Here is a 144,179-nt window from a genome sequence, read left to right on the forward strand (position 1 = left end):
GTTTTCAGAATCTGTGGAACCTTCAGGAGGAGGAGCCTAGCTGGAGGAAGTGAGGTTTATAGCTGGGCACTACTTCCTGACTGGTCCCCCCGTTTCCTGTTCTCCTGAGATGTGAGAAGATGAAGATTCCTGCTTCATGCCAATGAGAGACCAAATATAACCATTTTTTTTAAAAAGCCCCAGGCCTGACTTAGACAGAGAACTAGCCTGCCAAAGTGCTGACCTTTTGCTTCTGTAAACTTTGCTTGCTTAATTGCTGCCTTTCCCCCTAAAGTTTCTGAGGAATCTCCACTTCAAGGACATTGCAGAAACACTCCACTGTGGTGGTGGGGGGTGTCTCTGACCACCTGCTTAGATAAGAAACTGAGGAATCTCCACTTCAAGGACAATGGAGATGACTTCATCTGCCTGGAGTGCCCCTAGCTCCTGCCCCCAACTTTGCCCGCTGAAACCCCAAGCCAATCAGAACTGTTTAAATCAACCAATCATGTATCTATCCCCTACTTCTTTGCTCGAATTCCTATATGAACCCCTTCCCCCAAAAGAAAGGGGCTCCATCCCTCACTACCGCTGTGCCGGACTGTGGGGATGGAGCCCAGGCCAAGGCTTGCAATAAAGAAACCTGTTGCTTTTGCATTTGAGTGTCTTGGCTTCTGTGGTGGTTCTCTGGGTGACTCCTGGGTGAGCGGGGGACTTGGCTCCTGGTCAGGGGTCTTGGCACAACACCTTCACCACCATGGAGCTGCCTGTGCCATGCCTTCCTTCCCTACCACGATGACGCGATGACGCCTTCCCTCTAACTGAGCTTTGAAAATAAAGCCTTCCAAGTAGCTTCTTGTCAGGTAGCAGTCACAGCGACAAGAAACTCACTGGTCTTCTCACTTGTCCACTCCCCTCCCTGACAATCGCCTCTCATTAGCCCGTACAACCTCACACTCAAGTTTCTTTTTTTTTTAATAGATAATAAACCATGATAATTCCATCTCCTCCCCCCTTTCCCCTTCCCAAATCCACTCTCCAACATATCCCCTCCCCCTTATTTTATGTCACCATTTTTTTTCTTCTTTAATTATGGAGGTCTTACGTAAGTAGTATTAGACACTATGAGGTCATAGATAGCTAGGCCAAATTGTGTCTAGAAGATGGCATTGTAAGCAGTCCTACCCTTCCTTTGGTCTTACATTCCCCCCCCCCCCATTTAACCATTATCCCTTTTTTTACTTACACATGCTGCGCTCCATCATCCCGGATGACCCTTCTGAACATCAAACCCCATCCGGAACCCCAGGAGATCATTCCAAAAGCAGGCTGTCTATGGGAGGTCACCGGCACTGAAAGACCCTACCCTGTGGCACAGCGTCTAGGAGTCGGTGTGGAGTAAGCCAGGCCCATTCCCTGGCTTTATGTGGTCATACATCCTTTCTGCCACCTCTTCTGCAATGGACCCTGAGCCTTGGAGTCACATAATCAACAGGCATTGGTGGGATTTACTCAATAGACACTGGCATCCTTGGATTTAAGACACACAGAGGGCTGGAGGGATGGCTTTGTGGTTAAGCGCTTGCCTGTCATGCCTAAGGACCCCGGTTCGAGGCTCAATTCCCCAGGACCCACGTTAGCCAGATGCACAAGGGGCTCACGCGTCTGGAGGTCCTTTGCAGTGGGTAGAGGCCCTGGCGTGCCCATTTTCTATCTATCTATCTGCCTCTTTCTCTCTCTGTCTGTCGCTCTCAAATAAATAAATAAATAAATAACAATTTTTTTTTTTTTAAAAAAAGACATGCAGAAAAGAACCTGGCTTGCTGCCAGCTAAATGGCATATGACTGTGGTGTCTCTCTAGTCTGAGAGTGAGAAAAGGAAGGCCCAGAAGCCATAAACCGCATCCCATTTGAGGCTGGGCCTCTGCCTGGCCAGGCCCACAGGTCTCAGGCTGAACCCTGGTCATAGTATCCCTGGCTTAGCAGAGTCCTGAGACGACAGGCCTTAGCTCATCTCCTCTATCAGTAGGGAGCCAGCCAGATCAGCTCTGAAGTCCCTGTAGTCTCAACATTTTACTCTCCCAGGACTTTCTGCTTCATCCCTGGTGACAAGATGTAAGGATGGGGGTGGGAGTCCCTTCAAGGGCTCCTTCAGATAACCCCCAACTCTCTTCTGGAGGAAGGGAGCCAACACAGATCCTCTGGCCAGTCTTCCTCCAGGCCTGGGGCTGGCAGCTCCCCACCAGTCAGCAAGGTTCAGAAGGAAAACTCCCAGGTCCCCATTGTTCTGGATGCACATTGCCTTCATTTCAGGACCCCTCAATGAAAACTGCAATCTACTATTCCCCACAACAATCACCACAGCCCACTCAAGACACTCCATGCCCAGTGGCAGGGACGCGTGGGCGTGTATGTGGAACATGGGGGTGCTAAGCGAATGGGCAGTGTGGTGAGTAACAGACAAATGTCTGAGCCCAGATGGTGGAGCACGCCTTTAATCCCAGCAGTCAGGAGGCAGAGGTAGGAGGATCGCTGTGAGTTCGAGGCCAGCGTGTGAGACTACAGAGTGAGTTCCAGGTCAGCCTGGGCTACAGAGAGACCCTACCTAAAAAAAAAAAAAAAAAAAAAAGATGACTGTCTGGGTAAGTAGATGGTTGGAGGATGGTAGTGGGGGATGGGAGTTAGTGGATTAACTAAGGCGGCAGATGATTGGTGGGTGGATACGGGAGTGGCTGCTGTAAGCTGCAAGGAACTAGAAAACTGATTTTTTTTGTTGTTCATTTTTTATTTATTTATTTGAGAGTGACAGACACAGAGAGAAAGACAGATAGAGGGAGAGAGAGAGAATGGGCACGCCAGGGCTTCCAGTGACTGCAAACGAACTCCAGACGCATGCGCCCCCTTGTGCATCTGGCTAACGTGGGACCTGGGGAACCGAGCCTCGAACTGGGGTCCTTAGGCTTCACAGGCAAGCGCTTAACCGCTAAGCCATCTCTCCAGCCCAAAAACTGATTTTTGATAATAGCTTTCAGAGAAATGACCAGTGTTTATATTGACTCAACAAATCCCCTGCTTAAAGGGCAATTTGAGAAACAAGTGTTCCTCGTTGGCTTAATGACCTCCAGCTGGTGAGTTTGCTCTTCACAGACGTGTTCTTCCAACCAGCGTTATCATTTCCCAGACGCCATTTGTATCCCTTAATGAATAATGCGTTAATTTGACAGCTGCGCATTCATTGGGTAGGTACATAAGTCAGGCACCATGCAACGTGTTAGTCCTGTTTCTTTTCAAATTAAAAAAAACATATTTAGTTGTGCTGGGCGAGGTGGTGCATGCCTTTAATCCCAGCACTCGGGAAGCAGAGGTAGGAGAATCGCTGTGAGTTTGAGGACAGCCTGAGACTACATGGTGAATTCCAGGTCAGCCTGGGCCAGAGTGAGATCCTACCTCAAAAAAACAAACAAACAAACAAAAAAACATATTTAGTTGAGCAGGGCACAGTGATGTACGCCTTTAATCCCAGCACGTGTTGTAGGAGGATCACTATGAGTTTGAAGCCAGCCTGGAACTACAGAATGAGAGTTTCAGGTCAGCCTGAGCTAGAGTGAGACCCTACCTTAAAAATACCCCCCCCCAAAAAAAGCCAGGCATGCTGGCACACACCTTTAATCCCAGCAATTGGGAGACAGAGGCAGGAGGACTGCCATGAGTTCAAGGCCAGCCTTAGACTACAGAGTGAATTCCAGGTCAGCCTGGGCTAGAGTGAGACCCTACCTTGAAAAATCAAAGGAAAAAAAAAAAAAAAAGCTTCATCTCCAGTAGACAATGTCCAAATAAAGTAGGGGTAGGTTCAGGGGTAAATTCTTATCTGCTATGCACAAAGCCATAGGTTTGATTCCCCAGCACCTCCCTCTGCAAAAAGGAAGCATTTTATATTTGTAAGTTGTCATCAATGCTATGAAGAAATTGAGTGTCCATAACGCACCACAGTGCTGAGAAGAAGTGACAGAGAAGTATTCAGCACTGAAATACCTCTATCAACTCTCCAAGGCTCAGGGTCCATTGCAGAAGAGGTGGCAAGAAGAATGTATGACCAAAGGAAGGGTAGGACTGCTTACAATGCAATCTTCTAGACACAATTTGGCTCCTTGGTGCCATCTATGGCTTGAACTGCCACTGGCCTGTCCCGTCCCAGGATGGCCCCTTCTATACAAGTCTAGGATCACACAGAAGCTAGAACTAGTTCAAGGAAGGGAGGTTTCTAAGGATTTAGGTGGTTTAAGGGTCTGACAAATCCTAGTCACGGTGATATACAATGCTGAGCTCTCCAAAGGCACTCAGCAAAATTGCCGCCGCCTTCCAAGCGGCCCCGCACAGGCTGCACCTGTACAAAAGCATCCTGGGAGGGCTGCCTCGGCATGTGGCTCCTCTCACCCGACAGACTCAGACTGCTGCCCAAGTTCACAAGCACACTTTAAAAGATAGATCGCGAGTGAGACCCTATCTCGAAAAAAACCAAAAATAAATAAATAAAATAAAAGATAGATCGCTGGGGCTGGAGAGATGGCTTAGCGGTTAAGTGCTTGCCTGTGAAGCCTAAGAACCCTGGTTTGAGGCTCGATTCCCCAGAACCAGATGCACAAGGGAGCTGGAGGCCCTGGTGCGCCCATTCTCTCTCTCTCTCTCTCTCTCTCTCTCTCTCTCTCTGTGCCACTTTCTCTCTCTGTCGCTCTCAAATAAATAAAAATAAACAAAAAATATTTTTTGTTGTTGTTGTTTATTTATTTATTTGAGAGCAATAGACAGAGAGAGAAAGAGGCAGACAGACACAGAGAGAGAGAATGGGCGGGCCAGTGTCTCTAGCTACTGCAAGCGAACTCCAGATGCGTGCGCCCCCTTGTGCATCTGGCTAACGTGGGTCCTGGGGAATCGAGCCTTAAACCGGGGTCCTTAGGCTTCACAGGCAAGCACTTAATCGCTAAGCCATCTCTCCAGCCCCAAAAAATATTTTTAAAAGGATAGATCGCTGTATTGGCTGTCTGGCAAGAGCGTTTCCTGCTTCATCCCAGCATGTCCTTCACATTCTGCTGCAGGTTTGCTGATGTCATCCATTTAGAAAACCTTTGGAGTTAACATGTGAGGTCAAGGAAGGAAACAGCAGTGAATACATTAAACCCCAAAGGCATGGCTGACAAGTATTTAAAGTCAATAAGCTGGGTGTGGTGGTGCAGGCCTTTAATCCCACCGCTCAGGAGGGTCGTTGTGAATTGGAGGCCAGCCTGGGACTACATAGTGAATTCCAGGTCACCCTGGGCTAGAGTGAGACCTTACCTCAAAAACATACAAATAAAAAAAATAAAGGGATGGAGAGATGGCTTAGCAGTTAAGGCATTTGACTGCAAAACCAAAGGATCCCGGTTTGATTCTCCAGGACCCAAGCAAGCCAGATAGATACACAAGGGGCGTATGCATCTGGAGTTCATTTGCAATGGCTGGATGCCCCTGCGTGCCCATTCTCTCTCTCTCTCTTTCTCATATAAATAAATAATATATTTATAATAAAATAAAATAATAAAAAATACAGTCAATAAAATGCTTATTTGAAAGGGTTCTTTGTCCCTTGTAATGGACTGGGCTCGAGTCCCCTTCCTCCCCACAGTGCTCCTTGGAAAAGTGTTGTGACAATGACCCTGTATTAGCAAATTTCCTCATTGCAGTGACAAAATACCTGACACAAGCAACTTAAGGAAGGCAGGTTTGTCTTGGCTTGTGGTTTAGAGGTGCCATCTATCATGGCGGGAAAGGTGTGGTGGCCAAGAGCAGCTCTGGCTCTGCTGATAGGAGCATGAAGCAGTGAGCATTTTACTACTTATTTATTTATTTGACAGAGAAAGAGGGAGAGAGAGAGAGAGAGAGAGGGAGAGAGAGAGAAAGAGCACGCCAGGGCCTCCAGCCACTGCAAACAAACTTCAGATGCATGCTCCCCCTTGTGCATCTGGCTAATGTGGGTCCTGGGGAATCGAACCTGGGTCCTTTGGTTTTGCAGGCAAACGCCTTAACCACTAAGCCATCCCTCCAGCCCAGCAGTGAGCATTTTATATCCGCAGGTAGGAAGCAGAGGGAGATGACTGCAGATGCTCAGGTGGCTTCCGACTTTGTTCCTTTCGTTTTGACGTGTGTGTGCAATGTGGTGCGTGCGGTGTACGCATGTGCATGTGCCCATGTGGCCCCTGTGTGCTCCTCTGTTGTGCCCCGAAGGGAATAGTGGCTGTCCCCCTCCATCTCTCTTCCACCCACTCTTACTTGAGCTGAGTCTTCTATTGATCCTGGAGCTTGCCACAGGACTGGGCTATAGACACGTGTGGCCATACCCTGCTGCTTATGTAGGTCCTAGGAACAGAACTCCAGTGGTCTCTCAGGCCTCCTCAGGCCCTCATGCTTGCACAGGAAGCGCTCTTCTGAGCCGTCTCTCCAGCCCCCTCCTATCCTTTTTGTTCAGTCTGAGACCCCAGCCCATGGAATGGTGCCACAGATATGAGGGGGTGGTCTTTCCTCCTCAGTTAAACCTCTGGAAATGTCTTCGGCCAGAGGTGTGTCTCCTAGGTGATTCTAACACCAGCCAGGTTGAGAATGAAGATGAACCATCATGTACCCCACTGGTCATGACATTCCAAACGCTGCTCCCACCCTCTGTCCCCAGGTGCCTGGATGCGCAGTGTGGACCTCATGACCATTGAGGTCATGGTTTGTCCCGCCGGTGTCTGTTGGTGACTCCTCACTTGCTAGTTTGGGGATCAGAGGTGGTACTGATACTGGACTGGGGGCAAAACTCTTAGAATGATGAGTTTTCAGGGTGAAGAGATGGCTTGGTGGTTAAAGGCACTTGCTTGCAAAGTCTGATGGCCCAGGTTTGAGTCTTCAGTATCCATGTAAAGCCAGACACACGCAGGAAGTGCATGTGTCTGGAGTTTGTTTACAGTGACAGGAGGCTCTGATATGCCCATACACACTCTCTGCTTCTTTCTCTCTCAAATAAATAAAAAGAAAACAATCTTTAAAAAAGAATGATGGATGTTCTCCCTCCCTCCCTCCCTCCCTCCCTTCCTCCCTTCCTCCCTCCCTCCCTCCCTCCTTCCCTCCCTCCCTTCCTTTCTTTCTTTGTTTTTGGTTTGTAGAGATAGGATTTCACTGTAGCTTAGGCTGCATGGAATTCACTGTGTAGTCTTAGGCTGGTCTCGAACTCACAGTGATTCTCCTACCTCTGCCTCCTGAGTGCTGGGATTAAAGGTGTGCACCACCACACCCAGCTGGTTTTTTTTTTTTTTTTTTGAGGTAAGGTCTCATTCTAGCTCAGGCTGACCTGGATCTCACTCTGTAGTCCCAGGCTGGCCTTGAACTCACAGGGGTCCTCCTACCTCTGTCTCTCAAATGTTGGGATTAAAGATGTGTCCCACCACGTCTTGCTTCTCTTTTTCTTTGAAAAGTCACTATTCGGCAGGTAAACATTCAGACAGGTTAAAGAACAAGAGAGGAGGGACTGGAGAGATGGCTCAACAGTTAAGGTACTTGCATGCAAAACCCAATGACTTGGGTTCAATTCCCCAGTACCCACATAAAGCCAGATGCACAAAGTAGTGTATGCATCTGGAGTTTGTTTGCAGTTGCCTAGAGGCCCTAGTGGCCCATTCTCTCTCTCTCTGCTTGCAAATAAATTAAAAAAAAAAACAAGAGAGGAGTCCACAGCCTGCCTAGCTTTGGGGACATCTGTAAATCTGTTTACAACTAATTTTCCATTATGAAGACTCGGAAGGCAGATCTGGAACACAGGGATGGGAGGACAGTAACACTCATCTCTTGGATAAGTGCTAAATGATCAAGTAAACGTCAAATTGTGGCTCACTACATATGTCAAAGTGAAAACCACACAGATGAAGGATTTGGACATCAAAGTCAATTATGTCGGCTTGTGGTTACGAGGTTGAAGGTTCTCTAGCATCACGTATATGTTCCAAGCATCTTTTAAAAACTGCCCAACCCTGGGTGTGATGGTGCATGCCTTTAATCCCAGCACTTCTGAGGCTGACGTAGGAGGACTGGGGTTATAGGCATGCATGGCCATGCCCAGCTATTTACATGGGTTCTGGAGATTTGAACTACAGGGGTCTCAGGCCCTTATGTTTGGGCAGGAAACATTCTTAACTGCTGAGCCATCTCTCCAGCCTTTTCATTATCCTTAGTTCATTTTTCTGGTTGATTTATCAGATCTCCTTGTTATATATGTTATAGTTTTCCATAGCTTCTGCTTTATCTTTTAAAAGATAATTTTTATTCATTTAATTGCGAGAGAGAGAGAGAGAGAGAGAGAGAGAGAGAGAGAGAGGGAGAGAGAGAGAGAAAGAGAAAGGGTATACCAGGACCTCTAGCCACTGTAAATGAACTCCAGACTCATGACACTGTGCATCTGGCTTTATACATGGGTACTGGGGAACTGAACCTGGGTCGTCAGGCTTTGCAGGCAAGAGCCCTAACTGCTGAGCCATCTCTCCAGCCCAGTATTTCATCTCCTGATGCGTAAGTATTTGCATGACTTGAGTGCGAAATGTCCCCCACAGGCTAATGTGTGTAAACATCCTTTAATAAGAAACATGGTGAAGGCAGTTGATTAGCGTTGGCTCTGAGAGTTACAGCCTGGCCCTGCTTCTGGCCCTGGTGTTTCTGTTTCCTGATTTGACCCAATGTGAGAAGTGGCTGTCGTGAGCTCTTTTCTGCCTCGGATGGGGCCACTCTGGCATGCCCTCCCCTCCCGGATGGACTGTGTCCTCTGAAACTGTGAGCGCAAACAAGCAACTCTTTCCTCTCTTCGGTTGTCTCTGTCAGGTGTTTTGTCCCAGCAACACGCAAGGTGACCGACAGTTGGCAGTGACTAATGGGGAGACTCAAAACTCCTCCAAGCGCTGAGAACAAGTGACCATTGAGTGCTCGGTGCTCAATGAGACATCTCTGTCACACCCCTCAAGGCTCAAGGAACCGTGCAGAAGATGGGTGTTGCAGTTACCTTAGTGGTGGGGACAAACATCCAACGGGAAGCAGCATGTGAGAAGGAAGGCTTATTTCAGGCTGACGGAATCCATCGGGGCAGAAGAAGCTGGCTCTCTTCCATAGACCCCGAGCAGAGAGATGCCACCAACAGCCAGGAAAGCAAGGGGAGCGGAGCTCCAAACTGCTCTGAGCGCACCTCAGGGCCGAATTACAAGATGTGCCCCCAGTGACGGCTCACCAGCAGGGCTGTGCTTGTGGAGTCTCAAGTTGCAAGCTCAATCAAAAATGCTTCAGCCGGGGCTGGAGATGCCTTAGTGGTTAAAGGTGCTTGCCTATGAAGCCTAAGGACCCAGGTTCGATTCCCCAGTACCCACATAAAGCCAGATGCACAAAGGGGTGCATGCGTCTGGAGTCTGTTTGCAGTGGCTGGAGGTCCTGGCTCACCCATTCTCTCTGTCTGTCTTCTATCTCTCTCTCTGCTTGCAGATAAATAAATAAAATCTTTTTAAAAAGATTTTTAAAACTTTATAATCTATACTTAGTACATAGTCAAATTCATTTTTCTTTCTCCTTAGAAATAAATATTTTTTTTGCCACCCTAAGATTATAAAAGATTCATTCCTTTCCTTGTAGGTTTAGGTCTTATGGTTTCTTTTTAGATTGAGTCATTGATATATATGGAATTCTTTGGTTTTAGAGTGAAACTGGCCACCATACTTAATTTTCCAAATGTTAGCCAGCTGTTTTGATATTGTTTATGGAGGAATTTACTCTTCTAATTAAGATACCACTTCTATTGATTAATATATTTCCATTATTAAGACATCTGTTTCAGGGCTGGAGAAATGGCTCAGTGGTTAAGACACTTGTCTGTCTGCAAAGCCTAACAACCCGGGCTTGAGGCACATGTACCTGGAGTTCGTTTGCAGTGGCTAGAGGCCCTGGCGTGTCAATTCTCTCTCACTCTTTCTCTCTACCTCTGTCTCTCTCTGTTTGCAAATAAGTAAATAAATATAATAATATAATAAAACACGTTTCTATATTTTCTTTTGTTTTGTGAATCATCAAAGGCAATGCCAGCACCATACTGTTGCCATAGTTATCATAGTTCTGTATGACCATCAGGACATCTTTCTATCTCCAGTGACAGAAAATTCTGCTTAGACATCATTAAGTAATAGGGAATATGTTGATTCAAGTGAATGAGAAGGCTATGCACACCCAAACTTCCCAGGACCTTTACTTTTCTTTCTTTCTTTCTTTCTTTTTCTCTCTCTTTTGTTTTTAGTTTTTCAAGGTAGGATCTCACTCTGGTCCAGGCTGACCTGGAATTAACTATGTAGTCTCAGAGTGGCCTCAAACTCATGGCGATCCTCCTATCTCTGCCTCCCGAGTGCTGGGATTAAAGGCGTGCACCACCACTCTCAGCCAGTTTCTTTTTAAGACTTTTGTATTAGTGACAATTTCAATAATTATGGCCATAAACCATGATCATTCCTTCCCCACTTTCCCCTTCACAATTCTACTTTCCATCAGATCCCTTTTCCCTCAATCAGTTTCTCTTTTATTTTGATGTCATGATCTTTTCCTCTTATTATGATGGGCTTGTGTAGGTAGTGTCAGGCACTGTGAGGTCATGGCTATCCAGGCCATTATGTATCTGGAAGAGCACGTTGTAAGGAGTCCTACCCTTTCTTTGACTCTTACATTCTTTCCGCCATCTCTTCCGCAATGAACCCTGAGCCTTAGAAGATGTGATAGAGATGTTTCAGTGCTGAGCACTCCTCTGTCTCTTCTCAGCACTACAGGGCCTTTTGAGTCATCCCAGAGGTCACCACCATCTGAGAAGAGAAGCTTCTCTAACAAAAAGTTAGAGTAGCATTGATATGTGGGTATGAACATTAAGAGAAGTGCTTATTGGGCAGTTTGGTGAGCATAATACATGCATTTAGCCAGACAAGAGCAGGTGTTACACTCCTAATGCCCATGACTTCCCCTGTCATGGGTTTTAGTATCAGGCATGTATCTCCCTGTGGAGCAGGCCTCCAGCCAGGACCTTTTCTTTTGCCATTGCTGGACCTCCTTCTCAACCTAGGTCGGAGTGGACAGGGCCTGTTGCCGCCCACGTTCAAATAGAGCTGCCTGTCTGGCTGCTCCCAAAACCCCAGCATCCGCCACCCATGTTGAGAGGGCCACATGGCTAGCTGGGGCTGGCCAGGCCTGACCAGTGCTGGGGGGGGGGGGATTATTTTACCCAGAGAACTTGGGCTGGGACGGGGAAGGGTGTGTTCCACAAGGACTGGGTGGCCATCACCAGAATAGGAGGGTAAGTGGAGTGACTGGTGCTGGGGGGCATGTAAGAACAAGAGGCGTCTCTTCCATATGAGCCTGTTTAACACCCGCTATGTCATGTGACTCCCCCCTCCCCCGTTTCTCTTCACATCCTGGAATTCTCTGGATGTCCTCATCTTGATTTTTATGGCAGAATTTTAAAATAATTTTTTTTTCAATATCCAAAAAAAGTTGAAGCTTTGAGTATATTTGCACTGAATTTATAGGCAGGTCTCTGGAAAAGGGCTGTCTGAGCAGACTAAGTGTACTCAGTCATCCTGTGAGGCGCATGGCTGATTCTGTTTCCGCCCTCAGGAGAGCCCGCAGGACTTCAGATGACTCCTGCATATTTCTGAAGCTTTTTTTTGGTGGGGGAAGAGGAATTAAGAAAAGATAGATTTTATGTACTTATGATGAGCAGTGAGAGCTAGGCTTGCAGAAAACTAAGTAGAGAGCAGAGGTCCCGTGAGCTTCCTCACTAGCCCCCTTCTGGTTCATTTCCTGTCATTGACATCTGGTTTTGGTGTGGAACATTTGTACAGCGGACAAGCTCACATCAGCACGTGGGTAGTTCAGGGTTCATAGTCCACATTAGGGTTCACTCTTTGCATCATCCATCTTAAGAGCTCTGACCCACATACACAGACATGCATCCCCCATTACAGCGTCAAACAGAGGATTTCAATGCCTTCAAATCTCAGGCCCCATTCCCTTTCCTGGCAACCATGGATCTGCACTATCTCCATAATTTTGCTTTTTCCAGAATCAGCCAATATGTAATCTTTTCAGATATTCTTCCTACTCTCCATGTGTGTGCATGCATGCGTGTGTGTGTGTGTGTGTGTGTGTGTGTGTATACATACCAGGGTTTTATGTTGCTGCTAATGAAGGCCTGTTCAGTTTTATATGAATGGCTGGGGAATCGAACCTAGGCCAGCAAGCTTTGTAAGCAAGTGCCTTTCATTGCTGAGCCATCCTCAGCTCCTTCTTTGATATTTTTTTTTTTTTTTTTGAGACAGGGTCTTGCTATGTAGCCTATATCCTCAAATTTGCCATCCTTCTATTACTACCTCCTGAGTGCTGGGGTTACAGATATGCACCACCAAGCCTGGTAACCTGACATTTCAATTTAGCACTGTGCATTTAAACTTCTTTTCTTTTTTTTTTTTTTTTTTTTTTTTTTTTTTTTTGGTGGCTTGATAGCTCTTTTTATTTGCTACTAAATAATATTCCCTTATATGGATGTAGATGTACCATTTCTTGGGAATTTATTTATTTATTTATGAACAGAGAAAGAGGAAGGGAGAGAGAATAGATTATGGGGGTGCTAGGATTTCTTATCCCTGAAAATGAACTCCAGATGCATGCGCTACTTTGTGCATCTGGCTTTACATGGGTACTGGGAAACTGAGCCCAGGTTGGCAGGCTTTGCAAGCAAGTGCCGTTAACTGCTGAGCCATCTCCCTAGACTGGGATCTTAAAATGTATTTTAGGTTGATATGAATAAAAATAATTGTTTTTGGAGACAGGGTCTCACTATGTAGCCCAGGCTGGCCTCAAACTTGCAGCAGTTCTGATGCCTCTGCCTGCCCAGTCCTCAGATTATAGGTGAGCAATACCACATGTGGCTGAAACTAGTTTCTCAGTAGTGGTTTCTCAGTTGCTATATCCCTTGTTCACTGTCTCTTAGCTCCAGAAGCACTATGCCGGTTACTTTCATGTTACTGTGACAGGATGCCTGGCAGAAGCAACTTCTGGGAGGACAGAGCTACTTTGTTTCTGGTTTCAGAGGTCTCAATACAATACGTGATCAGCTCCGTGTTCTTGGGAAGAACATCACAGCAGCAGAAGCATGTGAGAGGGCTGGTCAGGAGGGGAAGGGGCGGGGGTGGAGGGAGAGAGAGATGCATCAGGGACTGGGCATGACTTTGAAGTCCTGTCCCCAGTGACCTATTTTCTCCCACTTGGCCCCACCTCCCAGTTTCCACCATCTCCCAAGATAGTACCAGCTGCTGGAGATGAAGGGATGAGCCCATGAGCCTATGGGGGATGTGCTGTATTCAGACCATCATGAGCCTATGGGGGATGTGCTGTATTCAGACCATCATGAGCCTATGGGGGATGCGCTGTATTCAGACCATCATGAAGCTATGGGGAATGCGCTGTGTTCAGACCATCATGAGCCTACGGGGGATGCGCTGTATTCAGACCATCATGAGCCTATGGGGGATGCGCTGTATTCAGATCATCATGAAGCTATGGGGAATGCACTGTATTCAAATCATCACACCCTCCTTCCGCAGCTCTGTGGTGCTGAGCCTGGGACTGAAATTATACTGCTCGTGGCCACGCTCACTGTGCATTGGGTGGGCTGCAGGTACCCTAGAGAGGTTGCTGGCTTCTATTTGCAATTCTCCCAGTCCCCCGATGCCATCAAATCTGCCCCTGGCACAGGGTCCGACCAGACAGCCCCTTCTTCGGAGGTCCGGCCCAGCTCCACAGACCTGGGTTTCCTAGCTGTTCAGTTGAAGGCTGCTTCCTGCAATGATTTTGTCCACATTGTCCCTGGTGAGAAGCACGGTGGCCGTGGATAGCAGAGTTATTTCCTGACCGTTCTGGAGGTTTAAGGTCCAATGCATGCCTCAATGGGCTGCAATCATGGTATGGCCAGGGCTATGGTCCTAATGGAGGCTCTAGGGAGAGTCCATCTCCTAGCATTTTCCAGCTTCTCCTGCATTCCTTGGTTCAGGACCCCTTCCTTAACTTTCAGGACCAGCTATATTGGCTGGAGCCCTCCTGGAGCTGTCTGAATCTGCCTTTCTGGTTCTCACACTCTCTTCTCCTTCCTCACCTCATCCTTGTGATGACATTGGATTTCTTTAAGAAATCCATGAGTATCACCTTACTTAAGGTCAGCTTTCCATTTGCAACATCAGCTACCCCTGAACATATCCATCCCCTCAAGGCTCTGGGAATTACTGTGTGGCCATCCTTGGGGTGAGTGTCTTTAAAATTGACACAATGCTTCTTTTTTTAAAAAGTTTTTTGTTTATTTTTATTTATTTATTTGAGAGTGACAGAGAGAGAGAGAGAGAGAATGGATGTGCCAGGGCTTTCAACTATTGCAAATATCACTTTGCGCATCTGGCTTGGGTCCTAGGAAATCGAACCTGGGTCTTTTGGCTTCACAGGCAAGTGCTTAACCACTAAGCCATCTCTACTGCCCACGATGCTTCTTTTTGAGGTAGGGTCTCGTTCTAGCCCAGGCTGACCTGGAATTCACTATGTAGTCTCAGGCTAGCCTCAAACTCATGAAGATCCTCCTACCTCTGCCTCCTGAGTGCTGGGATTAAAGGCGTGCGCCACCACGCCCACCCATTTCTAAAATATTTTTTTATTTACTTGTGAGCAGAGAGAATGAACACACCATGGACTCCTGCTGCGGCAAAAGAATAGCAGTTTCTTATATCAACCATTTTCTCCCTTAATAACTGGCACAATTTCGGCTTTTCCTAGTTTAATACTATGAATATTGCTTGATGCATGAAATCTTTTTAACCGTCTGCCTGGACAGGTACCCTGTCCTTGACTCTGTCTCTCCTTTAGCCAGTTGTGGGACATGATGCCATCTTGACTCAGATCAGCTCTGACCACTGGGATCGGCCACATTGCACAAGAATCAGGAAGGAGGAAAGGAGAGGGGAGGGAGGGAGAGAGGGAAGAAGGAGGAAGGTCGAGGGAAGGGACAGGAACTGGGACTGGGCTATAAAATCTCAAGTCCCACTTCCAGTGATCCACTTCCGCCAGCAAGGCTCCATCTCCTAAAGCTGTCACAACCTTCCCAAACAGCCCTACGAGCTGGGGACATGCGTTCAAGCACAGGAGCCTGTGCAGGCTATTTTACATTCAAACCAGTGGTTACGCAGCGCAGAGAAGTTGTGTGGGAAGCTCAGGGGGGAGTGGTTAGCTGACGCCTTCTGCCATCGTTTGTGTGTGACGTGTGTCTTCACTTGTGGCAGGAGTAATGTGCAAGTGGAGGCCAGAGATTGATGCTGAACATCTTTGATGTTTTCCACTTCATTTACTGAGCCAGGATCTTTCGGCTGGATCCACAGTGTCCTGATTTGGCTAGTGTAGCCAGTCAGCTTGTCCCAGGAATCCCATGTCTGCCTCCTGAGCACCGGGATTCTGGGCAAGGACACTATCCCACCTGATGCTTATGGGGCTGTTGTAGATCTGAACTCTGGTCCTTGCACAACAAGCTCTGTATCCCCTGAGCCATCATCTCTCCAGCCTACCTTCCCCACTGTTTAAAAAACAAAACAAACAAAAAAACAATTACTTATTTAAGAGAGAGAGGAGAGAATGGGCATGCCAGGTCCTCCTGTCACCATAAATGAATTCCAGATGCATGTGCCACTTTGTGCATCTGGCTTTGCGTAGGTACTGGGGAATCGAACCTAGGCCATCAAGCTTTGCAAGCAAGTGCCTTTCATTGCTGAGCCATCTCTCTAGTACCTCTTTATGATTTAAAATTTTTTTTTGGTTTATTTTTATTTATTTATTTGACAGCGACAGAGAAAGAGGCAGAGAGAGAGAGAGAGAGAGAGAGAGAGAGAGAGAGAGAGAGAGAGAATGGGTGCACCAGGGCTTCCAGCCACTGCAGACGAATTCCAGATGCGTGTGCCCCCTTGTGCATCTGGCTAACGTTTGTCCTGGGGAATCGAGCCTCGAACCGGGGTCCTTAGGCTTCACAGGCAAGTGCTTAACCGCTAAGCCATCTCTCCAGCCCCTCTTTATGATTTTTACAAAAATTTCTGAGTTCAGCTTTCCACTTTTTTGTTTTTGGTTTTTTGAGGGATGGTCTCACTCTGACTCAGTCAGGCTGACCTGGAATTCACTATGTAGTCTCAGGGTGGCCTCGAACTTATGGCGATCCTCCTACCTCTGCCTCCCGAGTGCTGGGATTAAAGGTGTGTGCCACCACACTCAACAAGCTTTCCACTTTTTCCTCAGTTAGTAAGATAGTCTTTCTTAAAAGGCCACTAAGTAGCATAGAGTTGCCTAGCGTTTTCTCTTTATGATTTCCTTTACTTTGCCCTAATTTTACATATTTGTATGTCTGTACCTCTGCCTTATTAAAAATAATCAAGCTGGCTGTGGCTTTTCTACCTTATCCTTCAAAAAGTAATAAACCTTAAGTTTTGTATGAATCTTTCTAAGTTCTTCTCCTTAGAACGCTTGATTTGTATTCCACAAAGCATTTAAGGATATGATTATTATTTTGCCTCCAGCTTTGACCCTTTCCTATGGGATTTTGACATATAATATCCTTGTTACTGTAATTTCCTAGATAGGCTGCTGTTATAACTTGATTTCCTCTTTAAAATGAAGATAAATGAGATTTTTTTTACATTTCCGATAGGTAGAACATTAATTTTTTTCTTCAATGTTATTAATTTTAGTTTTATTACAAGTTGAGAATGTGGTTTGTATTTCACTTTTTAGAATTTATGGAGATTTTCTTTGTGATCTAATATATTGTAAAATTTTATGTCCTGTATTGCCTTTAAAAAGACGGTGCATTTTAGTTCTTCTCTTTTCAGGTTATACAATTAGAGAATCATGTGTAATCAGTGTCATTCACCCTACTATTCAGACGACTTATATCTGCTTTTTAGAAAATTTTATTCTGAGAGCGAGAGAGAAAGAGGGAAGGAGAGAGAGGGGGATGGAGAAGGAGAGAATGGGTGTGTGAGGGCTTTTAGCCACTGTGAACAAACTCCAGATGCATGCACCCCCTTCTGTGCATGTGCGACATTGTGTTAGTGTGCGATTGACTTTAGATGGGATCTGGAGATTTGAACAGGAGTTCTTAGGCTTTGCAGGCAAGCACCTTAACTGCTAAGCCATTTCTCCAGTCCACATCTGCTTTTTTTTTTTTTTTTTTTTTTTTTTTTTTTTGAGGCAAACCCAACAGACTGGCCTTTTTTATATGTGAGAGAGCAAGAGTGCACACACATAAGAGAGAGAGAATTGGTGCACCAGAGCCTCCAGCCACTGTAATTGAACTCCAGCTGCATGTGTCACCTTGTGCACATGTGCGACCTTGCACGCTGCTGTGCACCTGGCTTATGTGGGATCTGAAGAGTTGAACATGGGTCCTTAGGCTTCACAGGCAAGTGCCTTAACTGCTAAGCCATCTCTCTAGCCCTGTGTCTGCTGTTTTTAGGGACCAAAAGTAACGAGTTAAAGTATCTTACTATTAATTTATTTCTTCACTTTTTTCCATGTCATATGGACAGAACTGTAGATGGCTGTAGACCATAGAGTTTATCATGGTGAGTCTTGTGTATATCTTACTGAGCTTCCACAAGACTCTTGCCCAACTTATTATTATTATTATTATTTTGGTCTTTTTCTAGGTATGGTCTCACTCTAGCCCAGGCTGACCTGGAATTCACTATGCAGGGTGGCCTCAAACTCACTGCGATCCTCCTGCCTCCTGAGCGCTGGGATTAAAGGCGTGAGCCACCATGCCTGGCTTCTTTCTCCACTTTTTGTGTCTTGCTTCATGTGGGTGGCTTGGGAATGGAATGCCAGCTGGTTGGCTTTGCAAGCAAGCATGTTTGACCACTGAGCCATCTCCCCAGCCCCTGAAATAAACATCTTAATCAATAGTCATATTCTTTGCTGAGATCCACTTTGTCTAACATATTTATTTTCTTTTTTAATTTTCCTTCCTGCCCTCTCTCCTTCCTTCCTCCCCTTTTCTTTCTTTTTTAAGTTATTTATTTGCAGAGAGAGTGGGGGGAAGGAGGAAGAGAATGGGTATGCCAAGGTCTTCAGCCACTGTAAATAAACTCTTCAGCTCCCAAAGATGTTTTAGAATACCTTGAATCATACTTACTTTGACCCTGACTATGTTCAGGCCCAATGGGGGAGCACATTTACCTCAGTTATCTTTTGCTAATCTTTGCTGGTGGATGGAGGTATAACCCATGGTTCACCCTCTCAGTTCTTAGTCAAGACTTCATCTGTGTCAGCAGTGGAGTGGCCTTGTTTGCCTAATGCTATGGCACTAAAAATTCTAAGCAGACTGTTTTTTAAGTTAAAAACTAAATTATATATAAAATATATTAGTGGGACTGGAGAGATGGCTTAGCAGTTAAGGTGCTTGCCTGTGATGCCTAAGGACCCACTTTCGACTCTCCAGATCCCACATACGCCAGACATACAAAAGGTGAGGTAAGCACACTGTCACACATGCCCGCTAGGTGGCACACGCGTCTTGAATGCAAATACAGTGGCTGAGGCCCTGGCATGCCAATTCTCTCCCTCTCCTCTCCCTCTGTCTCTCTGTCTTTCTCTCTCTCTCTCAAATAAAAATAAATAAAGTACTTTAAATATATTCATGGAGGCATGTGTCCGGAGGGATGTAATGGTGGCCTTCTTACATCCAGCACAAAGCCATACCCTCAGCCACAAATCCCTTGATCAGGTACAGTGCACAAGGTCTTGATGCTGGGAACGTGAGCAGTCCAGAGGGGAAAGCAGACCAGCACTGGATGAGCTGTGAGGATGACAAAAAAAAAACAAAAAAACAAAAACGCAAAAGTGATCCAATTCTTAGCGTCCAGCAGGAGAAATGACCACACGACAAATGCACCTTGTGCCACGACATCCCAAGTTCAGAAAGGAGACATGACAGTTCCCAGGAGCCCCTCCCTACCAAGGACCAGAGAAATTCAACTGTTTTTATTATTTATTTATTTATTTTCGTGGTAGAGTCTCACTCTAGCCCAGGCTGACCTGGAATCCATCTCAGGCTGGCCTCAAGCTCGCAGTGATCCTCCTCAGCCTCCACAGTGCTAGGGTTAAAGGCGTGTGTCACCACACCTGGATCATGAAATTAAATTAGTTTATCTCCCACAAGAATGGGAGTTGTGAGTGATCTGTTCTCTGGCTGATATCATCAGTCTTTACATTTTTAGCCATTTTACTCACTGGCAATCCTCCTACCTCTGCCTTCACTGTGTTAGGATTAAAGGCCTGTGTCACCACGCCCAGCTAATTCTGTGTTTTATTGTTTTTTTTTTTTTCGAGGTAGGGTTTCACTGTAGCCCAGGGTGACCTAGAACTCACTATGGAGTCTCAGGGTGGCCTCAAACTCACAGCGATCCTCCTACCTCTGCCTCCCGAGTGCTGGGATTAAAGGCGTGCGCCACCACGCCCGGCTAGTTATGGTTTTAATCAGACTTGATTTTGAAAAAATAAAAATGAAGCCAAGTAATGCCACTGTGGGGTGTGATGGTATACACCTTGAACCCCAGCACTGGGAAGGCAGAAGCAGGAAAACTTCAAATCTGAGGCCAGCCTGAGCTACACAGCAAGATTCTCTACCAAACAAAAAGCAAAACGCCCTTTCAGAGGGGCCTGGGAATCAGATCTTGCTCTGGTTCCGGGGATCACGAGTGGAATAAGAGATACACTTGTTGGGTGGGTCGTGGGGGCGTTTCCATTAACAACTGAGGGAGGAAGACCTTGGGCCAGAGTGGACGGCCCTTCCAGCAGCAGCCTGTGCATCCGATCTCCCACCTGCCTTCATCCCTGCTGGTGAGCCCATCTGCCCTGCCTCTACTGACCACTGTCAGCGCCAGCAGCCCAGCTTCTCCCTTCTCCCAAGGAAGACTGAAGGGCAGCGGCTCTCCAGGGATCTTGAGGCGCTCAGTGGCGGGGTGGGGCAGCTGAAGCTTGCACATGGCCGCTGCTGGACTACCCAGCCCATACAGTATAAGCCCCCCTTATAAATCCCCCTTAAAATATATATTCATTCTATCAGTTCTGCGCCTCTAAGGAACATGGGGGGGCGGGGCGCTTGCTGACTCCAGCTGGTGATCTTCAAGGTCACCAGAAGTCCTTCCCGAAGCAAGGCATCCGCTTCCTTGGGCACCTGTGGAAGCCACTAGACCAAAACTCTCCAGTTACCCTGGCTCTTGAACTCTACCTTCTTGCTAGTTATTATGCAGGACAGGAAGCCTATGCAAATGCTTTATTTTGGGAAGAAAAAAAAAAAAGAGCCTGGGATGACTAAAAAAAAATTCCCAGACCTCCCCAGAGCTGGAGGCAGCTGATGCACCCAGGCACAGGCTGGTAGGGGCTGCGCTGGTGGAAGGCAAGCTTGGGGCCAGTCAATTATTTGCCAGCCACGAGAAGGTGGTGAGCTTGTAAACGGAAAAGCCCTCGGGGAAGAGAGTTAAGGGAAGCGTCCCGGGCTCTCCGGCTCATCGAGCGAGCGAGGATGGGAGAAAGAGGTTGGGCCCTCCCTGATTTACGGGGTGACCTCCACTGGCCTTTCCACTGGCAGGAAATAGGCTGTTTACTAATGCCTTTCCCCTGCCACACACCTGCAAAAGCCAGCTGGTAGTATTTTAAAATAATTTACTAGAATGAAATTTCTGTGTTTTCTTTTGGATAGCTGCCCAGTCATTCATTGGCTTTTTGTGTTTTTTTTTGATTCAAGAAATGACTGAAAATACACAAGATCTCAGACTGCAATGCGGGTTTTGTTGTTGTTATTGTTGCCTTTTTTCTTTCTGTCTCTGATACATACAACACATACATATACATGTCCAATGTGTAAGGAAAGAAGGGCCAAGAACTCTAGGAAATGTCCTTTCACTCTTATGTACCAGTCTATCGTTTGAGACAGGGTATCCTCAGTGTAGTTCAGGCTGGCCTCAAACTTGCTATGTAGCCTGAGGATGACCGTGTATTCTTTAATTTTTTCTTTTCTTTTCTTTTCTTTCTTTCTTTCTTTTTTTTTTTTTTTTTGAATGAGAGAGAGGAGAGAGAGGAGAGAGGGAGAGAGGAGAGAGGGAGAGGGAGAGAGAGAATTGGCCAGGGCCTCAGCCATCAAATGCCAGACGCTTGCGCCATCTAGTGGGCATGTGCAACCTTGCACTTGCCTCACCTCTATGCGTCTGGTTTACAAGGGATCTGGAGAGTCAAACCTGGGTCCTTAGACTCCACAGGGAAGTCTCCAGCCCAACCATGAATTCTTGATCTTCCCTTCTCTACTTCCTGAGGGCTTTCTGTACAGGAGGCAGGCACTCTACCAACTCAGCTACATGCCCAGTCCCTGTGGGAAGCTTTTAAACCCATCCCAATAGCCTTAGTTCAATCTGATCAACTTGTCAATTGCCCTCACCCTGAAGATGTGTCTTCTTTTTCCTCTTTCCTGACGGTGACCATTTGGCCACAGAGCACTGCTAATTCTAATGTGGCTTGCTGAACTCCGTGCTTCCTGCGGAAGGAACTTGCATTTGGCTTAGCTGAGCTCTTGGCCTGCCTCAGTTTCCCAGGGCCATCCCAGGATTCTTTTTCCTCCTCCATGCCCTCCAGTCCGTGGGAAATGCCAGAAATAGTCAGTGGAACCCAGCCTGAAGCTGTGACCAGGGTACCTGGTTTTCCGTGCAAATCTTGCATCTATCTTGAGTTTCTTACTATCAGGTGATTGGCTGTTATTATACAACGGCTGGACATGCTATAGCATTAAAATATTTCCATGTAGGGCTGTTGCGGTTGACATGAAAGAAGGTGCTTTGGGAGCCTTTGATTTTAAAAGGGCAAGCCCACAACAGCAGTTTGCACGTGCTGTCCAAGAGAAGGAAGCCAGGTACTTTTAGGGGTACAGCTCCAGGAAAAGTACATTTTTTTCTTCCAGGGTTCAATGAGGTAGAAGATTCCAGAACCTATTCCCACAGATGGATAGAGAAGCTTTGAGAGCCCTGTACTGGTGGGCAGCAAGGCACTGGCCACCGGTGGGTAAGTAGGGTGACCAGGATGAGATGGGGTCCTTCAGGACTGGGGCCCTGAGATCTAAAACCAGGAGAAGGAAACCAGCCAACATGGGTGACTGGAGACCTCTCTGAATCCAAGCCAAATTTTATTTGATTTAGAGAAATGAAGAAACGTAGCATGTCTCAACCCACAGAGGTCACGTTGTGATTCATACCTGGGACGGTGGTTTCCTGGAAGACATCCGAGTCGGAGTCCTGTTTCCTTTTCACTTTGACATTTGAGGTCATGTGCAGTGTCTCGTGTCTCCATAAGGACACAATCTTGGGTAAGCCCTCCCAGTCCTGAAGATATGGGCACAAACTTGATGGCCCTGATGGTAAGAAAGCAAACAAGAGGCTCCGAGGACCAGTGGTTATCTGTCTCAGGGATGGGTAGGAATGGAAGACCGGGAACGGCCATCGTCAATGCTCTTACCTGAGGGAGGAAGCCCAGGTCTTATTCAGATCAACTTCCTGGTCAGCTGGCCAGGCGTAGGACAAAGCCATTGTGTTACTTCCTCTTTCCCCAGGGGATTCAGACTTGGACCCCTGGGTCTGACTTCATCTTTCATCCTATGCCATCAGGAGATGTGCTGTGCACATACGCCCACAAAACAATTTGCTGACTTACCTGGATTTCAATCTGGACATAAATATAATTAGCCTAGAGGTCATGCCCCTATTGGAGTTAATGTATGCGCCCCTTGCCTAATTGTCTGGGTTTGTTACAGACAAACTTGGGGGCCTGGAGTGCCTCTGGAACCTCACGTCCTAAGTTTGTGTATGTTAATTAACCAAAGAATTGGCAACTCAGACTGCACGATTTCTATACCACCACACTGTATCCGGACGTCAAGAAGATGAGAGGGAAATGGGTGGAGGGTCCAGGGGCTGACGAGGAAAGGAAAGTGAATGGAGAGATCGGGGAAAATGTGTCATGTGGTACGGGTACCCACGCAAACAAACATGGACGTTGGATCCAAAAAAAAAAGTGAGAAGTGGGTTAAAAAGGTGTGCACTTCCAAAGAGATTGAAAAGCAAAATCAGTAATTGAAAAAACGTCCCTTCCCATCCTGGCAAGGCTGGGTGTGAAAGTCATAATCTTAATGGTGGAAAGACCCCAGCACAGAGTTGTGCATAGCTCAAGGGCCAGGGAGGAAAATAACCTTTCTCCATGGGCCCAAATGAGGTCTATTTCAGAGTCTGTACTCAGAAAGAGGCGGGTACACCTGCAACAGGTATCCTAGCCAATCGGCCTGGGCTCAGAAGAGGAATCCACCCACATGGGGTGAGTGGAGTCCCGAAACAGGCGTTTGACGTTGAGATGGTAGGCGTGGCAAGGGTGTGATGTAAGATCCTGAGAGCCTTCCTGTCTACCCATGGCTGACCTAGCCTCTCACAGGTTCGAATCCTTCTTTACTCACTTGGTTTGTAACCCTGAGCAAGCTGACTGGGCTCTGTGCCCGAGTCTCCTCTTTTATACAACAAGGTGACGATGGTGGTTTTCTCAGCTGGGTTCTGAGAAGTATGCCAGTCAAACTGGAAGTGCTCAGCAAATTGTGATAATTACTGTTATATTTCACCCAAATGGAATAGACATTTTATTTAGTAGCCACAGAATTTGAAAAACATTATATTTTGTTTCCTTTGTAATGGATCTGTTAGATAGAGTCACCTCACTAACCACCCTGTGGCTTCTAACAGCTCAGTAAGGATAGACAGAATATCATACTAATTGTAGAAAATTTAATTTTATTTCTTTTAAAAATATTTTATTTATTAGAGGGTGCATGCACGCGAGAGAGAATGGGTACACCAGGGCCTCTGGTCACAAACTGCAGACCAGATGCATGTGCCACCGTGTGTACCTGGCTTACGTGGGTTCTGGGCGTGTGTGGGCCGGAGATCAGTGTCAAGTGACTTCCATCATCGCTGTTTCCGCGTTTTTCGCTGAGGCAGAAGTCTCACTTGAACCTAGCACTTGCAGTCTGCAATGTGCAAGACTAGCAAAGCTAGTTAGCTTGTCTTGGGGACTGCTGCCGTCAGGTCGCATTGCTGGTAGAAATCACCCAGCCAAGAGCAGCTGGTGGGAAAAAGAGCTTTATTTTGGCTTACAGGCTCGAGGGGGAAGCTCCATGATGGCAAGGGAAAACGATGGCATGAGCAGAGGGTGGACATCACCCCCTGGCCAATATCAGGTGGACAACAGGAACAGGAGAGTGTGTGCCCAACACTGGCAAGGGAAAGCTGGCTATAACACCCATAAGCCCACCCCCAACAATACACTGCCTCCAGGAGGCGTTAATTCCCAAATCTCCATCAGCTGGGAACCTAGCATCCAGAACGCCTAAGGTTATGGGGAACACCTGAATCAACCCTCCACAGGGACCCTCTGTTTCCACCTCCAAAGTGTGCTGGGACCATATACAGGTTGCTCTGTCTACCCCGCATTTACATGGGTGCTGGGGATCGGAATGAGCCACCTCTGTTGTTGTAGTTGTTTGGTTTTGTTGATACAGGCTCAGGTATCCTAGGTTGGCTTTGAACGTCCTGTGTAGCTGAGGTTGGTTTTGAACTCCTGAGTCTTCCCAATGGCTGGGAGCACAGGTGTATTCCTATGATCTTCATTGCAAGGACTCATAGTATTGCGGGATACCCTTGAGGGACAAGAGTGTCAATGGCCAAAGGACAATAATGAAAACCTACATTTTTTTTTCTTTTTTCTGCATGTGTATTTGTGTGCTGGTGTGTATGCCTGTGTGCATACATGCATGTAGGGGCAGTGGTCAACAATACATGTCTTCCTATATTGCTATCCAACTTACTATGCTTTTTTAAAAATATATTTTATTTATTTATTTGAGAGAGAGAGAGAGAGAAAGGGAGAGAGGGAGAATGGGTGTGCCAGGGCCTCCAGCCACTGAAAACGAACTCCAGATGCGTGTGCCTCCTTGTGCATCGGTTTACATGGATCCTGGAGAGTTGAACCGGGATCCTTTGGCTTTGCAGGCAAATGCCTTAACCACTAAGCCATCTCTCCAGTTCTTAGTATGCTTTTTTGAGGTCTCTCACTGAGCCCAGAGCTCTCAAGTTTGACTAGACAAGCTGGTCAGCAAGCCCCAGGGCTCCTCCTGTCTCCACTAGTCCAGTGCTGAAATTATAGGCACAGGCCACCCCACCTGACATGTGCTGATGGAGATTCAAACTTAGACTCTCACTTGTTCAGTGAACCATTTCCCTAGCTGGACAACCTACATTTTAGCTGGGCTATTTTTCTGTTTTTGTTTTTTGAGGTAGGGTCTCGCACTAGCCCAGGCTGACCTGGAATTCACTCTGTAGTCTCAGGTTGTCCTCGAACTGTTGGCAATCCTCTTACCTCTGCCTCCCGAGTGCTGGGACTAAAGGCATGTGCCACCATGCCCTGCCACATTATAGTTTCTAAGAGTGCTTTTTTTGGTTTGTTGCTTTTTTTCGAGGTAGGGTCTCACTCTAGCCCATGCTGACCTGGAATTTACTATGTAGTCTCATGCTGGCCTTGAACTCACAGCAATCCTCCTACCTCTGCCTCTCAAGTGCTGAGATTAAAGGCGTGTGCCACCACACCCAGCACAGAGAGAATAGGCACACTAGGGCCTTTAACCACTGCAAACAAACTCCAGATACATGTGCCACTTGGTGCACCTGGCTATACATGGGTACTGGGGATTTGAACTTGGGTCATTAGGCTTTATGACCAAGTGCTATCAGGCCTTCCCCAAAACAAAGAACTATATGTGAGCCAAAGTGAACCTTTCTGTGGTAGGTAGGCAGGCAGGCACTGGGCTTGGAAGTCATTGGAGGATGTCCCCCACCTCTTGTTTCCCTAATAACATTAGAAGGGAAACATCATAATAATTCTTCCATAAGATCTAAAATGACATGTGAAGGGCTTTTAAAAATATCTGTGTGTACGTGCATGTGTGTATGGGGGTGGCCAGGTTCTCATGCCACTGCAAAGGAATGCCAGCTGCATGTGGCACTGGCTTTGCATGTGTAGTGGGCATTGGAAGTGAACCCAGGCTGGCGGACTTTGCAAGCCAGCACTTTGCATCACCGAACCATTTCCCCAGCACAGCATCGGGGCTTTTTTTTTTTTTTAAATTTTTATTTATTTACTTATTTGAGAGCGACAGACACAGAGAGAAAGACAGATAGAGGGAGAGAGAGAATGGGCGCGCCAGGGCTTCCAGCCTCTGCAAACAAACTCCAGACGCATGCGCCCCCTTGTGCATCTGGCTAACATGGGTCCTGGGGAACCGAGCCTTGAACCGGGGTTCTTAGGCTTCACAGGCAAGCGCTTAACCACTAAGCCATCTCTCCAGCCCCATTGGGGCTTTTGTTGAGAGAAAGCTAATTCAAATTTTACCCCTGGTAGATCACCTGGTCAAGAGACCACCCCTCGCCTATAGATCTGCTAAGGAGGTGGGAGGCATATGTATCTCCTCAATGAGGTAGTGTGCTTAAACCCATAGAAGCTGCTCACAGAAACTCGCTGCTGGGCCTTCCCGCTTTCTCGGGGCTCTAACCCAGCTTAACTTTTCCTACCCCACCTTCCTTACTCTTCTTTGGATGTTAGTTGAAATCCCAAGCATGCTTGCCTTTCGGGATTTTTCCACTTTTTCCTCAGCAAATCTCCTTTGCCTAACTCCTTGGCATAGGGGGCTTTTATTTTTGTGGTCACAAGACAAAGGACTTGACAGTGAGAAAATCTGCAACATTTCTTCCTTCAAGTTGCTGCTGTTGGGGAATTTGCTCACAGCAAAGAGGAAAATTATTGACACAGAGGACATGAACAGCCCTCAGGCCATGTGGGGCCAGGGCTCTGGTCAGCGTGGGCCTTCCCTTTCCATCCTTATTCTCACACCTCATTGTGGCGCTGGGCCAGCATGTCCCCAGGTCATGCCAGGGCCTGGCCACCGATCCACTGCGGCGCCCTGCGAGCACGTGGTGCCAATCACACCCAGGCTGTCAGCCTTCCCACAGGGCGGGCAGCTCCTTCACACACACAGCCTAGGACTGGGTGCGGACAGAGGCTGTCAAGGCAAAGCAAGAATGAGCTTGTGATCGGAGTCCAGGCTGTCTGGATTTGCGTGTGTGTGTGTGTGTGTGTGTGTGTGTGTGTGTGTGTGTGTGTGCATGCAGTCATTGCTCAGCTCTCTGGCCGTGTGATTCAGATCACAGCCAGAAAGGACACAAGCCATCTGGAGGGACCGTCTACTACCCGCTGTCATGGCTGCTAAGACTGGCCACCCCAGAAAAGGAGCCAGTGAATCAGGCTGAGGGCCTGGGGCTCAGCAGCACTTCTTTTTTTTCCCAAATATTTTATTTATTGGAGAGGGGATGGGGAGAACAGGCACACCCAGGCTTCCAGCCGCTGCAAACGAACTCCAGACACGTGCACCCCCTTGTGCATCTGGCTTATGTAGGTCCTGGGGAATCGAACCCTGGTCCTTAGGCTTTGCAGGCAAACGCCTTAACTGCTGAGCAGCACTTCTACCTGGGATTCTTGCCAGGTAGAAAGTCAAAGCACCAGGCAACGTCCCTGGCTGTCTCCTCACTTCTGTTTGCTCATGGATGCTAACCACCTGCTCACAGGTAGAAAACGGCATGGTGGCTTATGGCAGCGGTCTCTTCCTGAGGAAGCCCTTCCCTGCGGCTGTGTCTCTGGGTGTAAGTGGCATGTTTGGGACAGTGCCTGCGGAAGTAGCTCGAGCATCCACTGTTTGAGCATCAGCTAGTTTGTTCTGACTTTCCCATCGTGCACTAGCATTGGCCAGTGCCTGAGGGAGGGGCTCAGAGGTCCTTTGCTCAGCATCACTGCGGGATCCTGAAACCCTTGAGACCCTAACAGGCTCACATGATGTTTCCTGCCCTTGCTGTCATGGCAAACACATGTCCATTTCATAGACTTCACCTCCACAGGGCTTATTCCTGAGCCATCAAAAAACCTGCAGGGGCCAAACCCCCAAGTCACTCTTTGTTCATCTTTTATTTAAACCACCCACATAAATACATATAATAAATACAAAACAGCACGTTTTAAAGTCTTTGGTATACAGAGCTTCCTCCTCTTCCCATTTCTCTGCTCTCCCATGTCCTAGGCACAGCGTTTCCACGGATACATGAGCAAGCACCAAGTAAACTTGGGAGTTGGAGCCCCTTAGCATCCATACACGGTCCCTTGGGGCGCGGCACCCCCTGACAGCGACCCGAAGCGGGGGACTCACACGTAGTCATTGAGCCTGTACCCACTGTGTGAGGCTGAGGTCACCGAGGGGGCCCGGTTGCCCTTGTAGGCTGTGGGTGGGTGGTAGGCGGGGGCCGAGGCGGTGGCTGTGCCTCCCTGGGGCGGCACCTGGTAGGGTCTGTAGGGTGCCTCATCCTGGCACGACAGGCAGAGCAGGGTGCCACCGATGAGCGACAGCGACGAGGAGATGAAACCCAAGTAGAGAGCCTGGCCGATCTCAAACTTCATGCTGCTGGGAAGAAGTGGGTTATAGAAGGTCTGCACCACGTCGTTGGTGGTCCAGGACACAGCCACCATGCAGAGCAGACCAGCCAGCAGGAAGAGCGCGCCCCCCAGCACGGCGAAGGTGGTCTTGGCGGGCGTGCCCTTGGCACAGCGTGTGCATTTCATGCCCACCACGGCGCAGGCGCAGGCGATGCCCGAGAGCAGGCAGGAGATGACCATGAGCGCGCGGGCTGCTTGCAGGTCGCGGGGCAGCGCCAGCAGCGAGCGGTAGATCTGGCACTGGTAGATGCCCGTGCTGTGCCACACGCACTCCATCCAGAGACCCTTCAGGTAGGACACGGCCGTCAGGATGTTGGTGCCCACGTGCGCTGTCCTCCGCCAGTGCGGCAGGATGGTGGCGATGAGCGTGCCTACCATGCCCAGGAAGCTGAGCAGGAAGCCCAGGAGCTGGACTGCCGTACTGGCCATGGCCGCTGACCCCTGCTCAGCCCCGCCGGGCGGCACCCAGGTCCCCAGGGATCACTCGACTCCTCAGGTGCCGGCAGGAGGCCTAATAAAGCCGGGGAAGGAGAGGGAGGGAGAGAAGGGAAATGGGTTAAATATTATCTCGATGTACTTATTTCTGTCACCGGGTTTTCCATAGGCGGCGGGCATGGCAATTAGTATATGTTCTGAAAAACTAGTTCTAGGGATTTCACCCCGTGGAGGAAAAAGCTGCTTTTCCTGAAGGCCAAAGCTGGAAGGGATGACAGCAGGTCTGAGGAGTGAGCATCCCAGAGCCTTGATCTTCCATGTCTCCTGGCACCTGCTTAGCGGACGCACGTGTGGGAGGATCTCCCTTCTGCCCATCCTCAAGCTTTCTTCTTTTTTTTTTTTCAGATTTATTTTTATTTATTTATTAGAGAGAGAGAGAGAAATAGAGAGTGACAATGGGCACGCCAGGGCAAACGAACTCCAGACGCATGTGCCACCATGTGCATCTGGCTTATGCGGGTCCTGGAGAATCAAACCTGGCTCCTCGGGCTTCGTAGGCATGCGTCTTAACCACTAAGCCATCTCTCCAGCCCCCTCCAGCTTTCTTCTGCTGTGCCGGAACCTTCCTCTTGACCTGTGATCAGTCATGGCAAATATTACGAACACTGAGTTTCACTGACAGTTAAGGTGCGTCCCTGGCGCGGGCTGGATGCCTGTGCTGCCCATTGGGGGTCACGGTCCCCGTGCTCCCGGGTTTGCCCAGAGGTGGCCTCGGTGCTGCCTTTGCAACTCTGGAGCCAGCTGTGACGTGCAGTTTGCCAACTCACAGCAAGGGACAGGAGTTTTCAAAGTGGCCAGCTGCTTATGTGCCGGCCCAGGAGTACGAGTCCCTGTCCCCCTTCTGTCGTGCCCTCCCCGCCCCTCCCCAGGCCACCGGGCTGTGACCGTGAAGACCTGCGGAGGGGTGGCTTTCCCTAAGACGGGCTGCTACCTGGATATCCGTAAAAGGGCCACTTCCGAGGTTTTGTTTTTTTTTTTTTTTTTTAAAGAAATGCTAATCATTGCAAAATCCAGAATGCTTCCTAGGAACCAAGACCTAGACATGCTATGCTGGGATGCTCAAGGAGAGATGGAAGGAAGAAGAGGAGAAGCAAAGGAAGGAGGGAGGGAGAAAAGCAGAGAGGGAAGAAAGAAGGCAGGGGAGGAGAGAGGAGGAAGGAAAAAAGGAAGGGAGGGAGGACGGGTGTAAATTTACCGCACATTTTCAATGATTCTTTGCTCAAAGTTCCTAGTTTTCTTTTTTTTCTCCTTTCCTTCCTCCCTTCCCCCGCCCCCCTCTCTGGACAGGGTTTCGCACTATAAACCCAGGTTGGTTTTGAGCATTAGGTCCTCCTGCCTCAGCCTCCTGAGTGGCTGGGATTACAGGTGTGTACTGCTGGACCTAGTTGCTACTAATACTCCTTAGGTCTTGCAATACATCTTTTCTCTCTATTCAGCAAGCACCTATCCTATCCAGGGGTCGGGGACACCATTTTATTCCCTGCCACCCAGAGAAGGTGCAGGGGACCGGGGCCAGTCACTCTGCTTCCTGCTGGAGAGGAGGTGTGGCCACTCCTGGAGCCTCTGCAGAGCCCTGGCTTCCTGGGCCTGACCTCTGGGGAACAATGACATAAAGTGACCTATTTCTTCCAGGCATCCTAGTGAGGCAAGCCTGTCACCTCATGTGGTGGTTTGATCCAGGTGGCCCCCATAAACTTAGGTGTTCCGAATGCTAAATTCCCAGCTGATAGAGATTTGGGAATTAACACCTTCTGGAGGGAGTGTATTGTTGGGGGTGGGCTTATGGGTGTGATAGCCAGTTTCCCCTTGCCAGTGTTTGGCACACTCTCCTGTTCCTGTTGTCCACCTTATGTGGGTCAGGGGGTAATGTCCACCTTCTGTTCATGCCATCGTTTTCCCTGCCATCATGGAGCATCCCCTTGAGCCTGTCAGCCAAAATACAGCTCTCCCCCGCTTCCCGCAAGCTGCTCTTGGTGGGGTGATTTCTACCAGCAATGTGAACCTGACTGCAACACCTCATTAGGTCTTGCACTGAGGAAGTGGTCTATGCTGAATCTGACCAGGGTCGTCCTCGCTCCTATTCCTCCTTTTAACTGTTGTTTGCCTCAAATAGGACTGAGGTTAGCCTGGAAGCTTAAGGTGGACTCCAAGAGGTTGCCTGAATTCCCCTGTGTGTCCCAGCTCAGTTTTTTTTTTTTCCTTTTAGTGATTACTGGCATAAGGACTGACTGTATGGCTTTGCTATGGACACAGAGAAATTGCCTAGGATAGACTTTCCCAAGCTAACCAGGATTGTTCTCCAGGTCCCTCAGAAGCTCTGGCCCTGCCTCGACCAGCCTCCTGGCTGACCTCCAGGAGGGCGATCTGGGGCTTCTCCCCAGCCTTTCTTGTCAAGGTCAATTATTACATGTGAAGGAGAGCTAAGCTTGCCTGACCCCATGAGGCTGAGTGAGTTCCTGAGAGGTCTGAGTGTGTATTTATGGACAGGGGAAAAGGGCTAATTTTAGAAATCATTAGCTTGCTATTTTTAAACTCTGGGCTGCAAGGATTTGCTAATTTCAGGAGTGTCAGTGAGCTCTCTCCTTCCCGCTCCGGCTCGCCTTCTCCCACCCTGGTTAGAGGCAGCTAGCTGCTTCAGGTAACTCTAGTCTCCAGGGCTATTGTTCATTTTGGGGCCCATCCATCATTTTGGGGCCGATCCATTTACTGCCAAGTAAGTTTAACTGGACGCCTCTCCTGGGAAACCAGTAAATCTCCTGCCTCTTGTTTGACAGGAAGAAGCTGTCTCCTGGGAGAAGCTTGGTGCACGGAGCTGGACTGCTGGGTCCGAGGCTGACCTTGGCGTCACTTGCGGGCTATTCCCATCTGTGTGTACACGTCTGGAAACATTTACCCGAGAGATGGGGGTCCCAAGCAAATGTGTCTCGGGATGGGAGAGGCGAGGTGGGTGGAGCTGCATGTCACAAGGTACCAGGCTCCAGGAGTGAATGAATGTTGGGTCTTGCATATGGGAGGGACACGAATGTGGTCACAGGAGGACTTTTCTTTTGAGCTAGGATCTCACTTTAGCCCAGGTTGACCTGGAATTCACTATGGAGTCTCAGAGTGGCCTCGAACTCACGGCGATCCTCCTACCTCTGCTTCCCGAGTGCCGGGATTAAAGGCGTGCGCCACCACGCCAGGCAGGAGGAGTTCTTGCAGTTAAGAGTTTGCAAATGTGCATGCCATCTTCCCATGGAACACCTCCTGGAAGGTACTAAACTTCCTTGATCAATGACTCCCTCTTCCCAAGAAGGCTTGAAGTAGAATCATGAAACTTCTGGAGGCAGTGGTGGGATAGGATTGATGGCATGCCATTCTCTCTCTCTGTCTCTCTCCATCTCTCATAAATAAATAAACACATAAAATATTTTTTTAAAAGATAATTTGATTTCCAGGGCAAGAATGAGCACCACCAGCCCAGTGCGATGCTGGGACTTCTCAGAGGAGGGCCACAAACTCCCGGGCTGTGAACTGGAGCGATAGTCCGCGAGGGGCAGCTGGGTGAGCCCAGATCTGCCTTGGGCTCCTCAGACTGGATCTGGTTTTGTGAGCACCACTCTGAGACGGTAAGGGTTTGTAAACACTCCCCTCATACACACACACATAAACTTTTATGTGGTCACCTTCCTTCCCTGTGAACTACATTTAAAAAGTAAATAATGGGGCTGGAGAGACGGCTTAGCGGTTAAGCGCTTCCCTGTGAAGCCTAAGGACCCCGGTTCGAGGCTCGGTTCCCCAGGTCCCACGTTAGCCAGATGCACAAGGGGGCGCACGCGTCTGGAGTTCGTTTGCAGAGGCTGGAAGCCCTGGCGCGCCCATTCTCTCTCTCCCTCTATCTGTCTTTCTCTCTGTGTCTGTCTCTCTCAAGTAAATAAATAAAAATTAAAAAAAAGTAAATAATAATGGTAATAATAATAATGATGATGATGATGGTGGTAGGAGAAAGAAGCCCTCAGCCCATCAGACTGCCTGGCCCAGCTGTGTGGACTTGCCGGGTTGTCTCCAAAGGAAACATCATGTCCACAGAGTGGCCAGACCAAGACCAAGGGACAGAAGTACTGTGTGCCAGCCCTGCTCTTTTTTTTTTGTTGTTCTCTTTTTTGACACAAGTTCTCATGTATTTCAGGTTAGTCTCAAACGATGACCTTGAACTTCTGATCCTCTTGCCTCCACGTCCTGATGGTTGAGGTCACAAACATGTACTACCCTGTTGGGGCACTGCCAGACACAAGCTGGAGCCTTTAGTAGACAGGCCTGAGCTGCCAGGCTCGGCTAAGGACCCTCGGGCCACAGGAGGCCACGCCCTCTCCAAGCCCGGCACACCTGAACTTAGGCTTTGCCCTGTGACCCTTGACCAGTTGCCTAGGAAACTCCTTGTGTGGTATCAACCAGCAACCTTTGCCCAGCCCCTCCCCCTGTACCCTATACCTTCCCCCTGCCATTGCCTGCGTGCTGGAATGCATGTCCCCATAGGCTGACTAGGCATCAGCAAGCAACCTTGTATGTCCAATCCCCTGGGGACCCTCAACTGCGTATAAACCCATTTCCCCATTAATTAAAGAGAGCTGTTCAAAGAGACTGTGATTCTTCCCTCACTCTCCACAGTTGCCTGGATGCCTTAGGGGAACCGCGGTCGGCCCCAAAGACCTAGGGACCCACACTACCCTACCTGGTTTATGTAGTGCTGGAGATAGACCCCAGGGCATGCTAGGCAAGTATTTTACCAACTGAGATAGATCCCTAGTCACCATTTGTGTGTGTGTGTGTGTGTGTGTGTGTGTGTGTGTGTGTGTGTTTGTTTAGAGTTAGGGTCTCCCTGTAGCCCAGGCTGACCTCAAACTCACTCTGTAGCCCAAGCTGGCATTGAACTCACAGCAATCCTCCTGCCTCAGCCTCCTGAGTGAGGCCCACTATGGCTCAGGAATTGTTGCAGAAGAGGGGGCGGAAAGGGAGTAAGAGTCCCAGGGGGGGTGGACATACCCTGAGATACCCGTACCACACAGGGACTGACTGAGGCCTTCATGACCCCTCAGTGAATACCATAACCCCACTGAGGAGGCCCCCAGGGTAACGGGAACTGGGGCAAGGGGATAAAGGTGTATAACCTGGTGTATATATACAATAAAAATTTTAAATGCCAGTGGAGCCTGACGTGCTGGTACACGCCTTTAATTCCAGCACTCGGGAGGCAGAGGCAGAGGTAGGAGGATCACCATGAGCTCAAGGCCACCTTGAGACTACATAGTGAATTCCAGGTCAGCCTGGACTCAAGTGAGAACCTACCTAAAAAAAAAAAAATGCCAGTGGACATAAGGATAGTTTAAAAGTGTTTAGCAATTATTAGATGGCTAATAGTTAAAGTACTTTATGTGAAATCTTTATATGGAGGATGCTAGGGGTTAAATTGTGTCCCTCAAGGAATATACTGAAATTCTAAAACCCAGCAACTCACAGTAAGGTCACATTGGACATAATGGTGCACGCCTTTAATCCAGCATTGGGGAGGAGGGTGTGTGATAGACGTAGGAGAATTGCCAAGAGTTCAAGGCTAACCTGAGAGTACATAGTGGATTTCAGGTCAACCTGGGCTAGAGTGAGATTTTACCATGAGAAGACAGAAGGAAAGAAAGGAAGGAAGGAAGGAAGGAGGGAAGAAAGAGAGAGAAAGAAAGAAAGAAAATAGGGTCATCACTTATGTGTTAACATGAGGTTGTGCTGGAGGAGGGTGAGCCCCTAAACCAACAAGGTTAGTGTCCTTATGAGAAGACACCGTGTGATCAAGAGATCAGAGCTTGGCTTAGTGTACTGAGGAGGCATGGAGGGATGCAGCAAACAGAAGCTTAGGAGGAGGCCTGGGCCAGGCTGTCTCGGCCCTCAGAAGGAAGCCTCCCGCCTACCACTTGGTCTCAGACTTCTAGTCTCCAGAACTGGATGAAAGAACACCAGTTTCTGACTGTGGTGGTACTCTGTGGTGGCCACAGTCATTCCAGCTGCTTGACATGTTGGGAGGTGGTCGGGGATACTCTTGTCTGAATACAGGGAGCGAGACTCCCTCGAGAACATCTGTCACTTTGTGTGAAACCCAAAGTGGCAGCTACCTGCCTGTCTGGAAGCGTGGAAGACAGAACGCAAGGGGAAGAACCTCTGTGGATGGGAAGTTCAAGGGCAGCCTCGGCCTGTGGCCTGCGGTAACCAGCCCGCAAGGTCTGCTTGGATTTAGAAAGCTGTGAATTCCTGGAGCCTGCACTGAGACAAGGGGATTTGGTTGTATGCAGCTGGTTGGCTCATCTGGTGGCCGACCTTATTGGGTTGGTTGTTTTGCTTTTTGATCCTTTTTTTTTTTTTTTTGAAACACGGTCTCAAGTACTGTCTGCTGTTTTATTTTTAAAAATCAACATGTCTTGGTTTCACAGACCATAAAAGCTCAAATGTGGGGTGCGGGCCAGGTTTGAATAAGGTGGCTCAGAAGTCTGCCCAGGCTTCACTTTGGAAACCTAGCAGAGCTGGCATAGGGGTGGACTTACATCAAAGTGCGGGGAGAAGCCCAAACCACGCAGCAGGACATTGTCACAGCTGGGCTAGAAACCTCCATGAGTTAGGCAACTATTCCGTGGACTCTGGAAGCCCCTGGTCATTGTTTATTTGAGCATTGAACTGAGAATATACGGCTGCGGTTATGAGTGTGGTACCACATGGAAATGGAAATGCCAAGACTTACAAATGCTAAATAAATAAAACACTGTTGCTATTTCAAGCTTGCTCCCTGTAAGGTCATTTCGAGTGAGCTGCTCAAAAGCTGTCAGTTATTAGTCATAAGAGAGAAAACAATTGCTGCTAAATTTGCTAAGTGTTTATGGCATGCCAAGTGGGTGCTAGGTGCCCCCATGGGCATTTGATTCTTGGGTATTTCTATTTACAAGTGTTCTCATCTGTAAGTGAGGAAACCGAGGCTTAGGGAGAAGTTAAGTGACTTGTGCAAGGTTGAAGCTGGGTCGAACCAGGGGGATCAAAGAGGAGGCTGCTGTGATCATCCGGGGAAGACGGATGCACGCTGGGGGTGACCAGGGAAGATGTTGAGGTGAGCCCGACATGGTTTGCCAATGGTTCAGTTGCAGGGTGAGGGGCCCAGGTGACTGTCTTGGGCTACTGGGAGAATGGAGTTGCAATTCGTGGGGACGGTGGGAGACGTTGATGAGCCGCAGTTGAGCCTGTGGTGGTTTATTTGCGGGGCTGTTGTGTGTCTAAAAAGTGGGTCATGTGTTATTCTATGTGACAATGTTTGGGATGCAATTAACATTTAAGTCGATAGTGTTATTTTACTTTTTTTTTTTTTTTTTTCAGATAGTGTCTCATATGGCCCAGGCTGGTCTCCAACTCACTATGTAGCAGAGGATGACTTTGAACTCTCAATCCTCTTGTCTTTACCTCCTGAGTACTGGGATTATAGGCATGCACCAACATGCCTGGCTAATTAGTTTTATTTATTTATTTATGAACGATAGAGAGAGAGGGAGAATGGGTGTACCAGGGCCTCTAGCCATGGCAAGTAAACTCCAGATGAATGTGCCACCTTGTGCATCTGGTTTACATGGGTTCTGGGAACTGAACCTGGATCCTTAGGCTTCTCAGGCAAGCACCTTTACTGCTAAGCCATCTCTCCAGCCCCAATAAGTAGATTTTTAAAAGACTCTTTATTGACAATTTCCATACATATAGACAATATATAAGGAACGCACTCTGTACTCCCAGGCTAACCTTGAATTCATGGCCATTCTCCTGCCTCTATCTTCCCGAGTGCCGGCATTAAACTTGCGCCACCAAGCCTGACCTCACCCTCCCCCGCCCCGGCTTTTTTTGAGATAGGGTCTCACTCTAGTCCATATTCACTATGTCATCTCAGGCTGGCCTCCAATTCACAGCATTCCTACCTCAGCCTCCCAAGGGCTGGGATTAGAGTCATCTGCCACCATGCCCGGCTCACCTTCCCTTTTATCTGTAGATTTTGGTCAAAGCATACTCCCTGCGTGGGCCTCATTTTAATGTGTTGATGGCCTGAAAACAAAATGGGACTGAGGGATGGAGCAGGAGAGATCCATTGGAGACTCTTTGCTAAGGTGACAGGATTGGAAGAAGGAGGCTGGATGGAGGCCCCTGGGGCTTGTGTGTGACACAGAGTCTGAGGTTGTCCATCTAGGGCACAGGTATCAGGAGGGGCTGAGAGGATGAGTCAGTCAGAGGGAGGTTGGTGAGTGAGGGCCAAGCTCCATTTTGGGGAGAGCAATTCACTTCATCAAGCCAAGTTTCCAGGTCAATCAAGTCATCTGAGCACAGATGCAACTGGATTTAGCGACTTGAAGGAGAGTTGTCACCTCAATAATTGCAGATGGTTTTCTGTGTTTGCTTGTGTGTTCGTGTATGGGTGCCATGGTTGCACATGTGTATAGGAAGGTGCACGTGCATGTGCATGCGTATGTGTACATTGGAGGTTAACATCAGGAGTCCTACTCAATCATTCTCTATTGATTTTATTTATTTATTTATTTATTTTGGATTTTTTTTTTTTTTTTGAGGTAGGGTCTCACTCTAACCCAGGCTGACCTGGAATTCACTCTGTAGTCTCAGGGTGGCCTCGAACTCACAGCGATCCTCATACCTCTGCCTCCCCAGTGCTGGGATAAAAAACCTGGGTCTTTTGGTTTTGCCAGCAAGCGCCTTCACTGTTAAGCCGTCTCTCCAGCGCCAAGTTTTATCTTTTATATCATCACCTTCTCATTTTAAAAGGAGCATTTCCTTTAGTCACATGTGGAAATAGCCTCCCACAGTAATATGACGGGGTCCAGTGCTCCATCATCAACAGACAGCGCTACGTGCTGGATCACGTTACTGCAGAGTAGTCACCAGCAAGGTCTTTATTTTTTGCATATGTGTGCCTGTGTGTATACATGCTCATGTGTGTGTATGCGTACACAAGTGTACACAGGGGCTCGTACATGTGTGTGCATGTGAGGGTAGAGAACAACATTGGGGGGGGGTCTTCCTCAGTTGCTCACACCTTATTCTTTGAGAGAGGCTCTCTCACTGAGCCTAGAGCTCACTGACTCAGGTTGACGGGCCAGTGAGCCCCCAGGGATTCCTCCACCCCATTGCTGATTTTAGATGTCACAATGCCTGGCATTTTGCCTGGGTTTCTGGGGATCTGAACTCAGGCCCTCATGTTTACGTGGCAACCACTTTACCCACTGAGCATCCCCCCAACCCTTCGGCATGTCTTTGTCCTGCCCACTACAGCTGCCATTCTCCAGGCTGGCCTGTAGAGGTCCTAGAGTTTAGTCTTCAGTGTCTCCCTCCCCGGACTGTAGGGACATCACATACCCTTGCTGTTCTTTTCCGCAAAGCAAGGAAGCAATAAAGAAGGGCGGTGAATGTCCACCTTGAGGACAAGAGTGAATGGGGAAATGTTATCTGATCTGTGCCGGGTAGTTCAAATACCCGCCCCCCACCGCCAGAACCCAGATGTGTGAGCCCAGGTGACTGACTGGTGAAAGAAATGGGGGTTCGGCTTGGCTGGTTCTCTCTCACTCATTTAAAAAAAAACCATATTTTAAAATATAGTTTATTTATTTATTTGAGAGAGAGAAAGAGGGAGAGAGAATGGGTGCACCAGGGCTTCCAGCCACTGCAAAGAATTCCAAACGTGTGCGCCCCCTTATGCATCTGGCTTAACACAGGACCTGGAGAATCGAACCGGGATCCTTTGGCTTTGTAGGCAAACACCTGGACCGCTAAGCCATCTCTCCAGCCCTCTCACTCATTTTTGTAGGGTTGGTTGTGCTGAAGGAAGGGAACTTCTGGTGCGTGCATGGGGAAGCGGCTGGCTCTACCAGACAACTGGGGTTCTGTTCCTCCAGCCCAGTTCTGAGCATTCCCACCAAGAAACACGAGGGAAGTGGCTGTTCACCCTCCCGTGTAGACCCACTGCTGGTGGGCTGGGGAGATGGCTCGGTGGCAAAGTGCTTGCCGTGCAAGCATGAAGACCCGATCCCCAGCACGCATGTAAATGCCAAGTCACCGTGGCAGCCCTCCAGGAATCCAGGCCCATGGGAGGTGCCATGAGGAGCTTTAAAGGAGTCTGAAGCTGTTTGATGGAGTCACGGTAACCAATGTCTGCTGTGCTGCACCTATTGGCTGACATCGGACTCTCTCTGGTCCACCCCTTGAGATGGGGACAACTTTGTCCAGCCGGGTTTTCTCTCTGTCCTCTGCATACTGTCTGATCTACCCACAAGCCTTTGACTCTTACACCCCGGCCTGTGTCTGGGGAGGTGGATCCGAATTCTAGGCAAAGATCTGCAGAGTGTTTGAGCTCTGCCTGGGGTTTCTGGAGTGTGCTTGATGCTGGTGGTGACGGCTTTTCTCTCTGCTTGGTCCTGTGAAGGCGGGCCAGCTTCTTCCGCCATTGTGGAACTCCCCCTGGATCTGTATGCTTCAGTAAATCTTTTCCCATAAACTGTGTCTGGTTTGGAGGTTCATCCCAGCAACGTGAAGCTCACCGCTACATGGGGGTGCATGCATGCATGTATGCGTGTTCATAATTGTGTGGGCATGTGGGCATGTATACATGTGCATGTATGTGCCTGGGAGGAGGTGAGAGAACAACCTCGGGTGTGATTGTCAGGAACACCAGCCACTTCTTTTTGAGACAGTGTCTCTCGTCAGCCTGGAGCTCACCAATTAGGCCAGACTGGCTGGGCAGCTAGCTTCAGGAATCCTTCTGTCTCTGCCTCCCAGCACTGGGATTTTAGGCACACGCCACCATGCCCACCTTTTAAAATATAATGTCTCACCATAAAAACTCAGGTCTTGCCGGGCGTGGTGGCGCAAGCCTTTAATCCCAGCACTCAGGAGGCAGAGGTAGGAGGATCGCCATGAGTTCAAGGTCATCCTGAGGCTCCATAGTGAATTCCAGGTTAGCCTGGGCTAGAGTGAGACCCTACCTCAAAAAACCAAAAACCAAAACCAAAAACCAAAAAAACCCACCTCAAGTCTTTATGCCTGAAGAACAAGCACTTTTACCGACTGAGCTCTCTCCCCAAACCCACACATTTAGTTCAGAGTTAAGTGGGTTTGTGATTTCAGATTGCACGAATCCCTATAAAATTGAAGGTCCCACAGGCAAGGCAGCATGTGACATTTCTAGCTTGTCCTTTAGACACACACATAGTGACCAGGCTGCGCACTTCCTCTGAAGTTCTAGGGGCTGTGGGTTACTTCTTCTCACTTTCAGACAGAACCTAGTACAAATGAAAACGCAGAGAGAACCTTGATTAGAAATGATTAGGGCTTTCAAGATGGCAACCGTGATTGCAACTAATGACTCAGGCCACAAGCCATCTCCCCGGCCTTGCCTGTGAGGACAAACCCAGGGACTGGACACTGGGATTTTTCCTCTATTAAACGGGCGAGAACATCTGGCTGGGGGGGGGGGGGTTGAAAGCAATAAGAGACATCCTCGCCGTGTTCTGCAGAATATATATATATAAAATATATATATATATATGGTTTCTATGTGCTTATTTTGTCTTCACTAAAGTGTAACCTAGATACCTCTGTGAATATCTGCCAAGGAGGAACTTTTCAAAAACAAAGCTGTTGCTGGTCTCCTGCACCCAAACGTGGCTGCCAGTAGAAACAGACCCGGGTTCTGAATGACAGTTTCATGTCTATTTCCGCAGAAGCAGTGTGGTCTGCTCAAGGACCCCGCCACTGCCACCGGGGGAGAGACAGTCACCTCTACAGGCAGGATGGAGGAAGTTGTCTCCATTCAGACCCTTGGGTCCTCCAGCAAATGGCTGTTGATGGAGATTCCCTGCTTGCTGTGGCTATTGTCTGTGCCCTGAAAGTCCATGGTCCTGGCTGCCACATGTCCTACAAACAGTGGGTGGGAGGGAGCTTTGTCGCCTGAGTGGGGAGTATACACATCAGCTGCCAGGAGGAATGTTCAGGTTGAAAAGTTCCAAGAAATCACTTCTGAGCTGGCAACACCCGCTGTCTGTCTCTTAAAACGACATGGGTGGGCTGGGGAGATGGCTCAGTGCATGAAGTGCTTGCTGCACAGTGTGGGTACCCGAGGCTAGATCTTCTGGCCCCCGGGTAAAAGCTGGATGCTGTGAATGCCTGTAGTCCCAGTGTGCCCACGGTGAGGTGCGAGGTGAAGACAGGAGAACTTCCTGGAAGCTCATGGGCCAGCTGGCCTGGCATGCAGAGCTGAGAACAAGGAGAGACCCTGCCTCAGACAAGGTGAAGGCGAGGACCGGCGTAGAGAAGGGTGACCTCCACTGTGCACCATGGGGCTTGTATTCCCACACTCAAGCACCTAGACAAGCATACACCCACATCATATACACCCCAAGACCCAAACAAAAATAACAACAAAACCCAGATGTGGTGGTTTGATTCAGATGTCCCCCATAAACTTAGGTGTTCTGAATGCTAGGTTCCCAGCTGATGGATATTTGGGAATTAATGCCTCCTGGAGGGAGTGTATTGTTGGGGGTGGGCTTATGGGCTTTATAGCCAGTTTCCCTATGCCAATGTTTGGCACACCCTCCTGTTGCTGTAGTCCACCTTATGTTGGCCAGGGAGTGATGTCCACCCTCTGCTCATGCCATCGTTTTCCCCTGCCATCATGGAGCTTCCCCTCAAGCCTGTAAGCCAAAATAAACCTCTTTTTCCCAGAAGCTGCTCTTGGTTGGGTGATTTCTACCAGCAATGCGAACCGGACTGCAACACCAGACATACACCTACATCGTATACACCCCAAAACCCAAACAAAAATAACAACAAAACCCAGACATACACCTACTTCGTATACACCCCAAAACCCAAACAAAAATAACAACAACAAAACCCAGACATACACCTACTTCGTATACACCCCCAAAACCCAAACAAAACAACAAAACCCAGACATATGCCTACATCGTATACACCCCTAAAATCCAAACAAAAATAGCAACAAAACCCAGACATACACCTACTTCATATACACCCCCAAAACCCAAACAAAAATAACAACAAAATCCAGACATATACTTACATCATATACACCCCCAAAACCCAAACAAAAATAACAACAAAGCCCAGACATATACCTACATCGTATATACCCCCAAAACCCAGACAAAAATAACAACAACAAAACCCAGACATTGGCACAAGTTTTTACTTTTATACATCTGTGATATAAGCAAGAAAACGAGCTTTTTAAAATCAAAAGCAGGGTCTGGGGAGATGGCCCAGTGATTAAAGGCATTTGCGTACAAAGCCTGCTGAGCTGAGTTCAATACCCCCCAGCACCCTCATGAGACCAGATGCGTGATTCTAGGGTCCTGGTGTACAATGGGGAGCAGAGCCAACAGAGTCTGAGGCTCTCAGGCCAGCTAGTGGCATTCAGTTGCAGCAGAAAAGACCCCCTGTCTCAAAGAATGTGGAAGAAGGGCTGGAGAGACGGCTTAGCACTTGGGCACTTGCCTGCAAAGCCTAAGAACCTAGGTTCCACTCCTTAGTACCCATGTAAGCCAGGCACACAGGTGGCTCATGTGTCTGGAGTTCCTTTTCAGTGGCTGGAGGCCCTGATATGCCTATCTCTCTTTCTTTCTCTCAAATAAGTAAAATTTTAAAAAAAAAGGTGAAAAAAAAAGCACCAACACCTTGAGGTTGTCCTGCGACCTCCACGCTTGTCCTGTGGCATGCCTGTACCCCTCCCCCCACACAAATAAATAAAAATTAAGAAAACAACAACAACAAAAATGAAACATTCACTTTCATTGATCTTTCCTGGAGAAAAGACCAACCGTCAAAGCAGGAAATACCTGCTGGTAATATTTTCCCAGCAGTAAATAAAGAGGGCGTGCTTCTTTTGTGTAGCACCCTATTGGCAGATGGGTTAAGTTTCGAGATCGCAGATCAGAGGGAACCAGATAAGGACAGAGGCCTGTGCTGGCTTCCAGCCTGACTAATCATAGGCACACTGCTTAGCCTGGCGTGACTCAATTCAAGACAGCAGCTTCTGGGAGCTGTGTCCAAGATTCTAGGATAATCTATATGAAAACCTGAAAGCCCGGTAGAGAAGGGTGCCAGCAAATGGTGGTGTTGAGGTTTATTCATCCTTCCCGATAAACCCATTCCCTACGACAGGGGGCCAGCCGGAGATGAGCCCCAGCGAGTGCAGATCCCAGATGCAGCCTGAGACCCAAGCAGAGACCCAAGGAGTAGAAGGGGCTGCAGTCATGGGCGGTCTTCTGGTTTCTCCCAGTGCTTAAGAGATTTGGGCCTTGAAAAATGCAGGAATTAAACCTCTGGGAGGGATTGTGCAGCCAAAAGCCAGTGCCCAAAGTGTGTCCAAGGTTTGTGGGCCCTTTGAGGCTGCTAATCCTATTTCCCTTTCTACTTTGCCTGGGGTCCTCTTGTCCATCCTGAAGGGACTGTGGCAGCTGTTGGGGATGTGAGGCTCCAGGTAGCTGAAAGGCTAACTCACAGTATCAGATTGCGTGAGATTTCCTTCTTTGTGCCTTTTTTTTTTTTAACCCTTATTATGAGAGAGCCCAAATCCCATACCCATGCTAATGCAAGGAACCCTAATTAAACTCAGGTGGGTCACACATGAAAAAAAGGCATCAGGGGCTGGAGAGATGGCTTAGCGGTGAAGCGCTTGCCTGTGAAGCCTAAGGACCCCGGTTCGAGGCTTGGTTCCCCAGGTCCCACGTTAGCCAGATGCACAAGGGAAGAGAGAGACGCGCGTCTGGAGTTCGTTTGCAGTGGCTGGAGGCCCTGGCGCACCCATGCTCTCTCTCTCTCTCTCTCCGTCTTTCTCTCTCTGTCTGTCGCTCTCAAATAAGTAAGTAAAAATAAACACACAAGAAAAAGACATGAAAGTAGAAGTGGGACTAATTGGGAAGCATAAGAAAGGGTTCAGTGGGAAGCAGCGGTGGGGGGGGGGACAAGAGAACATAGTGGGAGGTGAATGTGATCAGAATACGTTATACACATGCAGAAAGTTTGTCAATACACAGATAAACCATACAGAGCCAAGTCACGCATCCCTCCTCCTGTACTGATGGGCGTCTGCCTCTGGGGAAGGAAGGGGGTCCAGGGGAGGAGGAAGATGCCCTGAGTTTAGACCCTCAGGACATGCTGCAGGGTCATTGTAGAAAGTCAGAACAGGCGGGAGAGACTGCTCAGTGGTCAAGGCGTGCTTGCCTGCGAAGCCTGAAGACCGTCGCTGGCTGCTATCACCTCCTGTAGCCGGCTTGTTCCTTCCTCTTCCCAAACAGTCCCCTCTCCTTTCCCATCTTCGTGTGCATTGCGTCTTAAGAATGCTAGGGTGGGGCTGAAGAGATGACTTAGCTGTGCAGGCGCTTGCCTGCAAAGCCAAAGGACAGAGGTTCGATTCCCCAGGAACCACGTAAGCCAGATGCACTAGGTGGTGCATGTGTCTGCAGTTCGTTTGCAGTGGCTGGAGGCCCTGGAATGCCCATTCTATCTACCTGTCTCTCTCTCTCTCTCTCTCTCTCTCTCTAATAAGTAAATAAATAAGATACTAAAAAAAAAATAGAAAATAAAAATTAAGAAGTCAGTGAACAGAAGGGGGCAGTGAGAATCAACTCCTCAGGCTAACACAGGGTCTCCCCACCCCCACGCAGAGTCAGTCCTTGACCCCAACTGAGCCTCAGAAAACAACAGGAAGAGTTATGTCCGGACCCTCGGGCACCAGACCCCTGTCCTTCTTGGCTCCTTGGTAGTCTGGCTGTGTTCAGTCCCAATAGTTTACAGGCCTCCCCACCCTGGGCCCCCAGGCCCAGCCCAGAGCCGTCTTTCCTGCGGGGACCCTGATGTCCCTTTCACCTGGTGAATGTGCCCTTCGCCCAGCTGCTGGTCTGCCTTCTAACCTTACTCATCCAGCTACAGGACGAGCTTCCGAGACAAATGACTTAGCAACTCCAGGCCCCACGCCGTGAATGGCAGCTTCACCCCCAACTCACATGCAGAATATCTTGAGCCGCATCCACGTCACTGCTCCAGAGTGTGGCTGATATCAACTCACACGGGCACCAAGGATCCAGGAGGGACACTGAGGCCCTTCTGGCTGTGCCTCGTTCTCCAACTGGAAGCTTCCACACAGGGTGTTTGGGAGAAGATTGTCTACAATTACCCTGCTCGTTGAGCATGGCCTGCGTGGGCACCCGTGCCCTTTGGTTACAGGGCTAAGTATCCGGTGCAGCACACGAGGTGGCCCTGCCGAGGCAGACATTCAAGACCGACCAGTAACGTCATTTCTGCTTTTTGGAATAAGACTCCGGACACATGCACACAGGGCTGACGTTTTCTTCCTAGACCACCCTCCAGTGACTTCCCGTAAAGTCCCCCCCCTCCCTGCTCACCGTACCCCACCCCACCCCGCCCCCCTGCTGTGGCTTCTCTGTGACCTTTTTAGTTGATTCCTAAGTCACCTGATTTCTGTCAAACAGTAAAAACCCTTTGTGAATCCCCCCTTGCACCCCTACTGCCGGCCACAGTGACTGTCCTCTGAGCCGTTCACCTGGCAACGGTCCCCCAGCTGCCTTGGACTTTTTCCTGTTGAGCAACTCAATTTCTTAATGCAGGCTGCGGGGGCCCTGGAGGCCGTGGGCAAATTCCAAGCAAGGTGCGACTTTGATCTTTTTAAAATTTATTTATTTTTGCTACAGTGGCCCTAATGGACGATTCAAATGATCTTTATAGGTGGAAAGGGACACTGGGCAGACTGAGGGACATGACTGGAGGTAAGACGTGGTGCAATGGAAGCCAATGACACAGGGAGAAGATAACTTTACCAGGATGTGAGGGATGCTGCCTTTGAGGACCCGAAGGCGGGCTGGGAGCTAGCTGGGCTGCGAATGTCTCCAGGCTCTAAAGGTGTCCCAGGCTGAGTTCTGGGATTCAGAAGCATTCTGATGATTGCGCTAGGGAGATGGATCAGTTGGAAAAACACTTGCTGCGTAATCACAAGGACCTGAGTTCAGATCCGCAGTACCCACGTAAAAGCGAGGTGTGGGGGTACATGCCTGGGACCCCAGGGCCGGGGAGCCAGAGTCAGAAGGATCCCTGGAACTTGCTCTGCAGCTAGTCTAGAGGACTTGGTGAGTTCTAGGTTCAGTGAGAGGCCCTATCACAAAAAATAAGAATTATTTTTAAAAATATTTTAAAATTCATATTTTACTTATTTATTTGAGAGAGAGAAAGAGACAGAGAGAGAGAGAGAAAATGGGCATGCCAGGGCCTTCAGCCACTGCAAACAAACTTCAGACACATGTGCCCCCTTGTGCCTCTGGCTTACGTGGGTCCTGGGGAATCAAACCAAGGTCCCTTGGCTTTGCAGGCAAATGCCTTAACCACCAAGCCATCCTTCCAGCCCCGAAAAAAATAAGAACTATTGAGAAAGACATTTGCCATTGACCTCTGGCCTATGCACACACCTGCTCTCATACCCTCACGCACAAGCACACCCACACCTGTAGAAGGAAGTGCACACACCACGCACATACATGGTGGAAAAGAGGTGAGACCGCTTTGCCCCTTCCTGGCTGATTCCGCAGGAGGCTCCTGGTGAGGAGCTCAGGTGTTCACGAGTCACCCACAGCACTCTACATCTTGGAGGCTTTGGAAAAGGTGCTGGGAAGAAACTATGGTGTGGGCACGTGGCCCTGGGCATGGACCAGAAGTCTGGTCCCTGAATCCCTGCCAGAGAATGGTGGAGGGCAGAAAGAGCAGCATCCAGGGGCAATGCTGGAGTGTGAGACTGGAGTTCACGGTGTCTGTTCAACATTATCCAGTGAGGTGTGGCACCTGACGGGCATCACGTTTCCCCCACTTCTCTGGCAATCATCAATCAATACATCTTTCGTGCAGGGTCATCTCTAGGCGTGAATAGATCCTCTTCCATTTAGAAGTTTTCCACCTGTGTGCTATTTCATTGGCTATTCCAGGACGCTTAAAGAAAGGTTCCAGAGTTTTAACTGAGGAAAACCTCACCTGAAGAAATTATACAAGGGCTGAAGAGATGGCTTAGCAGTTAAAGCAGTTCCTTGTGAAGCCTAAGAACCCAGGTTCAGTTCCCCAGTAACCATATAACCCAGATGCACAAGGTGGCACATGCATCTGGAGTTAGTCTGCAGTCGCTGGAGGCCCTGGTGTGCCCATTCTCTTTCTCTGTTTCTCTCTCTCTCAAACAAATAAATAATAAATAAATATATGATAAAATAAAAGTATCTTTTAAAACAGAAGCTATTCAAATGTGGTAAAGAAATGAGCAGATCTGAAAGTAGAATACTTGCTTTTGCTAAACCACAGTATTCTAAGAATATGGCATATTCTATGGGTAATAATTTATACAATGAAATGCAAATTTCATGATGGAACTTAAAAAAATATTTTATTTATTTATTTATTTATTTGAGAGAGAGAGAGAGAGGCAGATACAGAGAAAGAGAGAATGGATGTGCCAGGGCCTCCAGCCTCTGCAAACAAACTCCAGATGTGTGTGCCTGCTTGTGCATCTGCCTTACATGAGTCCTGGGAATCAAACAAGATCCTTTGGCTTTGCAGGCAAACACCTTAACCGCTAAGCCATTTCCCCAGCCCCAATGGAACTTTATTTATTAAAAAAAATTTTATATTTATTTATTTGATAGAGAAAGAGGGAGAGAGAGAGAGAATGGGCGCATCAGGACCTCTAGCCACTGTAAACAAACTCCAGATACACGCACCACCTTGTGCATCTGGCTGATGCTGATGTAGGTACTGGGATATCAAGCCTCGACTGAGGTCCTTAGGCTTCACAGGTAAGCACTTAACCACTAAGCTATCTCTCCAGCCTGAGACTTTTTTTTGGAGACACAGTCTCATTATGTAGTCCAGGCTGGCCTTAAGCTCCACATTCTCTTCCCTCTTCCTCAGGAGTACTGGGATTACAGTGGTTCACCACCATGGCCAGGTTATATGGTGGTGGGGGTCAAACCCAGGGCTTCATGCATAGCTCCAGCCCTATAGGCATACATCTAATTTGCAAAGGGCTTTGACTTCTCAGCACTCATTGTATGTTATTAGGAATGATTGAAGAGAAAGAAAATATAAATGCTAAATTATTTTTTTATTTTTATTTTTATGTATTTATTTACTTTGGTTTTTCGAGGTAGGGTTTCACTCTAACCCATACTGACTTGGTATTCACTATGTAATCTCAGGGTGGCCTCGAACTCACGGCGATTCTCCTACCTCTGCCTCCCAAGTGCTGGGATCAAAGGCGTGCGCCACCACGCCTGGCTTAATGCTAAATTATTTAAAGACATTTACAGGTGTATTAATTAAATAGTGAAGAAGATAGACATAATTCTATGAGTGTGGACATTTTGTTAACCGTTGGAATGGCCATTCTTGCCTTAGGCTAAAGTATGGAAGGTCTCTCGCCTGGGACCATGTTTGAGCCTCTTGATGGATAAGGCAGGCTTCCCGGGACTGGAGAGTAAGTCATAGGGACATCACGTGACCCAGTCTAACCATGAAGCTGTTGGCTGGTTTTCATCCTGGGTTTGCTGAGCTCTGGGTCATGTGAGCCTCAGGTGCTTGGCCAAAGAGACAGATTTTCATCCTACAGGGTATGATCATACTTTCTGGCAGAAAGAATGAATTGAAAATTTATAATTTATGAATTCTTAACTTCTGGTGTGTGTGGTGTGTGCGCACACGTGCGCTCACACACGCCATGACATGTGTGTGGCCGTGTCGGGCCTTTCTGACCACCTTGTTTGGAGATAGAGTCTCCTTTGTTTGCTTCTGAGAACACCAGACAGACTTTTTGGCCTATGAGCTTTGGGATTCTCACACCTCCTCCTCTGATTGCCGCAGGCATGTTGGTAATATTGCCAATCCTGGCTTTATTCTGCTTCTGGGAATATGAACGCCATTCGTCAGCCTTGCGCAGCAAGTGTTTTAAGCCGCTGAGTCATCTTTCCAGCCCTGATGATGATGTTGCTGTTATCGTGATTGTTGCTGTTGTTTTCTCTTCAAAACATTTATGAGAGAAAAAGCACAAGGGCGCCAGGGTGTCGCCATTGCAGACGAACTTCAGGTACACGCACCACTCCATGCCTCTGGCCTAGCATGGGTACTGGGGCTGGAAGGCTTTGCAAGCAAGTGCCTTTAAGCTCTGAGCCATCTACCCAGCCTATTATTATTATTATTTCCAGGTAGGATCTCGCTCTAGCCCAGGCTGACCTGGAATTTACTTGGTAGTCTCAGGGTGGCCTTGAACTCATAGCAATCCTCCTACCTCTGCCTCCCAAGTACTGGGATTAAAGGTGTGTGCCACCGTGATTGGCTGTCTTTATTATTATTATTATTATTGTTGTTGTTTTGTTTTTCAAGGAAGGGTTTCACTGTAGCTCAGGCTGACCTGGAATTCACTATGTAGTCTCAGGGTGGCCTCGAACTCATGGAAATCCTCCTACCTCTGCCTTCCACGTGCTGGGATTAAAAGTGTGCACCACACCACCTGGCTTGTCTTTATTGCATATATATACTTGTTTTTTTTGAGGTAGGGTTTCACTTTAGTTCAGGCTGACCTAGAATTCACTATGCTATCTGAGGGTAGCCTCCAACTCGTGGTGATCCTCCTACCTCTGCCTCCCGAGTGCTGGGATTAAAGGCGTGAACCACTATACCTGGCTTGTCTTTATTATTTTTAACCAAGCAAACAGCCAGTGTATTTGATTTCTGGGGCCACCATAGCAAAACACCCTGAAGTTGGAGGCTTAAGAGAGACAGAAACACCTCCCACGGTTCTGGAGGCCAGAAGTCCAAATGAAGGTGTTATCAGAGCTGAGCTCCTTCTGAGACTCTGGCAAGAAACCTTCCTCACCATGTCATGTCCTGGAGGTGGGCACCAATCCTGGCTTTCGCTCTGCCTCCGTCATCGCATGATGCCCTCTCTGTGTTGGTGTGCCCCTGTCTTTATGGGCATGTTCCTCTCTTTTTTCTTATTTTGAAGGAAAATCATGGTTTCATTTATTTTCATGAGTCAGGTTAAGAGGGCATGACAAAAAAGCTCAAGAGTCACCACCAGACGGTGCTGAGAACATTGCCAGAGGTTGGGCAGGCGAAGGCTGTGCAAATCCATCTTCTTCACAGCAGCAGATGGTAGAAAAAGATAGTCCCTCTTCCAATAGTCTTCTTTACAGCCAGCAAGATAGATGTGATAAATTCACAAGTAGATGTATGCTTCCTCTTTATGATCAAGTAGCGATGCCAATGAAGGAGATTCCAAAGACAAACCCAAGATGAAGAAATCCAAATAAAAGCCAACACTGCTATTCAGGTCTTTCATTTAATATGCCATGAGATATCTTGATGATATGTTTCCAAAGTACTTTTCCAGCCACAGCTCCTCCCAACCCTCCAGAAGGTTTCGCCAGCCTTTTAAGTGCAGTCAAAGTCGCTGGACTCTAGTTCTGTCCACCTTCTCTTTGTAATATTAAGGAATTTAATGCTGACAGATTCTTCTTTTTTTAAAAAAAAAATATTTATTTATTTGAGAGGGACAGACAGAAAGAGAAAGAGGCAGAGAGAGAGATATATATAGAGAGAATGGGAGCTCCAGGGCCTCCGGCCACTGCAAATGAACTCCAGATACATGCGCCACCTTGGGCATCTGGCTTAGGTGGGTCCCGTGGAATTGAGCCTTGAACTGGGGTCCTTAGGCTTCACAGGCAAGTGCTTAACCACTAAGCCATCTCTCCAGGCCCCTGGTGACAGATTCTTATCTAATAAAAAATCTATAAATATCACAAACCCAGTTTTGAAACATTTGCATTAATTTTGAGCTGAATTGGCACTTTGTGTGTGTGTGTGTGTGTTTTTTTTTTTTTTTTTTTTTTAAGGACGGGTCACATTGGATTAGGGCCACCCTAATGACCTCCTCTTAACTTGGTCACATCTGCAGAGGGTTTCCAAATGAGGTCACATTCTCAGGAACCAGGGGCACAGCTCAGATATCAGCTCCTAACAGCTAGTCATACCGATGGCTCGGCTGCCACTCCTGTTCTATGACACGGACGGAAAGACCCCACCTGCTGGCAGTGACACCTGGTTCGCGTTTATCCAGAGTGACAGATGTGGCCCTGGTGAGCCCGGCAGTCAAGTTTATTTCCAAACCGAGGAGAAAGTAAGGCACCATCTAACCCTATGCTTTGTTTTGTTTTCTGAAACTGTCCCTTTGACTGTCTTGGAACACTCTCTCATCCTGACATGAATAACAGCAAAGTGATAGTACCAGCGATCACAAGTCCCTGTCCCGAAATGCCATGGCCCTCGGCAGAGCCCTTCACGTCCCGTCAAGTATGAGCCATGACATTTTTCGCGTTTCTTGAAGTAGTCCTTCATAAGCCACTGCAGCTAATAGGCTCTTCAGTCTACAGAAGTTTGCTTGGTAAGTTGGCTTAGAAAGCTTGTAAATAGAGAACAGAAAAGTTGGGATGGGACATGTGTTCGGGAGGGGAGGCCAGAGGGGCACGGGACGAAATCGATTCCTGCTTCTGTCTCACCCTCTACGGTGAGAAACCACAGGCTCCTGGGCTCTGCTGGAGCGTCATGTTGGCTGATGCTATAGTTGGCATGAAATGAGAAGTTCCTGAAATATGACCTCACTTCTGTTTACCAGGTGCCCATAATTTAGCTGACAACGATCTCAGCAACAGACATTTCTACATGGTCCCGTGTTTGCTAATTTGCTCTTTTGCACTCCCTCTGGACATTGGGAGATTTAGCCCTTCGGAAGAGACACACATATGCTACTTAGCACCCAGCCAAGGCTCTCAGGGGCTGTCTGGTGAAACGCAACACCTAAAAATTATGTCTTAAAATACAAAGAGACGAACCCAATTGAAAGAGGGGACTCAGCAGACATTCAATCACATTGAGAGCAGCCACAGTATGGAACCACCCCAGAGCCCACTGATGGGGATGGGGGTCAAGCAAACTGTGGCTCCTACGTACAGGGGAGTTTTATTATTCAGCCTTAATGAGGAAGGGAACATGTTATAGCATGGGTGAACCTTGAATGCACTAAGTAAAATGAGCCAGTCACATTATTCCACTTATATGAAATATTTAGAATAGTTAAGTTCAAGGAGACAGAAAATGGAATGATAGGTTACTGGAGTCTGGAGGACTATGGAAATGGGTCTTCCTATTTTCCTAAGTTATCTTTAATTTTTTTCTTTTTGTTTTATTTTTATTTATTTGAGAGAGAGAAAGAGAGAGAGTGTGTGTGGGCATGCCAGGGCCTCCAGCCTCTGCAAACGAACTTCAGACACATGCACCACTACATGCATCTGGCATATGTGGATCCTGGGGAATTGAACCTGGGTCCTTGGGCTTTCAGGCAAGTGTCTTAACCAGTAAGCCATCTCTCCAGCTCTTTATTTTCTTTTTTTAAAAAAGTATTTATTTGCATAAGATGAGAGAGAAAGAGAGGCACTGTGGGTGTACCAGGGCCTCTTTCCACTGCAGACGAATTCAAGATGCACGCAGCACTTTGTGGATCTGGCTGTCCGTTGGTACTGGGGCTTTGCAAGCAAGCACTTTTAACTGCTGAACCTCCCCTGCCTGAGTCTGGCTTTTCATTTGTGATGATAAAAACAATTCTGGAGCAGGTAGTGGCTGTGTGGCAGCATGGGTGCACTTGCCATGACAGGACCGTCCTCTCGCAGTGGCCACGTAACTAAAGACCCCCGAATAAAGAAGAGACACACCTCTGTCAAAGATTCAAGATACAAGGCTGAGGGACTGACTAGAAAACTTCCCGATGCGGAGAGTTAGAATGTTCCATATCTCTGTATCTAACCTAACATCTTGGTGACTATTAGGTCAAACCTTTACAATGTATTCTTTTTGAAAAAAGTACTATATTTATTTATTTATGAGAGACAAAGATGCAGGGAGAGAGAGAGAGAGAGAGAGAGAGAGAGAGGGAGAGAGAATGGGCACACTAGGGTCTTTAGACACTGCAAATGAACTCCAGACATGTGTGCCACCTTGTGTATCTGGCTTTACGTGGGTCCTGGGGAATTGAACCTGGGTCCTTTGGCTTTGCCAGCAAGTGCCTTGATTGTGAAGCCATCTCTTTAGCCCTACGATGCATTTTTAATAGACTGCTAACTTCTGCCAATCCAGAAGCTAAGAATGGTATTAAGTTGCATCTTCAGCCCTATAGCAGAGCTTTTCTGCTTTGCTGTAACCTGCCTACCCGGACTCCCCACAAGGGGTATTTGGTAAATGTCTTCAGTGATGACTTTCTTTGCCCTGTAACTAACTGTATCTCCTGTAACCACTTCCATGGTAGAACATGTCTGTCAGAGTAACCTGAATCTGTGTTCCTGGGCTGTGGTCAACTCATATTTGGCTCAGGATATATTATTTCTTATTCCCATTTGGTTTGAGAATTGTGTTTTGTGTTGACAGTTCTAAAATGGTAAACTTTCTTTTTCTTAAAACTTTCTTACACTAAGACTTTAAAAATTTTTTTTGCTTCTTTTTATTTATTTATTTGAGAGTGACAGAGAGAAAGAGAGAGAGAGAGAGAGAGAGAGAGAGAGAGAGAGAGAGAGAGAGAATGGGCACACCAGGGCCTCCAGTCACTGCAAACAAACTCCAGATGTGTGCGCACCATTGTGCGTTTGGCTAACGTGGATCCTGGGGAATTAAGCCTTGAACTGGGGTCCATAGACTTCATAGGCAAGTGCTTAATCGCTAAGCCATCTCTCTAGCCCTAAAATGGTAAACTTTATCATAGGAATATTTTTGTCAGCTTTCTGTCACCGCAACAAAATACCTGAGATAATAAACTTATAAAGAGGGAAGGTTTATTTTGGGTCATTGCTTTAGAGATTTCAGTCTATGGCCAGTTGGCCAGTTGTGCTTGGGCTCATGGTAAAGCAGTTTCATGGTGGGTAGTGTTGGGGAGCAGACCTGTTCACCTGTGACTGGGACAGGAAAGAAAGAGGAAGAAGTGGGGTCTCACAACCTCTTTATTTATTTTTTTATTTTTTATTTTTTTGGTTTTTCGAGGTAGGGTCTCACTCTGGTCCAGGCTGACCTGGAATTAACTCTGTAGTCTCAGGGTGGCCTCGAACTCGTGGCCATCCTCCTACCTCTGCCTCCTGAGTGCTGGGATTAAAGGCGTGCGCCACCACGCCCGGCTCACAACCCCTTTAACAAGAACACCCCCTATGATGTAAAACTTCTCATCAGGCCCCACCCCTTAGTGTTTCTGCCACTGTGGGGACCAAGCCTTTAAGCTCCCGAGCCTCTGGGAGACATTCTAGATCCAAACAATAGCAAATTTTACCATAAATCATATATGGGGGCTGGAGAAATGGCTTAGCAGTTAAGGCATTTGCCTGCAAAGCCAAATGACCTCAGTTTGATTCCCTAGGACCCACAGAAGCTAGATGCACAAGGTGGCGCATGTGTCTGGAGTTTGTTTACAGTGGCTGGAGGCCCTGGAGTGCCCATTCTCTGTCTCCCTCTCTCTCCCTCTCTCTATCTCTCTCTTCCTCACTCTCTTTTTCACTCTCCTTCTTAAATAAATAAATAAATAATAAATAAATAAAACAAATCATATATGGTACATGGTACCCTTAATTTATATCCATATCTATCTACATATAAAATATATGGTTGTTATTAGCCATTCTGAGTTGGACAGGCTTGCCAAATGTGGTCTCATAGTTGCCCACAAGTTTATGAGCAAGTAGCTTTATGTTCTCAGATATTAATTTGTCTCTGTTCTACTGACTGCTGAGAGCCAGTTGGCAAACCCAGACCCCAGGCCACATGGGAGGGTGGGCCACATTTGGATTTAAGGCCCTGGTGCTGTAACCTTCAGGCAGCTGACTCTTCTCTCCTCAGGGACCCTGGCTCTGTGGGAAGGCTCAGCCAGATGAAGCTCCCACAGGGAGAGGCGCTGGGTAGCCCATGGCAGAGCCTGGTGCCCAGCAGCCGCATCAGATGGGCTGGGAAGATTACTCCACCTGCCAAATCTGTCCTGGACGCCACCTGATTGCTACCTGTTTTAACACACGTGTCTACTGGCACCCAGTGTCCCTCAGAGCTTATCAGTCCCTAAGAGATAGTTGTTAATGAAATGTGTAAGGGAGGTAGTTACTATCATTTCCAGGCATCTTGTCTGGACTTCACAACTGGTCACCAGGATTTGAGTCACACCCTGGGCCTCTGAGACAAGCTCCAAGTGCTTTTTTTTTCCTACCTGCTGCCATCCTGGAGTCTCCAACCCTCCCTGAAGCTTGTCAGAAATGGTGGTGGTTCTGAGCAAGGAGTCTGAGGCGGGGCTCTGTGTGTGCAGACACTGACCACTGCAACAAGAAGTCCACCGGATGACCATGTGTGACTCTCAGCATAGTGTTGTGAAAGGTCTCACTTTCCACATAGTGCTACAGGGTATGTGACAGCCAAGGGTCCAGCCTGGCTCCAAACACCCACAGTTGCCCCAGGCTAGACACCATAGGGTTGAGGAAGGCTTGAGAGATGCTCTTAGATGCAGTAGGACCTTGTCCACAGGAAGGGTAATAGGAGTAATAGGAACATTCAGCTCCATATTCATGGAGCCAGGTTCATTTGTGACCATGTCAATTCACATGTGAAGAAACACACATGCACATGGCAATGCATATGGCACATGGGCAAATGTGAACATGTAAGTGCATGCTCTTGGGCACACATTTACTTTTTTCTTTTTTTTTTTTAAATTTATTTATTTATTTATTTGAGAGCGACAGACACAGAGAGAAAGACAGATAGAGGGAGAGAGAGACAATGGGCGCGCCAGGGCTTCCAGCCTCTGTAAACGAACTCCAGATGCATGCGCCCCCTTGTGCATCTGGCTAACATGGGACCTGGGGAACCGAGCCTCGAACTGGGGTCCTTAGGCTTCACAGGCAAGCGCTTAACCGCTAAGCCATCTCTCCAGCCCAACATTTACTTTTTTCTTGAAGTTACTTTTTGGAGACATAGCCCTGCCTAGCCTAGAACTTGCTGCTGACCAACCTGGCCTTGAACGTATAGTGCATCCTCCTGCCTCTGCCTCCTGGGTGCTGGGATTACAGATGTGAGCCACCAGCCCAGCTTGAAAGGATTTTCTGACAGTGGCTATAATTCCCAGGGACTAAAGTAAAAAGAAGAATAATGGAGGCTGAATATGCCTTCCCATGTTCAGCACAAGCACTGGCCAGGGGCTAAGAACTTACCTAGTGGGTCAGTTAGGGTCACCTGTAACTGCGGGACATAGTTTTGGTTCATGGGCCAAAGAGCTCCCCCCGACCAGACACCCTGATGGACCTCACTCATGGAGGATACTAGGATTTGTGCCTATGTCAGCTCATGGAGTCCAAGAGTCGTTCCTCTCAGCTGGAGGACTCTTCCATAAAGAGGTTACCCAAAAATTAAGCCACACACCCAGCTTTGAGGAGCAGAGCAGCCAGGAGGGTGGTACGTTCCAGTGAGTCAGCAAAAGCAGGAAAGAGAGCCCACTGTCCAACTTGACACGATCATTTCAGTTGCCAAGTGCTTTGGGGTCTTTTCGTGTCGGCTACAGTGGTGATTGCTGTTTGCCGGGAAGGCTGTGTTTGCTATTGGATCTCAGTGTGTTCATGTAGCCCGGTAATAAAAACCATCTGCCTGAAGTCCTTTCTGGAACAAGAAAGGGTATAAACAAACAATCCAATGGTCATAAAAGATCAGGGGAAGGGCTATTTCAGGAAGAACAAGCACAGGGACCGGGCACACATGCCACAGTATTCTTGCAGGAAGCTGGTGACTTCTGAAGGCCAAGTGTGAGGCCACTGTGAAAACATACAGCTTTGATATACGTTAAATACCATACACGCTGGGAGGATGGGTTAGGATAAACGGGTACCGCTGCCTGCCTGAGAACCCATGTTGCGCTCGGAGCTCTGTCACTTTAGAAGAATGGTGGGAGGAAGCTGGATCAATGAACCCCTGCAGAGCATGATAGTGTCCCCCAAACCCACACCCAGCTAGAGCTTTGGAATGTGACCTTGTTTGGAAGTAAGGTCTGTGGAACTGTCATTAAGATATGATGAGCTGATGTGTGAGGCCAGCACTTGGAAGGTTGAGGCAGTAGGATTGCTCTGAGTTCAGGGCTCATTGGCATAGTGAGATCCAGGTCAGCCAGAAGCCAAGACTACTTAGTGAGACTCTGTCTTGAGACATCATGCCCAGAGACATCAATCCCCCTGCCCCAAATAACTGACTGCTGCTCCCACAATGCATAAACCACAACCCCATGGGGAATGTCTGCAACCCCAGTGAGGAGGGTCCCCAATGGAATGGGGTCAGGGACGAGGGAAAAGAGAGTACCAACGCATGATGTATCCATACAAAACATCTTGTTTACTACTACTACTACTACTACTACTACTAATAATAATAATAATAATAAAAAGATCTAAAAACTAAAAAAATATGATGAGATCATGCTCTCTTAAGATGGGCTCTCAAATTAATCTCTGGGGCCTTTCAAGAAGAAGACAGGGCACATGGGAGGCTGGTCATGTCAAGATGGAAACAGTGTGAATACGCTGTATGTTTTTTTAAGGATCGTGACAAGGAAAAAGAGTCACCACATGTTGGATACAGATGCAACTGTCCAAATATTTTTGATCTACAACCAGTTGAGCCAGAGATGGAGGCTGATTGTAGTTTAAGGTCTTCAATAGATGCTATTTATCTAATCTATTAATGTCTTTAAGTTATTTATTTATTTATTTATGAGACAGAGAGGGAGGGAGGGAGAGAAGCAGATAGAGAGAAAATGGACACGCCAGGGCCTCTAGACACTGCGAACAAACTCCAGACACATGTGCCACCTGGTGCATCTGGCTTTATGTGGGTATTGGGAAATCGATCGCCAGTCCTTGGGCTTTGTAGGCGAGTGCCTTAACTGCTGAGCTACTCTCCCCTCCTATTAATATTTTCATCATGAGATTGTCGAATTTTTCCAAAAGGCTTTTTCTCCGTGGCTTGAAGTGACCGTGTCTTTTCCTCCTTCACTTGTCATCATAGTGAACAACACTGGCCAATCTTCAAATACTGGACCAGCCTTGCATCTCTGGAGTAAACCCCATTTGATTGTGGTCTATATATATATATATATATATATATATATATATATATATATATATATATATATATTTATTTATTTATTTATTTCTGAATTCTGTTTGCTAATCTTTTAAAGCCGGTTAAGCAAGTTAGGATTTCTGATTGCCTTCATCCCGCCTGTGGCATGGAGGGGATTAAAAGGTTTTCAGACATGTTCATGTAAGGACCTGCAGCTGGAAGCCAATGGCTGCAAGAGGTCCAACTTGACCAGGGATGGAGTAGAAATCTCAGTGAACTTGGCGGGGCGGGGGGGAGAGGAGAACCACGGTAGAGAGCCTCTAAGCTCCAGCCCTCAGTGGATGCCTGCAAGGCAGGCTCACGCCACAAGTCCTGGTGTGTACAACTGTCAGCAAGCTCACAGGCGTTAGCCCAGTGACCTGAAGACGAGCCCAGCGTGGGGACTGGCACTGAGCAGGAGACCTGTCCCTTCCCATGGGGACCACAAGCCATCCCGTGCACCTGCCACCGTCTTCGATAGGATGGGAGGAGGAAACGACTGATGGGCATTGAATCTATGGATAAATGTTTCCCTGGTGGAGCCCGTTTCCATTGCAGAAGATTGTTTCAACAGGAGGTACAGGAGAATCAGCCCAATTCAAGCCACCTCTGTGGCCTCTGGGAGATGGTCTCATGAGGAAGAAGATGGAAATAGCTGTGTGGTCCAGCAGTGGTGTGGTGGATCTGAGTTCTTGCACATTGCTATGGAAGGATGATGGTAATAAGCCCAACTGTGTTCCCCAAATTTCCAGGTTGAAGTCCCTAATCCCTACTCCCTCAGAATATGACTATATCGGGAGTTAGTGTTTTAAGGCAAAATGAGGTCACATGTGTGGGCCCTAATCCACTTCAACCAGCATCCTTACAATAAGGGGCAGTGAGAAGATTCCACCTCTAAAGAAGCAGCCTCCAGAGCCTTGAGGAGGCAAATTTCCATTATTTTGTTACAGGAGCCTTGGTAGACCAATATGCCTCTTGGAGACCACAGGAGACAGAGCCCCTGTGAAGACATCTATCTGTTTGACGAAGGGCCACACAGGAGGCCTGGGTGTCGTCTCAACTTCCCTTGTAGGCCAAGCTGTTACATGTAGTCCTAGGGCAGAGATTCTAATCTGCATACAGAAGGGGAGAGGAAATTCTGATTGGATCCATTTTATCCTAACCTGACTGAGTTATTCAATTGTCAGGCCTTAAAATATTACTTATTTATTTATGTAGGGGGGCATGCCAAGGTCTCTTGCTACTGAAAATGAATGTCAGACCCCTGTGCCAGTTTTTTAATTTTGTTAATTTATTTGCAAGCAGAGAGAGAGAGAGAGAGAGAGAGAGAGAGAGAGAATGGGTATACCAGGCAATCACTGCAAATGTACTCCAGATACATGTGCCGCTTTGTGCATCTGGCTTTACGTGGGTCCTGAGGAATCAAACCTGGGTTGTCAGTCTTTGCAGGCAAATGCCTTAACCACTGAGCCACCTCGCCAGCCCTGTGCCAGTTTTTGTGTCTGGCTTATGTGGGTGGTCTGGGAATGATTGCATCTTGTTCAGCATGCTTTGCAAGCAAGTGCCTTTAAGTTGAGCCATCTCTCCAGCCCCATCAATCATCAGGATTTTTTTTTTCAGTTCTAGGATTGAACAAAGGGCATCACACATGCTAGGTAAGCACTGTACCCACAGAGCTAAATCCTCAGAGGTTTTTTTTTTTTTCTTTTTCTTTTTTTGTGATAGAGCCTTGCTGTCTAACTCAAGTTAGCAGCAAAGTTAAACTTTTGATTGATCCTCCTGCCTCAGCCTCCTGAGCCAGCTGTCAGTTTAAGAGCTTCCTCATGTGATGGGATGAAGGCTCAAGACAGAGAGTGTTCAGCTATGGACAATTAAGTGTATAGTTTGGCTCACCCCAGTTTTGTATTCTGAGGGAATCTGATAAAAACGTGAGTGTTACTGAAATCGTAGAAGCAGACACCACTCTGCGCGTTTAATAAAGGCCAGTGCTGGTGTTTACAGGGTTGAATGAAAGGCTTCAGTCTCGACAGCTTAGAGCCTGGGCCAGAGCCCTGCTTCAGTCCACTGATGGAGAAGCATATCCCCATGCCCTCCGTGGGTTCCATCCACCAGAACTGCAGCACGTGACCGTCCTCGGAAGCAGGTGTGTCGCAGGCGCTGTTCACTGAGAACAGGTCTTGAGCAGGAGTGGTCCCTGATGCAGTGTGGAAGAAAAGGCGGTAGAGAGGAAAGAAACCCTGATGACAGAGGCCGAGGTGGCATGAGCCAAGGGGATGCCAAAGGGTGCTGGAGCCACCAGGAGCTAGGAGGCCAAAGAATCCTTCACTAGAGCTCCCAGAGAGATCTCAGCTTTTAGACCTTAAGCTTCTAGAACTGTGAAAGATTACATTTCAGGTTTTGGGTTTGGCTTAGTTTTGTCTCTTTGTTCCCCTTGGCCAACGGGAACAGGAGAGTGTGCCATACACTAGCAAGGGGAAGCTGGCTATAATACCCATAAGCCTGCCCCCAATAATACTCTGCCTCCAGGAGGTGTTAATTTCCAATTGCCATCAGCTGGGGAACACCTGATCAAACCACCACAGCTGGGGATGATGGAATCCTGCACCCCCACTTTGCTTGTTCTTTCTCTTCTCCTTCCTTCTTCCTAACAATGCATATTGGTCATATTCCTATCAGGCTAGACTCTTATGTTCCCCCCAGAGACTGGTACACTCATGACCCCACAGTGAACACTGATAACCCCACTGAGGAGGAGGCAGGGGAAAAGGAATGTTTCAGTTGCTTTAAGCCATCCAGTTTGTGTCTCTTTGTTAGAACAGCCTTGAACACTAACAGGTCATGGTCATGTTAGAAACTTCATGTTTCTGGGCTGGGAAGATGGCTAAGTGGTTAAGGCATTTGCCTGCAAAGCTCAAGGACCTCGGTTTGATTTCCAGGACCCATGTAAAGCCAGATGCATAAGGGGGCGCATGCATCTGGAGTTCCATTTACAGTGGCTGGAAGCTCTGACATGCCCATTCCCTATGTGCCTCCTTCCCTTCCTCCCTCTCTCTTTTTTTTTAATTTTTTTTGTTCTATCTTTATTTATTTGAGAGTAAGAGTGAGAGAGAGGGAGAGAGACAGAGAGGAAGAGAGAGAGGATGAGCGCACCAGGGCCTCCAGCCATTGCAAACGAACTCCAGACGCATGCGCCCCCTTGTGCATCTGTCTAACATGGGTCCTGGGGAATCAAGCCTCAAACTGGGGTCCTTAGGCTTCACAGGCAAGCGCTTAACCACTAAGCCATTCCTCCAGCCCTTCCTCCCTCTCTTACACAAACAAATTCTGTGTTTCTGCAGGAGGTCACTCTAGCTAAAACAGCTTAAAAGGAGCCTGGGTGTGGTGGCACACGCCTTTAATCCCAGCATTCGGGAGGCAGATGTAAGAGGATCGCTGTGAGTTCGAGGCCACCCTGAGACTCCATAGTGAATCCCAGGTCAGCCTGGGCTAGAGCGAGACCCTACCTTGAAAAACCAAAACAACAACAACAACAACAAACATTTTTTAAAGATTCCAAATTGGGGACCAGGAAGGTCCTTGGAACAGGAGAAGCTCGCCTGCTGTTTCCCGAAGCATCCCTTGCTCCTGCTCCTTAGCTTAAAGCCACCCACAGCCCCCTCCTCCACCCCAAGCAAATGCTTATGATCATCCTGGACTCCCATTAGCCGAGCAAGAAGCAAGCTAAGGAGGGCAGTAAGAGTCTGTCGGAAGCCCAGATTTTCTTTGTTTTCTAAGAGCTTAGAGTCTGTTTTCTTTTCTTTCCCTTCTTTTCAAATTGATCTTTCATATCTCCAATAACTCTTATCTTTCAGCAAACTCAAGTGGGCCCTGCACAAGCTGTGAAAACACCAGACTTCAAAGGCTTCGCACAAATGATCCCAAAGGCCTGACTGGAGCCTAGGAAACCAGAAGGAAGCCCAAAGTCACTCCATACGCCACTGTCATTTGATCAGGACACTGCTTTGCTGCAGGGGCCCACCTTGAGATACCTGTAGGCTCCCCTCCAACGGCTGAACAAGAAGTCACCGCTCACCCACTGCCCCATCATTCTAGGGGAGCTTTACGTTGGGTCACCTCACAAGAGTGGAGGTGGCTTCCTTTGCGGCTTCAGGGGCCGTATGAGGAAATTGGACACAAGCAGTGGTCCTCAGGGGCAGAAACCCTCCAGGCTCATTCTCCCGAGGCCCCAGCAGTGCCGACCACGCAGAGGGATGCTGTAGCCAGGGAGGGGATACGGTGGGGGGTGTTGAGAGAATAGTGAATAGAAAGAGAAGACAAAAAGTTAAATCCTAATACCAATAATAACATCTTTTTACTAATTCTGCAAGATCTGCCCGCCATTTGATGTTATATTTCTGTTTTGTAAAGACTTCTATCTCTTTTTTTGTTTTGTTTTGTTTTTAAATCTTTCATTTTAGTTATTTGAGTGAGAGAACTAGGGAGACAGAAAGAGAGAGGGAATGGACACGTCAGGGCCTTGAGCCACTGGAAATGAACTCCAGACACATGCTCCACCTTGTGCATCTGGCTTATGTGGGTCCTGGGGAATTGAACCTAGACCCCTTGGCTTTGCAGGCAAGCACCTTAACTGCTAAGCCATCCCTCCAACCCTGTTTGTTTGTTTTGAGATAGGGTTTTGCTCTAGCCCAGACTGACCTGGGATTCACTATGTAGTCCCAGGGTGGCCTTGAACTCACAGTGATCCTCCTACCTCTGCCTCCTGAGTGCTAGGATTAAAGGTGTGTGCTACCACACCTGGCAAGACTTCTATCTTAAAAAAAATAGTAATTTATTTGCAAGGAGAGAGAGAGAGAGAGAGAGAGAGAGAGAGAGAGGGAGGGAGAGAATTGGCTCACTAAGACCACCTGCTACAGCAAACGAACTCCAGGTGCATGGCTATATGTGGGTACTGGGGAATTGAACCCAGGCCATCAGGCTTTGCAAGCAAGTACCTTAACCTCTGAGCCATCTCTCCAACACCTACATTTTAAACACTTATTGATTTATGAGATAGATGATAGTTACATGGATGGAATGATAGATGATATATAGATAGATAGATAGATAGATAGATAGATAGATAGATAGATAGATAGAGAAAATGGATACCCCAAGGCTGTTTGCCATGGCAAACTGATTTGAGATGCATTGCAACCCCTTAGTGCATTTGGCTTTATGTGGGTACTAGGGAATCGAACCCAGTTGGCAGGCTTTGCAAGCTAGCAAGCAACTTTAACCAGTGGGCAATCTCTCCAGCCCGTGATGTTACCTGTAGTTAGCTATGAAAACCCAATAGAACAATGAATAGAACAAAGAACTGGCACGTGGCAGGTGGACTGGGTGGAGCAGGAGGTCTCTGGTTTCAGGCGGAAGGCGCACGCGTTACACTCAGCCAGCCTCTTGTGAGTACTGGCCTTTGACCTGAACACTAGTATAGGGGCTGGGATGGGAGAAAGACTCACAGCAAAGGCCCTTCTCCTCACCCCAGAAGGCCACACCCAGGCACTGGCTGCAGCTTGGAAAAGGAGAGCGTGCCCCTGGTGGACCAGTTCTGGGTTGGCCCGGCTGACGGGCTCATCTCTGCAGCATGGGGCCTGCATGAAGGTGGGTACCGAGGGGCCCCCTGGAGGACTGTGCAGGGGTTAAGAGGTCCTGACCTTGTCTGCTACGTCGCTTACTCAGCAGGGCCCCTTCTGTATAGCTCAGCCTTCCAGGCCTTTGCCATCCACTGGTCAAAGCACTGCGTGACCCGCTTACCTCCCCAGCCCAGGGCAAGGGTAGCTTGACTGTGACAGATGGACGAAACCTTTATGGGACTCTGATTTCATGGAGGGAAGGAGGGAGGGGCAGAAAAGAATCTGTGGCGGTGAGCCTGGGGAAATGGTCAACAGAGCATACATTGGTTTGGGAGCCTGTGACTTCAATGGCTCATGGAAAATCCCTTTTCAGAGTTTGCATGTGAATGGGACCTTCAGCCTTCTCCAGCTTGGCATTCATAGGGGAAACCCAGAGCAGTAATTTGGTGAAGAAAATTCTGGAATTATATTTTCCCTTTGAAAGAATCCAATACCAAAGTAGAAATGCAAAACCTGCTCTTTTTCCTTCTCTCTCTCTCTGTATGTGTGCTTTGAGGCAGGGTCTCATATAGACCAGGCTAGCCTCCAACACACTATATATCCTAAGATGTCCTTCAACTCCCAACCCTCCAAGTACTTGGAATCCAGGTGTGTACCACCGCACCTAAGACCCACCCTCACTCATCATCTGTCACCTACTTAGTCACCAGAAACATCCTTTCATTTCTAGAGGAGGCTTAGAGACCTCTATTAAGGATGTACCCTGTGATACATGTTTAGGAAATTTATGGACAAGGGAAGGAGAGATGTAGGGAGGAGCTGGAGAGGTGCCTTATTGACTAAGGCGCTTACCTGCAAAGCCTAACAACCCAGATTTGATCTCCCCAGTGCCTACATAAAGCCAGATGCACAATGTGGTGCACGCATCTGGAGTTCATTTGCAATGGCTGGAGGCCCTGGCATGCCCATTTGCTCTGTCCATCTCTCTTCTGTCTTTCTCTGCTTGAAAATAAATAAATAATTAATTAAAGAGAGAGAGAGAGAGAGAGAGAGAGAGAGAGAGAGATGCAGGGGGGCTGGAGAGATGGCTCAGCAGTTAAGGCGCTTGCCTGCAAAGCCTAAGGACCCATGTTTGACTCTCCAGATCCCACATAAGCCAGACACGCAAAGGTGAGGCAAGAGCAAGGTCGCACATGCCCACTAAGCAGCGCAAGTGTCTGGAGTTCGATTTCAGTGGCTGAGGCCCCGGTGCACCAATTCTCTCTATCTCTCTCTCTTAAAAAAAAAAAAAAAAAAAGAGATGCAAGGAATGCCGCGTGGAGGTGACAGCACTGTGTCCTACAGTTTCTGAGGACACGGCCCCTGGTCTGGAAGATGCTGTTGGATAGAGGTCCCAGATGCCTATGAGCCCCTGGGGTTTCATCCCAACCTCAGGGCTACCCGGCCATCTTTCATTCCCTGCACGCTTGACCTAACCTTTTTTTTTCTCCCTCAAGCCCAGCATGTTAGTTTCCAAGGACTGCTGATGTGAGACAATTCCCGTGCATGGTGAGAATGAGAATCAGTCATCTAGATGCATAGACCACACCAGTGCTAGACGGTAGCAGAGCTGAGGACAGAACTCATGGCTTCCTATCGCCCATGGAGCTCCCTGGCAAAGCAGTGACTCGTTGCTCCCCAGAGAGCCCGTTGTTCTCAGCGGTGCTGTTCCTTCCACTCCTATGCAGAGGAATCGGAAGCTGGTGGGCACTCCATGGGCAATGCTGCTCTCACGGGTCTCCCCCAGCCGCAAGCACAGAGACAACCTGTCTTCTCCTCTGGGTCCCCCCTGCCCACCACCAGGTGGAGAATTAGAGCAGACTGGTCATTTATGATGTTTGCTTTACTTTTGGAAACACCTCGGGGCAACTCGGGATAGGTTTTCACAGCCCTGTTTGTCTTGGCTGGGCCGCAAAGCTCCCCCTTTGTAGTCTGTTTATTGTGAGTTTGCACACGGCCCCACGTCCAGGGGCCTCACGGCAGATCTGGAAGAAACCACGGGCTGCACAAGTGACATGGGCCGCTGGGAGGATGGTCTCAGGCTTCTCCACAGAGGCCCTCAGCTGCAGCGAGCCTGAGGTCGGGCGTATGGCTGTCACCTTCTGCAGCCTTGGAGATGGCCCGGGTTGTGCCACATGTCCAGCGATGGCCTCAGCTGACAACCACGAAGACAATACGTTCATTCCTTCTGTGAACCCGTGTTTTCTCTTCTTGGCAATATTTATTTATTCTTTATGTAGAGCTGCGGATTGAACCCAGGGCTTTGTATATGCTAGGTAAATGCTCGCCCACCCATATTTTCTTTCTTTTTTAAAAAACTCACGTGTATATATGTATACGTGTGGATGATGTGTGCATGTGTGGATGCGGGCACGTGGAGGGCAAGGGGACAACCTCGGCGTGTTTGTCCTCTCCTTCCACCAACATTTGCTTTATATTCTAATTTGTTTATTTGAGAGAGATAGAGAGAGAAGCAGATAGAGAGAGAAAGAGAATTGGTACCCTAGGGCCTCCAGCTGCTGCAAACAAATTTCAGATGCATGTGCCACTTTGTGCATCTGGCTTAACATGGGTCCTGGGGAATCAAATCTGGGTCGTTAGGCTTTGCAGGCAAATACCTTAACCACTGAGCAATCTCCAGCCCCCACCTACTATTTTTTTTTTTAATTTTAGAAAGAGTGAGAGACAGAGAGAAAGAGAGTGTGTGTGAGAGAGAATTGGCATGCCAGGGCTTAAGCCACTGTAATCAAACTCCAGGGGCTTGCACCCATGTAGTGGGCATGTGCAATCATGCATGTTCCTCACCTTTGTGTGTCTGGCTAACATGGGATCTGAAATCGAAGATGGGTCCTCAGGCTTCACAGACAAGCACCTTAACTGGTAAGCCATCTTTCAAGCCCTTTAACAATGTTTTTTTTTATTTTAGAGAAAAAGATAAAGACACACACACACACACACACAGAGAGAGAGAGAAAGAGAGAGAGAGAGAGAGAGAGAGAGAGAGAGAGAGTTGGTTTTTTGAGGTAGGATTTCCCTCTAGTCCAGACTGACCCTGACCTGGAATTCACTATGTCGTCTCGGGATGGCCTTGAACTCACAACGATCCTCCTACCTCTGCTTCCCAAGTTCTGGGATTAAAGGTGTATGCCATCATGCCTGGCCTTATTTATTTATTTAAGAGAGAGGGACAGAGAGAGAGAAGGAGAGAGAGAGAGAGAGAAGAGAATGGGCATGTCAGGGCCTTCAGCCACTGCAGACAAACTCCAGACACATGCTCTACCTTGTGCATCTGGCCCACATGGGTCCTGGGGAATCAAATCTGAGTCCTTTGGCATGGCAGGCAACCACCTTAACCATTAAGCCATCCCTCTAGCCCCCCACCTACTTTTTGAGACAGAGTCTCCCTTGACTTTACCACTGCACGGGCCCCAGTCTTGCTGGCTCTCAAGCTTCCAGGTTCTCCTGGCTCTGCTTGCTATTGCCACAGACATATTGGGATCACAAATGCAAATGCTGCTTTGTGTCTGGCTTTATGTGGGTGCTGAGGAACCCAACTCAGGCTGGCAGGCTTGCAAGCAAGTGCCTTTAACTGCCGAGGAATTTCCTGAGGCCTGGTGTTTTCTTTTCATAAACTTGCTGTGTGTGTGGAGGGGGAGGGGATCTGCCTGTCTCCCTAGCATTGATATTAAAATTACATGTGCTTTTCTTTTTAAAATGTGAGTTCTGGAGATTGAACCTAGGTTCTCATGCTTGCAAGTTGACTGACTTAGTCAACTATTTTCTTTAAAACATAAGTCAATTAACTTTCTGTACTAAATTCATAAGTCCTCTAAATGTTTGCTTTCAGTCTTCAATAGATGCTTCATGTTGCAGCTAGCTTTGTTTTTATTTTTGAGAGAGAAAGAGAGAGAGAGAGAATTGGTGTGCCAGGGACTCAGCCACTGCAGTCAAACTCCAGATGCTTGCACCACCTTGTGGGCATGTGCGACCTTGCACTTGCCTCATCTTTGTGTGTTTGGCTTATGTGGGATCTGGAGAGTAGAACATGGGTCCTTAGGCTTCATAGGCAAGTGCCTTAACGGCTAAGCCATCTCTCCAACCTCATAGTTACCTTTTCATTGCTGGAACAAACACCTGACCAGAAGCAGCTCATGGGAGGATAGGGTTTTAGTTCAGGTTTACAAATTCCAGGGGGAGTGTCATCATGGTGGAAGAAGCTGGCTCACTTCCATCCATCCATAGCCAAGAGACAAAAGCCAGCATCCGCAACTGAATAGCCAGAGCCAAGCTGTCTCTCTACATACCTAGTGGGGCTAGACTCAAGATCCTCCTCCAGTGACATGCCTGCTCCAGCAGGACTGTGCCTGCTAAAGACTAAGTAGAAAGCTTAGTCAAAAATACCCGAGTCGGGCTGGAGAGATGGCTTAGTGGTTACGCGCTTGCCTGTGAAGCCTAAGGACCCCGGTTCGAGGCTCAGTTCCCCAGGTCCCACGTTAGCCAGATGCACAAGGGGGCGCACGCATCTGGAGTTTGTTTGCAGTGGCTGGAAGCCCTGGCGCGCCCATTCTCTCTCTCTCCCTCTATCTGTCTTTCTCTCTGTGTCTGTCACTCTCAAATAAATAAATAAATAATTTTTAAAAATACCCGAGTCTATGGGGGGGGGACATAGACATTAAAATCATCACACCTCATTATAGTTACTAATTCTATCACGTGCCTGCTGTTCTATCTGTATTATTTCATTTAATTGACACAGAACTTTATGCAGTCGGTATTGTTAGACCCCATTAATGATAAGGGAACTGACTCAGGGGGTGTGAGTGGCCCAAGGTGACCCAGCTTTTAAGTAGGGAGCAGGGGCCACAGCAATACAGCAGGTCTCCTCGGTGATGTGATTGCTCTCAGCTTGGCTGGTGGCCTCCAGCGTCACCCCGGCCTTACTCTTTTGCTTTGGAGAAAGGATGAACAGTGGTTCTTCTGAGGGCCTCCGAGGACAAGGATTTTGTCTAAGTCCCGTCCCTGTTCGCATCAGCTGAATCCCCCCCACACCCCAGTTTGTACCAGCAGAATGAGAGTGGAGAAAGCTATGTGTTTTCTGAGACGCGTCCGCGGGCTCTGAACATGCTGCTAACAGGAATTCCTTCCTTTTCATAACAGTGAGGACATGAGAGGGATCAATGAGTGTGAGTGGTAGAAGCAGGTTCAAATCTGAGCAAGGGCTCTGAGATATGACCGCTGCCCTCTGAAGCAGGGAGTGTCAGGTGGATTTTGACAGAAGAAACAAGGTCTTCTGAAATCAGTGGGACATGGAGGCTGAGACTGTGAAACTGAATACAACATTGCGGGCATTAGAGATCCGGGAATGCCCCAATTTCCCACCTAACTGTCCTCTTTGCTCTTCCTGTGTTTGGCTGTGACGTGGTGCAGCTCCTGGGCCCACACCCACGTGGGAACCACACAGATTAGTGGTTGATTGTGGAGGCTTTGTTCATGTCTCTTTTTCAGCAGCCTGGGCTCAAGTTAAATTGTTTATAATTCTCTTCACTTGAAGAATCTTACAGACTTCCAGCCAGTTCCTGGATCATAAGTTGTTTTTTTTTTTTTTTGTTTAATTAATTTATTTGCGAGATAGAGAGAAGGAGAGATAGAAAAAGAGAAAGAAAGAGGAGAGAGAGAGAATGGGCATACCAGGGCCTCCAGCCACTGCAAACGAACTCCAGACACATGTGCCATCTTATGCATCTGGCTTATGTGGGTCCTGGGGAAGCGAACCTGGGTCCTTTGGCTTTACAGGCAAGCACCTTAACTGCTAAGCTGTCTCCCCAGCCCCATAAGGGTTGTTTGTTACTTAGACATAAAAGAACACTGGATAGTCCTGCAGATTTAGGGATGGCGATATAGCTCATTGGTAGAGCGCTTGCCTAGCATGTGCAAGGCCATGGGTTCAATTCCTCATTACTGCAAAAGGTCTATTTATATTTTTATCTAATCCAAGGAATTCAGAAGGGACTAGACTTGTTTAAACTCGGGCCTTCACCCCGAATACCAGTTTATAGATGCTGGGTGAGTCAGGCTGAAAGGAGTGGTTGGAATTTTTCTACCATGACTGTGCTGGGAAACCCTACCTAACTAAGAGCAGTCATTTCTTCTGTACTGGCTGTCCTTCCATGTTGTCCACTGACCTCAATGTCCCTATGCCAGCTTGGCATCTTGGGCAATATGCAACTATGGAGAAGATATTAGTGAGTTCAGCAAAGTGCCCAAGATGACAACGTTAGCCAGAAATGAGCAGGGTCCTTTCTTCTCCAACTGGGTCTTGTGAAATACTATTCTCTCCCCCACCGTGGTCTGATGTGGTATCACGTTATATGGCTGCATTAGCTTGAGGCTGAAGTTATGCCATCCCCGCAGTATGCGCAGGGGTCAGTCCTGCAATTAGCAGAGTTCACTCTCAGCCGAGGAAAGAGTATTCCGAGAAAACGATATCTTCGATTTCCTCCCTCCACTTTGTAGACATTACTTAAGAGGGGTTGTGGCATGTTAAAGATATATTACTGTGACAATCTTATAAATTTTATAGCTACCGTTTTACACTTCATCAACATTCCCGATCTTACCACGGTGTTCATTACAAATAATGGGGCATGAGTGTGGAGGAGCCGGCAGAAGCCCATTGTCTGCCTGAATGTATTTAGGAGCTAATTTCTCCCTGGCTGTCATGGCTTTAGCGTATATCCTGCTGTTTTTATAGGCATTTTTTTTGCACCCATAAATATGTTAGTCATTAGAAATAAGAGTTTTCTGCTCCCCCTCCACCCCTGTGGTATGGTCTCACGCTAGTCCAGGCTGACCTGGAACTCACTCTGTGGCTTCAAACTCGCAGCAATCCTACTACCTCAGCCTCCCTAGTGCTGGAATTAAAGGCTTGCACCACCACACCTAGCTTCCTCTTCTCTGCCTCCTTCTACTCCTTCTTGTTTTTGAGATACGTTCTCATGTAGCACAGGTACCCTTGAACTCCTACGAGCCGAGGATGCTCTTGAACTCCTGGTCTTTCCACTTCCATCTCCCAAGTGCTAGGATGTTTAGGCCTCTGTCACTCGCCTGGCTAAAATTATAAAAAAATATAAACATACTTTCCACTGACTATTTTTTTTTAAAAATCTATTTGTTTAAGAGATGAAGAGAGAAAGAGGGAGAGAGAGAGAGAGAATGGGTGCACCAGGGCTTCCAGCCACTGCAAACAAACTCCAGATGCATGTGCCTCCCCGCCTTGTGCATCTGGCTTATGTGGGTCCTGAGGAATTAAACCAAGGTCCTTTGGCTTTTCAGGCAAACGCCTTAACCACTAAGCCATCTCTCCAGCCACCCTGAATATTTAATAGAAAAACCTAGTATTTCTGTTAAGACATCTATATAATTTGAAACGCATCTGACATAAATGAAGAAAATGTTCTCCACCCAGCTTCACATTAGGTCACTTGGGAAGTATGTAACAATTTTTAATGGCTGGGCCTCACTCTTAAGAGTTCAGATCTCTGAGAAGTGACGACGTAGTAAACTCTACATGATTCTAACATGCAACCAGTGGTGAGGATTACTGGGTTTAAACAGGAATGGATCTGTAAGTGCATGGAGTTAGGTTTCATTAATATCCATGCATCAGAGGCTGGGGAAATAGCTCAGTCTGTAAAGTGCATGCCTCACCAGCATGTGGACCTGAGTTGGATCCCCAGAGCCCATGTAAAAAAAATCTGGGTGTGGTGGTACAAGCTTGTTATCCCAGTCCTGGGGAGGCAGAGACAGATGGATCCCTGGGGCTTGCTGGGCAGCTGGTCTAGCCTACTTGGCGAGCTTCAGACCAGTGAGAGACCCTGTCAAAAAAAGGTGGATGGGGGCTGGAGAGATGGTTTAGTGGTTAAGGTGCTTGCCTACAAAGCAAAAGGACTCAGTTTTGACTCCCCAGGACCCATATAAGCCAGATGCACAAGGTAGAGCATACTTCTGGAGTTCGTTTGCAGTGGCTGGAGGCCTTGGTGTGCCCATTCTCTCTCTCGTTCTACCTGCCTATTTCTGTGTCTGTCTCTCTAAAATAAATAAATAAAAATAAAATATATTTTTAAAAAAGGTGGATGACACTCTTAAAGAATGTCCTCCAGCCTCTGAATGCATGTGCACACACATATGTACACACACATGCACATCACACACAATGTATCAAGGCATCAGTGGATCATAAGGAAGAAAAAGTGACATTACATATTACACGTTATGACCAAGAGTTTGAATATGATGGGAATGAAACCTGTGCAATGAGCAAAATACTGCCAACCATGGAGTTCCAGACACCAAGGAGAAATTCAATAAATATTCCTGGAAAAAAAAAAGTAACTGAGTAGCATCCCACAGTGTCATGGGAAATTATATACTTTTTAATTTTTTAAGACAGGGTCTCATGTAGTTCACGCTGGCATTGAACTCAACATGTAGCTAAGCATAACCTTGAATTTCTGATATTCCTGTCTCCATTTCCTGAGTGCTGGGATTACAGGCATGCACCACCATGTCTGGTTTGAAAGTTTATATTTTGATGAGCCTAAGAAGTTCATTGTGAGATGAAGAATCACTAATAAAGAAAGGAATTTAAACTACCACATTCCATCTCTTACAAGCCACACCCCAATTTAAAAAGTGTGAAAAACAGGAAGCATGAGTGTTACAGTGGATGAAATACAATATTTAAAAGTTGACTGTTTCTCTTCAGCGCCAACTGTTAAACCATTCATTTCCACTAGATGCCGCTGTAATCTTCTATCTCAGCCTCTGAAAGGCAATTAGGTCGCCAATTTTCCTGGAGTACTTGAAATACGCTGCCCCTTTTAAAGACAAAAGACTTAAAATAATCTCTTAACTTGAGGAACTGTGTCTTGATAATTTTTCTGAGCTAAGACCTATTCGACGGACCTGGGATATATAACTTATGTAATCCTTGCACTTTGTGGTGGCAAGAGAATCAGAAGTTCAAGGTCACCCTTGGATGTATTCATGAAACCATGTCTCAAAAACAAAAGGAGGTCTGGAGAGATGGCTTAGCGGTTAAGGTACTTGCCTGCTAAACCCAAGGACCCAGGTTTGATTCCCAGAACCCACGTAAGCCAGGTGCACATGGTGGCTCATGTGTCTGAAGTCAGTCTGTAGTGGCTAGAGGCCCTGGAACACCCATTCTCTCTCTCCTTCATAAATAAATAAATAGCTTAAATAAATTAAAGAAAAACACAAACAAAAAGGCCTATAGGATATATATTACACAGGATGTAAACTTATTTAAAAAGTAAAGTGAGGAGACATGGCTTTGCAGGTAAGGCTCTTGCCAAACGCAGAGATGCAAGTGTGTAATGTTGCACATGCACCACAAGGTGGCGCAGGCATCTGGCATTCATTTGCAGTGGCTGAAGGACCTGGCATGCCCATTCTCTCTCTCAAAAAAATTTTAAAGGTAAATTGAAAAGCTGTGCTGGTTTGAGAGAAAACTTTTACTTCCCTTTTGTCCACACCCCAATTTCACACGTCACTTGTATTTCCTTGACTAGTCTGCGGCGGGTTGTAGAGAGGGGACAACACTGAGAGGAAGGTTTAGCATCTCACATGCGTGAAACAGGAGGAAATGCTTCAAGGAAAGACGATGGTGTCTCCCACGTGGCTTCTTGAAGGTGTGCTGGGTAGAAAAGGCAACTGCAACTGGTAGCTGGGGCAGAGCCCTGAACTTCAACCTCAGCCCAATGCTAACCTTGAGTGCTGGTCTAAAGCTGTCACGTCCCCAAACCTAGAGTTTCCCCTAGTGGGTGAATGTCACCTCCCAGGTGAATGGCGCGGGCTTTAGGGCCAAGTGGACGCCGAGGCTCCCAGGGCTGTGCTTTCCAGCTCTGCGGCACCAATCTCCAGGGGGATGAGACCAGATACAGAGGGAAGCACTGAGCACCTGAGTGGCAGCAGATTAACAGCGTAATGGGACTTCTCTTTAATAAAAATGACATTCAAGGGCTAGAGATGTACAGCAGCTGCCCAGGGAGTGTGAAACCCTAACTCTTATTCCCAGTACAAAAACAGACCAAACAAAACAAATAGGCTTAGAATAATTTGTCTTTGTGTGTGTGGGTGGGGGGGGGATAGGAATTTGAACGGAGGGCCTCATATGCTTGGCAAAACATTACACAGGATGTAAACTTATTATTAGTCTTCTGCTAAGCTCTATGCCCAGGGCTCTTTCCCCCTTTTTAATTTTGAGACAAGGTCTCAGTAAGTTATCTGTGCTGGCCTTGAACTCACTCTGTCACACAGGCTGATCTTGAAGCTGTGAGCTTCCCTCCCGAGCTTTTCAAGTAGCTGGGATTCCAGGCCTGTTGCCACCAGGCCCAGCTATGCTTTGTGCATCTTTATGGTTTCCTTTTCTAGTAATTCAAGTTCTCTAGAATTTTAGAAAATAGCACCCTTAGCAGGTTAGACTTGTCCCTGGGTCGTTTTTTAAAACATTTTTAAATTTTACTTATTTATTTGAGAGCGACAGATAGAGAAAGAGATGGGGTGGGGGGGAGAGAATGGGTACACCAGGGCCTCCAGCCACTACAAATGAACTACAAACTCCAGATGCATGCGCCACCTTGTGCATCTGGTTTACGTGGGTCCTGGGAAATTGAGACTCGAACCAGGGTCCTTAGGCTTCACAGGCAAGCTCTTAACTGCTAAGCCATCTCTCCAGTCCCCTAGATAGTTTTTGAAGCTTCGATAGTTTTTGAAGTTTTGAGCTGCTGGAGCAGGGAGCCCCTGAATGGTGACCCCATCAAGTTCCTTAATAAGTGCCTAATAAGACATCATGGATAGGAAAGGACCAGAGACCAGGCATTTTGGGTGGGAAGGTTAGAAGGTCTGTAAGAGGTCAAGAGGTGGCCCAAGGCAGAGCACAGCTTGGGATGGCCCCCCCTAACCTCTGAGCCCCCACTTCACAGCTCACCCAGAGTCACCAGTGCTGCCAAGACTCAGGGAAGCTCCACCACGGCCCCTCCCAGCAGGTTCCCCTTGCCCGGTGCCACACACACTGTGGCAGAGGAACTCAGGGGACACCGTGACAAGAAGATGCAGAACCTCTCAGAATTGCCACAGTTAACTCCCTCCCGGCTGATCCAGTCAAATTCACTGGTTTGATGGGGGGCGGGGAGGCGGGGAGATATAAGGCTCCACATTTCCATTCATGGGTAAGAGCAAGTTGGCTCTTACAGTCACTGTGGTGACCAATTCCATGGGATACTTTCTTTCTTTCTTTTCTTTTTCTTTTTTTTGGAACAGATATCTAGAATACGAATCAAGTATTAAGCTGTGAACTTTATTTAGTCTTTTTTTTAAATTAATTAATTTATTTATTTGAGGGCGACAGACACAGAGAGAAAGACAGGTAGAGGGAGAGAGAATGGGCGCGCCAGGGCTTCCAGCCTCTGCAAACGAACTCCAGACGCGTGCGCCCCCTTGTGCATCTGGCTAACGTGGGACCTGGGGAACCGAGCCTCGAACCGGGGTCCTTAGGCTTCACAGGCAAGCGCTTAACCGCTAAGCCATCTCTCCAGCCCTATTTAGTCTTTTGATGTGTGTGTTCATGTATGTGAGTACACAAGTGTGTGCCATGGCACACGTGTGGGGTCAGAGGGTCAAAGGACAACTTTCAGGTGTTGGTTCTCGTCTTCTACCTTGTTTTGTAAAGTATTTTATCTTATTTATATATTAGCAATAGATACATTAGAGAGAGAATGGGCATGCCAGGGCCTCCAGGCACTGCAAACCAATTCAAGACACATGCACCATCTTGTACATCTGGCTTACGTGGGTACTGGGAATCGAACCAGGGTCCTTTGGCTTCACAGGCAAATGCCTTAACTGCTAAGCCATCTCTCCAGCCCCTTCCTACCTTGTTTGAGGCAGGGTTTTCATTGCTCATGGCTGTTTGCCAGTCTGATTGGCCCATGGGCTTCCAATAGGTTCTTCTGTCTCAGCCTCCCTTCTTGCAGTAAGCGTGCTGAAATTACCGACGCCTGCCACAGAGCCTGGCTCTGCATGGGCTCTGGTGATCTGAACTCAGGTACCCGTGCTTGCATGACAAGCACTTTACCCACTGAACCATTTCCCTAGCCCACGATTACTTAAAAAAAATGTTTTATTTTGATGTGTGTATGTGTGTAAGTGCCGCTGCATGTGTGTCATGGTGCGTGCGTCACAGTGCGTGTGTGGAGGCCAGAGGATAACTTTCTGGGGTTGGCCGTCTTTGACTTGCACTTTGTATGAGTCAGGGTCTCTTGTTCTGGTTTACCGTGGTTCATCACCCTGCTAGCTCCTGGGAAATTCTCTTTGCCTCCCATCTCACCAGCACCATGCTAGGAATATATTTTCCTTTATTTATTTGAGAGAGAGAAAGAGGCAGAGAGAGGGAGAGAGAGAATGGGCGCACCAGGGCCTCCAGCCACTGCAAACGAACTCCAGATGCGTGCGCCCCCTTGTGCATCTGGCTAACGTGGGTCCTAGGGAATCGAACCTGGGTCCTTAGGCTTCGCAGGCAAATGCCTTAACCGCTAAGCCATCCCTCCAGCCCCATGTGAGGATGATAGAAGCCTGCCACAGCTTCTGGTTTTTACATGGAGTCTGGGATTACAGACTCAGGTGCTCAGGCCTGTGTCACAAGTGCTTTATCTACTGAGCCAACCACCCAGCACCCCCTGTTTTTGCTTATCCTGAGCAACGTGGCATTTGCAGCATGTGTGGTGTGGCATGTGTGTGCTGTGTGCATGAGTGTGTGCACACGTGGGAGCCGGAGGAGAGTGTTAAATATCCTCCTTTGTCACTCATCTGTGTACTTCCTGAAGACAGTTTCTCTCTGAACTCAAGCTTCAGTGTTCATGAGCCCCAGCCTTTCTCCAGTCTCGACCTCCCTCAGTACCGGGATGACAGGTCTGCCTAGCCATGTCCAGCAGGTTCATGGGCGCTGGGGAATCAGACTCAGAGGGTCTCAGGCCCACTTAGGCCCTCATGCTTCTGCAACAAACACTCTTAGGCCTTGTTTTAAACATTCTTCTTTTTTAAAAATTCTTTTTTGTTCATTTTTATTTATTTATTTGAGAATGACAGACAGAAAGAAAAAGAGAGAGAGAGAGAGAGAGAGGGAGAGGGAGAGGGAGAGAGAATGGGCACGCCAGGGCCTCCAGCCACTGAAAATGAACTCCAGACGCATGCGCCCCCTTGTGCATCTGGCCAACGTGGGTCCTGGGGAATCGAGCCTTGAACCAGGATCCTTAAGCTTCACAGGCAAGCGCTTAACCACTAAGCCATCTCTCCAGCCCTTGTTTTGAACATTCTTAACACTACAGTTTTTCTGCTAAAAATCTACCCTACAGCTATACCCTTAAGATAAAGCAGATATACATAACACAATAGTCAATGCTCATGAGTTCTTTACAGGGGGAAAAAACAACCTGACAATCGTTCTCTGTGTGTGGTGGTGGCGATGGTGGTGTGTGCGTTGGGTGCGTGCATGTGGAGACCAGAGGGTAACTTCAGATGTCATGCTCAGGCACATCATTTACCTCTGTTTTAAAAAGGGTTTCTTTTTAATTAATTAATTAATTAATTAATTAATTAATTTATTTATTTATTTATTTGAGAGCGACAGACACAGAGAGAAAGACAGATAGAGGGAGAGAGAGAGAATGGGTGCGCCAGGGCTTCCAGCCTCTGCAAATGAACTCCAGACGCATGCGCCCCCTTGTGCATCTGGCTAACGTGGGACCTGGGGAACCGAGCCTCGAACGGGGGTCCTTAGGCTTCACAGGCAAGCGCTTAACCGCTAAGCCATCTCTCCAGCCCTAAAAAGGGTTTCTTGTTGGCTTACAGCTCACCAACTAGGATAGACTGTGTGGTGAGCCAGCTCTGGGGAGCCTCCTGTCTCTACCTCCCTAGGGCTGGACTACAGGTGGGCACCATCCTTGCAAACATTCTCACATGGGTTCTGGGGATGGAACTTTACCAGATGAGCTATCTCCCCAGCTCAAAACCTACGAGATGATCAGGTAGAGAGATTAAGTAACCTGCATCACTTCCATGTAGTGGAGTAAAATAGATGCTCTTTCAAACACTTAGGAGTCTATTTGAGTAGAGAAGAAGTGTTTGCATTTTGATGGTGTTAAGAACCCTTCCTCCTTCTGAAGACCACTCCAGAGGCTGTTGGGAAGTGGAGCTAAGGTCCGAGTTGGAAAGAAGGAGGTTCTGGCCATGACAGTCTTCCATGCAGTTTTGTTTTATTTTCTTTAAGTTAAAATATTTTAAATTTATTTATTTATGAGGGGGGAGAGAGAGACAGAAAGAGTGAGTATGGGCCTGTCAGAGCCTCCTTCCACTGCAAACAAACTCCAGATGCAGCCACCACTTTGTGCATGGGGCTCCATGTGGGTCCTGCGGAATTGAACCTGGGCCATCAAGCTCTGCAAGCCAGTGCCTTTAACCACTGAGCCATCTCTGCAGCCTCCGGGTTCTATTTATTTCTTACAGTAAACCTGTGTTCATTTCACAGGGATCTAGATGCTTCCTGCAAAGCATCAATATATACCAGAAACGACAATAAATATCAGACAACACAAAACTAGGGTGGCAGAAAATAGTAGCCGTCTCAAGCTCAGGAGACGAGGGCAAGGGAAAAAAATCACAACTTCTGGTTTGCTCTCACTCGTCGCTGGTGAATATTTTTAGCAACAAGCATTACTGATTTTGGAGGACCCCATTGAAACCCAGTGCAATGTTTGGCAGGGGCTCAGCTTGGGTGACCTTCTTGGGCATGATGGAGGGACAGAGGGTGAGGTTCAGGTTGCTATGGGCTCAGGCTGGGAATGCCAAGGGTATCTGAAGAAGGGATCCAGGCGGGAAGCCAGGATCAAGTTTATAAAGACCCAAAGAGCTGGCAGTCCTTCCTAACTTCTCTGTGTCCCACCAGACGGGTATGTTGAGGATCTCCAGAGACAAGAAGTGGTGGGCAAGGGGCAGGACAGTCTCCAGGAACAAGAACTTCAGAATGCTCAGGAGACTCCCCATGCATTTGGAAAGCAGCTGGCGTGGGCCAGCTGAGTGGCTGCAACATGGCCGCAACCAGTGGCGAGACAGGAGCTGATACTGCGAGTCCAGCAGTCCTCCAAGTCCAGGACACGAATGTGCCTGGAGCCCGGGGCGAGACACAGGCCCAGCCTGCTCCTGAATATTACCTGGTCTGGCAGGTGAGTGCGACTAACTGTGGGATTTGTATTGTGCTGAGGGGATGGGGTGCGAATTTAGAGCCAGAAATGAATTCTCTGGATGCACGGGAGGGGCTGATGCCGCCTGTTCCTGGCCTTTCTGCCTGCTGGGCCCTCCCTGGATGTATTTAGAGTCTCGGGCCATTCATCTAAGTAAATATTGAGCAAATGTTTAAGAACCGCCCTTGTATTCAGTGTCAAGGTATTACCCTGTCTCCACTTGGCCCGAGGCATGGCTGTCAGGCTCCTTGTGTTGTAACCTGGCTTTCTGTGGCTGAGCAGGAAAATCTGGTCTGACTGAAAGGCACTTCCGGTGTCAGCCATCTTGGAAGGAGTTCAGACCGGAAGTCACAAGCAGGGAGCGTGCATCTTGGCCCTGGAAAGTGAGAGTGGCTTTTTGTTTTCTTCCAGTGGAATTAGGAAATGGGTAGGTGTGTGGACTCCTTGCTGGCCACAGCGAAGTGGGACTGAAGATGAGGTAGAACTTTTTTTTTAAAGTTTTTAATATTTTATTTTATTCATTTATCTGACAAAGAAAGAGGGAGAGGGAGAGAGAGAGTGAGAGAGAGAATGGGTGTGCCAGGACTTCCAGCTACCGCAAATGAACCCCAGATGCATGAGCCCCCTTGTGTATCTGGCTAATGTGGGTCCTGGGGAACCGAACCTGGGTCCTTTGGCTTTGCAGGCAAATGTCTTAACCACTAAGCCATCCCTCCAGCCCATTTTTTTTAAAGCTCCAGAGAAGGGGAGCCATAGCTAAGCATCCCACCAAGAAGATACATACGGTGGAAGAATCACTGTTGAGAACTACTAGCCCTTAGCATGCAGCAGTCTTTGTAACGGCGTCCACAGGGAAGTGCTTTGAGACTTATACCTTAAAGACCAAAGCTCTACCAGCCATCCATACAACTCGTGAAACCCCAATGAACTTGAAGGTTCACTTTCAAACACCCTGCTGTATGCATGTGGCATCCCCTTGGGTCTCGCTGCAGACAGTCAGGTTTCACTAGAACAACACAGGCTGAGAACCTAGAGCACAGGCATGCCCAGGATTCGGTTTCTTCACCTCCTCATCCTCCAATGTATCAATCACAGCTCTGGGTCAATCAAGCAGAGAGTTTCCAGAGACTTTCTCTTACCAGCCAGACTGGAAATACCAGGAAAGTAGAGGCAGCTGCCCTCGGAGACAGCGTCACTATTTTTCTTTTCATTTGGAAAGTTCAGCTTTGAGTAGAAACTGGAATAATAATTATAATGATGCATGTTTACAGATTTTAACTAATTAGTTCCTTGGAGTCCTCTTTTGGAGGGAAAGCAAACTACCCACCTCATACATCAAGCAAACAAGAGGCCATGTGGTTTGGCTGGGCTGTGAGGTCGCTGGTGTCAGTGGAAGAGTGAAGACTGTGGCTTCAGCAGTCCTTGACTTGTTGGCTCGTGTCCAGATCGCTGGGCCTTGCAGCCCCTGGAAAGGTGACACATGAGAAATTGAAGTCGGCCAGACCATAAACTACCAGAAACAGCCTCTAGTTGGGAGCCCAGGGCCTATGGCCCTGCCTGGGCCTGTTTCTTTATGAGGAACAGGCCTGGGGAGCAAAGAACCCATTCCACCAGGAGGGCTTTGCCCACTTTTACTTCCCAGATGAAACATGCTGTAGAGAAAGCCCCTCCGATACTTCCAGTGAGTCGTTGGCCAGGGAGGTCCCTGTTGCCTCCAAAATATTACAGGCTATTGCCAAGACCCTTGGTTTTCTGTGAGAAAGAGATGGTAAAACCATATTGCTGAAGACTTTACATGCCTTGGCGGCAAGGTCACTGAGAAATCAAGCTGGAGCTGAGTTGAAAACCTTCTCCCTGTAGCCCAGCCAACTGAAAGCTGGAAAAAGCTGCACTGCATGCAGCACTATGGGAGACAGAAGTCATCAGCAGTGTAAACAGTGGACACTGGAAGCCTCAAGTTTGGCCAGACAGGCCAAATGACCGAACGGGTGCAATAGTGGCATGTCTGCTCTGGGGGAAACCAACTGCTCTCAAATTGGACTGGAAGCCTGCTTTATGGGAGGGAATACATGCCTGGTACTGAAAACCTAATCAAAAGCCTATGGCAGGAGAGGTCATGAGCCTTAGGGGTATAAAGCCTGCTCTTGTCTGGATAAATGTATATATTACTCTCACCAAATTGCTCTGAAAGCACTACACTTAATGTTCAAATTCATATATTAATGCTATTCTCACTTTTGGTTAGAGAAGCTTCTCTTTTCAGATGGTGGTGACCACTGGGATGACCCAAAAGGCAACATAGTGCTGAGAAGTGATTGAGGAGTGTCCAGCTGAAATATCTCTATCACACCCTCAAAGGCTCAGGGTCCATTGTGGAATAGGTGGCAGAAAGAATGTAAGAGCCAAAGGAAGGGTACCACCCCTTACAATGCAACTGTCCAGACAGAAATTGGCCTTGATATCCATTACCTTGCAGTGCCTAGTAATACCTTCATGAGACCCTCATAATAGGAGAAAAAGATGATGGTATCAAAATAAACGAGAGATTAATGGAGAGAGGAGGGGATGTGATGGAGAGCCGAGTTGTGAAGGGGAAAGTGAGGGAGGGGAGGGAATTATCATGGTTTATTGTTTGTAAGTATGGAAGTTGTCAATAAAAAAGGAAATCCCCTCAGAAAGAAAATTCCAGGTGATTGCTTTATTTTCTCTCTTTGAGTTCCCAAAGTGTGCAGCCATGTACCCCAGGGTCAGATAAGTGCCCCCAGGGGGTCCTCAGGGCAGCAGCAACACGGCAGAGGTACAAGTTGGAGCTCGCCCGGTCACCTTGAGTGAGATCCTTCAAGGTGGGGCCTGACCTACTTAAGAGCCTTCATAGTTCTTCCATACGCAAGGAAAGCAGGTAACTTTATTTCTGGTTCTAGTTTCTCTAATCACACAAGTGCGTTGCTCAAAAACCTCACAGTAGGGAGATGGGGGAACAGATGAGGGGAGAAGGGGGGTGAGGCACGTGGATGGTCATAGCTACTTCAAGGCAAGGGAAATGGGAGAGGCACGGAGAGAGGCATCTGGAGGAAGCTCCTGCAAGCCCAGTAGATGAAGACACACATAAAAAGCATGAAAATCAGCAAAGAGCTCCTTTTATGAGTGAGCAGGCGCCACCAGGCCTTCTTCTCAGGGTGTGACGTGGCTGACTGGAAATACTGAGCTGCTGTCTCGATACGGTCTTCATGTCGACCCATATTAGCCCATTTGCTTCATCCCAATCTCGTATCGCCTTGTGCTGTCCAATCTTTCGTGTGTGGAGGCTCTGGTTCCTCAGTTCAGTTGTAGACTGTGTGTGCGTGTGTTCATATAGCAGGTGCATGTGTGTGGGTATATGTGCACATATGTATGCATATGCATGTGGAGGCCAGAGAACAACCTTGGGTATCTTTTTTTTTTTGAGACTGGAAGGCCTAGAACTTGCTTATTAGGCTATACTGACTTGCTGGCCAGCCCCAGCTCCCCAGCCCTAGGGTTACAAGTGTGTGCCACCAGGGCCTGGTTCTTTTACTCGGGCTCTTGGCATTGAATTCAGGTCCTCGGGCTTGCCAGGCGGGCGCTTTCTCACCTGGGCTATTTCCCCAGTTGCTCTTCAGCTGCTGTGCGCTTCCTAGTACAGAGCGATAAGAGCAGAGTTTTATTAATCAATACTAATTAAAATGATTGATTAAAATTATTTTCCCACTGTGTGCTATCGGATGAGAGAGAGAGAAACTAATTTCAGCTCCATTCCTACAGATTGATTTCCTTCTATTGTTCCAGCCTCCTTCCGTGGCCCGGTCTTCCAGAGGTGGAGGGAACATCTGTGAACCATGTGTGTCTTTTCCTTTGCTCCTGCACCATGGTAATTTTGGGGGGCAACTACAGGAAGCTTGGCAGATTCCGAGGTACCAGGAGCCATACCAAGACCTGAGACGTGGTCATTGATGTTATCAGCAAGTCTGAATGCCCACATATGTTTAGAGAGAGAGAGGGGTTGGCCTGGGAAGTTCATCCCAGTTTGAATATCAGTTGGGATGTTTGGTGTGATAGCCTCATATTGAAATAATTTCTACCCACCAAAGGGTCCAGAATAGGTTCAGTCATAATCTATTTTATGTAGTTTTGACTGCTTCAAGAAACCTAGAAAGGGTTATTAAGCGTGTGTGTCTAGGCATGTGGATAACGGTTCCAACTCAACAGCCTGTGAGCACCATTAGTAACCGTTGGAACAGTTCACCAGGAAGTTCTGGCTGTTAATGACTCTCCCCAGATGCTCCTGTGTGAACTGCACAAAGAGTCAGTGTGTAACTGCGCAAGGAGACAACTGCTCTGTGTTGTTGGCCTTTTCAGGGACATAGAGATGGTGTGTCATTTTGAACCCAGAAACATTACCAAAGGAGCAGTGGAAAATAGACAACCTCCTTGCAGCAGGAGATTGGTTTATCTTTCTGTTCATAGACAAGAGAGTAACAACTGGATAGATTGGAAGTTTGTGGCCCTTCTGCTGACCAAAGGGGGGAGGGTCCACCCAAGGGAGTCACAAAGGCTAAGACAGGCTGGGGGAGATGGCTCGGGGGTTAAAGGTGCTTGCTTGCAAAGCCTGCCAACCCGAGTTTGATTCCCCAGCACCCACGTGAAGATGGATAGAAAGGAGCTCAAAGTGGCATGCGCTTCTGTGATCCCAGGAGGTGAATGCAGGGGGATCCAAAGCTTGTGAACAGGTTAAATGGGTGTTCACTTGCAGCTGCAAGAGATCCTGTCTCAAAGAAGGTAGAAGAAAGCCGAGCGTGGTGGCGCACTCCTTTCATCCCAGCACTCGGGAGGCAGAGGTAGGAGGATCGCCATGAGTTGGAGGCCAGCGTGAGATTCCATAGTGAATCCCAGGTCAGCCTGGGCCACAGTGAGACTTTACCTCGAAAAACCAAAAAGAAAAGATAAGAAGAAGAAGGTAAAAGAGCAGACACCCGGAAGCTGCCCTCTGACCTCCAATGCATGCTGTGACATGGGCACACCTCGTGCATGCTGGGCATAAATTTAAAAAAGGTGAAATGCTATGGCATCTACGGAAGGGGAAAGATGATCTTTCCTTTGGTAACTGTTCATTGATTTTCATTTTATGGGAAAATATTGTACAAAGTTGCAGAGAGCCAGAAAGAGTTCTCAAGATGGTTCCATTCTAGCTAGCTAAGATGGTAAAGCCATGATTGAAAACCTAGTCAAGGGGCTTGGGTAGATTGCTCAGGGGTCAAAGGTGCCTGTTTGCAAAGCCTGACAGCCCAGATTTGGTTCCCTAGTACCCATGTAGAGCCACATGTACAAAGTGGCATGTGCATCTGGAGTTCATTTGCAATGGCAAGAGGCCATGGCATGCCCATAGCCTCTATCTCTCTGTCTCTCTTTCCTTGCAAATAAATAAATAAATAGGTGGCAGTTAAAATATACAGTAACAACATCTCCACCCGGAGGAGTAGTATTCACCCATTAAAGCAAGTGAAGTAGCTTTAGGTGTGCTGAGAGTTTCATGGGGAAGGCCAACAGCAGGACTAGACAGCAGGTGTATAGGAATTTGGATGCATGCGTACACATGAACATACGTGACTATACGCAGATGGCTGGAGGGCACTGGAGGAGGACTTCTCAAAACAGAGCCAAAGCTTCCTTCTCAGGGGAGATGTGAGGGTGGAGAGGCAGCAATGATCACCCTTCAGCTTTACAAAAGTACTTATTTATTTTAGAGAGCGTGAATGAGTATGGGCTCACAGCAGCCTCCTGCCACTGCGAATGAACTCCAGCTGCATGCGCCACTTTATGCATCTGGCTTTATATGGGTAACTGGGGAATCGAACCTAGGCTGTCACGCTTGTCAGGCTATTGCCTTTAACCACTGAGCCATCTCTCCAACCCATCCCTTCATTTTTTTTTTTAATTTCACAGAGTTCTGTAATTAATTCATTGCTTAAATAAGAAAGTACTTATGTCTTCTTATTCAAAAAACATGAAAAGAGCAAGAAGCTTAATAGGAAAGCGAACTCACCAGATATGCCCAGGAGTGATACCAAAGGTAATTATAGTGACCCAAACTGCCCATCTTTCTTGCATACTTGCAACTTTTTTCCTTCCACCTTCTTTACAAACCTCCATTTTGCTCAGGAGTTTCCCTGTACACTGAGATGAGAGTATGTGTCTCAGGACACCTGGAAAAGCACAGGATCATGGCAGTCCTACCTCACAACAGTGCCTTGTTGAGCTAGGTCATGTGATGCAGCCAGGGTCACTGGGATCTGGGGAGAGGACCAAGGGGCTTATGGGTAAAGCTGCTTTGTTTTTAAAAAGAGGAATGATGGGGGCTGGAGAGCTGGCTCACCGGTTAAGGGTGCTTGCTCGAAAAGCTGATGGCCCAAGTTCTGTTCCCCCATAACCAAGGAAAGCCAGATGCACAAAGTGACACATGAATCTGAAGATTGTTTGCAGTAGTTAAAGGCCTTGGTGCACCCAGTCCATATCTAGTTCTCTCTCTCTCTTTCCTTGCAAATAAAAATATTTAAAAATTCAAAAAAATACTTTAGAGAGAGAGAGAGAGAGAGAATTGGTGCACCAGGGTCTCAGCCACTGCAATTGAACTGCAGACGCTTGCACCACCTAGTGGTCATGTGCAACCTTGCACTTTCATCTTTGTGTGTCTGGCTAACGTGGAATCTGGAGAGTCAAACATGGGTCCTTAGGCTTTGTAGGCAAGTGTCTTAACCTCTAAGCTGTCTCTCCATCCCAAAAGTTATTATCCTTTTTTTTTTTTTAAAGAGGAATGATGAAGATAAAGCTCCTTTCTTCCTTCTCAGGACAGCACACTTACTGGTTGTGAGCACGGGCAAGGTGGCAGCTGTCTTGTGCGTTTGGTAGCTACCCTGGAGACCGGGCCAGACAGAATATTGGGAAAAGGAGAAGTCCCTAGTCCCCAAAGCCCTCGTTGAGCCTCCAATCAACCAACCCCGAGGCTGCCCTACCTCAGGACTTCTGCAGTAGTCAGAGGACACATTTTTCACTTGACTGAAGATAGGCGGGACCACCCACCGCACGCAGCTGCCCAGGGCACAAATCACCTGTCTGGTTGGGAGACCAGAAAAAGAGAGAGAGAGAGAAGAGAGGACAATACTTCTAGGACATATTGCTACTGCAAATGAACTCCAGATGCATGTGCCACTTTGTACATCTGACGTTACGTGGGGATTGGGGAGTCAAACCTGGGTCCTTAGGCTTTTCAGGCAAGCTCCTTAACTGCTGAGCCATCTCTCCAGCCTGAGTCTCTCTCTCTGTCTCTCTCTCTCTCTCTGTCTCTGTTGTTTATTTGTTTGTTTGCTTCAAGGTAGGGTCTTACTCTAGCCAAGGCTTCCCTGGCACTCACTCTGTAGCTCTGCAGTCCCAGGCTAGCCTCAAACTCACTGCAATCTTCCCACCTCTGCCTCCCAAGTGTTGGGATTAAAGGCATGTGCCACCACATCCGACTGAGGTTTTGGGTTTTTTTTAAAAATTTTATTTTAACTATTAAAAAAAACTATAATAAGAGCAGCACAAATACTAACATTCTGAAAAATACCCTGGAAGTTTTTAGTTTATTTGTTTTGAGACAGTGTCTCACTATATAGCCCAGGCTGGCTTTGAACTCACAGCAATTCTCTTGCCTCAGCTCCTGAATGCTGGGTTTATAGGCATGAGTTGCCACCCCTGGCACCTTAACTGTTAGTATACCTGAGAGCCCCTGTATGAAGCTCTAATTCTCCTTCGCGCCCCCCAGGGACTCGAGCTTCCTCAGTGTTTCTGCCAGGACGTTTCTGTTTATTACAAATATGCCTATGGTTAGGAAGTCTGTGTTTCTTGCATTGATCTTTTAAAACTTCAGACTTGCTTTTATCCACTCATATAAAACCGTGGGAGTGTAGCTTTGACATGCCAGGAAAGCCTGTTGTTTAAAAAGAGCTTGAGACACGTTAAAGCATGGGCTTATATGGTGGACGTCACTTACTGTAAGTTTCTGGTGGTTCTCATCTGACTTTTCTATTTATGAGGAGGAATATAAACTACTGTAGATACTGTCAGTGGTTCTGCTTCAGACCAGAAACGTCCTTCTCTTTTCTTTGTGGAACATCTGGATCAGCTTAGCAAAGAGCACCTTGACATGTGATCTGGGACTTCCCCTTGACTTATGCATTTATCAACATACACAAATATAAATTTGAACTTGTAAAATAAAATTTTGCCAGTAAAACACTACATGTGTTTCAAACATGAGCTTTCTACCAGATTTGAATTCCGAAAAGTTTCTACTGATAAAACGAGTTTGAAAAGCACTGTATTTGTTCAATTTCCATCTGATTTAATTCAGTGAACACTTCCTGAAGCCAGGGTGCAGCTCTTATCTGGACACACAGCGAGTTCATGAGGCATGGGAGAGGAGAGTTAATTCTGATTCACTGTGAGTTAAGGACGGCTTTCTTCTCTTCTTTTTTCCTTTCCTTTCTTTCCCCTTCCTTTCTCTTCTCCTCTGTCCTCTCCTCTTCCTCTCTTCTCTTTTGTTCCTTTTTTGGGGGTGGAATCTCACTGTGCAGAGTAGGCTGGTCTGGATCGTGTAGTTCTTCTGTCTCAGCCTCATGTATTAGAGGGATCCGGGGCTCTAACACCATGCTTGGAAGTTTCTGCATTTTAGATGGTTAGACAGAAATCAAAAAGGGGACTAGAGAGCTGGTTAAGACTGCAAAGCCAAAGGACTCAGGTTCAATTCCCTAGGACTCACAGATAAGCCAGATGCACAAAGGTGGAGGCATCCGTTTGCAGTGGCTAGAGGCCCTGGCATGCCCATTCTCTCTTTTTCTCTCTCCTTATCTTTTCCTTTCTCAAATCAATAAATAAAAATAAAAATATTTTTTAAGTTATTTATTTATTTATTTATTTGAGAGCGACAGACACAGAGAGAAAGACAGATAGAGGGAGAGAGAGAGAATGGGCGCGCCAGGGCTTCCAGCCTCTGCAAACGAACTCCAGACGCGTGCGCCCCCTTGTGCATCTGGCTAACGTGGGACCTGGGGAACCAAGCCTCGAACCGGGGTCCTTAGGCTTCACAGGCAAGCGCTTAACCGCTAAGCCATCTCTCCAGCCCCAAAATAAAAATACTTTAGAAGAGGAGTATGATGGCTAAGCTTGATTGATGGGACTGAGGGACTAAGAGGCGACGGGCAGCTGGTGGAGCGCACTGCGGGCGTGTCTGTGAGGGCCTTTCATGAGCTGATTGGGTCAGGAGGACCCTGACCCGCTGAGTGAACCGTTTCATCTATGAATGGATGCAAAATGTGAATGATTACAGGGAGGTGCGGGGCCCAGTTAGAGGAAGCGGGTGACGGGGCTATATCCTTTCCTCAGCCCCGCTACCCCTGCTTCCTGGGCACAGTGAAGGGAGCAGCCTGTGCCACAGACTCCTGTCGCCGCGATGCTGCCCCTTGCCACAGGCCCAGAGCACCCCCAGCACTAGGGAGGCAGAGGGAGGAGGATCGCGGTGAGTTCAAGGACAGCCTGGGACTGCACAGTGGCTTCTAGGTCGGCCTGAACTACAGTGAGGCCCTACCCTTTGAAAACAACAACGACAACAATGGCCAGAAGCTGTGGCAGGCTGTTGCCCAGTGTGCCTGAGGGGAGAAGAGAGGAGGAGCCAGAATTCCCAGAAAGTCACTGATGGAGCAGTGAGCAGTGAGGAGAGACGCCCCCCAGGATGGAGGCGGGAAACCCACTATCACCAGTGTGGACAGGGCACGTGCCCTTTGATGAATTAGAAGGGGAGACCCCTTCCTTGCCCTCCGCTAGTTGTTGGCAGTTGCCTACAAGCACCCTTGGCATTCTTTGGGCAGTAACCGCATGGGTCAAAGCTCTGGCTATCTGTGGATTAAGACTTACTTTTTTTAAAAATTTTTATTTATTTATTTGAGAGTGATAGACACAGAGAGAAAGACAGATAGAGGGAGAGAGAGAGAATGGGCGCGCCAGGGCTTCCAGCCTCTGCAAACGAACTCCAGACGCATGCGCCCCCTTGTGCATCTGGCTAACGTGGGACCTGGGGAACCGAGCCTCGAACCGGGGTCCTTAGGCTTCACAGGCAAGCGCTTAACCGCTAAGCCATCTCTCCAGCCCTAAGACTTACTTTTATCTTAATGACTAAGTCTGCAGAGAACGAATCTCCAAGCTGGGTAAGGTGGCTCACGCCTTTGATCTCAGCACTCCACTCTGGAGGCTGAGGGTGGAGGATCAACTGTGGGCTCCAGGTCAGCTTGGGCTAAAGTGAGACTCTACCTCAAAACAAACAAACAAACAAACAAACAACAAAAAAAAAAAGCAAAGCAAAGCAAAACCAAAAAAAATGTATTTTCAGATTAAGGTCACGTTCACAAGCATGACTGTTAATGACTGACATGTTTGTGGGTACATAATTCAACCCGAGGTAAATGGAGATTCCAAACTTCCAACCATTCCACCAGAATCTACAAAGGACCAAGTAAAAAAATACCGTCTCTTGGGCTGGAGAGATGGTTTAGCGGTTGAGGCACTTGCCTGCAAAGCCAAAGGATCCCGATTTGACTCTCCAGGACCCACGAAAGCCAGATGCACAAGAGGGCACGTGCATCTGGAGTTCGCTTGCAGTGGTCGGAAGCCCTGGCGTGCCCATTCTCTTTCTCTCTCTCTCTCTCACCCTACCTCTTTCCCTCTCTCAAATAAATAAAGAAAAATAAAATAAAGATGGCCTCTTTCTAAGGCCAATCCAACCTGACTGTGTATTTGTTTGTGTTTTCAGGGTCCCCACACAGAGGAGCTCCCATGGGACTGGCAGAGAATGGACCCAAGTCGGCCATGTTAGTAGCCCTCAGACACTTGTCCCAGGGAGCACATGGTTCAGGCTACCCATCCTCCTCGCCACACTGCCTGGGGATGGGGACTTGTCGTAAGGCTGAGCTACTCCTGAGGGCTGAGTGCAAGGCTGGACGCTGGGGGCGGAGCAGCTGCTTGCTTCAGTTCCAGAGCTGAGCGGAGTGGACCTCTGTGGTGGTTTGATTCAGGTGTCCCCCATAAACTTAAGTGTTCTGAATGCTAGGTTCCCAGCTGATGGAGATTTGGGAATTAACGCCTCCCGGAGGCCGTGTATTGTTTGGGGGCTGGCTTATGGCTGTTAAAGCCAGTTTCCCCTTGCCAGTGTTTGGCACACTCTCCTGTTGCTATTGTCCACCTGATGTTGGCCAGGGGGTGATGTCCACCCTCTGCTCATGCCATCGTTTTCCCCTGCCATCGTGGAGCTTCCCCTCAAGCCTGTAAGCCAAAATAAACCTCTTTTTCCCAGAAGCTGCTCTTGCTTGGGTGATTTCTACCAGCAATGTGAACCGGTCTGCAACAACCTCCTAAAATGGCAATGGCTTGGGGGAAAAGCCAGTCTTGTCCCAAACACTGTCATTTCAAAAAGAAAGAAAAAATTCCCACTTTGATTTCTTTTTAGTGCTCAGTATCAATGATTTTTCTGGACTTGGCATGACCATATGCATTTCTCAAAGTGGAACCAACTTGGCAGAAGTTGGTTTCTTCTTAAACTGCCAGGCCGTCCTTCCAGGGCCCTGGCTTTGCTGCGGATGTCAGAAAGTTCACCCGGGTGAGGCCTGAGTGTATTACCTTGGCTCCTCCTGGCAGCCAGTTGGACCCACAGGCATGAAAGGAAGAAAGGTGGATAATGAGTGGAGAGGGTGTTGGTTTATAATGGTCGACTCCCCCTTCCTGAGCTCCCTGGTAGGCAGGAGTATTAAGTGGCCCACCAAATATCCAGTTAGCTCAGAAACCGGCCTTCAGACATACCATCTAGTAACTGGAGCCATACAGACTTCTGTCAAATGTTCCCATGGCAAAAGCACAGATTCTCACAACATTCCAAGAAAATCCTGTAGACAGATTGGAATTTTTTTTTTTTGTCAAGGAAATAATATTCCATGCCGCAGAAGTACATCTGTGTGGGCAGGTGTCGTCTTGGGAGCGCAGTGGGGTGAGACTCAAGTTGGTGGTCACCGTAAGGGGTGGGAAGCTGGGATACGAGAATTCAGGAATGCATTTCACCCCAACTCCCTGACTCCTGCTTCTTGAGAAACATGGCAGTGTTGGGATTTCCTACCTGAAAATCACGGGGGATAATATATAGTGTTTGAGAGAAGAAGGTCATAGGAAACCACTAGGGTTTAGAGTAGTTTTATTTTCTTCTATTTTTTTTTTTTTCTTTTTTGAGTCAGGGTTTCACTTCAACCCAGGCTGACTTGAAACTCACTCTATAGTTCTAGGCTAGCATTGAACTCATGGTAATCCTCATATCTCTGCTTCTGGAGTGCTGGGAATAAAAGTATGTGTCACCACCCATTTCTCTCTCTCTCTCTCTTAAAATATATTTTATTTATTTATTTGCAAGCAGAGAGAGATAGAAAGAATAGGAACCCAGGGTCCCTCGTCACTGCGAACAAATAGGGGCATTGAACACGGGCCGTCAGGCTTTGAAAGCAAGTGCGTTTGGCCAGCAATTCAACTCTCTACCCTCTTCTTTTCTTGGGGTAGAGGACGTTGAGACAGGGTTTCATGGCCCTAGGCGCATTGGGATTTACAGACTCCTGGGCCACTTTTTGTCTTGCTCTATGTGGGTACGGGGATCAAACACAGGTCAGCTCATTTGCAAAACAAGCATCTTTAACTGCTGAGCCATTTTCTGGCTTTGATTTTTTGTTTTTTCAAGGTAGGGCCTTGGTCTAGTCCAGGCTGACCTGGAATTCCCCATGTAGTCTCAGGGTGGCCTTGAACACTCAGCAATCCTTCTACCCCTGCCTCTCAAGTGCTGGGATTAGAGGTGTGTGCCACCATACCCGGCTTGACTTTTGTTTTGTTTTGAGAAAGGGTCTCATGTATCCCAGGATAACCTCAAACCCTCTCTGCAGCTAAGGATGGCGTTAAACTCCTGATTACCGCCTGAGTGCTGGGATGATAAGCAGGCACCACTGTGCCTGGCATATGTAGTGTTGGGGGCTGAACATGCTTCCTGCATGCTAGGCGGTAAGTTATCCTACCAACTGGTACTTTCCACACTCGCTCTTAGCCAAAAGGCTGAAAAGCAACAGTGACAGCTTTAGCGTTTTCTATCAGTGACAACATGTCAGCTAAACAGTCCTCACTGAGTTACTGTACAAAGCTTGTTGATGATGAACTTTAACACAGGCCTTCAAGCAAAATTCTTCATTTATTTTTATTTTGTTATTGATTTATTTGCTTATTTGTTTTGTTTCTTTTTTTTCAAGGCAAGGTCTCACTCTAGCCCAGGCTGACCTCGAATTCACTCTGTAGTCTTAGGCTGGCCTTGAACTCACGGCAATCCTCCTACCTCTGCCTTTTGAGCACTGGGATTAAAGGCGTGCGCCACCACACCTGGCTTTAAGCAAAACTCTTTTGACGGCTCTGTAGACTAAATCAGTTCCCAATCTGGGACAACAGCAGATTCCCCTGTGTGTCTGTTACTGTAAAATCCATCTTTTCTTCATGCCTAATACTATCAAGGTAACCACACTCCAAGTACTGTCAGGTTAGTCTTTCTTTCCCCAGACCCAGAGTTCACTTGATGTTTTTGCATGTTCATACCATGGTAGGCTTGAAGTCTGTCTCGAAATCAAACACATAGGAACCCCAGGGAAGGAACTCTAACAGAAATGTCTCCAAACTTGTGCAAATTTTTTTTTTTTCATGGCTGGAGAGACGGCTTAGTGATTAAGGCACCTACTTATCTGCAAAGCCTAAGGACCCAGGTTCAATTCCCCAGAACCCCTGTAACCAGACACACAAGGTGGCCGATGTGTGTGGAGTTTGTTTGCAGCGGATGGAGGCCCTGGTGTGCCCATTCTCTCTCCCTCTATGTCTATCTATCCATCTGCCTCTTTCTCTGTCAAATAAATAAATATTTTTTAAAGTTTTTCATCCTCATTTCCTAACTTTGGGAGGCACCGGGGGCTCCCCAGTAACCGGCTGAGGGTGGGGGCTGCAAAAATCACTTGTACCAGCCCAAACTCCCTGCCCTCCTGCCCTCCTGTCTGAGGCTGGAGGACCCGGTGATATATGGTGCCTTCCAGAGAGCAGGATACAGATGCGCGGGGGAGCGTAACCGGAGAACAGTACGCTGAGATACGGCAGGCCGTCTGTCCCAGGAGTTCAACGCATAAATTAAAAACCACAAATTCAGATTTGAAGGAAACATCGACGTTTTTCTTTTCCCTAAACTTTGGTCTTTTTGTGCTCAAGGTAAGTTTGACAGCCATAGGTTTTGCCCCAAAGTGAGTATCTCCTAGTCCATCTGTCCCCCCCACCCCCCGAAGTAAGTCTGTCTGTCTTACAGAAAAAGTCAGAAACAAGGAGAAACTTTGTCTACAACATCCTGGCAACAGCCAACTGGAATCTATGTGCGCGCGGTGGCTGTGGTCTTTTCTGGGAGCAGAAGAGCTTGGCTAGGGGAAGGAGATGAGCTGGCACGTGCAGAGGCAGGCGGACCTCACATCACTGCAGAGCTCACCCCCAGCCAGCCACTGGGCATCATTGACCACCACTCTCCCTTCCTCACAGTTCCGCCTGGCGTTGCTTGCTAGCCCGATACCCCTCGACCTCCTATCTCTAGGGAGCCAGAGAAGAGGCCTGAGTCTTACCGTGATTCATACTGGCTTCATAAAGAGCTACAGTCCTGCCACCCTCATGTGTATTTCAGTTTTAAAACTTTTATTTACTTAAGAGACAGAGAAGCAAATAGAGAGAGAGAATGGGCGTGCCAGGGCCTCCAGTCACTGCAAATGAACTGCAGATGCATGTGTCACCTTGTGCATCTGGCTTTACGTGGGCACTGGGGAATTGAGCCTGGGTTCTTAGGCTTCATAAGCAAGTGCCTTGACCCCTAAGTGATCAAACTGTTTGTGTGTGTGTGTGTGTGTGTGTGTGTGTGTGTGTTTGGGTCATACATGCACCTATGGTGTGTATGTGGAGGTCAGACAGGGTCACTCTTGTTTACCACTATGAATGTAACACTAGCTGGCCCACGAGCTTAGGGATTCTCCTGACTTGACTTCCTATTGCCATAGGCACATTGGGATTACAGATGTGTGTGTACATGTGTCTGGCCTTAGGTGGGTTCTGGGGATCCAAACTCCGGTCCTTAGGCTTGAATGACAAGCATGTCTGATCACCGAGCCATCTCCTTATCCCCTTGCCTGGTCCTCTCTTCCCATCTGCTTTGTCCACAGTAAGTGATAAAAGCTTCACAATATGTTGCTTTTCCAGCTCGTTTGGTCTGGTGAGTCCAGGTTTTAGAAAGCACTGATTTAGGGCCAGGCAGATGGCTCAGTGAATAAAATGCTTGCTGTATAAGCACAAGGACCCGAGTTCAGGTCCCCGGCGCCCATGTAAGATGTTGGGTGTGGTGGTTCCTGCTTGTAATCCCAGTGTTAGAGCGGCAGAGAGAGGGAAGCCTTGGGGTTCACAGGGTAGCTAGTGTAGCTCTATCTGTGATTGATAAGTTGTAGGTTCAGCTAGAAACCTTGTCCCAACGAATTAGATGGACAGAAACTGAAGAAGACGCCAGGTACTGACCTCCACAGCTACACACGCCCACAGAAGCACCCCCAAACATGCGTACATGTCCCACTGCACATACACATGCAAAGAAAGGTACAAAAGAAAATATTGACCCATCTCTTCTGAGCACAGGTAAATGGTGTGTATGTGTTTGAGGGCAAGAGAGGGAACCTAACTTTTTAAATTTTTGTTTTATTTTTATTTATTTATTTGAGAGAGAGAGAGAGAGAGAGAGAGAGAGAGAGAGAGAGAAAGAGGCAGATAGAACGAGAGAGAATGGGTGTGCCTCCAGCCACTGCAAACAAACTCCAGACGCGTGCGCCACCTTGTGCATCTGGCTTATGTGGGTCCTGGGGAATCGAGCCTCGAATCGGGGCCCTTAGGCTTCACAGGCAAGCGCTTAACCACTAAGCCATCTCTGCAGCCCGGGAACCTAACTTTTTATAAACAAGGGTTTGCATTGTGGGGATAGTATTACATAAAAATAATCTAGGTGCTGACTGAAGAGAAAGTCCATCTGGTAAAGTGCTTTCTGTGCAAGGATGAAGATCTTAGTTCAACTCCCTGAACCCAGATAAAAATGCTGGGTGTAGTTTTGATCATACTGGCTGAGGTTTGATATGTACTGGGTAAGCAATTTTGTCTGTTTGGAGTTAGTTAAGTACAACTTGGCTCCCAGCTTTAAAATCTGCAGTTTTACCAGATCATCTTCTCTGGTGAAACTTTTAGCCATATTCCTCAAAACATGAGGGGCAATTTCATGTGAAAATGAGACAGCATACTTTCTAAAATTAAATGCAAAAACCACGAACTCTGTAAAATTTCATTTGTACTTCCTGACATGATAATTGCTTATTGACAATTTTCACCATGGAGTTATCCCTGAATAGTAAGGTAAATAAACTAGCACATGAGTAGAAAAAGAAAGTGCTGGGTGTGGCGGCATGCACTTCTAGGGCCCTGGGGAGGTGGAGACTGGGGGATGCCTGGGACTCACTGTCAAGCAGGATTGGTAAGCTCCAGGACAATGAAAGACCCTGTCTCAGAAAAGGTGGACAGGGGGCTGGAGAGATGGCTTAGCGGTTAAGCGCTTGCCTGTGAAGCCTAAGGACCCCCGTTCAAGGCTCGATTCCCCAGGACCCACGTAAGCCAGATGCACAAGGGGGCGCACGCGTCTGGTGCGTCCATTCTCTCTCTCTCTGCCTCTTTCACTCTCAGTTTTTCCACACGCATACAGATAACGCACTCACACACAAACATGTACATACACACATGCACATATACAGGCACACATAAAAAATTCTAGAAAGGTTCCTCGTTTGGGTGGAAAGTGGGTTAGGTTCCGCTCCAAACGACACGTGCTAAGGGATGCCCCCTCTGTTGTCTCTCTTGAGCGCCAGTCACACCCCGGCTGATCCCGGGGATCGACCTCAGCCTACGCAGCCGAGAACCAGCGTCACCACTGTGCCTCCCTACCCGTTCCCTCCTCAGCGCCCCTTACACACGCAGCCGTGCCAGCGCGGGTGACCCCGATCCCAGAGCTCAACTGCTCTCTACATGCACCGAGCTTCTTTCAGCCCCAGCCCCTCAGCAGTGCAAGCTGCAGGCCACATTTGTTTCAAATTCTAGCCGGCAGGAGAAACCGCTTCAGTTTCAGTGGAAACCAGGCCCCTCCCTTCAAGCCAGGCAGACGCTGCCCTCTGCCCCGCGGGCCCCCGCTGCAAGCGCAGACTCTGGGCGAATGGGTAGTGTGGCTGCCACCTGATAGGCAGGATCACATGTCTGCGATCTGTTGGACCCGTGCCCACTGGGGCAAATGCTACCCATCTGGTATTCGCATGTGACATGCACAGGCAGCCACTGGCTACCTTACAGCAGAGCTGACAGGCGCTTGAGGAGGCAGGAAACAGCACCGGTGTGGAGTGGCATGGATCAGGTGACGTGAAGACCCAGGGACACACACCTTTTCACAGGTGGTTCTGGCAGATGCTCTGCGGCTCAGCGTTTCTCCACAAAGAGCTTGCTCTTTTAACTCTGTGCTCGGCTGCTAGGCCCCTGAAGTCTAGATCCTTCTCCATCACCTGCAGGCCACCCTAGGACACCCACATGTGGGTGTTCTGTGAAATGAGCCAGTTGGGGACTGAGGAGGGCTCAGCGTGTAAAGCGCTTACCACACAAGTGAGCACCTGAGTTCGGATCCTCAGAACCCACAGAAAGTCGGTGTTGTCATGGCAGCTAGTGTCTGCTGTCCGGGCATGCCTACGGCAAGAAGGGAGGCAGGGATGGGAGAATGTGCTGGAAGCTTCAAGGCCAGCTGGCCTGGAGTATGGCCTGGTGAATAAGAGACTCTGCCTCAAACCAGATGAAGGTGAGGACAGACTGGAAGTTGTTCTTCAACAGCCACATGTGTGCTGTGGCATGTGTGCACTTGCACACTCATGTGCACACACACACACACACACACACACACACACCATGTTTCAGCCAGTGAAACTAGATAATATAGAGAATAAATGTGCCCACCTTAGCAGAGTGGGCTGAGCCCCTGAGACACCGGTCAGTGCTGGCTCCCCACCTGAGGCCCAGCCCTAGGATCTCAGGAGGAGTATGGCCCTGCATACAGCCAGAATGGAGGTGCACTGAATTTGGGGTGTCAGCCTTTGACATGATAGTGGAGCATTTGGGACAGAAGAGACCAGACTCTTCATGGAAAAGAAAATGAACATCTAATCTTTTCTTTCTTCTTCTCCTTCTTTCTTTCTTTCTTTCTTTCTTTCTTTCTTTCTTTCTTTCTTTCTTTCTTTTTTTTTACTTAGGGTCTCAGGATGTATCCCAGTTGGTCCTTGAACTTACTATCCTCCTGTTTCAGATCCCTGAGTGCGGGGATTAGAGACCTGAGCTGCAAACTGAGTCTTGAAAGACAAAGCAGATGAGAGAAAGAGAGGTTCGACGTCAGGAGGGTGGTCAGAGGGTGTCAAGGAGCCTAGGTGACAAAAAAGGGGGGCGGTTGGAGAGGTGGCTTAGTGGTTAAGGCGCTCGCCTGCAAAGCCCAAGGACCCATGTTGTACTCTCCAGATCCTACATAAGCCAGATGCCCAAAGGTGAGGCAAGCACAAGGTCACACATGCCCACTAGGTGGCTCAAGCATCCGGGGTTCGATTTCAGTGACTGAGGCCCTGGCACACGAATAATTCTCTCTCTCTCTCTCTCTCTCTCTCTGACATAAAAAAGCAAAAAAAAATTTTTTTTTAAGGTGATGGGGGAACAGGGTATGGGGACAGGAGGGAGGTCAGGTGTGAACTTTGGAAACTTGGCAGGGGCTCTGAATGGTGACTTCCAGGGCTAGTGAACCGTGGTCTGAGGAGGGTGGGGGAAGGATCTGTAGCCGTGGTGGGATGCACGTGTGGGGTGCCCACAGCAGATGTCCTCTGATAGCAGCCGGATCTCTGCCTGACCCAGCCCACCTTTACCAGCTACGTCTCTGTCCTTCCAGGGGTAAGCCAGCTTTGGGGACAGTCCCAAGGAGCCTTTGGAGTCACTGGCTCCTTAGTGAGTCCCCAAAACATAGCCCCTGGGGCCACAGGGAAGCATCACCACAAAAGAAAATAGATATTTTATTTTGGGCCATCTAACCTCTCCTTTCTTCCCTCTCCTCTCCTCCGAGCTATTCCTTCAACCAGGTTCCATGAATCCTCATGCACTTTCCTTATGTCCAGACTTGTGAGGAGCCTACAGGAGGGCCACTGACAAATTTCATACTAAGGACCAGACAACAGATATTCACAGCTTCGCCAGACAATACATGAATACATGGCATGGCTGTGTTCCAATAAAACTTTACTAAACAAGCAGAGGGCCAGACTCAACCCATGGTCACAGATCTGGTTGTAGATCACTTTATAGATGGAGCCACGTCCCAGAGTAATGGAGCTACTGCACAGCTGGTAGAACCAGGCCAGAGCTCAGGAGGCCTGCTCCTGGCAAAGGTGGGTCCCAGGAAAGTATAGCGCTTACTGACTCATAAGATCAGAAAGTCCAGCAAGACTGCTGGGATGTTTGTGTTTTCACTTAGATAAAGAAAAGAAAAGCAGGGCAGAAGAGATGGCTCACTGGTTAAGGCACTTGCCTGCAAAGCCTAAACCTGGGTTCAATTCCCCAGTACCCATATAAAGCCAAATGCACAAAGTGGTACATGCATCTGAAGTTTGTTTGCAATAGCTAGAGGTCCTGACATGCAATACTTTCTCTCTCTCTCTCTCTCTCTTTCTCTCTCTCTCTGTTTATTTACTTATTTTTTGGTTTTTTGAGGTAGGGTCTCACTCTAGCTCAGGCTGACCTTGAATTCACTATGTAGTCTTAGGGTGGCCTTGAACTCACAGCGATTCTCCTCCCTCTGCCTCCCAAGTGCTGGGATTAAAGGTATGTACCACCATGCCCAGTTCTCACTCTCTCTTGCTCTCTGTCTGTATCTTTCTGCTTGCAAATAAATAAAAAGAAATTAAAAAATAAAAACATGAAAGAATTGCTTATTTTTTAAATATTTAATTAATTTATTTATTTACATAGGGAGAATTGGTGTGTCAGGGCCTCAGCAACTGAACTGAACTCCAGATGCTTGCACCATCTGTTGAGCACGTGTGACCTTACATTTGCCTCACCTTTATGCATCTGGCTTATGCGGAATCTGGTGAATCCAGCGTGGGTCCTTAGGTTTTGGAGGCAAGCGTCTTAACTGTTAAGCCATCTCTCCAGCCCCAAAATTAATTATTTTAAATCATTTTTTGTTTTTATTTATTTGTTTGAGAGAGAGAGAAAAATAGAGAGGGAATGGGCGCCCCAGTGCCTCCAGCCACTGGAAATGAACTCCAGACACATGCATCACCTTGTGCGTCTGGCTTCCGTGGATCTTGGGGATTCAAACCCAGGTCCTTTGGCATTGCAGGCAAGTGCCTTAACTGCTAAGCCAGCTCTTCAGCCCCCTGATTATTATTATTTTTAAAGCGTGTTCATTTAAATAAACTTGAAATCCCACCAGGCACCTACTGGCGTTTCACACTCATGAAGTTGGCTCCACCATACCTGAGACAAATTTCCTTCCTGTTTTGTGGTACTTAATCTTTCCTGGAGGCTTTACGGTCACCTGTTAAGTGGCATAGCATACTCCCCTTGTAGGAAATCTCTTCTGCATAGACCCGCCTCAGGTCTGAACATCAGGTCCAGTGTTTCAAGATCTGGAGACCGGGGCATTGCTGGGCAAGACTGCAGCCGGTTCTAATGACCAGTGAGGCATTTGTCGTCTTAATAGTTTTAGTCACCCCAGTAGTGAAAGAGCCTTGGGGCCTTGTGGCTTTCAGCTCTAGGCACCAGGTGTCCCAAATCAGAATGCAGGGCCTGGGAAGGTGGCTCAGCCGTTAAAGGCACTTGCTTCCAAATAAGAACAGAACACCTGACGGGAGCGAACATGATAAATAGGTAAACGTGCGCACGGTCCAGCACCCCGACGCCTGGCTGTCCTTCCTGGATGTGATCACGTCACACACTCCACCCATCCTGTCAGCATGTCGGATTTAAAAATATTACACATGGAATGATGAAAAATGGCCAACATCTCACCACCATCTTTTGATTAATGGGTAGTTCCTTAGAGATGGATTGGTTTGTTTGATTTCCTTACCTGGACTGACGGATGGCTATTTTAAGAAATACTTAGCTGTAGAGTTGACCTACACGAGTTAATTTTCATACGCCTTGTGTAGCGGCGTCCAGAATAATTGGACTTTATTGCCTCCCTTCCATGCGTGAAGCGGGGTCCCCGGAGGCAGCCGAGCAGCCTCAGCCTGTGTTGCCTCCATCCCTGCACACAGCCCAGCTGCTGGACTCATAAAAAATAAAAACATAAAAAATAAAACCAACCTTCCACCAGATGGCCAGCCCGCCTTGTAGTGACATTCCCCATTTCCCGTCGATTACTCACCAATGGAAAATAATGTGACGTGAATTCCCCATTTTGAATAATATGTGGTTATATCCTGGGGGGGCCTGCACTAAGACAGATGACTTATCTTGCAATAATCTTCTAGGCCTCCAGGGAGAAAACAGGAGAAATAACAGGTCACCGTGTTTGGCAGGAAAATGGAATCAGCATTCACCAGGACATTTCAATTTAATTTCCTAATTTCTTTTTCTTTTTTTTTTCCTCTTCTGGTCCCCTGATGGCTTATTCTTCTGTTGCTTAGACATTTTTGGAGGGGGCTGCTGCTTAAGATATTTGAGCTCTGGTTTTAGGATGAATCCCCCTTGGACATCCCACTTTTGGTTAAGCTACTTGGAAGTCAATTTACTTATTTAGCTTATTATTTATATTTTTAGTGCTCACTTGTATGCACACACGTTCACGTGCTTGTGTGCATGCGTGAGAGCGCGGACGCGTGTGTGCCAGGGTGCACGCCTAGAGGTCAGAGGACAAGTTTACGGGCCTGTCCCCGACTTCCCACCTCATTTGAGGCAGGGTTGCTCTTTCTGGATTCTGCTCTACCCTTGGCTGGCGCCACTGCAAGCCATCCAGGAAATTCTCCTGTCTCCGCCTCTCGCCTGGCCATCAATGTGCTGGGATTACCGAAGCCTGTCACCACTTTATATAGGATGTAGGAGAGGATTCATCGCAGGTTCTCAGGCTTGCCACTTGAGCCACCAAACCATGTCCCTAGGCCTGGGAATCCCTTTTCTAAGTACCAGTTCGGATATAGAAATGAGATGATAAATATTTTTTTTTTCCTTAGGGTTTAAAAGAATAAAGTTTATCTTTAAGTAAGAGGTAAAGAAAGCCCAGGAACAGACTTCAGGGAGGAGGTGATTCCAGAACTGAAAAGTCCGTTGCCCCAGTGGGAAGCTGGACTTGGACCAGCTAAGGGAAGTCCACCCATGTAGAGTCCATGATTGGTCAGCTTAAACAAAGACGAAGGGGCTGGCTGGTTCATTAGGCATCAAGTACTATGCAGTGCCAGAGAGTCCACCAGCCTAGCCTGCCAAGCCAGCCCAGCTGTGGGGAAAAGTCACTTAGGCCACAAAGGAGGAGGAAGTAGGATCAACCTCTTTGTCATCTTGGGCTAGAATATAGTCAACTACCAAGGGCCTTTCCCCCTATCTGTCTGCCTAGCCAAGGAAACTGTCTCTCCATTTTTTTTTTTAATGGCTTACTTTTATCTTCCACATGGACTCAGGTGCAGTTCTTGTTCAAAGTCACTTTAGAACTTTTATTTTTTTAAAGACTATGTTATTATTTATTTATTTATTTGAAGGAGAGAGAGAGAGAGAGAATGAATAAATATGGGCTTGGCAGGGCTTCCTGCTGCTGCAAATGAACTCCAGACACAAGTGATACTTTGTGCATCTGGCTTTATGTAGATCCTGAGCAATTGAACCTGGGCCATCAGGCTTTAGAAGCAAGAAGCTTTAAACTGCGGAGCCATCTCCCCATCCCTAGAACTTTTAGTCTTTAACATGGTAATATCTTCTCTTCAATGTTTGACACATGTTAAGCTCTAAGATTGCCTTTGTTTTTCCATTTTTATTTTGATTGGAGGCTTAGAAGTAAATTTTTTTTGTTTTATCTTATTTATTTATTTTGTTTTATTTACTTTGTATGGATACATCATGTGTTGGTACCATCTTTTCCCTCCATTCATTTTTTTATTCCCCATGGGATTGTGGGTTATGCATCATGGTCTCACTTTAGCCCAGGCTCATCTGGAATTTACTATTAGTCTCAAGCTGGCCTGGAGCTCACAGCAATCTTCCTACCTCTGCCTCCTGAGTGCTGGGGTCAAAGGCGTGTGCCACCATGCCCAGCTGTGGAAGTATTTTTGAGTTAGCCACTTACTTTAACTATTGCTAAAGATTACTCATACTCATGATAACATAGAGCATGCATTCTTACAACTAACATCTTGTCTACTCTTAACATGTGCCTGGGAGTGTAGTGTAGTGTCACATGTTATGACATCTGTCGCTGCTGTGGTACCAGAGAAGTTTCCAGCTGAGGAGAGTGAAGGGGTCCAAGTCCATTTCCTCTCCTTTCTTTTGCCAAATATGGTGACTTAGAATTTCTCCTAGTTTCTCCCCAAATGGGATTTGAAACCATGACTCTGATTGCAATCTTTAAAAAATATTTTTTTTATTTGAGAGAGAGAGACAGAAAAAAAGAAAGAAAGAAAGAAAGAAAGAAAGAAAGAAAGAAAGAAAGAAAGAAAGAAAGAAAGAGGCAGATATATAGAGAGAATGGACATGCCAGGGCTTCCAGCCACTGCAAACTCCAGACACATGGTACCACCTTGTGCATCTGGCTTACTTGGGTTCTGGGGAATCAAACCTGGGTCCTTTGGCTTTGCAGGTAAATGCCTTAACCACTAAGTCATTTCTCCAGTCCTGATTGCAAGCTTTTTTTTTTTTTTTTTTTTTTAATTTAAAGGTGTATTTATTTGAGAGAGACAGAGAAAGAAAGAGAGAATATGGGCAGGGCTATCGCAAACAAACTCAGATGCACATGCCAGTCTGTTCATCTGCACATCTGACTTTACGTGGGTACTGGGAAATCAAACCTGGGCCAGCAAGCCTTGTAAACAAGTGCCTTTAACCACTGAGCAATCGCTCTAGCCTGACAGCAAGCTTTTAACCTCTGTGTACTGGGGAAGCCAAGAGCCAGGAATTATTTCTGGAAGGTTTTGATCTTTTCCCTCTCAGAAAGAAAGCGATCAATTTACTTCCAAGACTCTTCTCTTCCCACAGGTTTGTAGGGATTTTACTCTTTCTGTTCTCACTGGAGGGCCAGGCTAAGGCACTAGGCTGGCCTTCCTCAATTACCAGCCTAGAGGAATTGGGGTCTTTAAGGACTCCACCCACACAGAGGACATCTGTCCCTATCCTGGAGACACTCTTGATACTTCACCAACCACTGGTATATTGCTTTTGCTTGGTGAAAGAATGCACGTGGTAGAGAGAGAGAGAGAAGATTCTAGAAGGTTCTAGAAATGGCTTCCTCTGTCCCTTAGCATACACAAAGTGTGCAGGAGTATGTTTTACCCTTGCGTGACCCTTTGTCCACCACACTGAGACACAAGTCCAGTTGAGGTAGACAGCACCCAGTGAAGAGCTCAAGCAAAGGTGGACCTGCCCCAGAGTTTACCCCACTAGTAACCCAAGCCTTTTACACACTTATGTAGACCCACCCAGAGGGCTGTTTTGGCTACAAAGAAATGCTTCCCCTTCACTAGAATTACAAATAATTTGAGCAGAAAGCTACAGACCAGACATATTAATCATGTTTGAAAGGATGTATCTTTTCATACAAACAGTTTTCTTTAGTCTAAGAAACCTTTTGCCCTATCAAGACTATCTGATGGCGGTTTGCAACACAGAAGTTTGTCTCTTCCTGTCTTGCCAGCCCTTCTCTGCAGGTTAAAAAAAAAAAGTGAAATCCTTATCCTATCCGTGTCCTTTTAATCACACTCTCCCTAAGGAACTCGTGACATCGTCTGAGGCAGGAACCACATGGAAAATTTTCTAACATTTTTTTATAGCATTTGCTAAGTTAAAAAAAAAATAGCATCACAGCATCACTTCACATTATGAAAGCCAGATATGGACGCCTTCCCATCATCTTTTCCTTATTTCTTTATAAAATATTTAAAAATTTTTCTTTTTGACAATTTCATACATGTATAGAGTGTTTTGATCATATTCTCCCACTTACCATCTCTTTAAAATATATATATATATATATATATATATATATATATATATATATATATATATAAATTATTTATTTATTGATTTGCAAGTTGAGAGAGGGAGAGAGGGAGAATATGGGCATGCCAGGGCCTCTAGGCACTGCGGATGAACTCAAGATGCATGCGCCATTTTGTGCATCTGGCTTTAGAAGGGTACTGGAAAATTGAAGCTGGTTCCTTAGGCTTTGCAGGCAGGCACCTTAACTGCTGAGCCATCTCTTCAGGCCTTAAAAATAGTTTTATTTATTACTTATTTGCAAAGAGAGAGAAAAGATGGGAAAGAAATGGGTGTGCCAGGGCCTCCTGCCACCACAGCTAAACTCCTGAAGCATGTGACTCTGTGTGTTTATGTGGGCACTAGGGAATTGAACCCAGGCCACTGGAGCTTATAACCAAGCATCTTCAACTGCTGAGCTGTCTCCCCGGTCCTCATTCCCTCTCCAGTCCCCCTCACATGCTGGCTGAACTCTTTCTTGCATACTAATTTCCTTCCTACTTTTATGTATTCCCCTCTCTGCTTATCTCTTTTTTTAAAAAAATAAAACAACATCTTATTAGCTGGGTGTGGTGGCACATGCCTCTAATCTCAGCACTTGGGAGGCAGAGGTAGGAGGATGGCTGTGAGTCTAAGACCACCCTGAGACTCCATAGTCACTTCCAGGTCAGCCTGGGCTAGAGTGAGACCCTACTTCGAAAATAATAATAATAATAATAATAATAATAATAATAATAATAATAATTTATTTAGAAGCAGAGAGAGCCAAAGAAGAGAGGCAGACACCACACACACACACACACACACACACACACACACACACAGAGAGAGAGAGAGAGAGAAAGAGAGAGAGAGAGAGAGAGAGAGAATGGGTGCACCAGGGCCTCTAGCCTTTGTAAAGAAAGTCAAGAGACATGTGCCACTTTGTGCATTGGCTTTACATGGGTACTGGAGAATCAAACTCAAGTTGTTAGGCTTTGCAGGCAAAAACTTCAACCACTGAGCCATCTCTCCAGCCCCTATTTATTTCTTCTTTACATGTCTTAGTCTGTTTAGAATCAGCGATGTCTGACATCCGGAATGAATGCTGTAAGGGAGCAAGGGACGTCAGCGTTGCTAACACCGTCCTGGCCCGCAGCCTCTGGCACCTGAGCGGGCAGCAGCCCCTCCCCCACTGCTGGCGGGTGGGATTTGACAGGACAATGACAGGCTAGCATTTCCTGATTTTCTTATGAGCCACCCTGCATTTCAGTTAAAGATTAAGTATGCATCACATTCTGAACTCAAAGGCAAGGTTGGAAGGGATGTGGAATATTTTCTTTATTTTAAGAAAACAAACCGTGTAGATAGAGTTGGGTTTATTTTTAACAGGAGCAGAAGTGCTGTGGGAAACTTGGCTTCATAGTTCCATTTCAGCCAGACTGGGCTCTACAAATGCAGGAGCAGCCTAGAGTGTCCCTAATTAAAGGACCTTGCCATTGTCCCCCGCCCCGCAGGGCAGGGTTTTCCAACCATGGCAGCTACGCCTTCTCTCTGCCCTCTCTTTGTGTACTAGCTTCCTTAGACAAGCTCACAGGTCCCTCCTCAGGTATTAGTAAGCGCCCGTGGTGTGTCAGCGACAAGGCTAAGCTGACCAGAGGACCCACCTGCATAGACACAGGCCGGTAGAAGGGACAGGTGCAGGGCTAGAACCAAGGGGAGGTCATGTGATCATACTGAAGGTATAAGTAAAGGAAATCTCAGTGTTAGTAGGTCTAAGGACAGGGTAAGGAGGCAGTAGAGGGAATGGTGCATTCTGACAGAGGTCAAGGGCAGAGGGGGCTTGGAAATGAACTAAAAAAGCAGTAAAAGGGGCTGGAGAGATGGCTTAGCAGTTAAGCGCTTGCCTGTGAAGCCTAAGGACCCCGGTTCGAGGCTCGGTTCCCCAGGACCCACGTTAGCCAGATGCACAAGGGGGCGCACGCATCTGGAGTTCGTTTGCAGAGGCTGGAGGCCCTGGCGCGCCCATTCTCTCTCTCTCTCCCTCTATCTGTCCTTCTCTCTGTGTCTGTCGCTCTCAAGTAAATAAATAAATTTTTTTTTAAAAAAAGCAGTAAAAGAAGGAGGAGAAGGAGAAAAAGAAGAAAAAAACAAGAAGAGGAGGAAGGGGAAGAAGAGGAGGAGGAGAAAGAGGAAAAAGAAAGGAGTGGGAGAGTGAGGAAGGAGGGAGATGGAGACCAGGAGCAATCTTCAAACAGGTCAAAATGAAAGAAATAAGGGCATTTCTATATAAATCATTGTGGAAAGATCTCCATGACAGACTGTTAAAGAAAAACTAGATGTGATGCCAAGCGTGGTGATGCACGCCTTTAATCCCAGCAATCGGGAGGCAGAGGTAGGAGGATTGCCATGAGTTCAAGGCCACTCTCTGACTATGTAGTGAATTGCAGGTCAGCCTGGGCCAGAGTAAGACCCTACCTAAAAAAAAAAAAAAAAAAAAAAAGAAAAAGAAACAGAAAAAGAAAAAAGAAAAACTAGATGTGAAACAGACTGTGTTAAAAAGAAGTTTGTGAGCTGGAGAGATTGCTTAGTAGTTAAGGCTCTTGCCTGCAAAGCCTAAGGACCCATGTTCAACTCTCCAGATCCCACATAAGCCAGAGGCACAAAGGTGAGGCAAGCGCAAGGTCACACATGCTCACTAGGTGGCAAAAGCATCTGATATTTGATTACAGTGGCTGAGGCCCTGGTGCGCTGATTCTCTCTCTCCCTCTCCCGCTCTCTCTGAAATAAAAAACAAATAAATAAAAAGTCTGGGAGGAGGTTGCAGTAGGAGGATCGCTGTGAGTTCAAGGCTAACCTGAGACTCTGTAGTGAATTCCAGGTCAGCCTGGGCTAGAGTGAGACTCTACCTCCACAAAATAAAAATTTAAAAAAAAAAACAATAAAATTAAGGAGCATATATTTTATGTTACCTAATCAATTAAAATGCATATTTAAAATTCAAACGTACTGCTCATGGTAACACATGATACTGAGGGGTACTGTGTTTTGTCTGTGTGCGTCTAGGTTTGGTATTTCAAAGTCAGATGTGTCTGGAGAAACAGAATTACTGATCCATGAAATCTGGAGTTCACCCAACTGAATTCCACACTTTATGAAGAGGGAATGTGGTTTCCCATGGCCGTTTGCTGACAGGCACAGGGAGAAAGGTACAAGAGCTAGCTCATGGGAAGTCATTATGAGCCTGAAATTTTCCAAGCAAGGACGAAAAATTAGGATAAAATACTTTAAACAAACAAACAAACAAAAACCAAGATTGAGCTAGGCTTGGTGTCTGGATCCCAGCTACTCGGGAGGCTGAGGCAGGGAGATCCCGAGAGACCAGGAGCGGGCAGTGTGGCGAGAGCCCCGTCTCCGTGAATTAATCAGGGGCTGGAGATGGTTTTGGGGGAGAGAGCCCTTGCTGTTCAAGTATGCTGCATTTGGAACCCCAGCACCCACACCTAAGCCAGACAGACCCTGTGGTAGGTGTTTATACTCCTAACCATACCTATGGACGAGAAGGGAGGCAGAGAGATAGGAGAATTTTCTGGAAGCTTGGAGACCATCTAGCCTGTGAACAAACATGAGATGCTGCCTCAAAGGAGGCGGGAGGTGAGGAGGTGGCCTTTACACATGCAGGGTGGCACCCGCGTGAGTATGTGTGTACTCACGTGAACACATACACACACACACAACACACACAAAATTACACAATAGAGAAAAAAAAAAAAACAGCCTCACAAAACACTTCTTTGGAGCAGGTCTACTCTGCTATAAACACCACTGGAGTGTGGCGTACTAGAAAGAGCACTGGGTTGACAGGCAAAATATTTACCTTCCACTGAGAAACCCTCCCATGACCTTGGCATAAGGCATTCTCCAGCACCAGGCGGTTTCCAAGCCTCAGGAAATACTATTACTTACCATGAAGGCAGAAGACTCTTATCTGTGAGCACACAAAGTTTCGCAGCAGTCCTGGAGGCACGGGCCTATAACCCCAGGTACTTGGAAAGCTGAGGCAGGAGGATGACAAGTTTGAGGTCACCCTGTGCTATGAGGTAAGACCCTCTCTCAAAACAAAGAGTAAAAAGTATGCAATAGTGTAGAGCGCTTGCCTACCATGTGTGAAGCCTACAGGACAAAGAGAGAGAGGGAGAGAGAGAGAAAGAGAGAGAGAGGGAGAGAGAATTTCAAATAATTCACAATGAAATTCTAATTGGAAGTCTCTTGGGATCTCGAGCTTGGTAGTTAAACAACAGGAGGAAAATCAGGGCTTCTTTGGAAAGGAACATTTTATTTTTTGAGGCAAGCCCAACAGACTGGCCCCATTTTTATGAGAGAGAGAGAAGGAGAGAGAGAGATTTGGCATGCGAGGGCTTCCAGCCACTGTAACTGAACTCCAGACTCATGTACCACTTTGTGCGCATCTGAGACCTTGCGCGTGCATCCCCTTGTGTGTCTGCCTTACACGGGATCTGGGGAGTTAAACATGGGTCCTTAGGCTTGGCAGGCAAGCGCCTTAACTGCTAAGCCATCTCTCTAGCCCACAGAGGAACCTTTTTTGTTTTTGTTTTTGCTTTGTTTTTCGAGGCAGGGTCTCACTCTAGGCCGGGCTGATCTGGAATTAACTGTGTATTCTCAGGTTGGCCTCGAACTCACAGCAATCCTCCTACCTCTGCCTCCCGAGTGCTGGGATTAAAGGCATGCGCCACCATGCCCAGTTTACACAAAGGACCTTTTTGACAAAAGAAAACTATTTAAGTCATGTCCAGAAGTACATTTATCTAGAGATACGAAGGGTTTCCCCTGCCCCTTTAAAGATTCACAGCAGGCCTTTCAGCCATATCAAGTGACTATGCTATCAAATGACTCAACTTGCAACATCTGCATGGAAGATTGACACCCTGTATCACCCTCTCGGGGTCAGGACACCCAGTTCAATGGAAGTTTATTTTGCTGGTGCCAAGACTCTTCCATGCTTACCACCTGCAGTTCTGCCTCGAAGGTTCTGAGCCACAAAGCAAGTAAATTTCAGCATACTGTGCAATACCATGACTTAACAAGCAATCTACAGAAAGCCCATTGGGACGCACCTCTGGACGCACCTTTTCTAGGTGAGGGTGACAGGAAGAGCTGGGGCCAGGACGCGCCACCCAGAGAGCAGAAAAGCGAGCGGTGTAGCATGTGCAGGTGGCTCAGGCCGAGGGAGCTGGGTGGGTGAAACGTGCTGGGCCTGACTCATTACAACCGGCTCACCCACTCCTGAGGCCCTCTGGAGGCCACGAACTCCCATCGTTGAGGGTCTCCAGGTACAGCGGCCATAGTCATGGCCCATACAGTTCGTGTGTCTCATGTGAAGAGATAAAGTGGTGATTGGCAGAGCCAGGTGACAGCTGGCTGGGGAAGGTGGAGCTCAGTGGGAAAGCGCTTGCCTAGCATGTGTAAGTTCCTGAGTTCGGTCTCCAGCCCAGCAAAATAGAAGAAAAGAAAGAAGGAAGGAGGAAAAAGAAAAAAGTAAAAAACCCGACAGTTACATAGACCCTATGCTAACATAGGAAACCGTTGATGAGAAGGCCAAGAATGGGCGAGCAGAGCCTGGAGCGGTGATAACACCGTGGTGATAAATCGTAAGGCCTTGTTGCCAGCCAAGAATTGAGCAAAGAAAAGCAGCAGTAGATTAGTTTATTGGAGTGAAGTGTAAATTTAAAAAAAACGAAAAACTTCTATTTGTGAGTCTCGGGGTATAGATCAGTTGGCAGAACGGTTGCCTAGTGTGGTAGTTTGAATAATTGGCCTCCAATATATTCAGTATTTTATTCGTTTGTAGTTTGGATCTGCAGCCACCTGACTGGAGGAGGTGTCACTGGGCAGATCTTGGGGTCCAGCCCTAAGGTGTGGGGGTGGATTTGAGATTTCAATCTAAAGACATGCAGAGTGTGTCTAGCTGGAGTTCCTGAAGTGTGCTGTGCTGTGTGGCTTTTGGCTTTTAGGCTTGTGCTTCTCTCTGTCTGTGTTTGGTCCTGTGAAGCAGGCCAGCTTCTTCTGCCACTGTGGAACTCCCCCTGGATCTGTAAGCTTCAATAAATATCCCTTCCTCCATAACTGTGCCTGGTCTGGAAGTTCATCTCGGCACACCTGAAGCTGTGTGCTCCACCAAGCATGCATGAAGCCCTGGGTTCCATCCCCAGAAACAAATAAACTCACGTGCATACACACACCTGTAACCCCAGCATTCTGGAAGTAGAGGCAGGAGGATCAGAACTTCAAGGTTGTCCTCAGCTACACAGGGAGCTTGAGGTCAGCCTGGGCTATGTGAAACTCTGTGTCAAAGAAAAAAAAATAAACAAACTTCCCTTTTGTTGATGGGAATGAATAACTTCAAAGACATCATCCCTGCCTCCCAGGAGCCCCAGGGAGGGTGCGGTGGCATGTGTGGGCAACAGGAACAACCTGAAGCCAATTAACAGGGAGATAGAAAGAGCAGCAAACTCCCATGGGAGCTGAAACAAGCTTGTAAATGTCATGGCTCTGGTAGGTGCAAAGCAATGGCACTTGACTATGCCCAGTAGCTTGTCCAGTGGGGCGGAGGCCAGAGAGAGCCATCCAGTTGTTTCTGGATCACACACTGTGCACAGGTGAAATGTGCTGGAGACCAAGTCCTCACCACTGTCACACCATGGATGCCCACAGCCCTCCACACAGCACAGGACTAGCCTGGTCCCTCCCTCACCTGGCACCAGGAAGCAGACCCTCAATCACCTGCCGTCGCCAGTCTCACACCCCATCTATCGGATGCCACTTGCCCTGGGTTGAGTCTTGCCCTTGTTCACACCTGGGACAGGTGCTGGTCTCAGCCTTGGTTTCAATATCATCACAGCACGACCTTTAACCAAGCTGAGGCCGACTTGAGCCGGAGTCAGGAGAAAATGCAGATTCCTTTCCTCCCTGTGATAATTTCATTGTCATGAGCCAGGAAGGGCAGCAGCGAGCCATGGACCTTGTGGTATATGAGGGGCTGCAGAAGTGGGATTTATGCAGAGAAAAGCACAATAGCTTCTGTCCAAAAAGGGGACGGTGGTTCATTAAGTTATTGTGCACTAATTCAATGGAAAATGAATTACCTTTAACTTTTATTTATTTACTTATGAGAGAGAGAGAGAATTGGCACACTAGGGCCTCTAGCTACTGCAATTGAGCTCCAGATGCATGCGCCACATCGTGCACGTGTGTTACCTTGTGCGTCTGACTGACGTGGGTTCTGGAGAGCCGAACCTGGACTTCACAGGCAAGTGCCTTAAGTGCTAAGCCGTCTCTCCAGCCCAAAAAACCAATTATCTTTAAAACATGAGGTTGTAGAGACCAAATGATACTGGGGGAAAAACATGATACAAAGTTAAGGGAAATGGTACTGTATAGAATTGTGTGTGCATTATGTCTATGAGTTCGAATAAAATGCTTGAAATCATAAAAAAGAGGACTGGGGCGATAGCTCAGTGGATAAAGCACTTGTCCCTCAACTCTGAGTCCCCAAGTTCAATCCGCAGACCCCACATAAAAGGTGGAAGCTCTGGTGGGCTCTGCAATCCCAGTGTGCCAAGGACGAGAAGGGAGGCGGAGACAGCAGAATTTCCTGGAAGCTCATGAAAGGAGCGGGGAACCCAAATGAGAGACCCCGCCTGGAACAAGGCGGAAGGAGAGGACTGATCCTGAGCGTCGTCCCCTGACTGCCACATCCCCTCTCCCTCACAAAATGAATAGACAAATAAAGCCAACAGAGAAGAACGTATGCACATGTGTACACATAACACGTAGCGCAGCCCGTTGCTTCAATGTCATAATGCCATGACCTTCAAATGAGCTGAGGCTGAGTCAAGCCAGAGTCAAAAGAAACTGCGGTTCCTCCACATACAAGCACGTATGATCGTGGTTTCATTTTCAAAGCAAACAGGTGTGCAGAGCGGATAAGGGAGGGAATCCAGAGTCTCTGGGCAGGGGACTTGGTTGCTTTTTAGGAGCAGGCGATGGTGAGGAACTTTTTTCTATATCTCAATACTTTCTATAACATTAAATACAGAATGTAATGGGAAATTATTACATGCATTCTGTCCTTTCTGGCAGGCACATTCCAAAGCTCCAGCAGATACACCTCACTGGGCAGCTGAGGGGGGCAGGGAGACATGCTGCAGCTACCCTACCCTGAACAAGGAGCAAGTCTGAGGGCCCCAGCACCGTCACAGGCTCCAAATGCTCTCTAGGGGAGGAGGAAGGAGCCTTGCTGTGCTTTCTCCTTGCAGCAACCAGCAGACAGAAAAAACAGAAGGAGCGGGGCTGGAGAGATGGCTTAGTGGTTAATGTGCTTTTCTGTAAAACCTAAGGCCTCAGACTTGATTCCCCAGGACCCACGTAAGCTATATGCACAAAGTGGTGCATGCATCTGGAGTTTATTTGCAGGGCCTGGAGGCCCTGGCATGCCCACTCTCTCTCCTTTTCTCTCTCCTTGAAAATAAATTAAAAACATTTTTTAAAAGGAGAGAATGAGGGCTGGAGAGATGGTTTAGCGGTTAAGCGCTTGCCTGTGAAGCCTAAGAACCCCGGTTCAAGGCTCGATTCTCCAGGACCCACATTAGCCAGATGCACAAGGGGGCGCACGCGTCTGGAATTCATCTGCAGTGGCTGGAGGCCCTGGCACGCCCATTCTCTCTCTCTCTCCCTCTCTGTCTCTTTGTCTGTCGCTCTCAAATAAATAAATAAAAATAAACCAAAAAAAAAATTAAAAAAAAAAAAAGGAGAGAATGAAAATCTTGGTGGAGTCTGGCACTCAGGGGTGGCCCATCTCAGAGCAAAAGTGAGATGGCACTGATTCTCCAGGAGGCGGGGCAGAGGAGTCCCTAGATCCAAGTCCAGTTTCATTCCTCGGGGCCAGCCTTGTACTTCCTCTCTGTCCACCCCAGGCTCTTTTCCAGGACCTGGTGCCCAAATACCTGCCCAGTAGAGGCCAGTGGCTCATCTCTGGGACACAGCACCTGACCAGAAGAAGCTTATGGGAGGAAAATATTTATTTTATTTTATTTTATTTTATTTACAGTTTTGAGGGGAAGCTGGCTCACTTCATCATGCATCCATAGTAGAGAGAGTAGGCTGGACTCATTTGGGAATACATTAGACAAGGTTTTGGCCTACGGTCTACTATATGAGATGCTGGTAAACAAATGAAGAGGTGAATGGTGTGGCTTGTGTGTTTATGGTGTGGATGGCATCTGTATGTGGTGGTTGGGCCAGGGGTGGAGAGATCAAAAGTATGGGAGGTCATAAGGTTGCAGAAAGGACTGGCCATACTAACCCAGATTTACTTCATGAGGTGACAACGGGTCTAAATTTGTCAGTGGTGACAAGTTGCTCTGTACTGATTCTCAGGGATTTCTATAAATACAAAACAAGGAGAGCTCGTTTTAAGTATGGTGGCTCTTGAGGTCAGTGACTTGGAGGTGGGAAGGGATAGAGCCTTCGCTGCAGTCCGTGGAGGCAGACACTCAAGCTAGGACAGTGGCCATGGAGAGGGAAAGGGTGGACAGGTGCCTTGTCTCTTTGCAGGTAGAAATGACACGTTGTTCATGGGTTGGCAGGTAAGGTTGGAAAACAATGGGAAATCCAGGGTGATCTACAGTTGCAACTTAAGCAAATGGTGACAATGGTCTGGAGGGGAAATGAGTAAGTTGACAGAAGAAAGAAGTCACGATTTCAGTCCCCCCTCCATCTTGTTGATCAAGGAACCAATGAGGTGCTTACAGAGGGGTCCTTTATTATAAAAAGATTTATTTATTTATTTATTTATTTATTTGCAAGGAGAGAAAGGAGGTGGAGAGAGAGATAGAGAGAATATGAATGGGTGTGCCAGGGCCTCTAGCCACTGCAAATGAACTACAGATGCATGCACCATTTTATGCATCTGGCTTTATGTGGGTACTGAGGAAATGAACCCAGGTCATAAGGCTGGTAAGCACCTTAACTGTTGAGCCATCTTTCCAGCCAAGAGGGGTCTTTTTTTTTTTTAATTTGACAGAGAAAGAGGGAGAGAGTGAAAGAGAGGAAGGAAGGAAGGGAGGAAGGGAGGGAAAGAGATAGAGAAAGGAAAAAAATGGGCGCCGCTAGGGCATCCAGGCACTGCAAACGAACTCCAGAAGCGTGTGCCCCTTATGCATCTGGCTAATGTGGATCCTGGGGAATTGAACCTGGGTCCTTTGGCTTTGCAGGCAAATGCCTTAACCACTATGCCATGCCTCCAGCCCCAAAGGGGCCTTTTTTTTTTTTTTTTAGAATATCTTCACCTATATCATCTATAAGTATATATAAAGGATGATTCTAAATGATTTTCAGTAAGCCACTTGTGACTAGAGAAGTGTTGAAAACAAAAAAGAAAGAATGACATTCAAGTTCGGATCCTAAGGAAACCTCTACAATTGGCAAGCAACACACTTAACTTCCAGGCAGCCGTGACAGGAGGCAGATGGTTTTGTCATGCTTACTGTCTAATTCAAGAAAGCACCCTGGTACCTGGGGGCAGGCTGCCATCTTCACTCTTACTTAGAAAGCGTCGCTGTCACAGCTCAGCTTCTCTGAGGGCCACAGTGATCAGTGGGGCAGAGCTGTTGCATTGCCAGGCACAATTTCACACAAAACACACGAGACTTATACATAAGACTGTTTTCAAAAGTTGCGCCGGATGTGATGGCACGCACCTGTAACCCCAGCACTCGGAAGGCAGAGGTAGGAGGATCTCTGTGAGTTTGAGGCCAGCCTGGGACAATGGAGAGCGTTCCAAGTCAGCTTGGGCATGAGTGAGAGAGACCCTACCTTGATACCGCCCCATGCCCCCCCAAAAAAATGTTGCCTCCAAGTGCCCCACAGAATGGACACTGGTCTGTAGTGGGGGGATTCTTTGGCCCAGGTCTTACTTCTTTGCCTTTATTTCATTGGTGTGTTGTGACAGTCATTTTGCTATCTACGGACTTAATTACAGTTTCTTTTGTTTCAGGACCAACATCGTCTGTCATCCACTCTACATAATGTGTTAGCTGCAGGCCTTCTAAAACCTTTCATGAGCCTCTGTCCCCTCCTCTAGTTGCAGAATGCTGACTTTCCTGCCTTGACACAATCAGACTTTGCTTATGTCACATTTTAAATACATTTTTAAAAATGGGGCTGGGCATGGCGCATCCCCTTAATCCTAGCACTCGGGAGGCAGAGGTAGGAGGATCACTGTGAGTTAGAGGCTAGCATGGGACTACAGAGTGAACTCCAGATTTTCAGATCAGCCTGGGCTAGAGTGAGACCCTACCTTGAGAAAGCAAAAACAAAAAAACCACAACAAAAAACCCCAAAAAACAAACAACAAACAACAACAAAAAAAACACAAGCGTGGGGGGGGGCATTCATGATGTAGTCTAGGTTGGTTTCCAACTAGAGATCCTCCTGCCACAACCTAAGTGGCTGGTATTATAGACTCGGGCCGTGGGCACATCACTCACATTAGAAGTAAAGAAACATACACAAACCCCTTTGTTACTGCCCTCTGCTCAGCGGCCACCTCTGTGGCTGACAGACAGGGTCCCCTCCTCCACCACAATCTACTTACAGGGGATCCCCCAAGTGGTGAGGATTCTAGGGCTACTCTGAACGGCATTCCATTCTCCAAGTCCCCCAGGCTGGGCAGACAAGCAATGCCCCCGCTCCCCTGGCTGGGCACTCACCCGTTCTGAGCTGCCTCACGCCACCTCATGGCCGCTCATGCACAGGTAGGTCAGGGCCCAGCGACACCGTCCCCTCCTCCTCCTCCGAGCCTCGTGACTGTGCTCCAGGCGGCCCCAGCTTGACCCACAAGCCCCGCAATTGCTGGGGTCACGGTGGTCCACGGGTGGTCACGCAGAGCCAGTGCCCCCGCGGTGCACAGCGAAGGGTGAATAATTGATACGTGGGGTGGAATTACGGCTGTGGGTTCCTGCCCTTCCCGCCGCTGTTCTTCTCAGAAGGGACTCGGGTTCCACCACGTGCAAAATGCATTGCCTTCTTGCAGAGAACGCACTTGCATAGTCAACAGCAGGTTCGCATGCGAGCTCACAGGGCCGGATGAATTAGCACAACCTGGAAAGGAGGCGTGTGTGTGTGTGTGTGTGTGTGTGTGTGTGTGTGTGTGTGTGTGTGGTGGCGGGGCCGGGGTGTAGGGGGGAGTTCTCCTGCCGGGTCGTAGGATTGAGAAAGCTCTACCAGCTTCCAACCGTCTCCCACATCCCAACCCAAGGGGCCCAGGAAACCTCAGTTTCCAAACTGAAGTTTTCAAAGAGCTACCTGCTGCTAGACCTCCTCTGCTTTTCTTCATTCATTTTTATTTCTTTTTTAACTCAAAAGGTATGTGCTGACTGCTTAGTGGAGAACCGTGTAAATTGTGTCGTGAACAAGTACTTAACTCGGTGGGAGGGTTACTAGCTGGGAAGAAAGGGTTCACTAGGGAGGGGAGGGGACAAGCGAAGTAAAAGGGGGGATGTGATCCACATGCATTATCGATGCATAAAAACATCAACAGAAGGCCGGACGTGGTGGCGCATGCCTTTAATCCCAGCACTTGGGAGGCAGAGGCAGGAGGATCTCCTTGAGTTCAAGGCCACCCTGAGACTACATGGTGAATCCCAGGTCAGCCTGGGCTAGAGTGAGACCCTATCTCGAAAAACCAAAACACAAACAAACAAACAGAAAAATTAATTAGAAAGCAAGTCATTGCTCTCATGGAGCCAGATTTTGGTGGGCAGGTGAAAGGGGATGGGAAACAAACAAACAGAAAAAAAAAAAAAAAAGCCCACCAAAAAACAAAAACAAAGAACATAGTGTGTGCGGGAAAGGGAAAGGCAAAGTGAGATGAAGAAGGGGGTTCGGGGCGCTCTAGGGACCTCCTGCCCACCTGGCCTTAGTTTCTTCTTATTATCTGATGGACACAGGATTACCTGATGCCACACTTAGGGAGCGCCTCTGCTCTGGGATGCTAGGAAAAGGGGCCGAGGACTTCTGTTTTACACAATAGTCCAACAACCCAGTGACGTTGGTGCCCTTACTGCATGACTTTACGAAGAAGTAAACTGAGGCAGCAGTCCCCTCAGGCCCTCGTGCTTATTACGCAGGAGGCCTACCTAACTGTGGAGCCATCTCTCCAGGCCCCCTCCCTCATGTCATTTTTGCTTGTGGGGGTGTGTATGCATGTGTATGTGCCCATGTGGTGCCCCCTAGGCTAGCCTGTGGTGGCCCAAGTGGAGCATGGGGGGCGGGCACTCCATTGCTCTTCTGCCTGGTCTTGTTCTGAGCCAGAGTCTCCTTTTGTATTTTATTCGTTCTGGGGCTTGGGGGGGGGGGCTCCGTGGATTCCAGGGTCTCTGTTCCCTTGTGGGACTGGGGTTAAAGGTGCACATACATGACCAGCTCTTTTACCCGGGACCTGGACATTTGAACTGGGTTGGTCTCTGGCACCCTCAGGCTCTTATGCTGGAATGGGAAGCACACTTCTCAGGCTGCCCTGCTAAGGCATGGTCAAGCTGGGACTTGAACTCAAGATCTAACTCCAGGATCCCCCTTCAGAATCTCTCTCTCTCTCTCTCTCTCTCGCACACACACACAGTGTGGTAAGGCACAAATTCACTGAATATGTAATAAGGTTCATCTTCAGAAGCAGGAGGTGACTCTATTCTGTGACATTCCCCCTCAGTCTTGTCTAAATGTTCAGCTCCCAAAGGGGTAGACGGTGCGTGGTTGCAGCAGTGTTTACTAGGTGATGAAACTGAGCCATCCACAGGTCCCTTGCCTGCAGTCAGGGTGAAGGCCAGCTGCTCTGGCTGGGATGCTAGCTTCTGGGTTTCCATTTTGGGACCCAGCGGGTGACACCCGAGAACCCAGGAGTTCCACGGCTCCTGGCTCCCTCAGACCCAGATCGCCTTACCTAAGTGCTGCCCACCAGCTTGGCAGGAGCCAGGGGAGACAGCGGAATCGCACTGCGCCCTGGTCAGGTCCCTCCCTGCACTTGCCTGCCTTCTTCCCAATTGAGTATCTCTAAAGATAGTCCCTAGCTCAGGGGTTTCCACAGATCCAAGCCTGCATCCTGAACCAGGCCATGGAGAGCTCTCGGGCATTCTCAGTTTATCCACATTGTGAATCCTGGGATCCCTGGAAATCTTGATATCTCCCAACCATGAAGGTCACCCCCATGTACCTGACTGTATTCGTAAGAGGGTTAGGAAGCATTCAAATAGAACAGTGGATTTGGGGCTGGGGAGAACTTGGTGAGGCATGCCCCCTCCGATGAAGTGCACTCTCAGACACTCGCTGAGACAAAATAAAAGGCTCTGTGTTTTACCCAAACTTGCCGTGGACTTTGGAAAGAACCCTCACTCCTCCATCCTGCTGCCCCGACTGCAAATCAGCTTTTGATGGGATCCGACAGTTTGAAGAGATGGGTAGAGATCATGCTGAAATACGATGACAGGAGCCGACTGTCAGGACAAGGGGCGAAGTAAGACATGCCGGGCCGGGCAGCCATGTGAAAACGATTAGGACAATAAATTTACTAATTGCTGAAAGTAACTTAATAACAAAACCACAGTGCTCTGTGCTATTAATCCCGGCTACTGCAGCGGGTGCCAGTTGCCTTTTGCTTGCTGGAGGGACTGTAAATATCAGGCTGGGTGCCACGATGCTTGTGGATAGAAAGCAAAAAGGGTTGCATGCTCTTGGTAATTGAAAAGTAAATGGTTCTGCAGCCTCATACGAGTGCAGAGGACCCTGGGGGCTTGAGGCAATTCTGAAACCTGTAGAGAGAGAAAAAGAGAGAGAGAGGGAGGGAGAGAGGGAGGGAGAGAGAGGAGGGAGGCAGGGCACTCATTTGCACTTTCTCCACTTACATCAGAGTAGCAGGATTGACTTCAATTTTGGAGACTTAAGAATTAAGTTTTGAAGAAAAAAAAGAATTAAGTTCTGGGCTGAAAGGATGGCTCAGCGGTTACAGGTGCTTGCCTGCAAAGCCTGTCAGCCTGGGTTCAATTCCCCAGTATCCACATAGTCAGATGCACAAAGTGGTACATGCATCTGGAGTTCATTTACAACAGCAAGAAGCCCTGGTGCGCCCATACTTTCTCTCTGCTTATAAATATTTTTTTTAAAAAAACATTTTTGTTGTTGTTGTTTTTTGAGGTAGGGTCTCACTCTGGCCCAGGCTGACCTGGAATTCACTCTGTATTCTCAGGCCTCGAACTCACGGCAATCCTCCTACCTCTGCCTCCTGAGTGCTGGGATTAAAGGCGTGCACCACAAAGCCCAGCTTTTAAAAACCATTTTTTAAAGGACTTGAGTTCTAACAGATGCATCATCCAAACACAGTGTTTTTAAAGAGTCTTAGTTTGGTGGGCATGTGTGGTATGTGTGATGAGTGTGTATGTGTGTAGTGCATATATGTGTGTATGCAGACGTATGTGCCCCACAGGAAGGCCAGAGGAAGATGTTAGGTGTTTCCTCTATTGTTCTGCTTTTTGGTTTCTTGAGAGTCTGTCTGGTTGGAGAGATGGCTTAGTGGTTAAGGCACTTGCCTGCAAAGCCCAAGGACCCATGTTCGATTCTCTAGACCCCAAGCTAGCCAGACGCACAAAAGTGAGGCAAGCACAAGGTTTCACATGCCCACTAGGTGGAGCAATCATCTGGGGTTTGATTGCAGTGGCTGAGGCCCCCGGCACAACAATTTTCTCTCTCTCTCTCTATAGAATACAAGAAAAGAAAAAAGAGAGTCTCTCATGGAGACTGGAGCTCCCTGTGTTTTGTTTAGACTGACCAGTGAGCTCCGGTGCTGATTCTGTCTCTGGCCCCCTGACCTCAGCACTGGAGTTACAGGTATGGTGACTGTGCCAGGCCTTTTATGTGGGTGTTGGGGGTTGAACTCACACCCTTATGCTTATGCAGCAAGTACTCTTCCCCACGGAGCCACCTGCCATCCTCAAGCCTTGGATTTTTTTTTTTAAGAATTTTTTAAAATTTTATTTATTTATTTATTTGAGAGCGACAGACACAGAGAGAAAGACAGATAGAGGGAGAGGGAGAGAATGGGCGTGCCAGGGCTTCCAGCCTCTGCAAACGAACTCCAGACACGTGCGCCCCCTTGTGCATCTGGCTAACATGGGACCTGGGGAACCGAGCCTCGAACCGGGATCCTTAGGCTTCACAGGCAAGCGCTTAACCGCTAAGCCATCTCTCCAGCCCCAAGCCTTGGATTTTTATGGTGGGATGCACAGCAGTGAGATTCTTGGACTCTGCTTTGGTCAGGGCTCTTCAGTGTCTGTTCCCCAAGTCTTTCCGGGGTTGCTAGTTACAGATCATCCTTCCCATAAATTAGGCATTGCATCCAGGCTTCAGGAGTCCGTGCAGTGTTTTTGGAGCCAAGAAGCCCTTAGCCTTGTAGAAGATCAAAGACAAACATCACATCTACTCCTTCAATAACTCATGATCTGAGAAAGGCTGCGGTTCCCCTGACTAGGTGGGCTCTTTGAGCCCCCACCTCTTTGAGGTTATGCAAGTCTGCAAGGATTTGAACCATTCAAGACTCATTTCTTCCTCCTTGAAACATGGGGAGCAGTAAGGGCAGAGGTAAATGATTTCTTTTGAAATATGTTTCTCTCTACCTCCACCAGAGAGTATGCAGACTGTTTACATGGCAATAGGAAGTTACATTTCTAGAAGCCGGGGAATCTGCTACTATTCTGTTGTTGCTGGCTCTTAAGCTGTGGTAAGCACTTGAACTTTCTCCCCAGCTAGAACACTCATGGGCTGGAATTTGAGTCTTAATGGACAGTTGCTCATACTGGGACATGCTGGGAACCCCGTGGCGCGGCTGAGAGGGGCAGGCGTGTGAAGGGGCACCTTGCCTCTTTTGCACATGGTCCTGACGGAGAGCAGTCAGTCTTTCCAAGAGGTGCCCAGCCCTCCCTCCAGCTGCAAGAGGGATGCTGAGCAGAGCTGGCCTACACGGGGTCCCCTAAACAGCTGCCTTCAGGAAACAGAGACTGGACCCTGGGACTTGTTAAAACTTTGGAGCGAAGTAATACTTCTGAGGTCATTCACCCTCTCGCTACTCTGAAGTTTATTCTGGGATTAAGGCAGATCTATAGAGACCTGTCTCTGGGGGTGCATTAGTTTTTGTTTTTGTTACTTTTTTTCTTCTTGTAGGGTTACTTTTACTAAACTGCATGTCAGTCTTCTCTTACTGACTAAACAACACTGCTGGAGGATATGGGGTCTCAGGTCCCAGAGTCTGACTCAGCATTTCCAGGGAGAGTCATGGGCGTCGGGGTGACCGCAGACCAGGAACGTTTTCCTCCAGGGCTCACAGCTGAGAAGGGATGGGTTTATTCCTAACAGGCTCTCTCTTAAATCAACAAGTCCTTGTGATGTTTCTAACTGCAGTCTGTCTTGGGGTTGATTTGAGGACTCACTGGTTCAAATCCACCCTAAGCAAAATGGTGCATGGTCTCAGAAGAGGAACTTGATACCACCACTTTCTACTTCTCTATCGTGAAACATTTCAAAAACATTGTTATCTTACCTTCTTATCTTTTTTTCTTGCGGGGTGTGTGTAGTGTAGATACGTAGTGTGTGTGCATGAGTGCAGATGTGTGTGCCTTGTACTCGTGTGTGCAGAGGTCGGAGGGGCACTTCATGGGTCCTGTATCACTCTTCCACACTCTTTCCTTGAGGTGGAAATCTCTCATGGAACCTGGTGTGTCCTGTTTTGTCAGTCAGACCGGGTAACCAGTGAGTCCCAGCAATTCTCTTGTCTCTGCCCTCCTCACAGGGCTGGGCTTACAGACATGTGTGCCCATGCCAGCTTTTTACATGGGTGCTGGGGATTGAACTCAGGCCCTCATGCTTGACCAGCAATTGCTCTTATCTACTGAGCCATCTCTCCAGTCCCTACCTTTTTATTTAAAAAAACAACATATGGGCTGGGAGCCCAGTGGTTAGCATACTTGCTTGCAAACATTAGGACCTGAGCTCAAACCCCAGAGCCCACATAAAAATGCTAGGCTGGGGCTAGAGGGATGGCTGAACGGTTAAGGTGTTTGCCTGCAAAGCCAAAGGAGCCAAGTTCGATTCCCCAGGATCCATGTTAGCTAGATGCACAAGGGGGTGCACGCGTCTGGAGTTTGTCTGTAGTGGCTGGAGGCCCTGGTGCGCACATTCTCCCTCTCCCTCTTTCTCTTTCAAATAAATAAATAACTAAAAATAAAAATAAATGCTAGGCTGTGTGTGCGTGGGGACAGGCACATTCCTGAGGCAAGCAGTCTAGCCTAATTGGTGAGCTCTAGGCCAGTGGGATACACTATGTCAATAAAAGCACGTATTCCTAAAGATAGCATCCAAGGATGTTCTCTTTCCTCCACATGAGCACACATACGAACATGTATATGTACATGTGTGCCACACACATGCACAGAGACTGGAAACATACAAGAACAGAACATGTAGTATGAACTCCCGTCTGTCCATCACCAAGCTCTAACAACTTTCAACTTAGTGCCAAACATTTATTTCAATTTGCACTGGAGTTTGGAATCTTTATAAGCAGCCAAATCTTCCTACTAATGAGATGCTGAGAGCATTATAAGTAATAGCCATAAATCAGTGGTCCCCCTCTCTCCCACCGAGGCGATTTCCCCTTCCCTTCAGCCCTACAAACAGGTCATTTGGCACTGTCTGGACACATTTTTCGTTGTCACAACTGTGTGATGGGCAGTGTTGCTGATGGGTATCTAGTGGGCGGAATCAGGGATGGTGGTCAACATCCTGCAAGGCACAGAATGGCCTCCACAACAGAGAAAGGTCCAGCCCCAAGTGGCCACAGCACTGAGGCTATGCCGTAAGTGAAGATGAGTGCTTCTCAAGTTATCATCACAACTTGGGGCCGGGCGTGGTGGCATGCATCTTTAATCCCAGCACTCGGGAGGCCGAGGTAGGAGGATCACCGTGAGTTCGAGGCCACCCTGAGACTACATAGTGAATTCCGGGTCAGCCTGAGCCAGAGTGAAACCCTGCCTCGAAAAACCAAAAAGAAAATAAATAAATTTTAAAAACAACAACCTAGGAAATGACTTTAAAGCAAAACCTGTTTTTTTCAAGTAGAAAAATGTTCCAAGTATTATAGATCTGGTGGCCTTAGGACATTCAGTATGTCATTCTAGAATATGGAGAAAGAGCTGGGTGACCTGATGGGATAAACATGAATTTTTTATACCGTGAACCCACTGAGGTCTCTCATCAGACACATAGGCTTTTTATTATTTATTTATTTATTATTTGGTTAGTTAGTTCGTTTTCTGAGGTAGGGTTTCAATCTAGCCCTGGCACCTGGAATTCAATATGTAGTCTCAGGGTGGCCTCGAACTCACAAGAATCCTCCTACCTCTGCCTTCTGAGTGCTGGCATTAAAGGTGTGCACCACCACACCTGGCTCAGCATAGAGTTTCTGTTTTTAAATTATTTATTTATTCCTTTATTTGAGAAAAAGAGAGAGATGCAGGTAGAGGGAGGGAGAGAGAATGAGAATGGGCACACCAGGGCCTCCAGCCACTGCAAACAAACTCCAGACTCATGCGCCATGTTGTGCATCGGTATTTACATGAGTACTGAGGAATTGAACCTTGGTCCTTAGACTTGGCAGGCAAGGGCCTTAACCACTAAGACGTCGCTCCAACCTAACTCCCAAGTTTTCATACTGTGTACCCACTGAGGTCTCACGTCACGCACATGGGTTGTGTCTGTGTGAAAGCGCATTTGAATAGCATGGCACAAATGCTTCCAAAGGACCAGAAAACAACCGCTTGCAGGCTGGGGTGATGGCTCAGGGGATGGGGGTGCTTGTCACGAAAGTGTGAGGGCCTGATTTACCTTGAGCTCCATTCCCCAGCACCAGTCTAAGCAGTGGGGCATGGCCACGCACATCTGTAACCCAGTCCTGTGGTCAGTGGGGACCAGAAAATGGCAGCTCTGGGTTTGGAGAGAGAGAGAGAGAGAGAGAGAGAGAGAGAGGGAGGGAGAGAGAGAGAGAGGGAAGCTTTCTAAAACATAAATCAGGAGAGCAAGGGCACCATCCCCCTGGGCTTTCTTGGGGGCCAGGAACCCCATCCGACACTACAGGCATTTAGTGGAGCCACAGCCATTAAGGGAATCAGAAACATGTGGGGGGACACAATGCCCCTGCATGATGGATGGGTTGTGGGAGGGGGATGTGAAATGAGATGGTCCCCATGCTAAACCTCTGACACTAATGAGCCTTCAACTCCAGGGAGTGGGTCTCCTGTGCCAGGCAGTGACGTGGCAGCCAGGAGGCACATGGAGGATGACCAGGACAGGAAGGGCGCTGAGTAGATGGGGGGACAGAGTCTTTTATCTGCCTGATGCCGTGTACCCCAGAGGACCACTAAACCTTCAGTGGGAGTAACGAGAGGCCCCTTGACTCTTTCCAAAAGAGCAGTCTCCAATGGCAACACCATCTGATGTCACTTCCATCCCTGAAACACCAGTGGTGACTCACCGTGGGAGAGGGTCTGCACCCCTCCAGCTGGGCCCCCAGCCTTTGTAGGGATGGGTTTGTAGACAGAGAGAGAGAGAGGAAGCTTTTTAAAACATAAATCAGGAGAGCAAGGGCACCATCCAGCCTTGGGCTCCCAGCCTTGGGGCTCTCCTTTTGTCTCTTGGACCTCAGATCCTGGGGAGTTTTATTTCCACCTCTAATTTGCTGAGCTCGCCCTGCCTGGGCCCCCTGCACAGTCTCTTCTCTCTACTGGGCACACTGTTACACCCCCTTTACCTGCTCAGGGTCTGCTTCTGACTTGCCACGGCAGGTTGCAAACCCCCTCAGCTCCCCAGCAGGTGGAAACCTTGGAACTCAGTATTCCTGAGTGGTCCGGTGAGTAGTCGAGCCAGCCAACCCTAAAGTCTCTCCTGGGAAGCTTCGCGTTGTGAGCAGGAGCATCGCCCAGATTTGGGACTTGGCTCTGGACAGCCTCCTCTAGGTTTTCTGGGGGTGGGACCCAGCCTGGGGCCAGCTGTGGTACCATCCAGACAGGGCACCTGGAGGGTCTGCTCCCCAAGCCTCTGTGTTCTCTGTTCCCCCTTCCCTTCCTCTGCTCCCAACAGACAAAGGCAGATCTCATTGCTATCCAAAACACCAAGGTCCCGGAAGCTGGCAGATTGGTGTGAGGAGCCTGTATGAGGTACCCCCCACCCCTTTTTTTTTGCTGAGACAAAAATCATTTTAAGGGAGGAAGGATGGATTCCAGCTTTTAGGTGCAGGTTCCAGTCCCTCATGGCTGGGGCGGCGTGGCGGCGGGAGCGGGCAGCAGAGCTGGCCACATGCAGCACAGGGAGGAGGCAGAGAGATGAGCTAGGGCTCGGTCAGCTCTCTTCCACGCAGGCCAGGAGCCTCTCGCCCTGCCCCCGAGCCCCATGACGCCCCACCCTGAAATGGTCTTGCCCATTACTTAACCTAACCAAGATCATCCCTCCCAGGTGATTCCAAGTTGACAGTATAAACTATTTCTGAGCCCATGTACAAGGATCTGAGCCCATGAGAACCCTCTCAGCTGACTCCCGGGAGAGGCCAGAGCTGCTCCTCTGTGCGAAGGCAAGGCTTCCCTAACTGAGGTGGCCTCAGCGCACCCCAGGTGTCTCTTCTCTTGACTCCCACAGTCCTGGGCATATTCTGGCCATCAAACAGTTTGAGATATTGACCTCTCCTCCTCCTCCTTCTTTTTGAGGTAGGGTCTTGCTCTGTCTCAGCCTGACCTGGAATTTACTATGTAGTTTTAGGGTGGCCTTGAACTCACAGTGATTCTCATAATTTTGCCTCCTGAGTGCTGGAATTGAAGGTGTGCAATACCATACCTGGCTTTTTTGGCGGGGGGGGGGGCTTTAAATTTTTTTTTTTATTTATTTACTTATTTGAGAGAGAAAGGCAGAGAGTGGGAGAAAGAGAATGGGCATGCCAGGGCCTCTAAGCCACTGCAGATGAACTCCAGATACATGTGCCCCCTTGTGCGTCTGGCTTGTGTGGGTCCTGGGGAATCAAACCAGGGTCCTTTGGCTTTGCAGGCAAATGCCTCAACCGCTAAGCCATCTCTCCAGCCTGAGACACTGACTCTTCTAGGTGTCTGGTGTCCAGCAGGGCTGTGAGAAAGCTGACAGCAAGGGCTGTGGTTCCCTTCCCCCCCCCCCCCCGTTAGCCCTCAAGGCTCCGCGGGATGTCTCAAACATCAAGGTGCCCAGAAAATATGCACAGAATGGGTGCCTACTTAATCATGCACCCACCTGCCCAGTGGGGCTCTTTCTGGTGGGTTCTTTTTTCTTTCATTTGTCCATGTTATTAGGATTTCTGTCAGCATAAGCAGAAATGGGAAAAAAGCAGAATATTATATTCTCTTTTTTTCTGATCATAGAAGGCATTGAATTTCAGGGCTTTATTATTATACAACAGGGATGGTCACGCCTTTCCCACCCTACCCCCAAACTTTAAAACTAAAATATTTTATTTTTACTTATATTTGAGAGAGACAGAGACAGAGAGAGAATGAGCATGCCGGGGCTGTCAGTCACTGCATATGAACTCCAGAAGCTTACCCCAGCTTGTGCATCTGGCTTACACGGGTCCTGAGGAATTGAAGCTGGGGTCTTTAGCTTTGTAGGCAGGCGCCTTAACTGCTAAGCCATCCCTCCAGCCCAAACCCCCACCCCAACTTTTAAATTGATACTGCTCCGAGATTCCAGGCATCCCCTGTATGTTTCCATGTGTTCTTCAAGGGTTTGTTACACATGCACATGCGCACGCATACAAACACACACACACACACACATGCACACCCCTCAACTATCCTGGGACTCCTTATTGAAGCCAAAAGTACTGGGGCGTGTAAGAACACCCTGCTGTAAACTGAGAACGCTGTATGTGGTGTTGAGAGATACACTGGTAAGGACGAGGAGCAAGGGGCTCACGGCCACCTCACGACACCCCACAGACACCCAGGAGGCACTTTTCCTTCACCTTCTTTCTTTCTTTCTTTCTCCAGACACCAAAGCATCTAACAGGCCCCAGAAGAAGGTCAGGCGAAGCCAGAGTGGTTTCTGGGGACCAAGAACTCAGGAGGCGTTGCTCTCAGGAAACCACCACTGACCAGCCTGGAGCCAGACCCCGGCCCCAGGTGAGGACCCCAAGGCAGGGTGACTCAAAATGTGGAAGTTCTTCGTCTCCTGTAGGTCTTCAATTGGGTATCTTCTCTTAAAGTCTGTCCCATGGGCCACGTCCCTTCCTTCCCACGTGCAGCTGCCCCCTGGCCTTATTGGGACCTCCACCTCCACTCCAGATTGCAAGCCGCACTGAGGACGGGCCTCCTCATCTCTGCTGCTCGCTGCTCTGTCCTCGGGATCTACAGCCTGCCCGGCATTTACATGGTGTGAAACAGACCTCACTGTATGGCTGCTTGGATGAACCTACAGTCCTTCCTAGGCAGGCTGCCTTTTAGAACAGCGACTGCTTCGTGTTTTGATTCATTGGAAGATATTTGCCTTTCTGAATAACCACAAGGCATGAGTGGTCCCAGCCTAGGTTTATATCTCAGTGAATTAAAAGTGATTTTCTTTTGAATATATATATCCTGCTGGGGTTGCACTGGACTGTCACCATGACAACAGTAGGTAGCAATTTAGGCCACAAGCCAAAGCCTATGGCAAGGACTCTTAGCACCTTCCAGAAGGCCGGGGAGATGCGTGGAACCAGCACTCCCTCGGAGCCTCCTGACCCCTGACCCCGACCTTCTGCCTGCAGACCCATGAGACTAGAAGTTCCTGTTTAATCAGCAGTGTGTGGCGCTTTCGTCTGGCAGTCCTGAGGGGTGAGCCCAGAGACACCAGGGCCTGGACGGCCCCTCGCTGGGATGCTTTGCGGTGTGGAAAGGGATCCGGTGAGAATGCCAAGCCCACCTCGTCGTTTTCCTGAGCCAGACTTCAGCCAGGGCTTCCCTTTCACAGCTGCCAGCCCGGTTTGGTCCTCAGCCCATCACTGCCCACTGCTGCCCGCCGCTGCCCACCGCTGCCCTCACTCCTGCCTGCTGATTCTCCGCTTCAGCCCACACACTCCAGACTCAGCTCCATTCTGTACCTGGTCACAAATGGCTGTAGGAGTGTCACAGGGTGTTTGTTTTTGTCCCAACAGCTGAGGGCGATGGTTTTCTAAGCTGGCTGTGAACCACAATGGTCGCGGGTAGCTGGAAGGGTAACTATTAACCAGACATGATGGTGCCTCTGAAGACCTCAGGTGCTGAAGGCCTGCTCTCACTGCTGTAGGACCACACCAAGGGGATGGATTGTTTTTTTTAATTTTTTGTTAATTTGTATTTATTTGAAAGCGACAGACAGAGAGAGAAAGAGGCAGATAGAGAGAGAGAATGGGCACGCCAGCCACTGCAAACGAACTCAAGATGCATGCACCCCCTTGTGCATCTGGCTAACGTGGGTCCTGGGGAATCGAGCCTCAAACCGGGGTCCTTAGGCTTCACAGGCAAGTACTGAACAGCTAAGCCATCTCTCCAAGGGGATGGATTTTTTTTTTTTTTTTTGCATGTGTATGTGTGGTGTGTGTATGTATGTTCATATGCGGGTGGGCATGTGTGTGTGTGTATGTACCTGTGTATGCATGCGCGGACAGGCCATAGAACGGTCTCAGGTGTTATACTGCAGGATGCTGCCTCTTTTTGGAGCAGGGTCTCCTACCGTCCTGGATCTCAACAATTAGACCAGTCTGGCTGGCCACTGAGCTCCAGAAATCTGCCTGTCTCCATTTCCCAGTGCTGATATCACAGGCACATACCACCACATCCAGCAGTCACATGGGTTCTGGGCGCCAAACTTGAGTCCTTATGCTTGCAAAGCAAGCAGGTTACCAACTGAGCAATCTCCCCAGCTCCAGGGGGAACTGGTTCTTGACATGAAAAGAAAAATCTCATGGAAGGCTGGGGACACAGCTCAGTGGTAGCACATTTGTCTAACATGCACTGGGCCCTGTGTTCGATCCCCGGGACTGCAAGAAAACAGACAACACAAGAAAAGTGACATGGGGTGAAGCTCTCCCTTGTAGTTGGAGATCCATGAGACGGACAGATAGACTGCAAGTCAGCTCCTGCAAGGCCGGCCCGCTGGCTGAGGTGTGGATCCAGCCTCGACCCACACATCCCCGTGCTCTGGCTGCCTGGGAGCCGCCTTTCCTGGATGCTGTTTCAGTCATTCTTTTAAGGACTGTTGAGGGCGGGTGGAAGTAGGGCAGGAGCTGTCTCATGTGAGATTTCTACAGTTTGCTAGCAGTAAAAAATGGGAGAGGTGATAAAGTTCCCCATCCATCAGTCATCCACCCCGAAACATTTGCAACTGATTACGCTTCCCGAGTTGGCATGAGGCATGAGGTATTCTTGTAAGCAGTCTGCTGGCCCGAGGGTGGGAAGATGAGAAGGTAACTCTGAAACACTTTCGGGAGAAAAATGCTCCCAAGTAATAAAAAAGATATGCACACTGGTTGCTTTTCTCAGCAGCAAAATATCCAGCACCACTTAAAAAAAAAAATTTATATATATATATATATATATACATGGGCTGGGAGAGGGTCAGTGGCTAAAATGCTTGCCACACAAGCATCAGAACCTCAGATCAGGTCTCTGGAATCCACATAAAAGCTGGAAGCCAAGGCAGGCATCTGTAATCCCCCAGAATGCCTAGAGGGAGGAGGAAGATGGGGGCAGGAGAATTTCCCAGGAGCTTGTGGGCCAGCCAGCGGCAAATCGTGAGACAAGAGAGCTCTCCTCAAACAGGGCCCAAGACGAAGACGGACGCGGACACCGCCCTCGGACCTCCACACATGGACTGTGGTGTGCACACGCCTGCACTCACGCGTGCACACACACCAAAAGAAGTGAAATGAAAGAAGACTGCACATACACATGTATGTGCACACATGCAAACAAAAAAAGGCAAACCTGAATTTAAAACAAATAATGAATAGCATTCGGGGGTAAGTATGTACTATGTAGTATTTGGGACATTAGCAGTTGTCAAAAAGTATCCGTGGTTGTCAAAGACCTGCCCAGTTCTTTCTTTTCTTCTCCTTTTTCTCCTCCTTTTCTTCCTTCTCTTCCTCCTCCTCCTTTTTTTTTTTTTTTTACATAGGTACTGGGGATTGAACTTAGGTCCTCATGCTTGTAAGGCAAGGACTTTACCAACTAAGCTATCTTTCAGCTCAAGACCTGCCTAGGTACTGGGCTCCTTAAAATTTGACACAAAGAAGGACAAACAAAATGAGACAGCAAAACAGAGGAAGCACTACATGGAAAGAGTTCTCAGTAGAATGGGGGAGGGAGAGGAGACAAAAGATAATATAGGATGGAAATATGATCAAAATTGCAGTATGTTCATGTACTAAAGTTCTCTATAAGAATGCTTTTTAATTTTTTTTTTTTTTTTTTTTGATGTAGGGTCTCACTCTAGCCCAGGCTGATCTGGAATTCTGGAATTCACTCTGTAGTCCCAGGCTGGGCTCGAACTCACAATAACCCTCCTACCTCTGCCTCTATGGTGCTGGGATTAAAGGCGTGTGTCACCCTGCCCAGCTTAAAATTTCTTTTTAGGGCTGGAGAGATGGCTTAGTGGTTAAGGCGCTTGCCTGCAAAGCCTAAGGGCTCATGTTTGACTCTCCAAGTCCCCCATAAGCCAGACGCACAATGACGCAAGTGTGCAATGTAGCACATGAGTCCAAGGGAGCGACCATGTTTGGAGTTTGATTGCAGTGGCTGAGGCCCTGGCGCAACAACTCTCTCTCTCCTTCACTCTCTCTCACTGTTGTAAAAACAGGCAGTCTATCGGGCTAGTCTCAAAAAAAAATTAAAATTCCTTTTTTTTAAAAAAATTTTTGTTGTTATTTTATTTATTTTAGAGTGACAGACAGAGAGAAAGAGACAGAGAGAGAGAGAATGGGCGCGCCAGGGCCTCCAGCCACTGCAAACGAACTCCAGACGCGTGCGCCCCCTTGTGCATCTGGCTAACGTGGGTCCTGGGGAATTGAGCCTCGAACTGGGGTCCTTAGGCTTCACAGGCAAGCGCTTAACCGCTAAGCCATCTCTCCAGCCCTAAAATTCCTGTTTTTTTATTTTTATTTATTTATTTGAGAGTGACAGACAGAGAGAGAAAGAGGCAGAGAGTGAGAGAGAGAGAATGGCCATGCCAGGGCCTCCAGCCACTGCAAACGAACTCTAGACACATGTGCCCCCTTGTGTATCTGGCTAATGTGGGTCCTGGGGAACGGAGCCTTGAACCGGGGTCCTTAGGCTTCACAGGCAAGCACTTAACCGCTAAGCCATCTCTCCAGCCCTAAAATTCCTTTTTAAAGAACTAGTTATAGCAGCTTCAAAGGCTCACACAAACATTTGGTGCCCATCCTAACAGACAAGTGGACTCTCTGAGTCCCTGTCCCTGTTCTCAGACGTTCCATGCATGGGTGACTGTGTCCAGTGGGTCAGCCTGGGGACACACGGGGTCTAGATTACATTCACAGGGAATCCACATGGATTTGCCTCAGGACTCAGCATCCTGACGGGGTTCTTGTGATGTTTGCTAGGGCTTTGTTCTGAGCACTTGCTCTCTCATGGACCTTCTATGAATCCCGACCAGAAAAATGAGGCAAAACCTAAACAAAATTGGGAAAGACCTCTGTGTTTCCTTAAGTACTCATTTTAAATCATGATTTGTTTTTGGTGTGTGTCTGCATGTTCAACTGTGAGTGTGTGTGTGCGCACACGTGTGTGTGTGTGTGTGTGTGTGTGCCACAGACTCATGTGGAGGTCAGAGGACAACTTCAGATGCGGCTTCTCGTCTTCACCTTCTTTGAGATAGACTCTCTTGTTTCATTGTTCATCGCTGCATTTGCCAGGCTAGCTGGCCCTCAAGCTCTTGGGAAAGTCTCTCTCTGCCTCTCTTCTCACCCTAAGCATGCTGGGATTGAAGATGTCAGCTACAGCTTTTGACCTTCACTCGTGTTCTGGAGATCGAACTCGGGGACTCAGGTAGTCACATTGGCTCTGCAAGGGCTTTTATCTGTTGAGCCATCTTCCCAGCCCAACATGGCTTTTGTTTGTTTGTTTGTTTGTTTTGGTTTTTCAAGGAAAGGTTTCCCTCTAGCTCAGGCTGACCTGGAATGCACCATGTAGCCTCAGGGTGGCCTCAAACTCACAGAGATCCTCCTACCTCTGCCTCCCAAGTGCTGGGATTAAAGGCGTGTGCCACCACACCCGGCCCAATGTAAGTTTTCTAAAATAGATGGGTCAGTGCTGGACTGGCCTCATAATAGCGTGTCTCTGCTTGACCATCTCTGCATTGGAAGGAAGCCACACAGAGACCTCTCCTTTATCCTGAACTTTCTGCATCCCCATTTGAAACTTCTGTGGCTGGAACGTACTGGAAGTTTCCCTATGCAATTTTTATTAAGCAGGCTTCAAATTTGGAGAGTGTAGGGCCATTGCTGTCCTCATCTCTAAGTAGACAGCTCAGCTGTCCCCTCCTCTAGCAGGAATAAGCAACTGCTGACATTGGCAATGGTTCCCCTGGTTGGCCTCTGGCAAGATACCTATCAACGACATCTGTAAAGATTTTTTCTCACCTGTTCAGAGTGAAGGAAGCTGTACCTGGAAAGGAGATGTCTAATGGCAGACAATACCTTTCTATAGCCTTGAAGCTCCGCACCATGACAAAGCACATGTGTATCATTTCCAATACCAGAGCAGGAGCAGTTTATGGAAGGAAAGAATTTATTTCAGATCACAGTTCCAGGGGGCGGAGTCCATCATGCTAAGGAAAGCAAGGCAGGAGCGGGAAGCCAGCCTCCCACGATCACATCAGCAGGGGGGAGGGAGGGACATTGAGTGCCAAGTGACCAGCTAGCTTTCTCCTTTAAAAACAAAACAACAACAACAAAAAACTTATGTGTCTGAGACACAGAGAGAATGGGTGCACCAGGGCCTTCAGCCTGCTGCAGATGGACTCCAGACACCTGAGCCACCTTGTACATCTGACTTGTGTGGGTCCTGGGGAATTGAACCTGGGCCCTTTGGCTTCACAGGCAAAAACAATCCTAAAATTCATTTCGAAACACAAAAATCCTCAAATAGCCAAAACAATTTTGAGCAACAAAAATAAGGCTGGTGGTATCACCATACTCAATTTTAAGCTATATTACAAAAGCATAGTAACAAAAGCAGCATGGTACTGGCACAAAGACAGACACGTAGATTGATGGAGCAGAAGAGAGGGCCCAGATGTTAACACAGGCAGCTACAGACATCTGATTTTTGACAAAATGACAAAAATATTCATTGGAGAAAAGACAGCCTCTTTAGCAAGTGGTCGTGGGAAAACTGGATGTCTATATGTACAAAGATGAAAAAAGATCCTTGTCTTTCTCCACGTACAAGAATCAAGTCTAAATAGATCAGGGACCTTAATATCATATCTGAAACTCTGAAATTGCTAGAGGAGAAGGTAGGGGAAACCCTTCAACATATTGGCATAGGCAATGAGTTTGTGAATATAACCCTAATTGATCGGGAAATAAAACCACTAATCAACCACTGTGATCTCATGAAATTACAAAGCTTTTGTACAGCAAAGGACACTGTGAATAGAGCAAAGAGACAACCTACAGAAGGGGAGAAAAATTTTGCAAGATACACATCTGACAGCATATTAGTAACCAGAATATATAAAGAACTCAAAAAACAAAACAATAAGAAATCAGATAACCCAATTTAAAAAATGGGCTATGGAACTAAATAAAGAGTTCTCAACAGAAGAAATACAGATGGCATATAAACATCTAAAAAAGTGTTTTACATCATTAGCTATCAGGGAAATGCAAATTAAAAATACTTTGAGATTCCCTGTCACTCCTGTCAGAATGGCTACCATCAAGAGAACAAATGACAATAAGTGTTAGCGAGGATATGGAAAAAGGGGAACCCTTCTACACTGTTGGTGAGAATGTAGTCTGGTACAGCCATTGTGGAAATCAGTGTGGAGGTTCTTGAGACAGCTAAAAGTAGATTTACCATATGATCCAGCTATAGCACTCCTAGGCATATAACCTAATAACTCTTCTCATTACCTTAGAGATACTTGCACAACCATGTTTATTGCTGCTCTTTTCACAATAGCTAGGAAATTGAACCAGCCTAGATGTCTCTCAATAGAGGAATGGATAATAAAGATGCAGTAAGTTTACACAATGGAGTTCTAGTCAGCCATAAAGAAAAATGAAATTATGAAATTTGCTGGGAAATAGATGGCTCTGGAAAGGATTATACTAAGTTAGGTAACCAAGGCTCAGAAAGCCAAACATCACATGTCCTATCTCATATGTGGATCCTAGCTACAAATGTTTAGACTTGTGTGTGAGCTGGAACTAAAAAATTGGTAGCAGAGGCCAGTAATCTGGAAAAAGGCTGTAAGAGAGGGAGGAGAAGGAAGGACTTAAGGGGATGGTATTGTATATATGTAAGTAGAAGAACAGATTGAAGGAAGTAGAATGGCGTATGTGAAGCCATGGAAGAGACTGAGTAAGAGAAGGATGGGGGGAGGGTCAATCAAAATTCAAGATATTCTGAATAAGACATATGAAAGCCTACTTCTTTGGATAATAACCCATCCAGAAGCCATAGATTGTTACTAGAAAATTTTCAGTGCCAGGGATGGGATACTTACAGTGAGTTGTTGGCCAGGGAGGTCCCTGATGCCTCTAAAACATTATAGGCTATTGACAAGGCCCTTGGTTTCCCACAAGTAACAGATGGTAAGAACCTATTTCTGAAGACTTTACATGCATAAGAAGCAAGGTCACTGAGAAATCAAGCTGGTGCTGAGTTGAAAACCTTCTCCCTGCAGCTGGATAAAGCTACTGAAAGCTGGAAAAAGTTGCACTGCATGCAGATCTATGGGAGACAGAAGTCATCAGCGGTGAAAACAGTGGACACTGGAAGCCTCAAGATTGGCCAGACAGGCCAAATGACCAAACAGGTGCAATAGTGGCATGTCTGATATGGGGGAACCAACTGCTCTCTAATTGGAATGGAGACCTGCTCCATGGGAGGGAATACATGCCTGGTACTGAAAACCTAATCAAAAGCCTATGGCAGGGGAGGTCATGTGCCTTAGGGGTATAAAGCCTGCTCTTGTCTGGATAAATGCATATATTATTCTCACGAAACTGCCCTGAAAGCACTATAGTTAATGTTCATATTCATATATTAATGCTACTCTCACTTTTGGTTAGAGAAGTTTATCTTTTCAGATGGCAGTGACCACTGGGATAACCCAAAAGACAACATAGTGCTGAGAAGAAGTGATGGAGGCGTGTCCAGCACTGAAACATCTCTATCACACCCTCCAAGGCTCAGGGTCCATTGTGGAAGAGTGTAAGGAAGAATGTCAGAGTCAAAGGAAGGGTACCACTCCTTACATGCAACTGTCCAGACAGTAATTGGCCTTGATATCCAAGACCTCGCAGTGCCTAGCAATGCTTTCACAAGATCCTCATAATAAGAGAAAAGGACAATGACATCAAAATAAAAGACTAATGGAGAGAGGGAGGGGATATGATGGAGAGTGGAGTTGTAAAGGGGAAAGTAAGAAAGGGAGGGAAAAATCATGGCTTATTGCCTGTAAAGATAGAAGTTGTCAAAAAAAATTAAATTAAAAAAAAGAAAGTCCTAAAACTACAAAAAAATTAAAACAACTTTTGTATTCTATTAGGCCATGATAAAATAAAACTAAAATTCAATAACAATACTACACTCAGAAAATACACAAATACTTAGAGATGGACAATTTACTTTAAAAAAAATTTAAATTTCTACAGTCAAATAAAAATGATAGCACAGTCTACAAGAATCTCTGGAATACAGCCAAGGTAGTCATAAAAGGAAAGTTTAAAACCATGCGTGGAGGCGCACGCCTTTAATCCCAGCACTTGGGAGGCAGAGGTAGGAGGATTGCCATGAGTTTGAGGCCACCCTGAGACTACCTAGTGAGTTCCAAGTTAGCCTGAGCTAGAGGTGAGACTCTACCTCAAAAAAAAAAAAAAGGAAACTTGGGCTGGAGAGATGGCTTAGCGGTTAAGCGCTTGCCTGTGAAGCCTAAGGACCCCGGTTCAAGGCTCGGTTCCCCAGGTCCCACGTTAGCCAGATGCACAAGGGGGCGCACGTGTCTGGAGTTCGTTTGCAGAGGCTGGAAGCCCTGGCTCGCCCATTGTCTCTCTCCCTCTATCTGTCTTTCTCTCTGTGTCTGTCGCTCTCAAATAAATAAAAAAAAAAAAAGGAAAGTTTATAGCTATAAGTGCTCATATTAAAAATCAGAGAGCCCATCACTCAGGAGGCTGAGGTAGGAGGATCATCATGTGTTTGAGGCCACCTTGAGATTACATAGTGAATTCCAGGTCAGCCTGGACTAGAGCAAGACCCCAACCTAAAAAAAAAAAAACCCAGATCTCAAATAACTTAATGCTACAATTCAAAGTTCTCAAAAAGCAAGAAACAGACAAACTGAAATGCTGTGGTACATGGCAAGAAATAAGAAAGAACAGGGCAGACATTAATGAGGTAGAGATTAAATTGAGCACTGTATAGAATTATTCAAAGAACTGGTTCTTTGAAAAGATTAACAAAACTGACCTACCCTTAACCAAAGCAACCAAGAGAGAAAATAAAATTAGATATAAAAAAAGGTAATTGTTGCAATAGACTTCAATGAAATCCAGAAGACCATCAGGGAATACTTATATTCCAACAAGTTGAGAGGCCTAGGAGAAATGAATAGATTTCTAAACACAAGTGACCTACAAAACTTAAAACCAGGAGATATAAACAGTGTAGAGAGATCCATAACAAGCAATGAGATTGAAGCAGTAATTAGAAGTCTACCGAAGGGATAGGCAGATTTACTGCTGAATTGTACCAAACCTTCAAGGAAAATCTAACATGAACACTTCTCAGACTGCTCCACAAAACAGGAAGAGAAGGAATTCTGCCAGACTCATTCCATGAAGCGAGTATAAACAAAACTCCCAAACTGGATAAAGACACACGAAAAAGAAAAAAACAAAACAAAACTACAGATCAATCTCCCTGGTGAACATAGATACAAAAGTCTTCATCAAGGGACTAGGAAGATGGTTCAGTGGTTAAAGCCCCTTACTTTCAAAGCCTTTCAGCCTGGGTTCAATTCCCCAGCACCCACATAAGGCCACATCCAAAGCAGCGCACACAGATGTGTTCCCAATGTGCTTTCACAAAGGGAATTGGAGCCAGGAGAATGCACAGCTCGGGAGCCAGCTAGTCCAACATGCTTGCAGTTTGACAGTTTGCAGTGGTCAGAGACCCTGTCTCAAAGAAGGTGGAGCACAGACACTCATAATTACCCTATGACCTCCACATGTGTGCTATCGCATGAGTACACACACACACACACACACACACACACACACACATCTCCAACAAAATAATTGCAAACCAAATTCAAGATCACTTTAAGAATATACACCATGACCCAGGGATGCGAGGTTGGTTCAATGTGAGCCAGTCAATCAATACAATACACCATATTAATAGACTTAAAGGCAGAAGTCCCGTGAACATGTCAATAATGCAGAAAAGGTACGTGATGAAGTTCATCACATCTTCAGACTAAAAGTCCTGGAGAAACTAGTAGTAGATGGAACAGACCTCATCATAATAACAGCTATGTCCAACAAACCTATAGTCACCATTATACTAAATGGAAAAGCAAGAAACCATTTCCTTTAAGATCTAGAATGAGGGCTGGGGAGATGGCTTAGTGGTTAAGCGCTTGCCTGTGAAGTCTAAGGACCCCTGTTCAAGGCTCAATTCTCCAGGACCTATGTTAGCTAGATGCACAAGGGGGCGCACACATCTGGAGTTCATTTGCAGTGGCTGAAGGCCCTGGCGCGTCCATTCTCTCCCTCCCTTCCTCTCTCTCTCTCTCTCTTTCTCTCTGCCTCTTTCTCTCTCTGTCCATGGCTTTCAAATAAATAAAAGTATACAAAAAATTAAAATAAAATAAAATAAAATCTACAATGAGACAAGAGTGCTAACTTCCTACTTTTATTCAATATGGTGCTCAACATCTTAGCAAGAGCAATAAGACAAGAAAGAGAAATAAAAGGGATATGAACTAGAAAAGGAGAAAAACTGCCTCTGTTTGCAAACAACATGATTCTATGCTTAAAAGACCATAAATTGCAGCCAAAACATTTGGATCTGATAAACACTTTCAGTAAAGCTATAGGATACAAAATCAACATACAAAAGTCAGTTGCTTTTATATATGCCAATAATAAACTTGCTGAGAAAGAAATCAGGAAAAATATCACGTGCACAATAGCCTCAAAAAAATAACTAGGGGGATAGAGACATGGCTCAGCAGTTAAGGCACTTGTCTGCTGAGCCTAATAACTTGGGTTTGATTCCCTAGTACCCACATAAAGCCAGATGCATAAAGCAACACATGTATTTATTTTGTTTGCAGCAGCAGGAGGCCCTGATGCACCCATTTTCTCTCCCTCTCTCTCTCCATACACACACACACACACACACACACACACACACACACACACACACACTTCTTTCTCAAATAAATAACTAAAAAAATTTTTTTTTAAATTCTAGGAGTAAAGCTGGGCTTGATGGTACACACCTTTAATCCCAGCACTTGGGAGGCAGAGGTAGGAAGATCACCATGAGTTCAAGGCCATCCTGAGACTACAGAGTGAATTCCAGGTCAGCCTGAGCTAGAGTGAGACCCTAACTCAAAAAAATAAAACAAAGCAAAAAACTCTAGGAGTAAACCTAAACAAGATGAAAAATCTTTATAAGTAACATTTTATGACACTGAAGAAAGAAATTGAAGCAGAGCTGGAGGGATGGCTTAGCGGTGAAGGTGCTTGTCTGCAAAGCCAAAGGACCCAGGTTCAATTCACCAGGACCCATGTTAGCCAGATGCACAAGGGGGTGTACACATCTGGAGTTTGTTTGCAGTGACTGGAGGCCCTGGCATGCCCATTCTCTCTCTCTCTCTCCCCCTCTTTATCTGTCAAATAAATAAATAATAAGTAAAAATATTAAAAAATATTTTTTAAAAAGAAATTGAAGCAGACACCAGATGATGGGAAGACCTTCTATGTACCTACGTTAGCAGAACTCGTATTGTGTAAATGTCTGTGCTACCAAAAGTAATGTACAGATTCACTGCAATGCCCATCAAAATTCCAATGGCACTCTTCACAGAGCTAAGGGGGAAAAAAAAATCCTAAAATTCATATGGAAGTACAAAAGACCACAGCCAAAGCAATGCTGGTAGAGGGACCACAGCAGGAAGTGTCACTGTCCTCAGACCATACTACAGTGCCATGGTGCCATGGAGATGAAGGCAGTGCGGTACTAGAACAAATGAAGCCATCTGGGCCGGTGGCATGTGATAGAAGACCCAGAGAAGAGCACACACAGATATGGGCAAATGACTTCAGTGAAAAGGGACAAAAACACGTACTGAAGAAAAGATCCATGGGCTGGAGAGATGGGTTAGTGGTTAACACGCTTGGCTGCAAAGTCAAAGGACCTATGTTTGATTCCTCAGGACCCATATGAGCCAGATCCACAAGGTGGTACATGCATCTGGAGTTCATTTGCAGTGACTAGAGGCCCTGGAATGCCCATTCTCTCTCTTCCTCGCTCTCTGTCTCCCAAAAATAAAAAATAAAAATATATAACTGGGCATGGTGGTACACACCTTTACTCCTAGCACTTACTTAGGAGGCAGAGGTAGGAGGATCACCATGAGTTTGAGGCTACCCTCAGATTACATAGTGAATTTCAGGTCAGCCTGGGCTAGGGTGAAACCCTACCTTGGAAAACCAATATAGATATAGATAGATAGGGAGAGAGAGCCTATTTAATAAATGGTGCTGGATATGTACTTGCAGAAGAATGAAATTAGATCCATATCTCTCACCTGTGCAGAAAACATCAAAACAGATCTAAAGATCTTAGTTTAAAACCTGGAATACCGAGCCTACTCAACCTGCTAAATGAAAACATTTTAGAATATAGGTATAAGCAAGAAATTTCTGAGCAGAATCTCAGTAGCACAGGAAATAGCCTCAAGAGTTGATAAACATAATTATATGAAACCTGAAAGCTATTGCATAGCAAAAAACTGTCAACAAAGTGAATAGATACCCTGTAGAATGGTAGAAATATTTGCCATATGTAAGAAACAAAGGATATTTACTATCTAGAATATATTAAGAACTGCAAAAATTAAACACCAAAAGAAAACTTGTCAATAAATAAATTGGTCAATGAACTATGAATGGACAATGGGGAAAATAAAACGTCAGAGAAGTTAAGAACCTTTCCCAAAGATCTTGGTTCAGGGGCAGTATCCTGAGTTTTGAACCATGACCTCACAGGGTTTCCAGTAGCATAGATCTCTAGATGTTTTATGACTAGATTTCCAGTTCCTTGAGGGCAGAGGGATCCTATAGTTTTTTCCTCATAGGACATATTATCACAGAGCAGGCACTTAATACATTCTAATTATGGTCTGCTCCAATCTCCACAGCATGAACAGGCCCCTGAAGGATCTACAAATCTAATGCCTTTCCTTCATAGCCCTTCCTAAGCTAAAGATGCCTCCTCAAACCACAGCCACCAATGTCATTCACCAAACTCTGATGTTTATTGAATTATTTCCTCAATCACAGGGCATCTCCAACCCCACAACATCCTGAATGCAAAAGCCGGCTTCCCTGGGCTAGAGAGATGGCTTAGCAGTTAAGGCACTGGCCTGCAAAGCCAAAGGACCCAGGTTTGATTCCCCAGGACCCACATAAGCCAGATGCACAAGGTGGTGGGTGCATCTAGAGGTTGTTTGCAGTGGCTAGGGGCCCTGGTGTGCCAATTCTCTCTCTCTCTTCCGCTTTCTCTGTCAAATGAATAAATTTTAAAAATTAAGAGAAAAAAATTTAAAAGCCAGCTGCCATATCTCCCTCCCCTGAGGGTCCCAACCCAACCAGGGGCCCTGGCATTGGGTGAGCTATTCATGGGTACCTGTCAAATAAACAAGTTATGGATACCTACAACCCTGTGCAACTGTGCAACTGGGAGTGTTTTTAGGGGCTCGCTTTTCTGGGGGTGCAGCTTTTCAGTATGCGGAATGTGTCAGGAGAAGCTGGGAATGAATCACCATGACAACACAGACTAAAACCACTTTGACTCTGCCAGAAATCACTGGAAGAGGCAGGCCATGAAAGCTGTGGGAGGAAGGCCATATACCTGAGCAGATGCCAGCCTTGGAGAGAGCAGGCTGGGCTCCTGCCCGGCACCAGGGAACGCTGTTATGCTTCAGAACAGAATGTATCAGAGACTCAGTCTCATCAAGTTGTTCTAAAACAGGCGGCATGGCCAAGGTGGTAGGGGTCCTCAGCGTTCCTAGGTGGCCAATGTTGTGTAATAGAAGCCTGCGGGGACTTGCCCGGCTGGTGAATGGACCCTGTGGGCTATAGGCAGCTGCTCTCTGTCCGAAGGGACAGCTGGTCAGTGGGTGTGGGGGGCAATCTCTAGGTCCCACCTACCACCGTGAGTTTACCAGAAACTTACAAAGCTGTAGATGTGGGCACAGAGCCAAGGGTCCTTGGACTTGCGTGCGCGCGTGTGTGTGTGTGTGTGTGTGTGTGTGTGTGTGTGTGTTACTTCCGTGAGCACTTTTTAATTTTAATTTTAATTTTTTATTTATTTTTTGGTTTTTCGAGGTAGGGTCTCACTCTAGCTCAGGCTGACCTGGAATTCACTATGTAGTCTCAGGCTGGCCTTGAACTCATGGTGATCTTCCTACCTCTGTGTCCCAAGTGCTGGGATTAAAGGTGTGTACCACCACGGCTCCATGAGCACCTTAAAAAAAAATTTATTTACTCATTTATTTGACAGAGAAAGAGGGAGAGAGAGAGACAGAAAGAGAGAGTGAGAGAGAGAGAGAACAGGAACTCCAGGGCCTCCAGCCACTGCAAACGAACTCCAGACATATTCACCCCTTGTGCATCTGGATAATGTGGGTCCCAGGGAATTGAACCTGGTCCTTTGGCTTTGCAGGCAAACGCCTTAACCACTAAGCCATCCCTCCAGCACCCCCATGAGTACTTTTTGCACAGATGATCTGATTGAGGATCGACTGGTTCAGGATAAGGAATTTTTAAGATGTTTTCCTTGGTCGTTTCCTATCCTGTCCCTACAATTTTATTCCCATTGAAGTTGGTCTGTAAACAGCTGCCCCAAATTGCGGTGTCCTTCCGAGGACCCTGAGCTTAATAGTCAGTAGTCACCACGTTTACGACTTCACTTCTGGGTGCTGAGGGTGGCCTCTGGCCCACAGGCTGGCAGAAAACTCACGGACCCTTTCATCTTGCCCTGGCCCCTGTGGGACACTTGACTAGAGTCTTGGAGTCTCATGCCATACGGGTCATAGGTGTGGTAGGAAGCTATGGCTGTTGCGTCCAACAGGCTTGAACTGGAGGATAAGTTCTTCCCCTTCCACAAGCATGACCTTGGGAAAATTTCCCAACTGGGGATATGGTTTAGTGAGTGACATGCTTGCCATACAGGTGTTTGGACCCGAGTTCAAATCTAGAACCCCTGACATTGACCCGTGGCCTCCGCACACAGGCACACGCACGTGAACCCATACGCACACTGCACACATCCACTCCCAAAACAAAATTCCCAACTTCTGTTTCCTCACCCCTTTACAAACACAATGAGATGAGCCTCCATGGGTAGCTGGTAACAATAACTGGGATGACCAGTAATAAGGCACTTTGATTATCCCACGTAAAACATGTGGTATTACACATACAAATAGCAGGACCCATTGCTGTGAATTCTCTACTCTTACCCACAGGTGTCTTTTTTAAAAACTCTCAGTAAGTAGATTGTCATTTGGTTATAGTTTA

General features: G+C 47.5%; 1 protein-coding gene across 3 annotated transcripts; it reads right to left on the reverse strand.

Annotated features, from left to right (window-relative positions):
• Positions 1–28,242: 28,242 nt before the first annotated feature.
• Cldn14 (claudin 14) lies at positions 28,243–116,879 on the reverse strand. Of its 3 annotated transcripts, XM_045150805.1 has the most exons (4): positions 116,758–116,794; positions 83,145–83,186; positions 80,862–80,999; positions 28,243–29,251 (listed from the first exon to the last, which is right to left on the reverse strand). In XM_045150805.1, the coding sequence occupies exon 4, from the start codon at positions 29,167–29,169 to the stop codon at positions 28,453–28,455; it is 717 nt and encodes a 238-aa protein (XP_045006740.1). In that variant the 5' UTR covers positions 29,170–29,251; positions 80,862–80,999; positions 83,145–83,186; positions 116,758–116,794; the 3' UTR covers positions 28,243–28,452. The 3 variants fall into 3 exon arrangements, with proteins under 3 accessions (XP_045006740.1, XP_045006739.1, XP_004654531.1); XM_045150804.1 differs by lacking the exon at positions 83,145–83,186 and having other exon boundaries at positions 116,758–116,879; XM_004654474.2 differs by lacking the exons at positions 80,862–80,999; positions 83,145–83,186; positions 116,758–116,794 and adding an exon at positions 45,318–45,629.
• Between the last annotated feature and the right edge of the window lie 27,300 nt (positions 116,880–144,179).

This window comes from Jaculus jaculus, chromosome 5 (genome assembly GCF_020740685.1).
Source record: "Jaculus jaculus isolate mJacJac1 chromosome 5, mJacJac1.mat.Y.cur, whole genome shotgun sequence".
NCBI classification, from domain to species: domain Eukaryota; kingdom Metazoa; phylum Chordata; class Mammalia; order Rodentia; family Dipodidae; genus Jaculus; species Jaculus jaculus.

What these genes read in the sequence shown, in the direction of transcription:
- Cldn14 (XM_045150804.1), bottom strand. Translation starts at nt 29,169, where the DNA reads ATGGCCAGTACGGCAGTCCAGCTCCTGGGCTTCCTGCTCAGCTTCCTG.